Source organism: Pyrus communis, chromosome 12, assembly GCF_963583255.1.
Source record: "Pyrus communis chromosome 12, drPyrComm1.1, whole genome shotgun sequence".
Taxonomy (NCBI): domain Eukaryota; kingdom Viridiplantae; phylum Streptophyta; class Magnoliopsida; order Rosales; family Rosaceae; genus Pyrus; species Pyrus communis.
Window position 1 is genome coordinate 17878981 of NC_084814.1, and position 105306 is coordinate 17984286.

Genomic DNA, 105306 nt, shown 5'->3' on the forward strand with positions numbered 1-105306 from the left:
ATGGATTTGAGAGGTGGGGCAATCCAAATTTCAAATTAGATGTTCTTCGCCGCTCACAATTTGATTAGTCAAGGCGGAGCAACTATAAAATGGATCTGACAGTGTCGTTAGGTGCCATTAGGGCGTTATTGTGTTTTTGGTGGTTTATGATGAATGAAGGACATGTTGATCAATAAAAAGATCAATGAAGGATAATATGGACTTTTCACAGGTAGAATTGATCAAGATAACAATTTTTAGAAAATTTAATCAAAAGTGTAACTAAATGTCAAAACATTTCTATTGTAGCTAATTGCCCATTTTTATTTAACACTTACATCTAGTAAACCGGGTGACTTTATTAGATTTGATAGGAATTAGATTCATATTTTGATATATTACAAGTGATCATCCAATCTAACCCAATGCAGTACCAAATCAATCTGATCGGCTTGGTTTAGGTTAAGATCAATTAGTAAATTAGTCAATTACAATTGTAAATTTGAATACGGTTGTATGTAATCATCCATTCTAATTCGACAAGCATGCCTAGTATTCTAACAACATAACATATAATTCAATGGTTATGCATGTCACTAACATGCATGCAAAATATGTCTTTTACCCTGAGTAGTTTTTATTTTTTATTTTTACAAACGATAGTGTTAGTGGGTTAAACTATTAGTGGTTAAGGGGAGGGGGGTCAGCGGAGATTAAACATGCACCAGAGTACATAAACATCATTACTGCCGATCACTGCAGTAAAGCGTCATTTGTTTCTGAGTAAATTTTATTGTAGAGTAGCAAAGACAAGGACATCATAGACCAATTAATGCCAAACCTAATTTATGTCTCTAGAGAAAAAAAAATAGGACATCGCCTCACCATTTCAAAGCTGGTACCCTTTGTAAGCTTCCATACATATTGCTAAGTTATTATATCTTCCATGATACGTTATACGTAGTACTAAATGCTACGAGCATTGGATGACCTAAATTGATTTGAATTATTGTCTCGTAAATCCAAGCCATCTATTGCTCATAGCACCAAAGTGAAACCCAAATAAATTAGTTGATTAACTTACTCTGTATTCTGTAATTACTGCAAATTAGCTTCGAGTTTCAGCTACCATCACCAATGCTCCAATAGATTGCAGTGTGAGGGATGGAAGTCTATATTCTGTCATCTTGACAGGGCAGCATTTTATGGGGATATCCTTCCCAATCAAACTCCTTGATATGTTGAATCAAAACAAACGATGGGTCATGGGCCTCCTTGATGTGGCTTTCTCTAAATACAGTCCAATTATATTTGGCAAGCAAGATATGGGCCTTTTGAAGGGCCTTGCTTATGCTCACTCTGGGTTTTGGCCCATTTGGTCAATTCCAATCACTGTATATGCTTTCCTCCCCCGCTACTAGCTCTTCTCAAGGGAATTATCATCTTTCCAAAGGTAACATGCCATTTCAATCATTTTTCAAGATAATATTTATTAAATTACCAAACTGTCTAACTTCTAAATAAACATATTATCATCTACATACATACTTAAATAGAATTTTTTTTATTAATTAGTGCAAATTAACAATCTGATGACATAACGTGTCAATCTGTCTTAAAACATAATATTCGATTTTGTTTTGTAGTTTAATGGTCTAGGGTCAAATTTGACGTGTTACTAGTACAATTGCAGGTTTTAGAGCCAAGTTTTTTCTTATATGCATTCTTTTCCTTGGAGCCTACGGTCAAGACTTGCTAGACTTTGTTTTAGCAGGAGGGAGGAACATTCCAAAGGTGGTGGAATGACCAAAGGATGTGGATCATTAGGATGTGGACCATTAGGGGACTCTCAAGCTACTTGTTTGGATCCACTTGAGTTCTTGCTCAAGTCCTTCGGCGTTTCCACACATGGGTTCAATCTGGCTAGCAAAATCTTCGACGACGATCAAAGCGAAAGGTACGAACAGGGAATCATGGATTTTGAAGTCCCTTCGTCCATGTTTGCGCCCTTAACAATGGCTGCCGTTGTGAACTTGGCTGCCTCCATTTGGGGGCTTGTGGAGATTTTCAGAGGAAGCAATAATCTGGAGTGGCTGTTTGTGCAGATGTTTATAGCTGGTTTTGGAATAGTTAACACGCATATCAATTTATGAAGCCCTAATCTTAGGACTGATAAGGGAAATTTTCCAACAAAAACTACCCTAGTTTCAGCATTTCTAGCAGTTGCTTTCATAAAAGCAATCAAAGAAATAGAGATTTGTACATTACTTATCATACTCATAATTTAAAGCCAAAGCCATTGCTAATAAAATGGAACTATGTTTGTAGTGGATTGAGCCTTGATAGGATACCAACAGCATTATGACAAAATTGTTTATGTTTATCGTCTATGTGACATATTTGCCTCAGAACTCTTAGTTCTAGTGGTGTGGTTTGTGTGGTAGCCGTATACCGTTTAAAATTACTATTGTGTTTTGTGTGAGTCATCTCCAGACCAACAAAATTGGTCACTGAAGAATATGTATCCATCTAGAACTGTTGTAATCGATTATTCTTGGTAATGGAAATCTATTAACTCTGTAAAAATAAAAAATAAAAAATAAAAATAATTGTTTAAGTCAACTAATTCGCTTGAATCAGAATAAAAAACAATGTGAATATTAAAATGCTCTTGTTCTATAAGAGATTATATTGTATGCTAATTAATAGTGAAATTGGAAATTTAGAAATTGTATAAGTGCATTATAGGTATAAAATATGCATTCTTATTATTCTTTCTTGCGAAATTAGAATGCCACCTCTCCTAAACAATGTGAATTTCTTATTCCGTATGGAACCCACTTCTATTTTGATTCCTCCATGGTTGGTAAACACATAACTAAATTTTAATCGCAGTCCAACCTATTGTTTAGTTTTGATTATAGATTAGTAAACATGTTATAAGCTTGGACTAAACCTAGAGCCGGAAATATGTTAGAGTGGAAAGACATCATTAAAGGTTTAATATAATGAACTTTCTTTTTCACCAAAACTGGTCGATATGTCCGAGTGGTTAAGGAGACAGACTTGAAATCTGTTGGGTTTCGCCCGCGCAGGTTCGAACCCTGCTGTCGACGATCATTTTTTTCGTTTTTCCAAATTTTCAGTTTATTTTATGATACTCTGTTTCCCTTACCCAAATAGTGTGATTTTTCTATTTTTCAATATTGTTCACATAGCTTAATTTTTAAGGCCTACTACCACTCTAAAAAATAAAAATGAAAAAAATAACATAAAAAAACCCATTATAACATGTATGCTGTGAACTTTCACTGCTCAAAATTTTATTGAGGCTTTTGACAATTAGGTTTGTGCACACCTTCATTGAGGTTTAAGAAAATACAAGAGCTTCCCCCTACTCTCCCATTCCCTAATCTCTCATCTAACTAGTTGCCGCCAAAACTGGACTCTCACTATGATGCGACTTCTTTCGTTCAACACCTCCTCGTGTAGGAATAGTCCCACGAGAATGTGGTTTATATCATGTATTCAGCACTGTCATGTGACAGGAACAGTCTCACGTAAGTTTTTTCTCTTACACTTCTTGGCTTATGAATCATGAGTTTGGATATAGACAACGACTGGTTATGAATCATGAGTTTGGATGTAGACAACGACTGGTTATGAATCATGAGTTTGGATGTAGACAACGACTGGTTCTCTCAGATCTTGATTAGTATAGTACCCAGGTAACCTCCCAGAGTCCCTTAAAATCGTACTACTTTGGTCACTTGATGAACCTTCTTCAGTTGGTGTTGTTACACCAGAAATAGCATTATTGCCCGTTTGATGCTGTTGTTGCTGATTTTGTTGATCCAACAATACAATACTACCTGGACTCTGATGGGATATTATTATGCTATGGTGCCGCTGTTGTACTACTGGGTCGGACACATCAGCACCTGCAGGTGGTGTTGCAGGACTATCAAGTTTGGTACTGATTGGAATCACAGTGCACCTGCAAAGTGGGCAAGTTGTGTTGTTATGCAGCCAGTGATGTATGCAATCAACATGAAACACGTGTTTGCATGATCGCACTTGCAGCAACTCTTCTTCCATTTCGAATTCCCCCAAGCAAACACAACATCTGTCACAGTTCAAATTTTAGGGTTTTGTTAGCCTAACTTAAATCTGGTAATTACACCAAATTAAAAAGAGCCTGAAAAGATAGAAGTACATGATGAGAGGTTGAATAAGCTAATAATATTGAGCTGTAGGTGAGGTGTCGTGATTTCAATGTTCGTTAGCAATCCACTTTCCGTGAAGAATCTTAGAAAGCAATTGGACACACAATTTTATTGAACTTTATTCACGTTTTGTCTCCTCCAAATATGCCACTTCCCATACTATACTTCTGTTTGGAACTAAAAAATATTTTTTTAAATACTTCTGATAATGTTTGGCACCAGAAACACTTTCAAATTATTTAAAATATACTACTGTATATGAATGTGATTCTTTTATAAAATACTACAAGTTCTTTGTTTTTTTGTTTTTTTTCTAAAAAGCACTTGCATAGTTGCATTTATATCAAGATATAAATTTCTTTGAATAAAAGTTGTTTTATTGAAATCACTTCATAAATGTTTTTTTATAAAAACATTTCTAAACGGGTATCTTTCTCAAAAGCACTTTTGAGAAAAGTAGTGGCTGCCATGTAAGGTTCTAAACTGACATGTGTAGAGATTTAAACCTTCTATTACAACTACCTTCGAGGCCTTTGTAGCCTGTAGGCCATAACTGGTAGCAAGAATAAAACTCCATGTTAACTAGAGGGTAATTTCCAGGACGTGTCCTTTTCTATAAGAGTTTTGAGGTAGAAACTTAACTGTTTAATTTCTTCTTTTTCCTCAAATATCCAAATAGTTGGTTGGCTAATTAGTGCATATTGACTTATCAACTTCAAGATGTGATATGACACCATATTGGCATATGCCACTTCTTGTATGGCACGATGATTATGGACCGCATTGCTGTCTTCGATACAAGGTCTATTCGATTTGGGTAGAAGTATGCTAGAGATACAGAATGCGAAACCCTCTTTTATAACTAAAAACGTACAGTTTATGGTAGAAATAATTTAAACTTACTGTGAATCCTTTTTCCTTTGTTCTTCATCAAATAAAATTGTTTGAAGCTTCTCCTTGAGCTCCCCCTTCAAACCCACCGGACAATCCTACACATATAATGTAATAATATCAGATATAAGTTGGATTTGAAAATAAAGGAAGCTGCATGTATATAATCAGACTCTGCAGATTGTTATATGAATATGTTGCTTTGTTAATACAATCGTGCGTACGAACACGATCGATGCTATAGGTCTGCAATTGGAACTCAAGATATATTTAAGCATAAGTTATAACACAAATAATATTAAATCGATACGGAATCTTTTCCTTTTTTTTTAATTACAAAGAAGGGTTTCAAACGCAATATATCTAGCCTACTCTTACCATCACCTTACCCAGCTTCACCAATATTTTGTTAGTTTGTATGCATGCATCTATGTTAATGTTATGAGAGAGAGAGAGAGAGAGAGAGAGAGAGAGAGAGAGAGAGAGTTACAGTGGAAACATGATATGTGGTAGGTGCAGCTTGAAGATTATAGTTATTACTCCTTGGAAGAACTGGTTGAGAAGATGATAAGAGAGCGGAAGCCCTTCTTTTGAGGTAGAACAAGTAGAAGAGGAGAAAAAGGATGATGGAAAAAAGGATAGGAATCGAGAATATGAAGGCCTGGTAAAGTTTAAGTTGGAGTGCTTGAGGATAAAGGTGAGAATTACTAGTGCTGTTTGGAGTTTGAGGAAGACTGGCCATATCTGATCACCTAGCTTCCAAAACCCGGAGAGATTATTTTGCCTGTTACTGATTAGCTCAATATATGTAGGAATCAGAAACGCCTTGTTGATGACTGTAATGGAGAGAAGTTGGAGTGGGATGCAGAGGGTTTTTATATAATATTATTATATACACAGTCATTCTCTTTTGTATAATATATATATATAGTTGATCATGTGAAATCTTTTTTGATTTTATATGATCCCACCTAATTAAACAATTTGGTTCATATTTTAGGACAGAGCTTATCTCACTATCCAGTACAAAGGGAATTCTTAAATGCAAACTAGCATAGAGCACACACTTTATGTGTGTGAACAATTTATTTTAATAAGTGCATATTTTTTTTTAGGTCAAATTTTTTTCATGCTCCTTGTGGTGACACTACACTTTCAATGTGACTCTCGTGGTGAAAAATCTGTTAATTAAACCCTCGTAGTGAGCCTTGTTAGCAATTGAGGTCCAATCCAAACTTCCGTTATTTTTCCGTTAAATAAACTCATGTGACTATCACATTGAGGGGTCAAATTCGTCAATTCAATTCAAATTACATTGTATGCGATGGACATCTAGTATGACTTAGGGTTTAACTGAAATTAGATTTTACAAAAAAAATAAATAAATAAAAAATAAAAAATAAAACTTAAACGCAGTGAAATTAAACCTATAAAACCGTGTCAATGGCTAGGAGAAGAGGTGAATGTGAAGTCACGCCTCATTTCTTAGGTATGATTTCATTTGGAAATCCTAATACTTTTAATATACTATTGTTTATTTTTTTTCAATGCCAACACGTCTTTGATCATGAGTTAGAGACTTAGTCTTATTTGAATTTTAATTCTTCTATCAATTTGTACCAGACTACATATATGCCTTTCAATTTTATCTTTAATTCATAGTGTGGTTTGATGCAGGTTATAGTCTTGCAGTACAAAACCTTTTAGTGCACCTTGGAGACCTCCTGCAATGACCTCTGCAATATCATCAAGTGCTAAAAATCCTTGGAGACCTTCTGGAATGGCCCCAATGCACAACATGCAAAATTAACAGATGAAAAAGCACAATACTTGCAAAAAAAAAAAAAAAAAAATTGATGAAGCGAAGGGAATTGATTTTGTATCATGAAAAACTAGATTATTTGTTTATTTTGCGGAAAACAATTTTAATGACCTTTTGTTTTGACGAACCACAATATATTGTGGAAGACATACTTTTGTCTTTGTGTGTGTGTGTGTGTGTTTTTTTTTTTTTTTTTTTGGGTTGGATATATGCTTTTGTAATTAGTGTGCAAAATACATTATGGTATGAGAAATGATGAAGTTATTTTTTATTTTGTGAATGGTTAAATGTAAGTTATCTCCCCTTTGTTTCAATTTGCTTTGTACATTGGAATTAGATGCCAACTCACAAGAGAAACAAGTGCATGTCATAACTCACCTAGAAAGAACACACGTATACGGTATACCTAAGTCATGCTAGATGTCCATGGAATAGGATGTAATTTGAATTGAAATGATGAATTTGACTCATCCGCGTGATAGTCACATGAGTTTAATTAATAACTTTTTTTTCACCATAAAGGTCACATTGAAAGTGCCGTGTCACCATAGAGATCAAGAAAAAAAATTGGCCTTCTTTATAATATTACATGATTACTGTTTTGTCATCCTTATGCAAATATTGTGTATCAAAAGTGAGGGTAAAATTGGAAAAATAAGTATATGATTGTCATTTTCTCAAAAAAATGAGGGTAAAATAGGACAAATAGGGATATAATTGTCATTCTGTCAAAAGGTATAAAATTACTATTTTACCCTCCTTTTGTCAATAGTGTATATCAAAAGTGAGGGCAAAATAGGGAAAAAAAAGGAAAAAAGTTGACAAGGAGGATTCTCTTAATAGAATAGATTGATTAAGATAACTATTAAATGATGAAAAAGTGAATTAAAATTAAAATTATTTCAAATTATACCAAGTTGTTTTTCACTTTCAATATTTTCTTTTTATTTATTGCTTTTTATTTGTTTCCCACCCCCTCTCACGGCCTCTTGTTCATTCCTCCTTTCTCATTTATATATTTCTCTTTATCTATAACACAAAAACCCAAATCATTATTAAACGCACCTTAAGTTTTAATCTTTTCACAAGCATCGTTGAGTTTTTGCATGGCAGTAACTTTAATCATATTTCTGAGATGGTTTATAAATTTAGGGTGAACTCGCTAATTAGGGTTCATATTTTAGGGTTTTAAGTCTCTGGAACTTAAACCCTATAATTTAATAAGAGTTCAATGAGTATTAATCAATTGGTAAATGAGTGTCGATCAATCAAATAAAGGCTTCTTAGAGCTTGCAAGTAGATCATATGCCCTTTTTATTTAGGATGTTGCTATTGACATTCTAAAAAGTCATCTTATACTCTCGATTTGCTATATTTACAAACTCGGATATACTTGTAAAGAGTGCAAAATGACTTTTTTAGTAAGCAAAAAACATCTCCCTTTTTTAACTGTCTTCGAATGGATAATAGAACCAAAATATCTATTTTGAGTGTGAATTTATTTTGGCTTGAGAGAGAGAGAGCTCACAAAGGGCAGGGTATACATAATGATTGCTTTTAGATTGGGGAAAGGACACATAATACCTTGTTAATCTTATCAAAGAAATAAAATAACAAACTAAAGCAATAAGCTTTCTAGAGATCAAAGTTACATGATGCTATGTTGGTATTATATTTCTTCTTTAACTTCAATGATGGGAAACCCATGTCTATCAGAATATCTCTAAAACATGGGGTCCTCAGTCCTCACACCAAGTGAGGTCTAAATTGCTCCACAGTAACATCAGGGACCCAAAACATTATATCATAAATTCTTTCAATTCCATGTTTTATGGTAAAATGTTGAATTCAATTAAAAAAAGGAAAGAAGAAGAAGAAAGTTACTGTGTAATTAGGTGTAAATGTTGGTTTAGGCCAAGTTAGTGCATTGGTCTTGATTAAGCGAGCTGTTGGTCGATCTGGTAGTCCATGGTTGGCAGGTCGATGACCTAACAAACCTACAAAGCGACAGAGAAATGTATATGCAGAGAGTTAGGATGTTGTTAGCATAGATGGTGGTTTGTCTCAACTTCAACTGATTGACACACCTCTCCACCTTATAGATATAGTTTTGGTCCATAGATCATGTGACTAGACCCATAATTATATATAATAAGGCCTGCATGTTCACCAATGGACATCAAGTTTGTTGGTATATGTTAAGGTGTGCAACCTAACATTCTTAGTGTTTCTCCATCTGATTTGGTCTCTCTATCTAGTCTTTTGCTTTTTCAGAAGCAACGTAGAACACTAGAGGTTTATTCACTTCAATTGCATACCGTCACAAGGATGGGTTGCTTGTATTTATAACAGTATTACATGAAGGGTTTGAAAACCCTACTTACATGGCAAATTTGAACTTCAAATTTACAACAGAAACGAAAGACAAACTATCAGCTATCAAAAAAGTATAACAAACATTTGAAAACAATCCTAGACCTAGCCAACTTCTTCTTGGATAAGGCATAAAGATCAATAAAACAAACTCAGGTAGTTGTATCCGAACTAGAAGTGTGACTTGTTCTAACAGGAAGAATGTTTGAATTCGATACACAGTGAGTTGAAAAGAAATGTCATACCCATTGCGACAATCCACTGGTTGCAAAATATTAACCAAAGAGAAAGGTCTCTTTAGCTAGGTTTAAGGGCTAAACAAATTAGTTAAGAAGTTTGACACACATAAAAGGGGGTGGGACAATTTCAAACTCAAATATGATAGAAATCATTATAAAAGCAGCAATATAGAAGTAAAATAAAGAAATAAATGGGATGGATTATACACTAAAACCCTATTTTTTTAATTTTTCATACACGTTGTTTGTCATACAACAATGATCACTACGTAAGTAGTGACTATAGTTCATTTTTCTTGTAATGCACAAACTTCGGTGTAAAAAGTGAAAGCATTATTGTTCTTATTTTGAGCTATTAGTACATATATGTCAAAGGTAAAGAAGGCTTCAGTAAGAGCAAGTCCACGTGGGATTTTTAGGCCGGCACCCAGCATCATTCTTGGCCCGGCACCCAACCAATCTCCTCTAGCACATGTGGATAGGACGACACACAACCCAAGCTGGTCTCCAAGCTAGCCCAAAATCGACAAACCTATGGGATGGCCCATCTGACATCATGTTGACGTTAGCGTGACGTTGGAAGCCATTTTAAAAAAAAATTGCGCAAGGCGCATGGGAACCACGCGCGATTGGGCACGCGTTGCCGACAAGAAATCAAAGGCAGGCTCGATTGCGCAGGGGCACTAAACCGAACTAATGGGAGGCCACGTGGCCCGTTGGATTTCCAATGGCTAGTTTTTTGGACCATTGGATTTCCAATGGTAAAAAAAATTTGAATTTGTCATCCAACGGCTAGTGACGTGGGTTGATCTGGATCGTTTGATCCAGAGATCAACAATCCACGTTTTCCCCCCATAAATTATATATATATAAAAAAAAAAAAAAAAAGGCACAACGGTCAGAATTACGACTGTTGGCCACGTGTCAACGTATAGGCTATTGGGTTTGAATTTTTTTCAAATCCAACAGTCCAGATTAATTACCTAAATTAAAATTTATAAAAATTTAATAAAACTTGTTAAAAAAATACATAAATTTTTTTTAAAATTTATTTATTTTTCCTATAAATACCTAACCCTCATCTTCCACCTTACACCATATTTCAATATTTTCAACACTTTCTACCAAAGCTTATACTTTTTGTGTGAAAAAAAATACCATGAACCTCATCCTTTCTTTTTTGTGTCCATATAAACCCTACATCCATCTTCATTGTTTTCAAATCTTGAATTCTTACAATGCCTTCTTCAAGGAGAGTGTATAAACAGTTTGAGGAGCAACATAAAAGATTGTTGGCACAACATGAAGAATTGGTCAAACTCGAGGAAGGTGGAGGTGGAGATGAGGCTTTCGCAATGGAGGAGGATGACGATGATGACCATAGAAGGCAAAGGGCCTCACAATCCCGCCGTGTCATGGAAGTTGTGGGTCAGATATCCAAACCCAGACGTTACAATCAATTGATCGTTGAGTGGTACAGTTCATTGCTAGAGCCATACTGGCACTGTACCCATCAAAGTGACTTGATTGAGCACCAATGGGGATTGCAACAAGGTCAAGATAATTAAAAGGAATCTTAATTAGTGTGTTTTTAATTGAGCACCAATGGGGATTGCACTCTACCAATGGGGATTGCCAGAAGAATAAATTTCTTAGTTTATTTTGTGTGTTTTTTTAAGTTTATTTGATGAGTTTATGTAATTTTATTTAGTGTGTTTTTTTTTTAAGTTTATTTGATGAGTTTATGTAATTTTATTATGATAATGATGCGTTACGTGACAAGATTGATTAAAAATCATATCCAAAATTTAAACTATTTTATTTATTTATTATTTTATAAAAAAATTAATAATATTTTAAATAGGCTAGGTGCTAGCGCATTTTACAGGAATGGAGATCGTTTATGCCAGTGCATTTTTTAGGGGTGGAGATGCATTAAACCTATTACTATTTATTAGGGTCTATCACTGTTCACTGAATGGATTAAATGAGCTCGGTGCTAGTGCATTTTTTTAGAGGTGGACTTGCTCTAAGAGATTAATATGTAAAGTTGTTAACGACATAAGTAATCTGATAGTCCTAGTGAAATAAGGATTATGGAGTCTTAGCCTTGGCAATTGACCTCAAAGAAATCTAATAGGTTTCGCTACAAAGATATAGAATCACGGTAGGACTCAAACACTTAAGTGATATGGTTTAGGGGTGGGCACGGGCCGGGCCGGGTCCAAATTTGGAAGGACCAGACTGGACCTGCTTAAAAAGGAAATGGGACAGGTCAGGCCAGGTATTGCAAATCTGATCACTGGAGCCGGACCTAACCCGGCCCGTTTCAAACGGGCTGGTTCAGGACGAGTCCGCGGGTCCTCTTAGTTTTTTTTTCTTTTTTTTTACTTGGTTTTGATCTCCTCCGCTCATCCTCCAGATCTTCTCCGACATCAAGACCCTCATCGAGTTTGTTCTCTTCTTCTTTAGCTCTCCCGATGAGCTCGTTGGGATGGTGCGGGGGTCCTACTCCTCGGAGTTCTCTTCCAATAGCTACTGGTGTGAAGGAAGAGCAAAAAGACGAGCTTGCCAAGTCCATCAACTACCAAGTTCGACCGAAGTAGGGTGAACTTTCAATTTCTATCTTTTTTTCTTCAAATCAATCACTCACAACACCAATTCAACAAAAAATTACATTATCTATATCTATATCTGTATAAATGTGATTGTAATTAAAGATCAAACGAAGCTAGATTCAACTCAAAACGCAAAACCTAGAAACATATCTGAGAGTGGACGGAGGACAAGGGCTTCGGCAATGTGGCGGCGGGGCTGGCAGGGCACATCTGCGCCATGTACTGCAGCGTCCTCAAGAAATACCTAAACTGAGTGGAGATCCTGCAGCTGGAAAACCCAAGCAGTACCCACCAACCAAGACCATCTTCATCCCAGACAAGGAGTACCAGAAGCCAAACCTGCGATGTAAAATTTCACAAATTTTGTAAATCAAAATTAAGAAATTGACGAAATTGGAAGAAATGAAGGAAATGAGTTACCTCGGTATCGAGATCGGAGGAGGAGACGGAGGAGTTGGTGGGGGAGGAGGGCGGCGGTATCATATCATTTCTCAGTGGGGTGTGTCTGTGCTCCGGGAAGGAGAGTTGCAGAGATAGGGGGAGAAACAAAGAAAAGGAATGAGGGAGAAGGTTCGAGAGATTGGATGAGGGGGAAACACTGGGAAGTGGGGGGTGTGTGTGTGTGGAGAGTTCTCGAGAGTGAGAACTGTCGCGGGGAGGAACAATAGGAAGTGGGCCTGGGAGACAGTACCCAACAAGAGGTTTTCTTGCAAACGGGCCCGGGTACCCGTTTTTCTATACTTTTGGAACCGGCCCGAACCTAAAATTTCAAAGGCTCGCCCCGCCCCGTTTCTCTTTTTTAAAATTAGGACCTGCCTCGTACCCGCCCCTACCCACGAGCCCAGGACCCGTTTGCCCACCCCTAATATGGTTTGATTTTCACAACCAATAATAGGCCGGCTGTGATTAAACCTTAATGATATAAATACTATGGTGAAGTCCCTGCTTCCATACCCTTAATCTCTAAGATACGTTGAACCCTATTCATATAGCAGAGAGATATTATTGAAGTATTGTAAGGAGAAGACAACCTAGAGTTCATCAATGGCTTCATCTTCATAACAATGTCTTCTGCATTATACATATAAGTTTAATATAATTAGTCGATCTATTTGTTATATTGATTTGATTTATTCGTGATCCTAATGTCTTGTAGTTGTGATTTCAGTTTACACGATAGTGGTACTAAACAAAAGTAGTTTATGAATCACTTTGAAAGCATTCCGCAACATGTGATTATTTTAGAACATCGTTACTTTGATATTCCCGTTTTAAATTCTTTACTTTGATATTCCCGTTTTAAATTCTTTCTCCACTCGAAAACCACTACCAAGCAATCCAGCAATTTGGCCTTTTTTCATTCTTTTATGTTGAAGAAACGTGCCAAAGACTTTCAAGTGGGTATCTAATTAGCACCAAGGCTAAATTTTACAGGTGCACAAATTAGAATAGTAGCTTCAAATATGTAATGTGGGGAACTGTTTGAGCATGTTTATAAGATATGGATGAAAAGAACAAAGCATCCAAATTCTCTCCTATATCGTACGAAGAGTAGACCCAAATCATTCTTTAATTCAACCACGTATGCAAGCACGACCAAAAAGAAATACAAAAGAAACGAAGAATCTTGGTCTACAACTACATGATTTCAGAACAAACTTTGCGCAGCTCATCACCTTTCCGCTATATATTTTATGTAGATTAAATTGTAGCTATGCTCGTTTAACTTTAACTCAATTGGAGTAATGGTCCCTCAACTAAAAATTCATTACCATTGGTCCCTCAACTCATCAAAATGTGCAGCTATGGTCACTCAACTAAAAATCTATTACCATTGGTCCCTCAACTTTAATTCAACTGAAGAAATAGTCCCTTAACTTTAACCTAATTGTAGCAATGGTCATTCCAACATAACTTGTTTTGACAAAAATTTTGACGTAGTTGACGAAAATGACCATAATTACACACTTTGATGAGTTGAGAGACCCTTATTATATAAATGGTTATCTCAACATAACTTATTTTGACAAAATGTTGACGAAATTGATGAAAATGACTATAGCTACACATTTTGATAAGTTGAGGGACCAATGGTAATGGATTTTTAGTTGAGGGACCATTGCTCCAATTTGATTAAAGTTGAGGGACCATTGCTACAATTTACTCTTTTATGTATTTCACATGAATTTTATGTTTTTTTGTTGGTTCAACTTGTGTTATTTTATATATGCTTTATCTTTGGTTTGGGGGTGTATTGTCCCTTGATTGACTTGAGGAGGTTTCAGTGGTAGTGGTGGATCATGAAGAAAGCTCTTTCGCACAAAGTGGGTCGAAGATAATATCTCGTACTGCAGCACAATCAGATTCTCCAGCTATTAACTAAAGGGTAGCACTAACTCGTGTTCAAACTTTCTAAATTGTGACCGATGTAGCTGTAGGCTTCGTTGTGTTGGAAAAGTTAGTGATTTAGTAATTTGGTTTATTTTTGTATTGAGTACTTTTTATATTTTATGTTTTAGGAATAATTAGCTTCTACTTGTTATTAGGGTTTAAGATTGCTCATTTGTTTGTTCCAAGATTGAATTTTTATAAGGGTAATGTTAGGGAAATTAAAATTAGTAATATATCATTTGGTTTAAAAATTTAATCTCTCTAGCATTATCCTTTTTATAAATACACTTATTATAACTTTGCATAGATCATGATTCACGATCTGGCAAGATATAGTTCATCCCATAATGTAGTTGTTTTGGTAATATGTAATCTTTCTTCTTTCATTTCATTCAATGAAATAATGATCAGAGTTTGTACTCAGCTTTTTCTCATCATTTGTTTTGTTAACACATTATTTATCTCGAATGAGGATCCTCTCCGGATCCTCTTTTTGAGGATCCCGGAGATCCTTTAATCACATTTGTTTATCTTACATTATGCGGCTAGTTTTCGTCAGGTACTATTTATATTCAATTTTAAATTAAAAATATATATTTACAATTATTTTTGACCGCAAGATGTACAATGAACAGACGTAATTGGAGGATTTACGGGATCCTCACAAAAAGGATCCAGAGAGGATCCTCATTCATTTATCTCTTGCCCCATCAGAAACCCTATTCATTTAGAACCACTAAACCGTCATGACTCATGAGACAGGCAACATATAGTATTAAACAAGTATTAACACCATCGCACTGCAGTGAGTCGAGAAATTTATCATGTAAATAAAGAAATATATTAAAAGTTTTAATAACATTTATTTGTGCAAGAAAAAAAAAATCATGTTTATTCTCTCCTTAAAATGAAATTAAAGCAATATTAAAAAAGAAATACATTTGTTTTCAACAACAATACTGGTTCGTTTGGTAAATGCTTTTAAATAATTGAAAAAACTTTTAGAGGAAATGTTTTTAGATTCCAAAAGCACTTGAAGTGCTTTCTGCTAAAAACACTAGTTATGTGGTTCTTGCTGGAAGTACTTTAAGTGTTTTTTCATAATTAACTTGCAGTTTTACTAACGTTTGGCTCCAAAAATATTTTATGTGAAAGCGCTCTCAAATCGTTTAAAAACACTTGCCAAACGAGTCCCAACTAGTTGTGGTTACATATTATGGCATTCAACCCATTATTGATGAAAATGATCTTTGCCCACTAATAAAACTGTTAACCCTAAAGAGAAATCGTATATGTTTAAATGGGTTACAACTAATTGTGTTAGACTTAATACATGCATAAATAGTCAAAGACATTACTCTAACCAAGGAACACCAGAAGGCCAAAACCATAAATCCACACTATAGCCCATGCAGGGGCCGAACCCACGATATAACCCATATTTACATAAATAAAAATAAAATTAAAAATATATGGCAATTTCGTAATTAAACCCAAATTCCCACTTACAGTGCCACCCCTTTCCAAATTTAGAATCCAGTAATTGTCTTGAACCACATTTCGTATAAAATGTTGAGATTTGAGTTGGTGTCATTATACTCTTAATTAATATAATCTCACTAAATAATAACTTATAACTCAAGCAGTTAAAAAAATTTATTTTTTACAAGAAGTCTTCAGTTGAATTCATTCCTCCTCGATATTGCCTTTTTGTTTGTTGAGAAGTTGATATAGTTTTGTATAAAGTGCTCATACTGAGTAAAAACTATTAGCTATATCTTATTTCACACATTTGTTTTGAGGTATTCATCAATTAGCTATATCTTATTTCACACATTTGTTTTGAGGTATTCATCAATTTACTCCCTGAACTTATAAGGTTTGGCTAATTTCCCCTCTCAACTTTAATTTGGGCCAATTTCCCCCCATCAACTCTCATAATTAGTCAATTCCCCTCTCAACTTTAATTTTGGCCAATTTTCCCCCTCAACTCTCATAATTAGTCAATTTGCACCCTATTGTTAATTTTTTTAATTTTTCATCTATTCTTCTGTTAAGTAGGTATCCACATGACTGCCTTTAAAGAGCAAAAAAGTCATTTTCCCTACACCTTCGATTTTCTTCCTTTTCTTCGAACTTTCTCTTCTTCTTCCTTGTCTCCATGTTGAGCCCGTGACTGCCGCCAACGCCTCCCTCCTCTGCTATTTGCAACCCAGTCCATTTGATATGCTACTTATACAGTTTGCAGCTGCCCACACCCTGTCGCCTCCTCCCTCAGCCTCGTCTACCTCTGGTAAGGTGTAGGGAAACCTACTTAACGGAAAATGACAGTAGGGTGCAAATTGAAAAAATGACAATAGGGCACAAATTGACTTTTTTTGCCTTCAAAGGCAGTCATGCAAATACCTACTTAACGGAAGAATAGATGAAAAATTAAAAAAATGAACGATAAGGTTCAAATTGACTAATTATGAGAGTTGAGGGAAGAGATTGATCAATAGTCACAAATTCAAAGGATAAATTGATGAATACCTCTTCTATTTTTACTGAGTAAAATGCTCGTACTTTATTTCTGAGTAATCCTTTAGCAGCAATGGAATCTCTGCATGTAGAAATTAGGCGTCGGCTTGTGAGTTGTGTCTGCGTCATTGTGCTTTTCATAATTATCACTTACAAAAAGGCAGACACCATAAGCTTATGATTAAGGGCAAAGTGTGTTTTAATTAGTGCTCTCCAACAAAACTTGGTGACTCATTAGAAAAATGAGTAAATTGTAGTAATGGTTCCTTAACTAAAAATTCATTACCATTAGTCCCTCAACTTATCAAAATATGTAGCTATAGTAATTTTCATCAATTTCGTCAAAATTTTGTTAAAATAAGTTATGTTGAGATAACCAATTATATAATAAAGGTCCCTCAACTCATCAAAGCGTGTAATTATGGTCATTTTCGTCAACTACATCAAAAATTTTGTCAAAATGAGTTATGTTGGAAGGATCATTGCTACAATTGAGTTAAAGTTAAGGGACTATTTCTTAGTTGAATTAAAGTTGAGGGACCAATGATAATGAATTTTTAGTTGAGAGACCATAGATGCACCTTTTGATGAGTTGAGGGACCAATGATAATTGATTTTTAGTTAAAGGACCATTGCTCCAATTGAGTTAAAGTTAAGGGACCATAGCTACAATTTACTCTAGAAAATTTGTATTTTTAAGTTGTAGCACATAGTTTTTCGTTGTCCTCATACATTTTGAGTAGAAAGTGCAGTTGCTGACAAAATAGCCGATTTATGACTTCTCTAGTCTTCACTTGTTAGGTATGCCGCTCCTCCTATTGAGATTATTCATTTTCTGCATTCAGATTTCTTTGGGCGCAGCAGCCCACAAGTTTGTCTACCCTTCTTCTTGATTTGTGATTTTCATTTTTACCTCATCCCTTTAGATTTTCCTTTTTGTTTTGCAACTTATCTTGCAGCCAGGTTCTTACCTTTTAGGTTTTAAAGGGGTTTGATTTATGTCCCCTGTTTTTCTGTTTTTCTGTATTTCGTTCTTCTTGTTTTATGAGAAGTAAGATTTATGTCTCTTAACCAGGTTTAACTTCTTTTTTTCATATCAATAAAATTCCCTCGGCAGAAGTTCTAAAAACAAGACAATTAAATATGGACTTGGATCAAGTTTTGTCCAAAAAAGCAAACCCCCACCCTTGAGATAGCGCATTCTGCTGTGCTAAAAGATAATTTGAGCAATGCGATGAAACCTACGACAGACCAAATACGCGTGTTCTATTGATTCCAGAAGTTTTGAGTTGATTCTATGATTTCGTCCTCTGATTCATCTTCTATATCCAGGTGCACCAACTTGTTTCGTCCTTCGAGCAAACCTGGACTTAAGGCAAGTCGGCTAAAGAGTGTGCTCCGTCCTCTGCACTCAAATTCGAATTCCTCTCAGCACCCATAATGACACTCCTGAAATCGTCCATAGTAGAGATCTATACTTTCCTTCTCTACTACGGTCCATCAACAATTTAGCACGAAGCACTTAGGAAGGGAACCTCTGTGCAAGCAACTGGCCTTTTTTCATCCAATCTGTATTCGAAATGAAGAAAAAAAAGGTTGACATTTCGTTCTTCCATTCGAGTTTCTGCTACAAATTTCATTCTAGAAACTGCATATTTTTCCTTTGGTGATTAATTCAATTATGTTACAAAACATACTGAATAATCGCAAACTCGATAACAAAGGAACGAATGGACGGTTGAAAACATCTGAAATTACGTTGTACATGCAACTTTTTTCTTTCCTGCCTTCCTCTGAGAGAAGGACAAAAGATTCAAACAAAACTAGTACTTCCTCTTCCTTATTTTGAAGCTCATCGATCGGATGACATTATCATCAGCTTTCAGATTTGCTTCAAGAACTTCGAGAGATTCGGGTTTTGTGAAGTAGGTAAAGAGGAGGTAGATACCATCCAGGTAAGTGTTGGACTCTCCGGCTTTGTTTTTCTTCTGGATGCCATAGGCTAGTGGAATTACCCCTCTGTTGAAGACCTCCACGTACATGCCACCCCCGGCTATTAGCAACTGCAAAATAAGGATCCTCAGATTAAAACCCTGTAACCAACTACACTCAGACAGTTTTATAACCTGAGCAGGCAACGTAATGCTGCTTAAATAAAATTGCATGTGTCAAAATTCATCTTATTTCAAATAAGCTCTTACACGGTTAACACAGTCATGGCGCAATCGTAGGTGTATAGCTATGTCTAAAAGCCTAGACTAGTCCAACACTAGACACTTCAATTACATCATCATGAGATCAAAAGGAAGTCACAACCTAGTTCTTTGAATCTTCGTAGCTACAAATAACGCATAAAATGCATGATTAGAAATCAGAGGGGTAAAATAAGGCATGACAAGATACAATCTGGCATTTCTTGATATTACAGGAATTATTGGGTGACAATCACAATCTATCAGGTTTGCTAGTAGTAGCCAACTTTCACACCATTTAAAATAAATTAAGAAAATAAGAGCATAGCTAGTATTTAACGTCTCGTTGTGATTGATTGCTCACTGATAATCTTCACTCTATTCGTTGATTGCACATCCAAACTAACACAGCTACAATTCAAATGACAAATATTACTTCTTCACGGAAAACAACCACGGTTAACAAATTAATATGTATATGATGATAATAAAAGATATTAGTTTACCACTATTCCTGAAAGGTTTAAGCTATTAGGAATCGGATATGGTTATTTCCAAATTCTAATACTACCTCCCATGTGTAGAAAGACAAATTTGGGATCTCCTACTTTGACATCATGATAAACGAACAAAAAGTATTCGATCTTGCAACCTATGACGTACTGGGTAAACTTATACCTCCGACTAGATTATAAAAGATGTCAGAATGATCCAGAAAAACCACGTTGCCTAAGCTACGATAAAGTTACACATTTGCTACATTTGAAGTGTTCGATATGAGTACTTCTCAATATACACAATTGGGGACCTAAAGATGGTTTTTCATAGGAAAGTTTCTCTTACGAAATTTTAATCAGCAGATGTACCCTGCGCAAACTTAACTACATTATGAGGACTCAAAATTCATTCGAATAGTAGTATCTTCGAACATATCACTCTAATAGCCAAACGAATCTCGCACTGCAAAGTAAACTTTTCAAAACTAAGCATCTCTGAAGGTCCTAACTCACTAAGAAATAAATGCATCAAATACTATCCGCCAATTGCCAGTGTTATGTATCAATTCAACGCAAAATTGGAAATTGTTCACTAATCTGCATATAAACTCAGCTTAACACATTCTTATATTTTCTTTAAATTTTCTCATCAGCCAAACAGATAACAAACCAAAATTGAAAACACATAGATAGAACCCACTAATTTTAAGAGCCAAAGAAATCAAATTTAGTTCACCAAAATAAAAAAAAAGCAACAGAATTTGAATAAAAAAAAATTCCTTTTACCTCCTCGTACTTCTGGGTAAGAGTAAGTCTTTCATCCTCGGACATGTCGGGTCTGAGCACCGCCATGGTCTCGTACTGTCGGAGCCCCGGTGGGCACGGGGGCTCCTCCTTCTCCTCCACGGCGGTCAAGCCCGACCCGGGCGGGGAAGTCGGGTCGTCCTCCGATTGAAACCCGCCCTCAAAAAACGAGCCCGAGAACTCCAGGGACTGGACATTGGAGGTTAGGCGCGAACTGGGATTCGGTCCGTTTCGGTTAAAGAGAGGGAAGGAGACGGTTTGGGGTAGAGATGGGATTTGGGAAATTGTTTTGGGGAAAAAGGGGAAATTTGATGAAGGGGTAAGAGATGAAATGAGGGACGAAGTGGAAGCCATTGCTGGAAGCTTTATTTGGAACAGAAGAAAGCTTCTGGGTTAGTCCTCAGTGGATATTGATAAGGGGCTAGAGGAGAGGGCAATGGTGAATGAAACGACGTGTCGTGTACTTTGTTGTGTTTTTACCATAGGTCGTAAGATGATGCGGCGAGATGACAATTTCAGACACTGACACATCATAAAATTCGTAGCTCACACAAATATAGGATTTGATGTGCGCGCCATTAACACAATTGAAACATGAGTAATAACCATTCAGCTAATTTTAATTTAGTGAAATCATAATTTCTGATGAATATAATAATTTATTGTTTAGATTAATTACATTCTACAAAACCAATCAATTTATGTCTTTGGACTGAATAACTTTCTAGTCTTTCGTTAAATTGATATTGTAATCTTGGAACTGTTTTTTGGATTGACATGAAAGCCATGCTTGCACTTCAAAACTAATCATCATAAAAATTCGACTTCTTCTTAACTAATTATTTGTATCCCAAAATCACGTAGTTTTGTCATATAAAAGTGCGAATGAGGATCCTCTCCGGATTCTATTTGTGAGAATCATGGGAATCCTTAAATCGTATCCGTTTATCATACGATTAGTTTTCATCAAGTATTGTTCATGTTTAATTGTTAATAAAAATATTTAAAATGATTTCTAATCGCACGTTATACAATAAACGAATACAATTTAAGAATTTTCAAGATTCTTACTAAGAGAATCCGGAGATGATCCTCATTCTGCAAGTGTGTCTTCTATGGATACCAAAGAGGTCCCGTATATGCCACGTGAATAATGGCCGAATAAACAAAAACAAGTTGATCCGATTTCAAAACATGACGCATCAATGACGATCACCCATGTATAGGAGGGTATACCGGAATACGGCCCATTATCACCCCGGCCCATGAAATCAAACCTAGAGGCCCAAGTCCAACCCACATTGAAGCCCAATAAATTACAAGTTTCTTCTTGTGAAGGAAGCAAAGAGCGAACATAAACTCAGCAAAGTAAAATAGCAAAGGCAATCGGAGGAAGAAGTAGACGAAGAGGCAAGCAACCGCAGGAAGACGAGAGAGATGGATCCGAAGCTCACAGAGGTCGCACAGCTCTTCGAGCGATTCAAAGCTGCATTCGTGCGGAACGATTTCGATACCTGCTCCAATTTCCTCTCCCAGCTTAAGGTAACTCGCCAATGCCCAAAAACCCTAATTTTCAATCCCAAATTCGAGATTATCAGCTGCTTGTTCACATGATTTAGTAACTATTGTTATTTCGTTTCACTGCTTAGTGCTAAAGTATGATTCTTGTGTGTTGCCCCCAGGTGATTAGGTTTTTGGGTCAGTCAGAGTGATGGGATTGTCGTTTTGATTTTCTTCCTTTGAAAGATTTTGTAATTAGATTTTGGGTATTGGTTAATTGAATTTACAAGATTTCGAGATTTTGGTGTAAGGTGTTGTCGCAAGTGTTTGGTTGTTAAGCTGCTGGGGAGTGAAATGCTATTCAAAGACGTCCGTTCGGAAGATTTATTAAGTTATTTATTGGTTTTTATGTGAAGATATGTGGAATTATGGTGTTGTTGTAAGTGGATTGAGTTGTATCGGTTGTGTTTTCAGGTTAAGCTGACTGAATTCGGAAGCCTACCACCGTTGTTTCAAAACACACCTAATGCTGCCAAGGAATTAACATTAGCAAGTAATGTTCTTTATCCAAATCTATTGCTTTTACTTTCCTGTCCGTGTAGTTCCAAACTTCGTTGTTGAAGTAGTGAATGCGCCAGAAACAAAAATTATGCTTTTATAGTTCATTTTGCTACCTACTTATGTTGTAACGAAAGAGTGTGCTAGTTTAATATTGTTCATTGGCGTATTCCCCTTCATTATCTTAATCCAACAACCTCGTCATTAACCTTTTTCATGTTTCATAAAATGTCAGGGGATATATATGAGCATGCTGTCGTGCTTAGTGTGAAGATTGAGGACCAGGATGCATTTGAAAGGGATTTCTTTCAGTTGAAGTCTTATTATGTAGACGCTCAGTACGTTATCATCCCACTTTGTTTATCTTCTATCAATTACTCGGTCCATTTTTCAAAACAGAAAATAAATGTTTGTTTAAAAGGATTGTTAATGAATTTACTGTTCTTATGGAGTAGTGACCGTCTTCCATCATCCCCTCAAGAGTACCCAATTTTAGGTCTCAACCTGTTGAGACTCCTTGTCCAGAATAGAATTGCTGAGTTCCACACTGAACTGGAACTTCTTTCATCTGCTGCTTTGGAGAACCCTTGCATTAAGCATGCTGTAGAGCTAGAGCAATCTTTCATGGAGGGAGCTTACAACCGTGTGTTGAGCGCTCGTCAGACTGTGCCACACGAGACTTATGTTTATTTCATGGATCTACTGGCTAAAACAGTCAGGTAAATTTGTTTTACTTAATAATTAGGATTATGTTTGAATAATTGCAAAAGCTCTTCAAACTTGTGACAAGAAATGCTAATATCTGGAAGTTGGGAAGGTTTTTTCTTTGGAACATTCCATCATTGTCCGTGACTCATAGGAACATGTGAATGATTTGAGCCCATCATCTTCCTATTATTGAACTTATTGTGTAGTTTAGCTATTTAGATAATTGTTTGCAGTGCAAAATTAAAAATGTCTTTGTGGATTTCTATTTGGTTGATCTCTGTCACTTTTAGGGATGAGATAGCCGGATGCAGCGAGAAGGCATATGATTCACTGTCAATTAAGGATGCCTGTCAAATGTTGCTATTTCCTTCTGACCGCGAACTTTTGGCATATGTCAGTGAGGTACGTCGTGTGTAACAGGTTATTTTCCTTTTTCATAAAAAGTCCAAATTGACTGAACTTCTTAGAATGACTGATCTTCTGTTTTTGAAATGAAATGCCTATAGCTTTCTGGCAGAAAGTTAAAAATGCATATCCTTGCAAATCATGGGTGGGAAAGACAGCATGTTTGACATGTAAATTTCCAATAATATAAATTGACCGAGTCCCTTATTCCCAAATAAAACACTGAATGAAACCCTTACCCGAGGCCTGGTGGGCTTCAGCTTCGAGTATAAATCTAAATATAAACCATATGCCTAGCATCAAGGCACTACTGCTTGTGCTCCACCAGCCTTAGTAACACGATCTTTTCTCCGTTGGCTCTACAAGTTTATAAGACTTTGTTCCGTGGATACAGGATCATCCTGAGTGGGAGGTGAAGAATGATGCTGTCTATTTCCAGAAGGCAAAGGAGTCTGCACCTTGCAAAGAGATACCCTCTCTACAACTCATCAACCAAACTCTCAGCTACGCAAGAGAGTTGGAGCGGATTGTCTAAAAGAGCTGCTGCTGCAGTCTGGTTGTTTGTTTTGTGATTCACAACTGTTGCTCATACACTCACTTCCAAAATTTCTTCTCAATTCAGTACTGAGCCCAAAACTGTGTACTATTTTGTATTTTAGTTCGACCACTTTGGGTGGCAATATTTTTCAGATTTTTTTCTTTCAATTTCATTGATCAGACAGGTTGCTTTACTTTAATTACAAATCTGTCTACTTTGAGTCAAACGTCACAAAAAAAAAAAAAAAAAAAAAAAAGGAAAAAAGAAAAAAAAGAAAACATATTTATCATCAAGCGTTGTCATGTTTAACATGTTTAGCATTTGGCGAGACTGGCCGCAGCCGGTGGCCAACTTGTACGGCAGCCTCACCCACTCGCTTTAGTGTAGGTCTTGAGTACGGCTACCGTCCGCAGGTAAGGTACCCACACCCAAAACTCTCTTAAGAGTCGGTCTTGAGTATGGCTGCCGCACAGGCATCATACTCGCAATTAGTGAGATCGGGTCACGCAAGGTGTCTTGCCATTTTGCAAGTGTATTGACCTGTTATCCGTACTAAAAACATCTAAAAGGCTTCCAAATGTATTATTTCTATGCACCTGAGTTCGAATCATTCATTTTGCAATTTAAATAGTTTAAAATAGAAGCATGATAAAAGTGTTACATGATCGGACATGTAGGATGGTTTAATAAAAAGTTATCACGTTGTCACGAGTAGGTCAGATTAATCAGAAAACAAAATATCATCTATATCAAAATGTTAAAAAGGGTACCATCATAGTTTAGAGGACAAAGTAGTTGGGTCGAAAGGTAAGACATGGTAAGATTGAAGCACTGGATTAAATGTTTGATGAGCTAAAAATGCACGATCTGTTTATGCCCACATTCTTTAGCCAACCAAGCGATGCACTGCAATCACTCCACCCTAGATGTCAGATCAAATTTATTCACCCTATTCCCATCAATTTTGGGGGTCCCATTGTAAACACGAATTTTCCTGAAACAAGAACACGTGTACAAAATATATTTTGTATTGATTTTAGGGTTAAAATCTCTTTTACAATTTGATCATCTGATTCTATCTTCGTAAGTGTAAATCTGTGGATGAGATGTTAATCCAAAGGGCCGTCGGGGCTTGGTCTAGGGATGAACAGTTGTGCAGATTTGTTGATGTTGTTATCCAAAGGGCCGTTGGGGCTTTGATCTTAGGATGAACGGATCTTCAAGGGCCTTCGGGGCTTGATCTTGATGAACAGTTGATGAACGGATCTTCAAGGGCTTTTGGGCTTGATCTTGAAGAACGGGTGTGTGGATTTGTTAATGTTGTTGATCCAAAGGGCCGTTAGGGCTTGATCTTAGGATGAACGGATCTTCAAGGGCCTTCGGGGCTTAATCTTGATGAACAGTTGATGAACGGATCTTCAAGGGCTTTTGAGCTTAATCTTGAAGAATGGGTGTGTGGATTTATTAATGTTGTTGATAAAAAGGGCCGTTGGGGCTTGATCTTAGGATGCACGGATGATAAACAATGAACGTTTTCTTCAAGGGCCGTCGGGGCTTGATTTTGAAGGTTAAGGAAGTTTCTTTAAGGGCCGTCGGGGCTTGATCTTGAAGGAGGATTTGACGAAGAACAAAAAGGGCTTTCTTGATCCTTCGGGATTTACTTGAGAGCTTTAGAGTTTCAAAGCTTCAAGGTTTTGGTGTGATGTGAATTGGTGAAGTGAAATGAATGAAATTGGCTTCTATTTATAGACTTTTTCAAGGCCTAATTTTGAATATAATATTTAGATGAAATAAATCATTTCTGCCAAGTGTTGACACATGTCCTATTTGATGACTTTTCTGATTTTGTTCGATTTTTTGTTGAGTTACATGATACATGTAAAATTTATGTGATACATGAACGTTGAAATTTTAATCATTGGTCAACATTTATTTCACCGAAATTTCGATGCCTACAAATACCCCCATTTCAAGGCGTGTCGTATACATGTGGTTGTCACGTGTAGGAGATGCGTTTTAAAGTCCCTTAATGTAGTTGTCGATCCAAGGGCCTTCAAGGCTTGATCTTGAAATGGACTGGAAATTTCTTCAAGGGTCGCTGAGGCTTGATCTTGAATTAGGCTGAAAGTTTTCTTCAAATGCCATTAAGGCTTGTTCTTGAATTTTGTTTGAAATTTCTTCAAGGGTCGTCGAGGCTTAATCTTGAATGAAATTGGACCACAATGAGCTTCACGTGGTAGATGATCTTTGGCTTTGGTAGTGGATGAATCGGCATGTATTTTGTTGCGCTTGTTGACTTTCCACAACTTTGATCTTGAACTGGGTTGAAGGATTTTCTGGTTTCCTCCAATTGTTGACTTTTTACAGGCTTATTCTTGAACTAGGCTGAGGGGTTTCTTCTGCGACTTGCACCAAATGTTTGAATTTACTCTTTTCATGTGGAGCTGAATTTGATTCAAGGGTGGTGGACACTTGATTTTTAATCGAACTTGTGATTTCTTCAAGGGCCATTAGGGCTTCTTGAGCTCTTCGATTAGAGCAACGATGTCGAGCTTGGATTTGACTTAGACTCCACTGTTTGGATTATGCGGTTCTGCAGAGAAGGGCATCGTGCTATAGTGATTTATTACAGCTCATCATGCTGCATTCTTCTCTTCTTGTTTCTTTTGCATAACAGGAGTGGTGCGCAACCTTTTGCATTTAAATGGTCATTCAGATCATCACTTCCTAGCAACTCATCCATGCTTAGCAGTTTCAGTGTAAAGAGCTAATATCATATCAACTGTTCTGAGGTATTTGCTGAGGAAATTTGAGACTTAACAACAGTTGAAGACGAGCACTCGAGAGCAATGCTAGGTAAGTAACCAGGCAAAGGTTATGGGCAATCAGTTCCAGATCGGAAGTTTGATTTCAAGTTCTAACTGATTGCTTTCTTTCCCCTCGTCTTGAGGTAAAATCAAAGGCAAAAGAAAAGCCAAGGAAAAAAGCATGATATGAGATACCTTTGCTTTCGACCCTGATGATATTATATACTTTTGCTTTTGAAGAAGTAGCAGATGAATCAACACATGTATTTGTTGCGCTTGTTTTCGCATGCTTCGGTTTACCGCTTCTACCTGCCTCATCCATTCTCCAGGCATCTGGCATCTTCTTTGGAAGTACATCAACAATTGAAGATGAGTACTTGAGAGCAGTGTTGGGTAAGCAATTAGGGAAGGGGTTCCAGGCAGTCGGTTCCTGACGGGAAGTTTGATTCCAAGTGCCGACTGATCACTCTCTTTCTCCTTGTCCTGTAGGGAAGAATAAGAACAAAGAAAAGGACATGGAGAAGGCATGCTATAAGATACTCTTGCTTTCGACCCTGATGATATGAGATACTTTTTGCACTGGTGTGACCTGGTTGAAGAGGTGTTTTCAGGGAGGAAGAAACTGAGTAGGTTGAGAGGTTTGGTTGCAAATGTAGTCTTGGCAAGGAAGAAGAGTCAGGCATTTTGGAAGTGTGCCTTGCCATGGAGGATGAAGGTTGACATATATAGGGATTTTAATAGCAGGTAGTGGTGCGGGTACGGCCTTGTCACCCACGCTTGTCAGCAAAAGTATGGTAGTTGGAATAGTGAACTTCACGCGTTTTCAACTTTGTTAGAGATCTTTGACAAAGTTGCACGTGTTATCTGACAAGCTGAGGTTGCGTCTGAAAAGTGTTGACGGATTTTATGCAGGAAAATCAGGCTTTTGAAATTCAGAGAGTGGTGTCTCTTCGATTTTTGGATTGGTGGCTCCATTGCCTCTCCTTTTATAGAAGTATCGATCACATCCAACATGCACACTTTGAAGATTGCCTGCTTGTGAAAATTGTCTCTGGTGTATTTATGAGATTTTACTCCATCTAACCCTTTTCTTTTACCATTTTTTTTTAAATGGCCTACGCGTCTAATGTCTGCTTAGATTTGAGTTTTGGAAGCGATACAGGCGTGCCGCGTTAGGGAAATATATGGCGTTTATCTTTCTTATCTTCGAATGACCCTCTTACAATTGAAGACTCCGTGATGAGGGATGCAGCAATGGCTCAGGTAGTAGCTAGGAACCTCCTTACTCCTAAAGATAATAGGCTACTTTCAACACGGACTGATGAGTTGGCTGTCCAAGACTCCCTGTCTTTCAGTGTTCAGTATGCGGGCTCCGTGTCTAATATAGGCCAACTTTACTTGCTCGAACTCGCCAAGTTAAATCATTGACGGCCGAGGTGGCAAATCTTAAATAAGAGATCAGACAGCTTAAGCGGAGAATAGAGATTGGCACCTGCTTGCAAATAATTATTCGACAAGCATGAAGAGGAAACTTGATCAGCTGCAAGACTCCGAAGGTCGGATTCAAAGTGACCAGTAGAGGTTTGTGGCTGTACTCCAGAGACACTTTTTGCCTTCGTCATTTAGAGCTCAACCAAGTATTGAGGCTCCGAATAATCAACCTCTTGTGCCTGTTCTCCCTGGAGTCCTGCCAAATACTGGGGCGTCACATGAACAACCTTTGTGAAGGCTCCTTTTTTTTTTTCTTTTTTTTTTGTTGTAATTTCTCGGAGACATCAATAGACATGCTTTATTCTATTTAGTGTATTGTGCTAAATACAATAGAGCAGATATTTCACTAAGATGTACTTTTTTTTTTAATTATATTTTTAAAATGATGCCGTGCACCATCCCATTAACCTTTTTTTTTTTTTTTTAGATGGTGCTTGATGCACCATCCTCCCCATTTTTTTTGTTTCTATCTTTCAATGATTTTGTTGCCACCATCCTTTTTTTCTTTTCTTCTTTTTCTTTTTGACTCTCCAATAGTAGCATGCAATTGTGAGTGGCTTGAAGATGGCACTGTTCCTCAGTGGGCTTCCTCATTGTATTGCATTCGCCGCATGCGGACCATTTTCATTTGTTTCATTGGAGACCATTATTTGCACAGTCACCGCACCAATAGTTTTTTTATTTTTATTTTTCATGATTTATATGTATATATATATATATATATATATGTGTGTGTGTGTGTGTGTGTTGCATGGGATGAAAGGCGGTACACCTGCAGTGGGGGATCAGAAGCTTGCAGAGGGCATGGCAGCTTGGGCGAGGAGGAGTGCCACGACAGCTTGGGCAAGGAGGAGTGGCCACACGTGCTGCTAAAGTTGATGGGCATAATGAGAGGTCTTGCAGAGGAGGAATGATGCACAGAAACTGGAGCAGCGGGAGGCTAGGCTGCAGTTGTTTGAGGATGGGGAAGAAGACAGTGTCACAGAATGACGAGCTCGAGGTAGTGCATAACGTCAAGGAGGTGAGGGACGCAATCCAAGTCCTACGGCACAATAGCGAGGCAAAGAGAGGGACGCAAAGCGTCGGTTAATCACATTCAAAGGCAGCAGCAGAGCAACAGAAGCACATTAACCCCAAGCCTAAGACATCAACCCTCGAACATTTTCGGAGCTGAGGATCTTAACCAAGAGACTATTGAAGATCTGGTAACGATTGAAGGCAGAGATGACGCCTGGTGGAAGAGCTGTTGAGGTGATGGTGGAGAATAGTTTTGGCATTTGAAAACTAGAGTGAAGTGGAGAAGGAGGTCGACGGTGACCTTGATGTCCGATCCAGTTAGGGCCTGGAGCACGGCCAGGTCGGAGTCAAAGACCTTGACCCGCTCCAAGCCTTGGGACTTCAGAAGTTGCATCGCCTTGTACGTCGATGAACCACTAACGCTCGAACTTGGTCTTGTCGGAGCTAAAGCTAGCGGAAAGGTTGGTGCCGAGAGGAAAGATGTGTCGCAGAGGAAGGTCTGCCATTACTAGATCCGCAGCTCGAAGCCCAAGTTGAGTTGTGATGCACGCATGAGGTCTCGGGTTATGTTCCGGTGGTTTGGGAATGGGTAGCAACGATGTTGATGATGCCTGCCACTATTTATGGCTTCTTCAGACGACGGGCATGAAAGCAAGCGAAACAAGAAAGCCTACCCTTACTTGCTGCAGTCGGCGGAGATAGCAGAGAGGAAAAGAAAAAAGATGGGCTGTGGAGATAGAAGTTGGTGGTGCAAGGAGTACCAGAGCTCCAGGAATCCATGGAGGAAGAGCACCGATGGGCTTGCTCCGATTGAATAGAAACCCAGATCTTGTGGCTGCAATTTCTATGCAAATCACAACTTTGCACACCTCACCGACGCCGATTACGAAGGAGTCGAGGTTGGTGGCTCATCAGATGACATGCTTTGAGTTGTCGAGGTCGAGTTTCCTTACTATGTCACAGAGAGTGTAAATTTCTCTGCACACCCACTCTCAGAAGCTTCCTCTGGCACCGCTGCGATGGGCCTAGACGTTGGACTTGACCCAGGATTGGGCTGGGTCGGGTCCTGGACCTTAGAAAGGTAGTTGGTTCTTGTTTGGAGTTTGACAAGCTACCTTACAAATTCAGGCCCAATAAAAGGATTTGTCCTGATTGCTGCACCAACTGGATTTAGGACTAATTCCATCCACTTTGGTCTGGGGACGGCATTTAAAGTAGAGAAGGACCTCACTTTAATATATATATACTTTTTTTTTTTTTGTTCATACAAAGAAATTGTTGCCCTTGTAATAAAATTGACTTTAATTAGTCAAACCTTTAATAAAACTCTTATTTTTCATTTTGATGTGACTAAACTCAAAGTTGAATGTTTGAGCTGCTTACGCACCCTTCCAAAGAAGAGATCAAGTCATAATGTAGTTCAAATGAGCGATGGGTTACTTTTGACAGTTTTAATGGTGATTTTGATGATGAATTTTTTGTACACAATTTATGCTCATGCGGGCCAGAAGCGTTTGTTGTCGTCTTTTACACTTGTGCGGACAATGAGCTTTTGATGCCGTTTGCAGTTTCAGCTCGTGCAGGTGCGTTTGCAGTTTCAGCTTGTGCAGGCAAGGAGTGTTTGTTGTCGTCTTTTAGGCTCGTGTGAATTTGTCAAACGATCTTGGAGAGGCATTCCTTGTAATTTTCATAGCAAAGAGTCTTGACCGAGTGATTGAAGAAGTCTTTAGGGAAGAAATCGCGCATCGTGATGGTAATGGACGATCTTCGTGTCACAATTTCATCATCCTTAACACTTTCATGCAATTTTGGAGGTTGACGAGAGCTGTTTTGCCCCCTTTCCGATTGGTGAACTTGTGGAAGAGACGTATGCTTCTTGTGCATTTTCTTTGGAGTAACATGAGTCCATCCTTCAACTTCACTTGACTTGACTGACATGGTTTTGGAGCATGCCCCCAGCAGTTGAGGTGAAGATTTTAAGTCGAATGAGCCAGAAGTGATGGTGGTATAGTTTGACTTCACCACATCGTCAAGATCTAGCTCGATGATTCCTTTCTGAGCCAGCTTCATGATGAGATCTTTCAGCACGAAGCACTTTTCCGTCGAATGACTGATGAAGCGATGGAATTTACAGCACCTTGGACTGTTAGTACGATTCATCTCTTCCGGCCGTCTGCACTCAGGTAGGCCGATCACCTTTTTGTTAAGCAAGTCTTTCAACATGGCAACCACATCACAGTCGGGGAATGGATAAGTCTTCTTCTTAAGCTCCTTCAAAGTGCGTTTACACATCTCTTGATCACGAAAAGCTTTCGTTTGAATCGCCTTACCTCCTGTAGAGATTTTGACTAGAGTTATGTTGACCGTCATTGGTTCCTTGGTGGGTTTCCACGCAGCCTTATCCACCTTTGGCCCCAAAACTTTGTCGTTTTTGTAGTTGGCGATCGATTTTTTCTTCCCATAATGGGCGATGCTTAACTCCATATCATAGGCGTGAGTGGCTAACTCCTCAAAGGTTCGTGGTTTGATGCCTTGAAGGATGTAGTGTAGTCCCCATTGCATGCCTTGAACGCACATCTCAATGGCGGAGGCTTCAGAAAGCCGATCTTTGCAATCCAAACTTAATGAACATCATCTATTGATGTAGTCGATAACAGGTTCATCCTTCCACTGTTTCGTACTGGTCAGCTCCAGCATGCTTACAGTGCAGCGAGTGTTGTAGAAAAGGTTGAGAAATTCCCTTTATAGCTGATCCCAACTGTTGATAGACTTAGGCTTGAGGTCAGTGTACCAGTCAAAGGCGTTACCTTATAGTGAACACACGAACTGCTTGACGAGGTAGTCTTACTCCGTCCCAGCATTGTTGCAAGTTTCAATGAAATGGGTGACATGTTGCTTTGGGTTTCCTTTTCCATCAAACTGTATGAATTTTGGCGGCTGATAACCCGTCGACATCACAAGCTATCAACCCTTTTGGTGTATAGCTTTGAGTACAGCAGTGCATCTTGCGAAGTGCCTCCCATCTGTGTTCTGATGGTGTTGGCAATCATGTCCTGGATATGCTGTATGGAAATAGAGCATATGAGTGTCGTTGCTTGGTTTTGCTTCTCCTCGACTTTCTCCACCAGAGGTTTCTCTTCTTCATCGGCTTCTTTCTTTAGTGGATCAACCTTTAGGTCGCGGTCAACTTTTTTGTCATGATGCGCCTCCAATCAGTTAATGAGTGCGGTGATTCGCAAGTCTTTCTCCTCTGTGGTTCTTGTGAGCCTTGCAATTGCTTCACTTATTTGAGCTAGTTGTTCTTCAATAGAGATAACGCCGATGGTCATGACTTGTGCAACCAATAGACATGACTTTCCTTCAGACGTCCAGGGTGCTGACGAAGAACCCCATTGGCCGTTTTGGGATGTTATCTTGTGCGCCTCAGCAGCATGCTTCGATGCCCCCATCGAGGTCAGGTTAATGATGGACTCGTACCTTTGATACTCCCCTTGTTCCCTTAGTGGCACCAACTTTGAAGTGGCATGTTGAGGAGCGGTTGTGGAGCCAATAGATTGTCCGTTCGCGCCGAAAGTGCTCAAGATCCTTCTCTTGGTGGTTGCTAGAATGGCTTGTTCCTTACTTGATGCCATGGATTTTGAGGTGTGTTCGGATTCCTTAACGGAGAAAGAGATGAGAGGTAGAGATTGTCCCACCGGGCGTGCCAAATTTGTAAACACGAATTTTCCTGAAACAAGAACACGTGTACAAAATATATTTTGTATTGATTTTAGGGTTACAATCTCTTTTACAATTTGATCCTTTGATTCTATCTTCGTAAGTGTAGATCTGTGGATGAGCTGTTGATCCAAAGGGTCGTTGGGGCATGAACAGTTGTGCGGATTTGTTGATGTTGTTGATCCAAAGGGTCGTCGGGGCTTGATCTTAGGATGAACGGATCTTCAAAGGCCTTCGGGGCTTGATCTTAATGAACAGTTGATGATCGGATCTTCAGGAGCTTTTGGGCTTGATCTTGAAGAACGGGTGTGTGGATTTGTTAATATTGTTGATCCAAAGGGTCGTCGGGGCTTGATCTTAGGATGAACAGATCTTCAAGGGCTTTCGGGGCTTGATCTTGATGAACAGTTGATGAACAGATCTTCAAGGGCTTTTGGGCTTGATCTTGAAGAACGGGTGTGTGGATTTATTAATGTTGTTGATCCAAAGGACCATTGGGGCATGATCTTAGGATGAACAGATGATAAACGATGAACGCTTTCTTCAAAGGATGTCGGGGCTTGATCTTGAAGGTTGAGGGAAGTTTGTTTAAGGGCCGTCGGGGCTTGATCTTGAAGGAGGATTTGACAAAGAACAAATAGGGCTTTCTTGATCCTTTGGGATTTGCTTGAAAGCTTTAGAGTTTCAAAGCTTCAAGGTTTTGGTGTGATGTGAATTGGTGAAGTGAAATGAATGAAATTGGCTTTTATTTGTAGACTTTTTCAAGGCCTAATTTTGAATATAATATTCAAATGAAATAAATCATTTCTGTTAAGTGTTGACACATGTCCTATTTGATGACTTTTCTGATTTTGTTCGATTTTTTGTTGAGTTACATGATACGTGTAAAATTTATGTGATACGTGAACGTTGAAATTTTAATTATTAGTCAAACATTTATTTCACCGAAATTTTGATGTCTACACCCATGTTTGAAGTTAATCAAACCACCACGCCCACGACAAGTGGCTTGTTTTAATTGATTTACTATGAAAGTAATTTTGCAGAAGGTTCCGAAAGAAACCCGTTGCATGAAAGTAATTTTTTGATTTAACTGTCATACTGTCACGTAGTGTTACTAATTTACTCATGTTATAATATGTGGATATATTTATCCTGTGTCCTTGATCAACTATGCCGTTTGCTCATATTAACAACACGCTTTGTTGGTGTTATAAGTAGTTTAACAACAAATAATTAGAAACCTAGTTGTTCACAATCAGCTTTCACAATTTAGTACTGATTTTGCCAATGCCCTAATAAACCAACAAGCAGAAGTCTCTCACAGTCTCACTCTCACTTTTTTCCTGAGTGGAATGTCAGCATCTTGTATTGTTTAATTTTTTTTTAATACAACCGATATTGGGGGAGAAGAGATTCAAACACAAAAACTCGGTGCATGAGTGAATGCTCTTAATCACATGTGCTACATGTTCTAATGCAGTGAAAAGTCTTCTGCTGCTCTGCATTACACTCCCCACAATCTTCACCGTGAGCATTTCAGTTCACAAGAATTGCATCCAAACATGGTTTATCCAAAATAAAGTTTCTTCCATACAAACAAATTACCACTGAAAATATACGTTGGCGAGCTTTTCTTGGATCTTGCCATGTTTTTATGCAAGTAATTTATTCCACAAGATAGCAAGAGGGTGAATAAAATCATCCAATTCACAATTTACAAGCACTGGCCATACAGCGATTGACTAGAAGAACGAAACTTGAGTAAACTTGTTTAAAATCCAAGATCGAAACTTGGGCATACTTCGATTTGCTCCAAAACAGGCTCCTCAAAACGAGGTCTTTTCTCATCAGCAGCATCATGAGAAGCACAAGAACTGAGACTTGATTTCTCAGAAGCGTATGTTCTGTCACGCTGTTTAGTGTCAGCTTCCACATTGCCTGAATATTGCTGCTTGAAACAATTGCAAACACAATACATCGTATCAAAGCTACATAAGTTTACCGACGGTTGCTAAAAGAGTGAAATGCATTGTAAAGACAAGAAATCAAATAAATAATAGATAGCGTTGCAACTTATGTTGTCTTCCTAAATTAAGAGATATAACCACGGTCATAAATTCTTCACCGTGGAATGGGTTTAACTACATAAATCCTAATAGTTCCAATTAATTCCTCCTCTAATTTGGTCCCTGATAAGAACTGCAGATAATTTAAATTGGAACAGCACCAGCAGAAAAAAGTGACAATACATTATACATAGATACTACGGAACAACAGTCAACCTGGTCTTTTCTGATGTCAGCTCCCTCAGCAACTCGCCTGCCACTACCGCCGGATTTGCCTGCATAGAATATAGTCCGATTCAAATTGAATTTCCACATAATTAATTAATGAAAACCTAATTTCGGAAATATAACAGTTAGTGGTGATGCAAATTTAAAATGTTCTGATGAAACTTGCCTTTGAAAGATGTAAGATCAGGGGGTTTTCCAGTGTCCATCTTTTCACTCGGTTCTATTTTCACAGCTATTCTATGTGGTTGTAACGGTTGATCAGGTTCAGAGGAATCCAATATTATAGCATCTGAAACATGTGACCCCTTAGCGGTGGTAACTGGCCTAGCCGTGCTGTTGTTATCATGACTGGAAATTTTGCTCTCCTGAGCCATAGGTTTTTGGAGAATGGACAAAATCTGACGGGCTGCATAGATGGAAACAGATTAATAATCAGAAATCTATTAAGTAGCAAAAGGCAAACACACACATATACACATCAAAATTTCTCAGGCCTAGACTTGCTGTAAAGAAAAAGAAAGACAATCTTTGAAGTCAATACAATCAATAAACTTGCTGTAAGTGATTCCCCAGGTAACCCTAGACTCACCGTCACGCAAAGGCTTGTTTGTAGGGACTGCCCTCCCTGGTTTTGTTTCCTCAACTCTGGAGATGCTATGATTTGAGTTTGAAGCTTTCTTCAAACAATCTTTGTCATCGGACTTTCCTTCATCCTCTGGCCAAAACAAATGCAGGAGACATGATCAAGACCTTAGCAAGCATCAATGTCTAAACTCGTATCAGAACAGCACCATACCTCCAGAACTAGCATAAGGTTCACCGACCTCCACCAGATATTTTGGTAGCTCAAACATACAACCTTGTCTTATATCTTCAGACAAACTGATGTGCTTACTACTCAGCATGGTTTTATCTTCACTAAATAAACTAACCTGACAAGTGTATAATGATACAGAAAGTTGGAAGCTAGTTTGAATTCATTAGCCCATGAAAATGATGCAACTCTTAAAGGATATGTGATTCCAAGCAAGGAATGGACGGGACCATGTGATGCATCACATTCAGTAGATACGGCTCATAGATATGAAACCAACATCCACAACAGAACAAGTATTCATCAAATTTGGTAGAAAGTGAAACCAGCAATGAAAACAAAATCAACTTTGACAATCAAATATATCATACATAGTTGGGTGTGAGGACAAGATGATAGCATTGTGTAAACATCAATAGTTTCAAAATATATATACCTGCCTCCTTTGGGAGCCACACAATGCGAGCTTTAAAAAACCATCATGGTACTTTTTGGCCTTTTGAGTTATTTGTGTAGTGTAGAGGACCTTCCATTCTATGTTAGAACAGAAAACAAAGGGAGTTGTCAGCCTGGGACCATATCATTAGGGGTGGGTAAGATAGGATCAATGGAGAAAAAAACTTTAAGAAGTCACTTTAGAGATGCAAAAGTTCAATTTAAAAGAGAAAACCTTTCACTTACTAACCTTTTCCAGCACCTTTATTGGTGATAACACCATTACCCTGTTCAAGGTTTATTCCTGCCTCAGCGACAACATTATGTTTGTTTTCTCTTATAGGCAAATCTGCTACAGGTTTACGATCTCCTTCACGTTCTCCAATTTCAACTAAATGAGCATCAAATCTTATTGATTCACCGGAAGCTACCACTTCATCTTTCTTAAGGAACCTGCAGTCTATTTGATTCCTGCTTGCATCTAACAGTATTATCTGAACAGAGAGATAAAAGGTAATGCCAGGGATCCTCAAGTTTTCCTTAGGTAAATTCATTTGCAATCACACACACACACAGGGCAACAAAGAAATTCGACTTACATAACTGAGTGACTTTAGAATTTAAGGGGCAAAATTTGAGATTGATAACTAAAAGAGTAAAACGAAGATGGTTGAATGGCCATCCATTGAGATAAATGGGACTTGCAAAGAAGAATAGACAGGTAGTAACGCAACCTGCTTTCCATAAGACCCAGAAGTCGAAAACTGTAAGAAACCATCATGATACTTCTTGGCCTTTTGAGTTAGTTGGGTGGTGTACAAAACCTGCCACTCTTCATTGTAACGAAATTAATAAGTATGTCAAATGAGAAGCAAGAAACCCCAGATAAATGCTAGTAAACATCTGACAGTGCAGAACTAACAAAATGATGTTATACTTCAACATTTTATAGTTAAAATTGCATTTGTATAAATAAAGCTACTAATTCACAAACTAACCTGTTTTGGTAGTATTCGTCGTTTCTGGACTACTCTGTCCTGCGCCATACTTGTGTAGTCCCCTACTCTTAAACTCTAAAATGTGAATAAACGTGTTACATGTGTGTCATGTTATAAACTCAACAAGCTCACATAATAGCTTTGATTGTAACACAATCAATACCAAATGGCAAAGACACAGAAACACTGGACGCATTGAAAACGTTTAATGCTCGAAAACCACAACCAAACTGAATACAACGCTTCATCAGTTACCGCTGCTACACAACATTCCTAATATTTTTGTGACAATAGCTCAAACCAGTTTGCCGTGATTTTCTATATGAAATGAGATCAGAATGAGTAAAGCGTTACACTAACCTCTGATAATCTTTTGCGACGGACTCATACTTATCTGTGGCTTATTCCCTGTATAAATCACAAAACCGGTGTCGGTGATTATAATTACAAAAGCCAAAAATGTACAATGCTATGAAATTGCACAAAACTGACTTGAGATAACAATTAGCAATTAGAAACTGAACTGGAAATCACAAACGGCTTTGCGCGCTTCTCATCTTTTGCCCGAGAATTGAAACCAGGTACAGGTTTTCGATCTCCGTCAGCCGATAAGGCTTCGTTCACGTCAACGAGAAAAGAATTGAACGTGAGAGTTTCGCCGCAGCTGACTTGTTCGTCTTTCTTCAAGATCCTGCACTCCAGGAGCTTCTCGCAGTCGTCAAACAGCAACATCTTCACACCAGAGTGGAAAATTAATCACAGAATTCCGGTTTAAATGGAATTAATTCAGAGAAATTGCGAATTAAGTTACCTTATTGGTGGAGGAGTTGAGCTCTAAGGAGCCGTCCTGGTAGACCTTGCGCTTCTGCTTCATGTGCTTCGTGTAGGTCACGCTCCACCGCTTCACCTCCGCCATCACCGCCGCCTTCTCACTCTCAGTGTCCTCCGAGAGAGAGCAACCGAGATTTTTAGAAAATGATCGAATCAAAAGAAAGAGCGTTTGGTTTTCTTATGGCGGGGGACTCGCATCTAAAATTTTCAAATTGGCGGTGCTCAGCTTCGTAATTTAAACCAAGTACATGGGCACTTCAGTAAATTTGGATGACCTCCGTACAAGCGACTCGTCGTTTAAACTGCTTCAGCTTTATATGTGTTCTCTTTCAAGTTAGAAGCGCTGAGCTCTCTCGGAAATCTTCGGTTTTGCCCAGATCTCCGACCTTTCTCGTAGATCCGTACGAAATCGAAGACTCGGAATCGAAACATGGTAATAGTTGGTGAATTTTCTTATCGATTTTTTCTAATTTGATTGAAATTTTGTGTTTATGATTACAAATTTGGGTTTTTGATTTGGGTTTTTTGGTTATGATATGCAGTCGGCGCTTTTCAACTTCAATTCGTTCTTGACGGTGGTGCTGCTCGTGATTTGTACGTGCACCTTCGTGAAGATGCAGTTTCCGGCCGTCCTGGAGCAGAAAACTGGGTCAGTGGTCTCACTTCCCATGGCTTCTCTAATTTTGTATATCTGTGTGTTTTTATTAATTGTAATTTAATTTAATGCTTTGATTAGTGTGTGTTTAATGAAAGTTTAGCATAATCCAATTGTATGCATTGAAGCATTTTTCAACATTTAATCAATAGGGGTGTGTGGATCATTTTACTTCTCACAATCACACATCCCTTAATAATTTCTGTCCATTGATCTTATTCAATTCCCTTAATAATTTCTGTCCATTGATCTTATTCAATTCATTCGATCTGAGGGCTGAAAATTAAAAAGGTGTGTGAGAAGTAAAATAAGGTGCGTGGATATCACATCCCTAATCATTATTGCCTATGCACGTTGTTAGTTGAGGTTAAGAAAACTTAATGTCCACGCCCTTTATGCGAAGGGATTCCCAATTTTTGAAAAAAAATGGAAATTAGGCGTGGGATCCACTCCATATCGAATTTTAACAATCCGAACAGTCTATTTTGTTAGTCTTGATTCATAGATCATCCTTACAAATATTCAATTCAATCCGAAATCATTTGCCTATTTAATTATCAAGATCAAATTTCATTGTTTCTTTATAACAAAGTATTCGTTCATTTCTTAGAACTCAATTAGATGTCTTAAATATTTCTGATTTGGCTAATATTTTGCAAGGATGACGTACAACTTGAAAAATAGACAGTTCGGATTGTTAAAGTTCGATGTGGTGTAGGCCTCACAACTAATCCCTATTTTTATAAAAAAAAAAATTTTAAAAAATGGGGATCCCTTCCCTTAAAAGGCTTCCACTTAATGTAAATGTTAATCCTGCCCGGGTGTTGCGGTTAGCATCGGTTTATTAGAGTAGAATTGCTTAAAAACAAAAGGGTTGTGATTTTTTAAGCACTTGCGGTTAGCCCAAGTAAGGAGCGAGGGGTAAGGGGTTAGGATGAGGATAGGTCTAAAGTTTGCTTCCCTTCAACGTAACGAGGAAAAGGGTGTAGTTTTGCAAACTGGATGCGCACGAGCAAGATGTTTGGTATTTGGACTATGATTTCTAAAAGTTGCGTATTCAACTGCTCACCCTGCAAGAATTGTGTAGTTAGGTGTACTTGCATTGGTTCTACTTATTTGATTCCGACATTTATGTATTTTTCCTCCAACCAATGATGTTTGTGTTTTACTTTTCCTTCACGCGTCCATGTCTTTATATGATATGTCAAACTTCAAGATCAAGCCGTGTTCTGATTTTGTTCCTCGTCTTGGCAGATTTCGGGGATTTTTCTGGAAGGCGGCTAGAATCGGTATGTTATTAAGGTTCTGTTTTTTTTTTTACTGGAAGGCTGCTAGAATAGTTTCAGTTGTCTATTCCATTTATGTGGTGGATTAATTTTTTCGGTACGTGAAACAGGTGAACGCCTGAGCCCTTGGGTTGCGGCTGGATGCTTTACGATGGGGATCTCAATTATATTTTTCTGAGCAGGTATTGCTTTTGTGCTCCGGGAAGCAGCTGCATCTCTTCGTTCGTTTGTCTTTCTGTCCTAACGCGCCCCTTTTGTTCTTGTTCTTGACCTGATTTCGTACCAACTGCAATGCCAGTGGGTTACAGAATAGGTGTCTCGCTTACTCGTGATTTAAACCTGTAGTTGGCGGTTTAATTTTGCGACAAAAACTAATATTACCTGCAGATTGATGATATGTACATAGATTATTGTTAACACAGCTATTTTTACGAATGAATTGAAATCACTTTCTTGTTTTTTTGTTTGCGGACATCGATCCTTCTGAATGTGTCAAGAAATGAGTGGGGAAGGCAAGTTGGAAAAGGCAAAAGGGAAAGGTAGCTAGCAACCCTCGTGCAATATACTGTTTTTGCGTGTGACGTTTTTACGGTTTAACCTTGTCAAACCAGATATTGGCATGAAAATTGTTGTCAAGAATCGAGTGTAAACTTTTGGTAAAATCTCATCCCACGACACTGCCACTTATTTGGGGTCCAAATTTAGACAAGGTACGCGGCTTTGTGCCCCGTGATTTCCACAAGCCGCAACGGGATCGTATACGCACCGGCCAACAAACACAACTTGCTGGGTGACAAGTGCACAAGTGGATCCATGTAAGCCAACCAGAATCGTTAATTTCGATTGCACAAAGGCAACAGCGGGAAGTCATAGTCTCATCGTCATGTGATGTTATTGTTCAATTGTTTTTGACACGTAACTTATCTTTTAATATTATACTCTAAACTACGTTTATGTCTCAATCTATTTTATAAAACACAACGTGTCACTTTTTTAAACTCACCTCCCTTCCTTTAGTGTAGATAATTTCGTTTGTTCAAAAAAAAAAATTGAAGAAAAAGTAAAACGTATGGTATTGTGCTACCAAATTAGTGACATCTTAGTAATCAATATATTAGTGGATGCAATTGGATTTGTCGTAGTCTCTAATGGATCCAATTATGTACAAATAACCTATATTTTAATCGATGATGTCCAAATAAACAACTGTATTATTCTATAATTTGAACGTCAACTTGCAGATAATCAAACTAAAACCAACCATTATTGCCATTCTTAATAATTAAATAAGCTTAATCCATATCATTAAGAAAGCTGATTAACATTTTGGGAAGCTAACAGCTCCTTTGTTTAAGAAACTGCCATTGTCACTAGTCTATTAGCTTTTTCTTTTTCTGAAAAGTTTGACACTTTGTTAAAAAAAACAACAATAGTTGGGATCATCATGTCATTAGCCAAAATTGGGATTAACTTTAAATTAATTGCCTTATTGGCTGTGGCCACTTACTTTTTCACACCTCCTTTTGTTTCTTCTTTGGGAAAAAATTATTAATGTGATAGTACATCAACGTGAACTTATATTCAAATTATAACACGTTAAGATTAAATTTTACTCAAATTCACATGACTGACAAAGCAAATTCATAAAACTTATATCATTGTCGTGATTCAAACGAAAATTAAATACGTACTAAACATACAACTTAAAACAGCAAGATTTTTGTTCTTGTTCTCCAAATTATTTAAGAGTTGAAAGAATATGTAAAAAAACTAAAGGAGACACCAAACATGTATCTTGTTGTAAAGACTCGAAAAACAATACTTAGTCATCTACATGTGTAAATTGATAATTATGATAACAAGTAATGAACAATCAGTTTTATTCAATTCACGTGAATGAATACAGTCTTTAAATGAAATGAGGTTTTCTACAATGATTTTTAAATAATGATAACTAACAATTCCAATTATGAAAATTTAGATAGTGAAATGATGTCACATAAGAGCGAAATATTATCCAAACAATAATGTGCACCAGAATTATGTTATCGATCATACTCATACAGTAATTATTAGCTACTAAGAGCATCTCCAAAGAATATGTCAAAAAGTCCACATCAACAATAACATTAAAAAAAAATAAAAAATAAAAAAAACCAACACAATTGTTTTCCAACCGAAATGCCAATTTTTGTATGGTATGACATGGATTGGCAACAAAAGGGGTTGTGTCAAATTTCACAGCACCTTCAAATACCTATTATTAATTTTGTTATTTGTTTAAACATTTATTATAAGTGATTGTTGATTGACTGCGCTTTTTATTCATTTAAAGTTTATTATAATTTAAAGTTTATTATTATGGTGCACAAGGTAACATAATTATGGTGCACATTATTGTAATTTTGTAAAACATGTGGCGGTATACTTGCTATTTGAAAATTTCATTAAAAAAAGCATTGATTAATATGCTTTGAAAAAAAAAAAACACTTTTTTTAGAAGCATGGTAGACCTTGCTTTTGCTTTTCTATTTTCATTGACAATAGTTTAAAAGAAAAAAAACAATTTTTTTTTTGTTTTACCAAACACATTTAACGTTCTGGATTTTTTAATAAGCTGTTTTTTTTATTTTTTTATTTTTTTAAAGCACCACAATCCTAAACCATGTTGGCAAATAACTCTATGGTGAAACCTCAAAAAATTTTCAATATATGACTATAGAAATATGAAGGCTAAATTGTAGCAAATGTTCATAATCTATACTACGAGTTTAGTTTTCTTCCATGAACTCTACTAATAGTTTCTCCTGTCGAATTATGTTTTTTGTTGCATTAGTAGTCATTTTCATTAACCCCATCAATGTTTCCATTAAGTTAAGGCATAAAATAGGAATTTCATAAAAAAAAAAAAAAATAAATAAATAAAGTTTTTAAAGAGAAAAACTTGGTTCCTCAAGGATTGAGGAGGAATTCCTTATTAAAATATCTCATGACTTACTCACTAAATTTCGTGCTTATAATTGTAACTCCTAAAGGACTAACTAAATGATCTTAGTTTTAATTGATTGTTTACAGAGATGATCTTTATATAATGGTTTATAATATGAACAGTTCTAATAATAAGTACAAAATTCTTTGAATAGACCACGAAATATTGTAAGGAGGAACTCCTCCTTAACCTTAAGGAGCCAAGATCTTCTTTTTTTTTTTTTTTTTTAAGGAAATTAGATTTTTTTTGTATGAAAAGATCACTATACCCTTACATTTTATGGGATAAAAAGACAAATTTGACGAAATGACCACTCATGCAATGGATAATTAAGTTGGAGGACAAAAGAAACTAATATGAGAGCTCAGGGAAGAAAACTAATATAAAATTGAAGTAAATGTGATGCAGATACAATGGGGTAAGATGCATTAATCTATTCATTTCTGTCTAAATAAGTATTCATGCATTGTATTATGAGTAATTTTGGGTTTAACATTATTACCTTGGGTCATAATAAACTCCTGACTAGGCTCAATATATTGAGCTATTGCGGTTCGCCTTTTCATCTTATATTTCCTTGTAAGCCTAGATGGCTGGGAAATTTTTGGATGTTGAATTAAAAAGGAACAAAATTTAGAACACAATAAACCCTTAATTCTTGTTTATCCTGACGGATGAGAATAGCCAAGAACAAAGGAAATCTATAACTTGTTGATTCCTACATAATACCCAAGTTGAGAGAACGGAAGAGAATAAACTCTTACTTTTACTTTAACATCCAAAAATTGCCTATCCATCTAGGCTTACAAGGAAATATAAGATGAAAAGATTGAATCTCAATAACCTCAATACGTTGAGCTTTAGTGGTGGAGCCATAATTCTTTGTGAGAGAGGGTCTTTCATATATGTATTGAGAAAAAGGCTCAAACTCATTACATGAGTAATTGAAGTAATCTCACAAATCTGAAAGACCCTTTAAATTTAATAAAGATAATAAAAAGAAGTGTATACTACAAGTAAGTGGGAGGTAGAGAGAAGGGTAATAACTAAAATAAATTGAAATTATAGAAAGAAAATACAAAGAAATATGGTTTTAATCGTTTGTCATAAAAAGTAAGGCAAGAAGGAAGGTTGCAAATAATAGTTGATTAGGTTGCTTAAGAAATAACATTAAAGTTGATTTTAAAACTCCATCCTTAATTTTCACTAAACCACAAAGACAAAACAAACAAAACTGTTAGAAAAATATAAGATACGACGTCGTTCGACTCAACTTCTTCACGAAGACAATTCATCTTTTTCCTTATGTCTCACAATTCTACACCTACAAACTTAAGGCCGCTAGAAATTTCTTACACAATGATCAGAATGGGCACAGAACCACTCTGATCCCTTAGTGGCTCTGCCATGTGAGCCTAGTCAAGAATTTATTATGATCCTAGGTAACAAAGCCAAACTCAAATTTACTTCTAATTGAGAATGCATCAATTTTTATTTAGATATAAATGCATAGATGAATGCATCGTCTCCGAACGTATCTGCATCAAAAAGTATGATTCCTCCCAGACTTAACAGTAAGTTCACGAGCACTAAAATGAAAGAAATTAGATGATTTTCTGTGAACCCAAATAGAAGAAATGCACTATTGAAAAAATAATTGATTTGGATAGGCAAGAGTTGAATTAAGCGGAAAGTGGGCAGCAATTCTCGATGTGGCTATAAATCTATATAAAAAAAAATAAAAAATAAAAGGGGAAAAATAGATATCATCAGTCACTTTCTTAAGTCCTGTAACGTTTGTTAGCTGGGATAGAGTCTTTTAACATTCTTGGACCATTTCCAACCCTTGAGCTAAAATCTAAAATTTTTAGCCCATAAAATTTAGGTTTTTAGCTCGGAAACAACTTTTCTGTTCCAACCCTTATAGCCTAAATTTTTTAGCTTGAGATTATTAAAGAATAAATTTAGGCTAATTTCCAACTGAAATGCCAACACAACTGTTTTCCAACTGTTTGTCCACATCAGCAATAACATTAAAAAAAAAAGCCAACACAATTGTTTTCCAACCGAAATGCTAATTTTTGTATGGTATGACATGGATTGGCAACAAGAGGGGTTGTGTCAAATTTCACAGGCACCTTCAAATACTTATTATTAATTTTGTTATTTATTTAAACATTTATTATAAGTGATTGTTGATTAACTGTGCTTTTTATTTGTTTAAAGTTTAGTATAATTTAAAATTTGACATATCAAAATGGGAAAAAAAACTTGAAAAAATATCAAGGTATCGTTTAACCTGTCAATTTGTTACCTGTTTTAATTTAGTAAACGACTATTAACTATGCATGAACGGTCAAGAGTTAGCGAATCGGCCACCATGTGCGACTTTTTTTTTCCCATATTTCTCATGTCGACCAAATTGGTGGTTAATTGTAACAGCAGATCTTTTTCCCAATACTTTTATTCAAAGCCTCCAAGGTCCCAACTGCAAGTTGGAATAAAAAAACAAATAAAGAAATTAAACAACTCATGGATTCCATGGAATCACACTGAGACGCCGCGAATTGTAACGTTTGCTGATAACACTCCTCTCTTTCTACCACAACCCATGTCTTTCTTTCCAGTAAAGATTAAAACTTTCCCGGAAAAAAACAAAACAAACGCTTTCCCGGAAAATGTCCGATCCTGAAGACGAAACCCAAGCGCCAGCCATTCCGCCGAAGCCAAAGAACGAACGAGAGGCTGCTCTCATGGACTTTGATCTCGACCTCGACGCTTTCTGGCCGTTGGATCCGAATCACTTCCTCTCGAACCCCACATCGCCGCTTTTGTTGCCGTCCAATGACCAGCCCTGTACCCCTCTGTGGGCTTTTCCCGACGGCGATGTCGATGGTGACGATAAGCTCGCCAGGCATGTTGGTCAAGATCTCTCTGACCCTTCTCAAGTCGTTTCCTGTGAGTTTTCTTTGGAGAGTTGGAAGTTTTTGAGGTTCTTGTGGTTTTGGTTTTCTGGGTTAATCTGTTTATGCTGTATTGCTATTGAATTTGGTTTTGTTGAACCAGAAATCTGTTCGAAGTTTGTGTAATTACTGTGTTTGATTTAGCTGAACAATTGCTTTCCTCTGTTTTGTATGAAATTTGATTTTAATTAGAGACTAATTACATTGACTTTGGTAACTTTCTGTGAGAATTAAGCTACAATCACTTTTATTGGTCAAAAAATGTTTTCTCAGTAACCAAACAGCTTGTTATACTCAAAAGGTTACATTTTGTCATTCCTGCTCAATCAGGAAGGGCTAAAAGTACTATCTGGTAACTCAAAGTGCTTAATTATGATTGTCATATGACCTTAAAAGCGTGTATGGGTCATAGAAGCGCTTTTTGGAGTAGTCTAGGTACTTCTTTAGGTAGCAAGCACTTGGAGTTTTGATAAAATTTCGACATGTTTATAATACAACTGCTTTTGAACAGAAGTGCTTCCTGCGGAAGTAGTCCCAAATGAGCCCTTAAATTTGTAGACTTTGGTCTCTTTGGAACTGGGGATTTTTATTCTTTAATCTATCTATCTGTTCTGAATCTCCTGAGGTTTTGAAATCAGCCATCTAAGATTCTAAATAGAAAGAGTTGAGAGACTCCAAGATTGTCTAGGAATTTTTTTCTTTTTGGCCTGAGAATTCGTATAGGAATTTAAAGCAGTTTTAATTGGCTTACTTTGTGCCATCCAGTTACAAACCAAATAGGATATTGTTCGTTTAGCATTTTGCAGTTCTAGAGTAGCAGTCAGAGGTTCACTCATTTGAGTTTTCTCTTTTACAATATCACAAAATTACAGGTAATTCTAATTCCGTAACACAAAGGTCAACAGAGAACAAGGACAACAGACTGCTTCCATCGCTGTTTTCGGGACTGGAACCTGTTGAAAGTTCAGATGGTTATAGTTTATTTAAAGAGAAGATCACTCAAGCACTTAGGTACCTCAAGGAATTGACTGACCAACATGTTCTAGCTCAGGTTTGGGTACCAGTAAAGGACGGGAATCGGTATGTACTCACAACTTCAGGGCAGCCGTTTGTCCTTGATCAACATAATATTGGACTTCATCAGTATAGGATGGCCTCTCTGATGTATATGTTTTCTGTGGGTGGGGAGAGTGATGGAATGCTTGGGCTTCCTGGCCGCGTTTTCCAGCATAAATTGCCCGAATGGACTCCAAATGTTCAGTACTACTCCATTAAAGAGTATCCACGGCTTGGTCATGCTCAGCATTACAATGTTCAGGGAACCTTAGCTTTGCCCGTGTTTGAGCCCTCTGGACGGTCTTGTGCTGGTGTACTTGAGCTCATAATGACTTCTCCTATTATCAACTGTGGTCCCGAGGTTGATAAAGTTTGCAAAGCACTTGAGGTGGGGGTTACTCTCTTCTTTTCTATGCATATATATTGCATTTTGTGTGATGTTCTCTTCTGAAACAAGCTTTACTCTAATTATTTGGTAAATGGTACATGACGGATGGTTTTTGTTATGGGAATAGGAAAATGATTTTGGATACCTTTTTCCACCTCTTGCACACCCCAGCCATTGGTTTGAACAAAGCAAAGGAGAATCAACGGCCAGAACTAAGAGGGGGTGTGCAAAAGGTGAAAAAGAGTGCAGAAATCACTCCCCATGGAATATACAATATAGTTGCTTAAGTTAATATCAAACATCAAGAGATTTGTCAGTGACGTAATTTCATTCTCCTGCAGGCGGTAAGCTTGAAAAGTTCAGAGATACTGGATCATCCAAGCAGGCAGGTGAGCTGCAATAATGATATGTGCCTAAGTATGGTTTTCTTAATGAAAACAAGAAAATAAATAGGAAACTTTTCTTTCATTTCTTCCTCCTTCGTTCTCACAGATATATGCTTGCCACTTGTAACCAGATTCAAATATGCAATGAAGGTCGCCAAACTGCGTTGGCTGAAATCTTGAAGATACTGACAGTGGTATGTGAAACTTACAAATTACCACTTGCTCAGACTTGGGTTCCCTGTATGCATCGAAGTGTTTTGGCTTATGGCGGGGGCCTGAAGAAGAGCTGTACTAGCTTTGATGGAAGTTGCATGGAACAGGTCTCCATGTCCACAACTGATGTTGCATTCTACATTATAGATGCTCATATGTGGCGTTTTCGAGATGCCTGCGTTGAACATCACTTACAAAAGGGTCAGGGGGTTGCTGGGAGGGCATTTTCATCCCGTAATGCATGCTTCTGCAGAGACATTACCCAGTTCTGCAAAACTGAGTACCCTTTAGTACACTATGCCCGCATGTTTGGTTTAGCCAGCTCTTTTGCTATCTGCTTACAGAGCACTCATACTGGAAATGATGATTATATTCTAGAATTTTTTCTGCCGCCAAGTATCACGGACAGTCATGAACAACAAACTTTGTTGGGCTCCATATTGGCGATAATGAAGAATGATTTCCGGAGTCTCAGTGTTGCTTCTGGAATTGTACTTGAAGAGGAGGGAATAGTTGAAATTGTTCAAGTTTCTGCAAATAACGGGCTTGCCACAAGACTTGAATGTATACTGATACCCCATTCTGTGGAATCACCACCAGGGCCTGCCTTACCTAACAGAGAAGAGATGGTACAACTAGACTCATCGAAACCACAGTTAAAGGAAGTATATGATGTTGTAAATGATGAGAGAAATCCTGTTCATGAAGGTGGAGAAAACAATATTTCTCTCCCAGAGAATAAAGACATAAAAAAGAGACCGGAGAAGAAGCGTGGAAAAGCAGAGAAATCAATTAGTCTAGAGGTTCTCCAACAATATTTTGCAGGGAGTCTTAAAGATGCTGCAAAGAGTCTCGGAGGTATGCTTACGCGTGTATATCATATTGTTTCCTGCTGTTATGCTCATGTTGTGTCAACAGATGCTAAAATCTGTGGCTAAAATGTTGGATCGATTGGTTTTCAGTAGCAATTGTGATAAGTTGTTCTGAAATAAATTATTGTTTTGCAGTTTGCCCCACTACAATGAAACGCATCTGCAGACATCATGGAATCTCCCGCTGGCCATCTCGCAAGATCAAGAAGGTCAACCGTTCTCTCACTAAGCTACAGCGCGTAATTGATTCAGTTCAAGGTGCTGAAGGAGCATTTGGTTTAACTCCTCTTACTGCAAGTCCACGTCCGGTTGCTGCTGGCTCCATTTCTCAGCCTTGTAATTTAAATGGTTCTAATAAACAAGGTTCACCAAGCTCTAAACCTTGTGAAGTTTCTGGAGAAAAGAAAGACTCAACCACCTCTACTTCACCAGGAACAGAGGGGCAGGCTGGGATTGACAATCATTTGTTAGATGGGTGGATACTGAGTCACGAGGAACTTGTTCCAGAACATAACAGGTTTCTGCAAGACAGGGGTAAAGGTTCAAACACATCCAACACAGGAAGCAGCTCAAGGGAGGCAAGTGCTGGTACCCCTACTTCTCATGGTTCATGCCAAGGTAGTCCTGGAAATGGAATTGCCGTGGTAAACGATCCCTTTGTTCCTTTCATCCATGAACAATGTATTGAAGTAAATGGCTCCCCTCAATCAGCAGTTCGAACAACAGAGGAATCAAATTTATTAGTTGCATGCTCAATCCCCGATGCTCTCCTGATGGCAGAACCTGAGGAACCGTGTAGAGGAATGCTATTAGGGGATGCTGGAAGTTCAAAAGATTTGAGAAATCTGTGTCCTTTGGCAGACACAATAATGGACGAGCAAGTTCGAGAAGCTTGTAACACAAACCCTCCATTTTTGGATTCAGCTCCCAAGCAATCCAACACAATGCCAGATATCATGGGCAGGCAAGAAATGAAGAGTGTAATCATAAAGGCGACATATAAAGAAGACATTATTAGGTTTCGTGTGTCGATGAGTTCAGGTATTGTGGAGCTGAAAGAGGCAGTGGCAAAGAGATTAAAACTGGAAGTGGGCACATTCGACATCAAATATGTGGATGATGACCTTGAACGGGTTCTGGTAGCCTGTGATGCAGATCTGCAGGAGTGTATGGAAGTTTGTAGAACATCAGGCAGCAATATGATCAGACTCTCGGTTCATGACATAATGTCCCATCTCGGGAGCTCTTGCTGGAACGCGTAAGGATGATGATTAAATTGTAAAATATGGTTAGTTTTCAGGTGAAGGGATAAGTTTTGTACTTTCTCTTTTGTTCTTGCCAAGGTGTAGGTATAGATTCTTCGAGGTTTGCTTCAGTTTTGCTCCCTCAGTACCTCAATTACATTACAATTGATATATATATATATATATATATATATATATATATATATATATATATATATATGTTCTGGTATTAGCTCCCTTAGTCTCAAAATTGCAGCTCTCTGAAGTATCATTGTCAAGAGCATACGGCGCTAGCTATCCAAAAATACGGCCACAAAATACAACGTTCTCGTAGCCCAAGTGGTACAATGTATTTATCCCTGCACACGAGATCAAGTGTTCGATTCCCCCACCGCGAATATTGCCTGTATAATAAAGTATACATACAAATACAGTCGCAAACAAATTGCTTTCCATAAAAGGCTTGTGCCTTGAATTATGAGATCCACAACTTCGTATGGCATAAGTATAATGTTCAATCATGCCACAGAGTCGCATACGAGACTCTTAATGCATGCGTTATGAAATAAAACTATTTGTCCGACATTTTGTAACATCGTAGACGAGCTAAAACTTGTAGCTCCTTTGTTTGTTCAAAAAAAAAAACTTGTAGATCTTTGACGGGGTCCCTGCTCGTCTGACTTATCAAACAGCAGAGACTTCAACGGTGCCGTTGATCATGCCCCGTTGTTCTGAGAGGGAGCACGGCCGTTGTGATGAATGCGGCCTATCTTTTTGGGTTCATCTCTGCCGGAAACCACCTCTGTCAAACTCAATTGTCTGGCCTTTTTTTCTGCCATCAGTATTTTAGTGTTCTTGTAGTATGTGGCATAGAGAAGCAGTTGAGCTGATCCAAAAAGTAAGCCCAACCCATTCGGAATCTGAAAGTGAGCACACCGCATGCCATTTTAATTTGATCAACAAACATGTGCATATGAGAACCACGTTCCTTTTTTTTTGGTTTACCAAAAAGATATTCTAATTACGGTAAGAGGGATTCAAACTATAAGAAAGTGAGAACATTGTCATGATTAATTGGCTAACCTACATTTGCCGACACTAAATGTGTTTATTAATTATTCATGCGTTCAGTTTTATGTTCAAGCAACATGATTAATTAACTTAGATGGAGGATTATTATAAGTAAAGTTTTGAGTTTGAGATCCTTACAGTCAAGAAGATGTCAAAACGGATGAGAGCATATGTGAACCAGGCAACGCTATTGAAAAAGGAAAAGAGTGAGAGGAAAAATGGCATGTATTCCACACTTTTTGTTGTAATCACCAATTTCTGTCATGCACCAAAACACCATAGATTAGCATATGATAAAATTGAGGGGAAAACAATCATTTGGTATCATATACTAATTTACATTATGTAGAGCATTGTCAATATATTAGTGTATTGATAATCAACCAGATATTGACAATATACAAGCACCGTAAATTAGTTTACTGGCCCATATAATAAAACGAGAAACTAAAAGTAAAATATGTTTGGTATTAGATACTAGTTTACACTACTTTAGAACATTGTCAATCGGTACATCCAGTTGATTAATTTATTGAAATTTCAACTATAAATATCGACAATAACATACCAGCTGCTGTAAATTAGTACGGATATATACCGACCAATAATCACGACCTTAAATGAAAAGAAAAATAAATACGATGAGGAGGGTAGTTACCAACTTACCATGACAGAGAGAGGTGAAGCATACATCATGATGTTACCTAGAATGCAAACTAAGCCAACAATCAGTGACCTCTTGTTGTGTGTGTGAGCCAATTTGATAACAAGAAATGCCAGAAGAGCCATGAAACCGAGCTCCAAAAGCAGCACGAGAAGCACTTTGAGCCTCTGCTTCTTGTCAGATGAGTAGATGAGGAAGAGGATGACGTAGGAAAGCTCAATGAAAATTGCAGAGCCATTGATGGTCACCACCAGAAGACTGTTGGGGTGCACCACAGGCAATCCGTACAAGGCCCATGCCATGCAGTTAAATAGGGTTGCAAGGTATGGGACTGGTGAGTATTGCTCCACTGACCCTTTTTTCCAAATTTGAACAAAAGTTTGCCTGCAAGGTAAATGGAAATATGGATATTATTAACTCCTTGTGTGCCAAAACAAAAAGTTGCCACCTTCAAACAGGGAAAAATATGGAAAGAAGTATTAGGTGGAGGTCCAAATTAATTAGGGCAACACCCTCCTTTAAGGGCCGCAGATCTGCTATCCCCTTTTACGTGTCTCCTTTGTGTTTCGTTTACTAATATTTCGACACATATTCTCTAGCTTAACTAATAAGTAACTCTGTTAAGTTATTTATTTATTTTTTATTTAATATTCAATGCGCCCAATTGAGCACAAGGCGAAAGCAACCCAACAATCGTAAACCCATCAAGACCCATTGTACATCTTCAATGACTCATGGTGAGGACCCTTTTGAGAGTAACACCAGATCATAGAATTCCAAGACCAAGTCTCTCTCAGTCATATTATCAAACACCTTCTCCCCCATCAAAAATCAATCGCATTTCCCTTCCTCTTTCTTTCCGTTTCCGCTTCAACCGAATTCGATTTGTCGCCGTCTTCGTTTTCACTCTCATTAACTCGGCCTATCAGGGTTTGAGAAGAAAAATATGAGTTTCGCAGATGACATCCAAGCGGATCTTCGTTTTCTCTCTCAGTAACTCGGCCTATCGTCGTCTTCGTTGTGTCGCATGAGTTTTGGTTATGGATTTTGATCTGGGGGTTTTGGTTAGGGATTTTGATCTGTGGGTGTTGATCTATGGATTTTGATCTGAAGGAACTCAAAAATCTGCAGAAGGATCCTCCTGTGTTTGATTTTTTTTTTTAATTTTTATATATCAAATAAAAACTTAACGATGTTATCTCTTAGTTAAGTTAGAGGATATATGTCAAAATATTAGTAAACGAGACACAAAGAAGACACGTAAAAAGGGACAGCGAATCAGAATCTGCAGCCTCCTTTTAAGTTGGATAATTATGAGTAAATTCCCTTCCTAATTTCTTATAGCAAATGAGAGATTTAGGTACTTTTGATTAATACTCGGTACTTCTTCTTTCTAATAAGATAATGGTGTCATACCATTTTTCTTAAAAGGCAGTTATTGTTTGGTGTTGTGCATCAATTTACTGGTGGTATATGCTTAGTGTTACTTATCGTCACAATATTAATAATTTATCAACTAAATATCGACAATTCACTAAATACTGTAAATTAGTATCTGTATTAAATGGTTACTTTCTGCCTTGAGAAATACATAAGATAATTTCATATGTCATGCATTTTTTTACCGACAATTTTTGTACAATTAAACAAATTTTGATGCCTGTAAAATTGTTTATATATAGTCTTTTTTTTCGTTTCTTTTTTTCAGAAATGCATATCATAATCATTGTGCCTTGAAGAATTCAAGAAATGGGGAAAAACCATGCTTACACTGGTGAGAGGAACAAAATGAATGAGATGACGTTTCCTGAAAATAAGCAAAAAGCGTTCACAACAAGTTTGAGTCTCAAAAAATAAAGCAATCTATACACATGAAACTGAAAGAAAACAAGTTTAAATATTAATTGCTTCATTCTAACAAGAACCAGAAAGTATAAATCTCACTTGTTTAAGTTCAAATATGCTAATTAAAGCATTAAATAACAATGATGTGTAATACAACCCAAATTATATAATCTCTAACTCACCGATGATACCGACGACAGTTCGCATAGCATCTGCAGAAACCATGGTTGTGAGTCGTGCTAATTAACCAAGCTAGCTGAAGAAGAAGAAGAAGAAGAACAAATTGCAGAGATAATTAAGGAAAAGAAACTAAAAGAATGAGATATTAATAGTAAGAAGGAAATGAGGAGGAGCAAAGTCGGTGAGGGTTGTCTTGTATGGTTTTGGTGGGTTGGAATCCTGTAACTTGCAAATTAACGGGGAGAGAGAGAGAGAGAGAGAGAGAGAGAGAGAGAGAGAGAGAGCATTAGTCGTTAGATCACTCGCATTGCATGGCGTGCACCGGGTGGTGCAACTTATAGAGCAACACATGTAAAAGAGTTCACATGAAATGATGGATCGGGAGAATAATGTCATTCATCCAAAGGATGACTGGATGAGAGAGAAAGCCTTTTGGCACTACCTACCCTCAAGATTCTCAAAACCCTAAGAACGTTAAAAGACTCTCTCTCCCAGCTAACAGACGTTACAAGACTTAAGAAAGTGAGATCATCTATTTTTCTCCATGTTTTTTTTTTGGATAGATTTATAGCCACATCGAGAATTGCTGCCCACTTTCCACTTAATTCAACTCTTGCCTAGCCAAATCAATTATTTTTTCAATGGTGCATTTCTTCTATTTGGGTTCACAGAAAATCATCTAATTTCTTTCATTTTAGTGCTCGTTAACTTACTGTTAAGTCTGAGGAATCGTACTTTTTCATGCAGATAGATTCGGATAAGATGCATTCATCTATGCATTCTCAATTAGAAGTAAATTTGAGTTTGGCTTTGTTACCTAGGATCATAATAAATTCTTGACTAGGCTCACATGGCAGAGCCACTAAGGGACCAGAGTGGTTCCGTGAATTGTCCTTAAGTTTGCAGTTGTAGAATTGTGAGATATGAGGAAGAAGATGAATTGTCTTCGTGAAGAAGTTGAGTCGAATGACGTCATATCTTATATTTTTCTAACATTTTTGTTTGTTTTGTCTTTATGGTTTAGTGAAAATCAGGGATGGATTTTTAAAATTGACTTTAATGTTATTTCTAAAGCAACCTAATCAACTATTATTTGTAGCCCTCCTCCTTGCCTTACTTTTTCTGTCAAACGATTAAAACCAGATTTCTTTGTATTTTCTTCCTATAATTTCAAATTTTTTTAGTGATTACGTACCCTACTTTCTACCTCCCACTTACTTGTAGTATACACTTCTTTTTATTCTCTTTTTTAAATTTAAAGGGTCTTTCAGTTTTGTGAGATTACTTCAATTACTCATGTAATGAGTTTGAAATTTTTTCTCAATACATATATGAAAGACCCTCTCTCACAAAGAATTCTCGCTCCACCACTAAAGCTCAATGTACTGAGACTATTGGGATTCAATCTTTCATCTTATATTTCCTTGTGGTCCTTTCGTCAAATTTGTCTTATTTTCCATCAAATGTAAGGGTATAGTGGTATTTTCATACAAAAAAAAAATTTCAATTTACTTAAAAAAAGAAGATCTTCCTTAAGGTTAAGGAGGAGTTCATTCTTACAATATTTCGTGGTCTATACATAGAATTTCATACTTATTATTAGATTTGTTCATATTATAAACCACTATGTAAAGATCATGTTTGCAAAAAATCAATTAAAACTAATATCATTTAGTTAATCCCTTAGAAGTTACGATTATAAGCACGAAGTTCAGTGAATAGGTCCTGAGATATTTTAATAAGGAATTCCTCCTCAATCCTTGAGGAACCAAGTTTTTCTCTTTAAAAACTTTATTTTCTTATTTTTTGGATGAAATTCCTATTTTATCCCTTAACTTAATGGAAAAGTTGACGGAGTTAATGAAAATGACTGCTAATGCAACAAAAGACATAATCCGATGATAGGAGAAACTCTTAGTAGAGTTAAGGGAAGAAAACTAAACTCCTAGTATAGATTTGGAACATTTGCTACAATTTAGCCTTCATATTTCTATAGTCATATATTGAGAAAAAAAATTTGAGGTTTCACCATAGAGTTATTTGTCAACATGGTTTGAGATTGTGGTGTTAATAAAAAAAATAAAAATAAACCTTATTAAAAAAATTTAGAACATTAAATGTGTTTGGTAAAACAAAAAAAATTATTATTTTTAACTGTTGTCAATGAAAGTAGAAAAATATAGAAAAACAGAAGTAGGGTAATTAATACTCTTTTAATGAAATTTTCAAATAGCAAGTATAACCCCACATGTTTTATAAAATTACAACATTTGCCCCACATTATTGTCCTTGACAATTATTATATCACATTAAATACCATATCCTTTTTAGTCATTTAACATATTCAAAGCAATTTATATAGAAGTTTACCAAACACTCAGACACTACATTTTTTTATTAAAAGCACTTCTGTAAAAATTAAAAATTATTAAACACTCAACAACTTTATTTTATACTTGTTTTTTTCTCACATCACAACATAATCAATTTTCTTTTTTTAAAGTACATCAATACCAAACTAGCAAGTAGTCTAAATCCTTATATTGACAATGGACTCAACACATTGGTAACGTGTGTTGGAAATATTTGGTGAGAGAATGCTACTTCTCCCTACAAACGAATCACATAAGATAAATATTAGTAAATAATATTTCACATTGAAATATTACAATGGATAAAACTAATGTAATGAAATACTTATCTTTTGTAGCAAATATATCGATCTCCAACATTAACGATTCTTGAAGAGAACATGATTTTAGGTTGAGGCATGTAAGTCACTATCCTTAAGAGTAAATTCTGCCCCTTGGAGACAACGTCTCGGTATAACAAGTTATGACGCCCTACCTTTCAAGATACAACAACTTATGAACTTTGCAAGCTTATACTCACAAGAGTTAGATCAGGTGAACATTTCGATTCTTTCATTTAGCATGTAAGAAGAGAAAATTATAATAGCATTTGAAAGAGAAAATTATAATAGCATTTGAAAGAACACAAAGATTAAGAGAGGAAAGAACGGTAAAGATTCTTTTCAACTAGGTGACATTTGTAGGAAAGAACAAAAAAAACATAATATGAAAAACGGCATAAGCCTCAAAGAGAGGGATGTTATTAGAAGGACAAAGTAGGCTATACATGATGAAAGCCAATTAACAAGGTCTAGAATGTTAACCATTATTATAACCTCAACGATTATAAATTAGTTAATGCATCAATTTTGGTTTGGAAAGAAAAATTGAAATGTGGACATGAGTGTGAATATATAATTTGATATTAAAGTGATCAATAAATTTTTTACATCAATATTTAAGAGTTGTATTTTGAAATACCTCTAAGAATTTCAACTAATGGTTTGATACTACGAAAGAAGTTGAAGTTCTATCATAAAATTAATTAGCAATATGTGTGAAGTAGCTCAACATCTTATAAGCATATGCAATGTCCCTTAATTCCCTGACGTGGGATTCACACTCTCAAATTAATATTTTAACAAATACATATCTATTGTACTATGCATACATAATTATATAACTAGCAATTTTAATTGGTGCAATTTTGATGTTACATATCTTAGATCAGACACTCCATTCTTTTCTCTTAGTCTATGAATAATTGTGAGCAGGCAGTGGGTCATATGTTCTTTGTTTCTTTCAGTAACTGGATGGCTTTTCACCTTATCTCCAAACATGTCTATTTCATATGCTAAAACCAAAATGGAAGAAATTAATATGATTAGTCGACGTAGAAGGTACGAGGGGTGGTGACTGGTGAGTCACACTGTCTCAGTTCGAAAGGTGAGTTGGTCATGCATTTAATCTGAGTTCGACATTCTAATTAAGTATTAATTATCATCAAGTTCAACCCATAAACACGAGCACTAAATTTGTATGCATAAATAATGCATGTCCTGTGATCAGTTCTAGTAAGTTAATAACAGCAATACTGAAGGCTGAAGCAGCCGGACTTTAATCACAATCTAGACAAAGAAAGAGAGCAAAAGAACAAAGAAAAATGGACGTAAAAGGATTTCTATCATATATGTATATACATCCAATTATGTCATCGTTGTTGACCATACCTCTCTGATAAAAATTGAGTTATATGTGAAACTTGCGCGTATAAACACGTTGCGATAGATCGCATTGTATTGATTAGGATAAAAACATGTATATATGATGGGAGATGTACTTCTTTCTCCCACCATTACAAATATGTTGAGATAGGTGAAATCTCTATTAGGAAACTAATTTGCACATAACGAGGTTGTATATTTACTTCTTTTTTCTTTCTCTTCTCAAATTAACGAGGTTGTATATTTTACTTCTTTTTTCTATCTCTTCTCAAATGTGTGTAAGCTTCCATTCTCTATTACCATGATAACTGTGGTAAATAAATCTGATTAATTAAATAGTTGTACCAGTTCTCTTTTAAACCCTGTTTAGGTTTGTATTATGGAACGGACAATCATGCCAAAATGAACTAATATGGGATGCAGAGGCATCAATATTTCAGTTAAAGTGAGCAAGTAGACTAATTAGGTCACATTGTCCACTTACTTTTAAAGCCGTCCCAAAACAGTGTTCTATCTGAAGTTTGAAACTATTGAGTAATAATATTACGGGAGTTATTAACTTTTTAGACTAAATTTGTAAACTATATGATGTGTTATTAATAGAAAATAAGTACGTTAATCAAAACTTAAGTAATTATTCAATCATCAATAACCATGTGATATGGTTTATAAAATCAGGAGAGATTTTTCAGTGTGTCGGAAACACGGCTCAGTACACCAATTGTAAAACAAAATTGGTTAGAAACTTGAAAAAAAAAAATTCAACCAATCGTATTATGATACTTAGTGTTCTGAGTCTTGTTATTGTTACATTGAAAATTTTCTCCGAAATATAGTCTAAAAAATTGAATCCCTACCATTACACTTAATTATTAATCAAAATAAATGGATTGTGTTACTTTTTTTTATTTTTTATCAATTAATGCATTTTATTTGTTTTTTTCTGAAAATTAACGATTGGTTTGCTTAATTTTTAAAAGACGAGCCCAGTGGCCTATGTTTAGCACCGATTTGCATGAATATTTCTCAACATTTATACGATTCTCTTCATCTCAAATCATTCAAAAAGAGATGCCCACGTGTAAAAACATGGAAAATGCACTAATATGTAGTTCTGCTCTCCCTTATCATGCTAATATTTTAGTGTCGATTAATGCATGTTTTGATATTATATGGAAGTAGATTTTCGGTTCATGAAATCCCTTTTTGACTTTCGGCACACATTCTGTCTATGTGTCGGCACCTTGAGATATCTTTAGACCCTGTTCTTTCTCGTTTTCTTTAGAAAATTATTATTAGCATTTCAAAATTTTTATTTTACATTCTTTATAAATGTATTTTTATTTTCTAATATGAAAAATTTGAAGTGTAAAACGAAATTTTTGGAATGCTAATACCAATTTTCTAAAGAAAACGAGAAAGAGCAAGGTCTAAAGATATCTCAAGGTGCCGACATATAGACAGAAGGTGTGCTGAAATTCAAAAAGGGGTTTCCTGATCCAACTATTAAGTTAAGTAGTTGAAAACCAGAAATTAATTGTTAAACCTAAAACCCATTGGCCTAAGCTGGGACTACATACTTTGGTTAACTAGTTGAAAACCAGAAATTACTTGTTAAACCCAAAAACCACTGGCTTAAGCTGGGACTGCGTACTTTGGCAGCCAAAACTGATGGAAAAGAAATGTGATGGATATGACTCACTAGTTATTTAAAGTCCTAAAGTCCCTAACAACTAGCCAATTTGAAGAAACAAGATCATTTGTTCATCTTTTGCTACTAGCTTAGCTTTGTTGTTATATACTATTGATAGTTAAAGATTATAAATTAGAATAGGTCAGAGAAATTTTAAATAATTAAAAGTGATGTTTGACAAAGTGCTTTTTAAGAAGAACTTTGATGACGAAGATGATTATTATTATTATAACGCTTACAAGAGTATGTGTTTTTTAGAGAAATATTTTCAAACAAGCCATTAGAATTTACATTGAGAACAATAACCTATTTCGGAGTGGATAACTGTAGTTTATCACTAGTTGTCTTTTATTTTGCAACAAAAAGATTTAATATCTAATATAAACATAACCATATCACTCACTTTGTCACGTAGCAGAAGGAATGATCAGTGAAATCAGCCTTCCTAGCCTTACCGACTTAAAGCACTGTCACGTAGCATGGGAATCTCCTCCCTAAGTTTTTCTCAATCTTTTAGCTCTGATAGAGACGTTTAATTTGCATTATGGCAATACACATCCAAAATAAACCTGCTCATGATGGAGACCAATGGTTAATTCAGCCACAACACCATTGAGACACCAACTAGTGGCAGGAGAATCGGGTCTCTATCAAGAAACAGGCAGTGTTCAAATCAATGGAGAGGCAGATATTTCTGGGGTTGCATATTAGGCAAGCCTAGTTGGGGAGTGAACCTGTTCCTTTCCTCTAGGGAATTAATGATTTACATATCTATCTGTCTGATGAATCGAATTCTGATAAGGACTATAACTGCATAACATCCCTGGATTCTTCTAACATGACATGCGTGAACAAGGTTAGGGATTTGATACGACTACAAGAACACACAATGTAGGGCTGAAAATTATTACAAAACCTATAAAAAGGGAGAAAGAAATTGGCAAATTTCAATACCCCAGATTTTTATATACCATTCTTCTATATATGTGGATGCTTCCACTGCCTTATATATGTAGTGCATGAGAGAACTACGTACCTTCTGATCTCCTAATCACTATTTTTTTGTTCCTAGCTCATTATCTTTTTAATTTTTTAATTAGGAATGCATATTTCTCTTTACATATCTCACCTATTTCCAGTAACTATGTTGATTTATATAATACTTGCGCAATAATTCTAAGCTCGTATGTCAAACTTCACCGAATCTGTTTACCAAATGCTCTAGGCTCATCTGTCAAAGTATTGATAGCTAATTCTTATTCAGTAATGCTAGGCTCGTCAAGGTTATCACCAAATTTGTGTACCAAATCTGTTTTACTAATTAATGAGAACCTTGCATTCCTTAATGTGTCTTTTAACTATTCTCCTTTTTTCACATTAAAGCAAAATCTTTGCTTTAGTTGGTGTGCCATGAACCTATTACGCTCCCATACCAACCCTTAGTTCCTCAAAGAACTGTGCTTCACATAGAGACTGCTTAGGAAATTTTCTTTGGGTGAACGAGGTATAAAAAGCTTGGTGTGGTACTTTTGCTTAAGTTTTCTTGTAGGTGGGTGGGTTTTAGTAACGGTGACACCGAAGGGATTGAAGAAGGAAGTTGAAATGAAGAAATTTAACTGAAGCGGGTAAATTTGTGTAAAATGGGTTTGAAATGAAGGTGAAAAGCCGAAAAAGCTTGCATCCCTGGGGCAACTTGCCTTAAACAACTGATGGGTGGGCAAAATCGGATCGGATAGGGAGATTTTTCGAGGTCTATCCACCATTGCCATTGGATGGGTCGGCCATTTCCTAGAAAACTAATATTGCAAGCGTATTTTATTTCTTGTCAATTATAAAGAGAGAATATGGTTCATTAAAAATAATAGAGACCAGATTCTTAAGCAAATTGAGAGACAATATGAGTTGGAGTTTCCTGGCAAAATCATGGGCAACAACAATAATTAAGTGATGTCCTCCCTCAATTAAGGTATTACAAATTAGTAGGGAAGAGAGCAAGAATGTGTGTTAAAGTTTTGCACACGAAAAGCTAATTAGGATTTATCATTTTATACTTTAATTATTCAAGTTGGTAGTTAATCATTCATATGCCTAACCACCTTTCTCTTGTCTGCTTTTATTGGCAGTGTTGCTTGTGGTACTCCCACTAGCTTCTTTGGTTTCTCTTACTTGGTGGCTGCGATCGGCGAGATGCTCTCTGCTGGATGCGGGGTCTTCTCTCTTTCCATCTCTACGGCGCTGTTTGGTTGGGTTTCCGGCGCTCTTTGGTGGTGGTGTTTCGTGCTGGTCGTGGGGTAATGTTGCGGCAGCGTTGGTAGCCGTTTTCTCGGTTTTTCTGTTTGTTTGTTTTGAGCTTTGGGCCTTAACTTTTTGTTTGGGCAGCGTGGTGCACTTTAGTTTTGTGCTTCTTTGTAATTGGATCTTGTTGTATAAAGTATTGACAGTGAATCAATCGACAGGTCTCTTTTGGGGTACAAAAATTCGCAGAGAGTAGTGAGATGGTAGAAAAATGCAAGGAAATCAAAGACAGAGAAAGGGGCAAAACATACATGTGAATTTTATTCACTCAAATGCATATTTTTCTTTTCAGTAACCAGCTTCAAGCTCACAATGCAGCAAATCAATAACACATTATCAAGGGAAAAAATAATAATAAGAACAAGAAATTTGAAAACTCGAGAAACAGAAAACCTCGCCAAATTAGAACTTCAAACCTATACATGCTTTTCTATGTTACAGAATGTGCAAGTGCAGCAGAGCAGAATGAAATGCAGTGAAAGTGGACATCTTTTTCTTCTTTGTGGATAAATCTTTCGCTGTTTTTTCTTTCATAGTTTGAAACTCAAGCCACCCCACCTCTTTGTCCCCTCTTTCTTTGTCTTCTTCGTGGTCGAGTTTGGGTCGATGAGGTTTTCCAGTGACTTTGCTTTTCTGTCTCGGGTCCTACCGGCTTCTTTCAGAAGCTCGGATAGCCTTCTCTTCTCATCTTCAAAATCCGGATTTGCAATTCCAAGCTTTTCTTCTCGCAATTTAAGGACATACTCCAGAATTTCAATTGCATCTTCAACTCTGAAATATAATCCGGAATACAATTCGTTGAAAACTTGATATTTGAGTCATAATAATCAAGTTCTTGCTTCAAGTACTAGACAGTGTACCAGAACCGGCTACAATTATCAGTAAAGCATTCTCCGTAAACACACATAGTGAACTTTGATTAATATATAAAAGCAAAAGAGGAATAAAAATATGTTGCCAGACTCATGCAAATGATGTAAACCTGGAAAACAGGCATTGACTGCGGACGCCGGACAGTTAAAGAAATAAAAAGCTCGTTCAAGGTGAGTCAACAAGATAGAACTAGAGTCTGGACTATGGAATATGTCCTTGTAGGACATGTAGGGAGCCTCTGCAACTATTTCCAATTTTAGTGGACATTCAAGTTTGCTGGCTACAAGGGTCGAATTATTAAGAGATGGGCCGCAAAGGGCCAAGCCATATAGAAAACAATGATTTTTTGGATAAAAAGTTGAAGCAAATGAGAAACATGGTACTATATTGAGAAAAAAATGTAAGAAGAGACTCAATATATTACCTCCCCATAGCATCATAGGTTGCTGCGAGATTGCTATATACTCCAAGAGTATCCTGATGACAAGGACCACACTCTTGTTCTAATATCCGCCTCGCTTCTTCAAACAACTCAGCAGCCTCATCAATCTTGAACAATTGAACACAAGCCAAACCCATCTGATTCAACACAACCCCAAAGAAGGGAGACTTCTTCTCTCCACTAGCTCTAAGTTTTGTTACAGCACTTTCAAAAGAGCTCCTTGCTTCTTCATATCTCCCAAGCATGCAAAACATCACTCCCATCCGCGCTTCTATTCCAGCAATTGTGCTTTGCTGTCCTGGTTTATCCTCTAACAACTTCATCGCCTTCTGCAATAACTTAAGTGCCTCCCCAGGCTCATCCATTGACTCATAAATGGCTGAAATTTCAGTCAACCCGCCAGAAACCTCTTCTGCCGTTGTTCCAGGCACTGGTTTCACATATATCCTAAGGGCATTCTCACAGTATGATTTGGACTCCCGGAGCTTTCCAGTCCTATGATATAGGTCAGCAAGGCGTACAAAGACAGAGGCAACAGAAGGGTGGTTGTCGCCCTTTGATGCCTTTAAAACAGTGAGTGCTTTCTGATAGGAGAAGACGGCCTCATCAAAACGACAAAGAGACATATAAATGTTGCCTATGCTGACATCAATAGCCGCAACCTCATTGTCTAGCCCATTTGCAATCATTGCCATGCTGGCGAGGACAAGATGCTCAAGTGCTGATTCATAATCTCCCTTTGCCTCGCATATGAGAGCCATCAGCCGGCGGTCAGCTGACTCTTCAAGAGATGCTGGTTCACTATGAGCACCGTGAATTTCAAGAGTTTTCTTGCACAATTCTTCTGCTCTATCAAACTGCATTGCTTGGACATGTGCCTCAGCTAAATATCTGCATATCCAACACCAGTTCACTTAAATAAGGTAACTCTAACTTTCTTTCAAACTATAATTAAAATTAGCCCATTATAAAAAAAGAAAAAGATATAAGACACGTCCTGCATCCCCGGAAGCAGACAGAACACACAACTGTATGTAATAAATACGAGGTTGATACCATTGCATTCTTTAAATGGTATCTGATTTCACAAAAAGCGAGTTAAGCATTTTCCATGTCAACCAGGGTAGATAGCTAGAACAACCAATACCATGTAAGTCAACCGTCATGCCAAGTATCCCACATGTTTCAACCTAAAGCTTTTAGGAAAAGGAAGGCATGTTCTGTCCCGCCAAATTCAGCTCATACTTGCACCAACACCCCACATTACATGCAAATTTATGCAAAATTTATCAATTTGGAAAATGAGTTTGACAAACCTAAACACCAATGTCAATCGTGCAACGAACTTAACAACATCCTAACCTCAAGTTACAGTCAACCGATCGATAAAATTGCTCGAACACAACCCAATTTAAGTAAAGCCTATTCATCTTTATTTCCTTCACCTCTGATCAAATTTGATTGTGTTTGCAATTAAAGACCCAAACTTTCAGCTGGCTGCATAAATTACTCGCATAAAACACTAATAAATTCTCCAAATTTGGCTATGCTAATATAGAATCACAAACAAACAAGCATTAATATTACTTCTACAAGAAATATAAAAAAGGATGCTGATTCAACATTTTTGTTAGGCGAAACGATAGCGGTTTTATTCAAAATTCAAATAAAAAACATTCCCACCTTATCAATTGCTGCACACAGTCACACAATTAAACTGATCCCAATGTAATTTAAAAGAGCAAAGAAATCAGACCTGCAAGTCTCGCCAACTCTGGGATCAGTGTCACCCAAGGCCTCGATCTGGATCTTCAATCCCTCCTCATAGCATTCAATGGACCGGTCCACCTGACCCAGCATTGAATACGTGTCCCCGAGCTGCATGTGCCCAGAGAACGCAGCGAGCGCGTGATCAGCACCTCTTCCGATCTCTGGCACCCGAATCGCCCGGTCCAGAACCGGAACCGCCTCTTCGAACCGACCCAAGCTACAGTAAATCGCCGCCAGCACGTGCAAGCTCATCGCCAGGTCCAGGCTCGGCTCGCCATCCACCGCGCACCGCTCGAACGACTTGGACGCCCGGACGGCATACTCCAACGCCTTGTTCGGGCCTTCCCCCGAGGCGATGGTATCGCGAGCCAGCTTGAGCAGAAACGGGCCGAGATCCGGGTTGTCGAGGGAGGCATCGGCGAGAATTGGGTCCGGGGAAGCGGGTTGAGTTTTTTTAGATCGGGCGGGCGAGGGTTTGGATCGGGAAGGGGACGGAGACGGCGGTTTTTTAGTGTGGGGAGAAGGGGGTTTGGAAACCGGGGCGGGTTCGGATCTGTGGGGCTGGGGATCCGGGACCGTGATTCGGATCGGGGCGGAGTCGGGCGGGGTTTTGACGGAGACTAAACCCGGCATCCTCGCTGAAGAAGAAGAAGAAGCGATTGTGAAAAATGCAGAGAGAATTGGGATTTGATTAAGTGGGAGGTAATTAAGTTAATCACGGATTAGAACTCGCCACCACGCCCAACAAACTGAGAGAGTGGGTGATTGATTAATTAATCTGGGAGTGATGTGATTAGGGGTTTAGAGAGAGAAAGTGAGGAGAGAGATAGGGAGAGAGAGAGAAGAGGGGGGGGACTGGATTTTGCAGAGAAGTAGATGAGACGTCTCTCCAGACTGTGCTGGCAAAAGCGTGAAGGAGGTGGTTGGTCTGTTGGTTTCAGACTTTCAGTTTTGTTTTACCGCGGGGTGAAATGGTAATTTGGGATTTGACTTTGACTTGCCGTTGTCTGTTTCTTATTGGAGGCAAGCCGGTTCAATGATTGTTTACCGTTGTAGTAGACACGTGTCCTTGCATTACTGGTGTAAACTCATTTTCTTTTGTTTGTCAACCACAAACAAGTGCAAGAGAAAAAAATTCAATCCACACTCTTGTATAAAAATGTGAAATTGCGCTTTTAGTATTTTGGATAATTTTTTTATTTAAGTGTCAATAATAATTTTATATTTATAATTAGTTGCGTATTTGTTGAATTTTTTGTTAATTATGAGTATAGCGATTTGTGATACGATACATGCGCACATCTTAGTCAAGGATACGATACATGAGCACATTTTTTCATATCATGCACACAATTTCCTTTTCTTAGCTACTGAGTCAAAGAAATCGAAAGAAAATTATGAGTCAAAATCAAAAATAGGTGCGTAAAAAGTAAAAAATATGTGCAAAAATCATTTTTCTATTTGCTAGTCGTCTTGCACTTGTCATTCATAGCATGGAATGCATGTTAGAAATGAGAGTTGTCTGTTTAATTTGGTACTACTTGGAGGCAAAATCATAGAGCTCAGTATAGCTTATCATGAAGATGTGCACTTTACTACTTTAAATACTTGAAACAATGCAATAAAAAGAAGGGTTAATTAGATTAAAAGTCAAGTGAAATACATGGTGTGATGATGCTCTTATTATACATGTAATATTTGCATTTATGCCCTCTCAAAACTCACAAATTAGAACTACTTGTAGTAGGGAGATGAAAGACAACAGAATTCGAATGGATTTCCTTGCACTTTTTGGTTGAGAGAACATGGAAAATGAAACAATTATTAATTTGATTTTTATGCAAAATCTGACTCTTATGCTACATAATTAAGAGTATCCAACAACATGTCCAAATTTGAGTAGTCATCGGAAGTCCTCACATCTACTATATATTATTCCGGCTTCCGGTTGTTCTCGGATCCCTTAACAGATCTGCCCATGCTTATGCATGCGTATGTGGTCCAATTTATTTGATTTTATGCAAATTGGATTCAAATATTCGTTAACCTGTCATTAAAATGGCAGATGTATTTTATATACAGTACTTGCAAGCATATTAAGTTTCTAACATTTTATTCCAAAGAGACGTTTTGATCATGGGTTTTACAGTTTTACACCGAAAAACATAAATCTATTTCACTCGTCAGAACATCATCACTCTCTCTATAGGGCCTAGGGTTTTTACAAGAGCTCATAACCCTAATTAGGCTGCAAAAGGAGGAGAAGGAGGAGGTGGATGTGGTTCATGACCTGGATCTGGCCCTAGCTCCGTGTAATCCAACATTGCATCAAGTGAAACGAGAAGGTTTCTCCCACCTTTCAGCATCTGATTAACCACCTAAACATGATTAAGAACATGTTTAATTAATTAATCAAACTAAATCACCAAATCACATAGTTTTGTCTGCATGGAGGGTGAGAGATGAACACCTGTTATCGACCAAAAGTTCATGAAATTAAAATTCTAACCCTCTCACCATAATAAAAAACAAAAGTTAAAAAATTATGGGCAACTTAGTAATTACATGCAGCATGAATCTGATGTTTTCTAAGCCATCCTCACAACCATGTAAACATAACATGTCTTATTTAAAAATTAAATTAAAAAATAAGTGAAGTATTTTAAACTCTCTCAAGCACACTCGTAGGGGTGTGTACAGTTTGCTTGTATATAGTTTTGAGGGCTAACTACATTTCACACCCTCCATGTTTGGAATAATTTTCAAAATACGCCACAAGGTCTCAATATTTTCACATTGACCTTCAGGTTCTGAAATTGTATATTTTACATCTTTTATCTACTGAATTATTTGAATCTTATTAAATGGTGACCTTGTGAGCATGAAACCCGTAATTGGGTCAACATGTAATCCACATTTGCACTAAATGACTAAAAAAACTCATCAATTTAATGGATAATTAGATGTTTAAATATTCAAAAGATGTAAATTGATACAATTTTCAAACCTTAGGGGCAATATGAAAAAATTAAAACCGCATGACCTATTTTGAAATCATCTCAAACCTTGACGATGTAAAATGTAATTAACCTTTGTTTTAATTTCGCACCTCATAACCACTTGAGAAGGTGAGTTCTATTTCGTCCTTGAAGCTGTCAGCTCTGCCTACAAATTAATAAAAAAGAAGATGGTTCGATTTATTTCTAAATCAGATTCAGAAAACTTGTAACCAATGAGACTTGCAACCTTAAAATTCTTACTTACCCGAAACCGAAAAGTTAAAGAGCAAGAGGAGAATGAAAATCTTGACTTGAGGAAGCATCTTATGTTTTTTTTCTAAAAGAATTAGGATGGCTTTCCTAATTAATCTTCTACAAATTATAGAGTTAAAATCCTCTTTGTTTTATATTTAATTTGTTTATAAATACAATTTTTGTAACACAATAAATTTTTGTAAGTTGTAGTCTTTTTTAGTTATGCGTCTTTACTATTTTCTGAGGCCGCGTTTGTTTGGGGAGTAATGAGGGTTTGGAGTATCAATTTGCTTCCCTTTCCATCCAATTTGGTTGGTTGGATGGCTTGGAAAGGAAACAAACTGGAATTAATTCCGTTGGACTCGGCGGAATACAAGTATCAGAGGGAGACTAGGATTTCTTTTCCGTACTACTAATGGAATGTTAAATCACAGAAAGTAACCTCTCACATCTTTGTCTTCTCTCCTATTTCAAACCAAGTTCTTGAACCTCTTCTGTCAAGATTTGCAATTCTCAATTCAACCAAACCTATGCAGAAAATGTCAACTATCAAATCATCACCAGATTGGGTTAGACGTCGTCTTCCATTTGGAGTAGTTGGAGGCAAAATCATAGGGCTCAACAGCTTATCATGAAGAGTGTGCAGTTTACTACTAATTTGAGTACTGGACACAATGCAAGAAAAGAAGGGTTAATTAGATTAAAATTCAATTGAAATATATGGTTGGTTGACGAGCTTTTATAAGTACAAAAATTTTATGGTGATTTGGAGTATAGTTATTTAGAACTTTTTAACCGTTAGATTGGGTTTTGTGTTTTTAACCAAATATTTAACATTTAAAAAGGCTGAACTGATACTCTTCAGTACAATAGAAAATACCGTTTATATACACATCAACCATAATACCATATACAGTTACAGTTATACACTGTGAAGAAGTAACGAAATTTACATTTTCTTTTTCATTTTTTGACTGCATATGCAAACCCAGGAAAGCTGAACAAGGAAGCCGCAGCACATGGCAAACAAAGTTTAAAGAAAGAATTATACTTGGCTTCTCAAAAGAAAGAAATTCTGATGCAAGGACAGGTTGAAAAGGAGCCAAAAATCATGACAGCAGTACTTTCTATCAATGGAAGAATTCCAGAGAGCAAAACAATAGTTTTAATGAAGTTTTGTACCTTTTTTTTTCCTTTTTTCCCAAACAATAAGGGCATGTTTGATAATCCCTTTCAGTACTTGCAAGCATATATATATTACTGAGTTTCTAACATTTTATTCCAATAATTTATACATTCATCACGTTAATTCACAGTTCCACACCCAAATACATAAAACAATCTCACTCCATATCACTATAGCTCATAAGAAACACGTGCATCATCACTCTCTCTCTCTCTCTCACACACTCACTCACTCTAGGGTTTTCACAAGAGATCATACGGCTTCTAATAAAAGGAGGCGATCATCTTGTTATTCAGGGATTCCCACCTCTACCACCAGCACTCCCTCCTTTATGTGGTTCGTGGCCTGGATTTGGCCCTGGCTCATGGTAATCTAACATTGCATCGAGTGAAATGAGCAGCTTTCTCCCAGCTTTTATCATCTGCGGATTAACCACCTTATAAACATGATTAAGAACAAGATCAAACTAAATCCCTAAATCATACGGTTTGTTTGTATGATCAAATATCGATTATATAGTTTTAATTACCTCAAGCTCAGGACCACTTGAGTAAGTGAGCTCCATTCCATCCTTGAAGCTGTCAGCTGTGCCTACAGATTAATTAAAACAAAAGGGTTTGATTTATATTCTAACTCAGCTTCAGAAAACTTGAAGCTAATGAATGATATTTGCAAATCTTACCCGAAATCGAAAAGTTGAAGAGCAAGAGGAGTACGATGCAAATCTTGACTTGAGGAAGCATCTTAGGGTTTGTATTTTCTTTCCCTAGTTCAGTGCTTGGAGGAGAAGTGCAGAAGTCTTGCTTTTTATAATTGTAAGTGGGAGGAAATGGAACCAAAAGAGAGGTAGAGTCATAATGACTCTTACACAAAAGCTTCTTGAATAATATTTTTTTCGAGTTCAAATCTTCTGCACCTATTTTTGCATGTGGCCTCTTTGTGGCCTATTTACTTGAGTGACACATAATTTAGGAAAAGAGAAGTTTCCAATCCATAATGCATGGATAGAAATTCAACACTATATTCACTATATATGATATTGAACCACAAGCACACATTTCCTTTTACTAACTTCAACTACAACTGTTAACTTGACAATACCAAAAATAAAAAATAAATTAAATATTAAAAAAATATAAATAAACCCTAACAGCCACCAGCATTCCCATTCCCGACGACAGCCACCATACCTCGCCGCCGTACTTCCTCTCATCTACATCGCCGAACAGGCCGTTTTCCTCTCTCAAAATTGCCGCACCATATTTAAGATTCAGATAGATATCGATCGAACCCATTACCGCTAAATCAAACGAAATCGTTGATGTTTACTCTCCCTCCTCTGCCAACCAGCGATGCAACCAAAGCAACCACATATTCTCAAACGGGTGCTCATTCGTCGCCTAAACGCACAGTCCACCACCACCCGCAGCCAGCCCAGCTTCCTCTAGCGGCAAGTCCCACCCCCTACTTCCTTGCAAATAAACCGCGTCATGTCACTTCCGTGGTATACGCTCACGTGTACCTCTCCCTCTCCTCTTCCTCTCTCTCTCTCTCTCTCTCTCTCTCTCTGTCTGTAACATCACGTCTCTCCCCGAACAAGACCCGAGAAAGTCTATCTACAACATCACTAGTTCAAAAGCCAAACCAAAATCCCAGAAATAAAATTATCTCAAAAGTTCCTAAAGTCTCAGTTTGGTTGATTAATTTCAAATTCTTGTGCTTAGACCTTAAAAATCACGACCACCCAAATGGGATCTTCATTCCTGCTTCTAGATCTCCCTTCTCAAATTTCAAATCTTAAGTCAAGCAAACCAAATCCCAAATTATGTATTATGGTTTGTGCTGGAGTCGGAGGCCCGAGAACTTAACGAACTCTCGATATGACATCTTCACGTGTCGACATCTCTTAGCCCTGGGAAAAAAATAGGTGGGATATTGGTTGTTACAGGCGGCGGGGCATGGTGGCTGTCGTCGGGGTTGGGGATGCTGGTGGCTGTCATCGGGGTTGGGATGCTGGTGGCTGCTAGGGTTTATTTATATTTTCTTGAATAGTAAGTTTAATTTTTATTTTTGATATTGTCAAGTTACCAGTGTTGGTTGGAGTTAGTAGAAGGAAATTTGTCACTCAAGTAGATATGTCACAGAGAAGCTACAAACAAAAAAATGGGTAAGAAAAAATTTGAACTCAATTTTTTCAGTGTACTGAAAACACATAATCATGTGTTGTTGTTATGCAACCTACACTATAACACGTGAATTTGGTTTTTGATAAACATATTAACCATGTCATCCACCATTATTAATTATAACACGTGATGAGTACACCACGTGACTTGTGTTTCCAGCATCTCATAGAAAATTTATCTTTTGTGATATAATTTTGAAAATTACTTACCAAACACAAAAGATATGAGTTTAGATACATACAATGCACCTTATCCCCCACCTCAAAGTCAACTCCACTCAAGTTCCTTAACATGAAATGCTTTGCTTCTCCTTTTATGTGACACACAATGCAATAGGATGGAATGTGTGGGACAAATACAACACATATGCTTGTGGGTTTTCTTCATCTTTTGGAATTTACTTCCCCTTTTGATATATCAAACTATTCATTAAGCTTCTAGCTTTAATTTGTGGGTCACTTTCAGGTGTTAGGTCTCGTTCCATACATATATCTAGTGTACCCTGGCAATTAGTTTATTTCATGAGCACTATTTGATATTAATTTGTGTCTTTTGGCTAAAAAAAACACACGTATACAAATTATATATTATAATAAAGATGTGACGATTAACTTGGCTAAGAAAAGCACACGTATACAAATTATATATTATAATAAAGATGTGACGATTAACTGCACCTTATGATGACGTTGCTGTTGATCATAGAGCATAAATTGAAGTTCCGTGTTAAAAGTATTTAGCACAAAAAAGGAGTATTGGTGCTTTTGTTCTAACTGATCACACTGTTCGTTACATCCATCTCAGTACAATTTTGAAATTAGGGTTTATCCCTTTTGTTTGCTTCTTCTGTCTCTAATTTTTTTCTTCCTCTTTTTGCAATAACCTGTAGAACCGACACCTATTGCCCCTTGCTCAACTTAATTATTCACATCTTATGAGCATGAGTCCTAAATGGGTGGCACAAAAAATTCCCAAAACCATTTTTAATGAGGATTCATAGTTTAATTAATGAGTTAAGCTGGCTCCTGTTGCTTTTAGATTAATCACTTCCAATTAATTTAACGAGGGTTTTATTTTGATTATGCTGGCCCTTGCAGGAATTCTTTTAAATGGTTAAAATGATGAAGATTCCCTTCAGGTTGTCGGGTAACATCATAACAATGGCCTACTTCCCAAACGCAAAAAGCTTTCCTGGAATTAACAATCCAATGCGCTCATCCCAGGAAACTGATCGGAAAGAATTAGAAATCCTTTTCTGCCTTCTGTGTTTTATTTTTGGAAGACTTTGGATACGGTCCTTAGTTATGAATATTTTTTTGGTTTTTAATTTTTGATCGAGGTCCCTAAAATCAATATGATAATTTATTTCTATGTACGTTACTATATTTTTTAAATTAAAAATTAGAAATTAGAAATTTTAGCTGTTTATATAAATGAGATTTTAAATAATAAAAAAACCATAATTTGTGGGATTAAAAATATTAAAATATAAATATATTATTGTGTGTGTATATATGTAAACATGGGTACATTCATCAAAATTAACCAAAAAAATTATTGTATCAAAACATGGGTACATTCTTCAAAATCACAAAAAAAAAAAAAAAGATATTAGGCTTAATAACATTAGTAAATTTTTCGATTAAACTGGACATGGATACATTTTAAAATCAAAGAAAAAAGAATGTACCCATATAAGTTTAAAAATGGATTAAAAAAAATTGAATATATTTTATATAAAAGAAAATGGTACATTTTACATATAAAAAATTGGTATATTTAAGAATGAGTACATTTTAAGATTAAAAAGTTTTACATGAATGGGTACATATAGCAAAATATATATATATATATATATATATGTGTGTGTGTGTGTGTGTGTGTGTGTGTACAAATACAAATAAACTTTAAAAAATATGGGCACAAAAAGAAATTAATATATGGGTACAAATTAAAACGGAAAAGAAAATTGGTACAAATTAAAAAAGAATTATAAATTAAAAATGGGTACAAACTAAAACTAAAAATATATGATAAAAAATTTAGTCATAATTTTATTATTGAAATAATTAATGGTGTTATTAATACCCAAGGACCTTGATCAAAAATTGAAAAGGAATATGATTTTAATCAATGGAATATCAAAAGGTAGGATGAGAACCTAATTTCTCCTTTATTTTTTTTCATGCATAAAACACATGATCACGTTATAACATTAGCACGTGATGCCATAGTAACGATGTACTTTTGTCATGTAAGTTATTTCTTTGTTCTAGAGGTGACCTGGTAAACTCATGTTTCTACTTTTGTTAAGGGAGATTTTGGATGCAATCCCTAACTATTAATGTTTTTTTTTTTTACTAAAACCTTATTGGTTTTCATATTTTAGATGTGGTCCTTAACTATCAATGTTTTTTATACTAAAACCTTATTGGTTTTTAGTTTTATATTGAAGTCTTTAACGTTAGTGTAATAATGTATTTCTATGTCGCTTATTTTATTTTTTAAATTAAAATTTTTTGTAGTTGTTTATCTTAATGAGATTTTAAATATAACCCATAATTTGTGGGATTAAAAATACTAAAAGATAAATTACACTTTCTAATATATTGTACATATATATATATATATATATATATATGTATGTATGTATGTATATAAACATCGGTACATTCTTCGAAACCACAAAAAAAAAAAAAAAAGATTTTAGGCTTAATAACATTAGTAAATTTCTTCAATTAAACTTGTCATGGATGCATTCTCAAAGCAACGAAAAAGATTGTACGCATACAAGTTTAAAAGGATTAGAAAAAAAATTGAATGGATTTTATATAAAAAAAATGGGTACATTTTACATATAACAAATTGGTATATTTAAGAATGAATACATTTAAGATTAAAAACCTGAAAAGTTAAATGAATGGGTACATTTAAGATTAAAAACTTGAAAATCTTTTTACAAAAAATTAATGGCTACAAACTTATTTTAATTTTTTTTTTTTAATTTTGGAAATGTTTTGAATTGAAAATTAATTAGGAGTTTAATAAAGGTGTGAGTATTAAAAATCTAAATCAATTTTAATTTTTATTCTAAAAAAATTATTTAACTGACATGTAAATTCATTAGTATACATGCTAGGAAATTTGATCAAAATTTAAAAACTAATAAGATCTCAATCAATGAATATTAATAATTAGGGACTAGATACTAATTTTTCTTTTTGTTAATATTCGTTTGTACTCTTAGCTTATTTCTAGCATGGCATTCCATGAAAAACGCGTTGGAAATGTCATCCTTTTACTTCATCATGCTTATAGAGAGGGATCCGTGATGCATTTCAATTGTGGTTATCAAATCATTATATCCCACAAACACGTTCTCAAGAGTTGACTTGTGAACTTTGACAGCTTCATCGATCCAAGAAGGAATTTAGTCACATTACTTGGCTCTCAGTGCCATCCTAGTACACAATTTCTGCAATTGGTTAATTATTATCCACATCCACTGTAGCTTAAGTTTTACTCTTTGCTTTAATGCTAACACCTTTCATTTCAGCGCTTTATAATTATATCAGGACATCAACATATCAAGATGCTAATTTCAACTACTTCATACTAATCAAACTAAATCATGCTTTTTCTTCAGGTATTGTATTACTGATCGATGCTAACGCGAGACCCGCAAACTTTTTTATTCGGTATGTGTTAGTAAACCCATGAGTAGGAGAAAATTTTCATTGTGATTATAACATGGGTGGTACATCACGTGTTTTAATACAAGTGGTGAGAAATTTTATTTTTTAAGTTATTAACTTTTTAACACACATATCCCACCATTTGTATAATAACATGTGATATACCACCCCGTGTTCTAATCACACTGAAAAATCTCTCCTTGAAAAGTCAAAAAACATAGTAACTTCAATAGCTATATTCTAGGCAAGGTTCTAAAAATGCGCTAGCCGAGGGGCGGGTAAGGACCTAGCGCCTAGGCATCTAAGCAGGGACTAGGCGGGGGCATAGACCCTTTTTTAACTTTTAATTAAATTTATTATACAACATAAATAAATGTCTACTTATACTTAAAAAAACACATAATTGTATTGGGATACATAAATTGCAAAGTATAACGACATGTAGATTATAAAGTATTAGAACATATTGAAAACATGTGAAACAAGCATATAATGAGTGTTCATCTAAGTATTCAACAAGTCTCTTACAATTTATTGAAAAAATAAAATGCAAAATACAAGTTATCTATTTTCTATCTAAATGAGAGTCGCGGCGTAGGCAGGTCTTGGCGGGCGCCTAGGCAGGCAACTAGGCTGGTCTAGGAGCCTTTTCTTAATTTTCAAACACCTAAGAATTAATTGGAGTGATGACCAGCTGCCTAACACCTAGATAAAGCTTAAATGGAGATTTTTAGAAAAGTGATTCTAGGTATAAGTAAACATGCATGCCACTCATGTTACTGAATGAATGAAAAAGAGTATGTCATCGAATAACTAAAACTACATCAAGTAATAGGAATTTAGCAAATACACTTTCCCGTAGGATTACATCTTAAAATTTGAGTATTGGTGTAATATTATTGCATAAAGTCATTTCATTAATGGAAGACATGATTTGTAATATGCAATACGACTCGTCAAGAGGATACGAAGACTATATATAGGTCAATACAATAATCTCGAGAATAATATTAATTATTAATAATAATACAATCCATTGACCATTGCTACATTTTGCTCAGTTCAACCCTCTTCCATTCCTGTAGTGTCTCCGGTCATTTCTATCACTACCAATAACCCCATTGTTGCCTTTCTTCAAAAATATATTTGACCTTCTTTATTTATGGCATAAAAAGGAGAACGTACTCTATATAGTAAAAACAGATACTAATTACCAATTAAGGATATATAATGATGTGATCTTCCCCTTGTTATAGTCTTATAGGCATGCATATCTGCAGTATTTTATTGATTGGATGCTTGTTTTGGCATCAATAAGAAAATGGAGGGAGATCAGGTAGGTCTCGGCTAATTAGCACCACCTGGCCTCTTTTCATGCCTGGGATTTGGTATTGGCTTTTCATAGTCCAGCATTGCATTCACTGCCACCAGCTCTCTCATCTCCATCTCAACATAAACCTTCAAGATAAACATATATATAGAGTACAAATTAGCTATAAAATTAACCAAAATGTTTTTAAAAGAATATCTGTACATATAAACATATTTTTTCTTGGGGAGACGTATTCTCTCCTACACACCGTTCTCTATGTATAGTCTTTCGGCTGAATAAATAAAAAAATAATAAAGGGACAAAAGTAAAAGAAGAGAGTGCAGAAAGAGAAACGGAGTGTGCAGAAAAAGAAACGGGAGTGTGTGGATTTCGTTTCTTTTCTTCGTGCAGAAAAAGAAACGGGAGTTACCTTGCTTGACGGAGGGTTTGTAGGACTTACACCATGCTTGAAGCCTTTGACTCTGCTGCCTGCAGGAAATAAAAAATTAAATAAATACACACACACACACACACACACATATATATATATATATATATATATATATATATATATATAAAATACTCATTGTAAACCTAATTAACTGATAGTCCGGTAGCGCCTATATACTATATTAACATATTCTCAGACCTGAAGAAATGTCGAAAAGGAGTAAGAGAATGACAGCAAAGGTTTTGATACTACGATCCATGCTGAATGCGATGTCAGAATGGCACGCTAAGATTTAAGGAGGAAGAGGGTTGTGCTAGCTAGCTTTTATACTGTTGGTAAATGAGATGCATCGATTCATCACTATTTTCATGGTGCAACTGCAACTTACTCCATAGTGGTGATCCATTTCTTTCCCAACCATTACAAAGTCAACCACACTAACTTCTCTTGTGTAATTATGCCCTAAACTTTTAATTAAGATACCAAATCATATATGGACTTATCCAAAAAGTTTAATAATTTATCGACACAACCAAAATTGATTCTTACATGCATGGCTTAACCTTCACATTTTCTCTTGTTGCTTTTACTAGTAGGATATATTGCGTCACTCGATCTATATTTTGGTATTTTTCAAACCTTTGTTTCTATTTTCTTTTCCTTTTTACCAAGCTCCATGCAACGGGGAGGTGCCACTTGGGTTGCAAAAACTTACTTGCTATTGCCATGCCAATTATAATATTTGAAAAATGGACTACAACTTTGTTAAAGTAAATAACTATTTGAAGCTGTTATTGGCAGGGTCGTCATTCGCACTCATTCCTAGTGTTCAAACCCCCTTCGAGCGCTTCTCGAGCTTTCTCTTTCTTTCCTCGAGTGATGTTTGAACACTCCTTGAACGGTTAAAATTCTCAAATTATATTCTTAGAATCTTAAGTAAGCTAGTCTCTAACGTGTCAAAAATTTGACCAGTTTTCAAACTTTCAATTACTATTAGATTAGTAACCGTTGCTTTTCATCTGTTTTCTTGCTCATCAACTGAAGTTTCCAACTTATGAACTATTGCCAAAGCATTTAAAGGGCTAGATTACAAGCACCTTAATTTGGGATTCGCATTGAAAATAGAGAAAACGCCATGGTTACAGTAAATGTACATCGAATCAATAGCTTACAGTAAAGGTGCATTCAATGAATCATTCTATAGGTGGACAATAATTTCAAAGATTTGATTGAGTGAGTGACCCCTTGTACTATGCAGTATGCACAATCAGAAGAACAGCTGAAACAGTTCGCCTTGATTTCCACTATGGGAGGCTTGAAAGCACTCTTGAAAAAAGCACTTTCATATGCATCTATATAGGTGCATCCATGGGCATTGACCCCCACCCCCTCCCCCCTCCTCCCTCCTCCTTTAGTAGTATATGCATGTGTGCCCTTCTTTAGCTTAATTTGTCCTCTTTTCAACTTGCTGCAGATCATACATCATAAAATTATTGTTCATCTTGCATGCTTACAACTTTATCACAAGTAACAATAATTCTCCACATATATATGTATATTTCTTCCTATATCTTGCAGTTGCATGCTAGCTTTTCTCTTTCTTCTGTGATAGTTCATATTGTACAGTAATAAGCAGACTGCATTTTCTCAAGGTCCCAATTATGAGAGTAAAGGAATGATCTAAAAATGCAGAGATCCGCTTCATTTTGCTTACTATATATCACAATCAAATGATGATATTTGAATACGTCATCTCTCATTTTAAAGTGGACCGTACAACTCTCAACTGAACCATCTTTTTCGATCATTGTTTGGTGTACTAAAAAGACGGTCATGGGTTTGAGCCTTGGCACAATAGAAAGATAGTTTTTTTGTGACCAAAATGTCATAGGTTCGAGTCGTGAAAACAGTCTCTTTGCAAAGTAAGAGTAAAGCCGTTTCCACCAACCCTCTCCCAACCCTCCCAAAGCGGAGAAATTGTTGGCTTGAGATCGCCCTTCTTAAAAAGACCTCACATGATATTAATTATCATTCTACTCAAATTATAACATGTAAATTTTCTTTTCATTAAACATGTTTTTCATCTTGATTATAATACTTGAAACACACCAAATAATTTGTGTTTCCTTTATCTATAAAAAAATTCCTCCTCTCTTTCCCTCAGAAACTAGCACCAATCACCACACTGTTCTCTGTCGGCAGCACAATATGTGAATCAAATTCTCGATGTTTGATGATGAATCTCAAACAGAAGAGCCAACTTTTTTCATAGCTGACTTTGTTGATCCAATCAATTTGGATGCAGTCACGTCTACAAAGGTGGGTGACGAGAGTGCTCTATCAATATGCATGCTTCTGCTGTCTTAGATAAATAAAGGGCGACAAAGAGAAGAGATTCATGAGTCCTTCTCCTGCTTTTTTCCATCAGAATTCAGATGACCAACACTTGTCCTCAACATATCTCGTGATGGAGTGGGCCTGAAGAATATAACTAATCTCTCTTGTGCTGTGGAATATACCAGCTACATCAACATGTATTCATGTTGAAATGCAAGAGTTGATAACCACCATACAATTAATATGTGCACCAAATCTATATGTGATGCATATTTGAGGAGTGTTAGATCAATCGCGCACATGCACTTGCAGACGGTACTTATGATGATTTGATTGTTCTTGCTCTATGAGTAATTTACGTATAAAAGAAGAGATTCATTGATCTTAGCATTGTTTTTTTTTTATTATTATTATTGTCAATCGTTGTGGCACATAATATCACAAAATTAGATATTATGACAAATAAATGAAACAATTTCATATATGTTGAGGTCTAGAATTTAAAATTTAGGGTTTACTAAACTTTTATACCTTTTGAACTTTGGAGTAATTACAAAATAGGTCATAAAGTTTTAGTTTTTCATTTGCATTGTAAGGTATTGAATTGTATCAGTTTATACATGTGGTCGGAGTGGTTGTTGGATCCATCATATAATTGACGACATGGTGAGTACCATATCCTTATTCGTGTCAACTTGTAGGCCATATTTGCACCAAATTGACAAAATAACTTTTCAATTTAATACAGGATTAGATGTTCAAGAAGGCAAAACGTATAAATTGATACAATTTCAAAACATCAGATTGCAATATGAAAAAATTAGAACTGCATGACCCATTATAAAAATCACCTCAAAACTTAAGGGGGTTAAATGAAGTTAGCTCTAAAGTTTATTTATTCTCCTCTCTAACTCCTTTTATATTTACAACAATTTTTTTGTGCCCTTTGAACCATCGGTTAAAGCACGATGTGTGCATCACTAATTTTTTTGAAAATGACAATCATAACATGTGAATAAAATGTTCTTAAAAATAATGAATATAAAAGCTATAAGCATTTGCCTTTTGAGCTGATGGCGAAAACAGAAACACTTTGCACACCAGGAAATGATATCAACATCGATAGCCATTTCGTTTTTAGTATTTGGTTTTTATTGAGAAAAGCATATGAAGAACATACGAGATAACGGAAGGTGGTGGGAGTGGGTAAAAATAGTTCTCATTTTTCTTTCCTTGTATATTTCTTCTACAATTTACGTTTCAATCGGAGGCCAGGCAGGTTCGAGCATTTTGGCCCCAACAAAAATTAACACCTTAAACTCTGAAATTTCACGATAAATATCGGCTTTAAGTAAAAAAAAGATTTTTATTGTTTGAATTACAGTAGAGCTAACGATAAGCCAACCATTCTTAAAATATGAGGAAGGCAATGATGCTTACAAATTTACAACACAATGTATCAACTCTCTGCAGAAGAACTATAATTAACAGAATTATCGACGGGAAACTGACGCATTACTACGTATTCACATCAAACGCGGAACAGGGGGTGTAAGAATATAACATTTGTTATGAATGATGAAAGTGGTAGATAATCGGTCCTTAACAATATGCAGAAGCCATTCCAAATTTCGCAACATCTGAAAGGGAAGTGGGAGACCGACGTGTATCAGGCATTGCATCAACTTCTAGCTTGGCTCGAAAGGCATTGGCATCAGACATTTGCCTCACAAAACGAGTAAAATGGACCCAGTTATGAAATTCGAACATGTTCTTGTCCATCCTCACAAAGTTGAACGAAAAAGAGGGTTTTTCTAGACCAGATGAGTAATACTTTGACATCCTTACCACCTGTTGAAGCGATTGGTTGTCCAATCTGGCTGCAGAAGTTTCACCTTCCAAGGGTATATCACATACCCTAGCAGCTGAGAGCAGCTGTCTGAGAAGGCTTTCCGGGCTGCTGACTGCGTTCATCTTCCTCTCTTCCACATCTTGCAATTCAAAACATGAGCAGCACAAAGTAAAGCCGTACTTTGCCAACATGCGAACAATTGGTAAGTATCCATCTCTTGTTGAAGTATTGTAATAGCCAGCTGTTAACTCTGATGGGTGAGATTTAGTGCGATAATGCCAGTGCATCCCAGCTAATTTTACTGACGTACTAGCCTCTGTACCCCGGAAAATGGTCTCGGCTTCCCTGCATATCCTTTCTCCATGCAGAAGCAGCATTCCCGAGTACCATTCAAGAAAAAATGTACCATATGATGTATTCCAGGATCCATCATCACTTCTGAAGAACTCTGTCAGTTCAGGATCCTGCATCAAATTGGCAGCACCAATAGGGCCCCCATTTCCCCATTCGGGAATCCCAATCTCTCTTGCACATGCATTGAGAGATGCAAGCATATACTGGCCAGAAAATTAAAGAGAAAACTGAATCAATACAGGGGAAAATAATACGATTATCAGGTCAAATGAATAGCAACGACGGTCACTAGTGCATCCTCATTCAGGCATAGACAGAAATCCAAGTATTAGCTAGTAAATGAAGTTTAGCATTCCCTCCTACCTTGTCATAACACTGAAACTCTCCAAGCTCACGAGATCGCCAAGCCCATGTTAACTTCTGGATAGGGCAGGAAGGGTATCTTAATTCACCAGCAGGACCCATCCCAACTTGAATTCCCTGCAAGAGGAGATCGCTTAATTTAACTTTTGAGGATTATACAAATATGACTACAGCCTTGATGTGCTCAACCATTCACTTCGTATTATCTTACTGTTATGACAAGACCAAGAAAAGGTCTAAAAGTGTCTCTGAAGTTCCTCATAAAATCTGCATATGCTTGGACTGGTGAACGTCCCCGCAGAACAGGAAGCATATCACACCCGAGAGAAAGGTATTCCACATTTCTTCTTCCAAATCTGTCAGAATATACTAAATCTGGATCCCTATCAATCTCCTCCAGTACCCACAGAGGAAGAGGAATCCTTCAGTGCACAAAAGGACAAGATTCAGCATCCAAGTAGGTGATAAACAAGCCAACAGAACATTCATGAAAAACGCGGCTAATGGCAGTGGCACAGCTCAAGCTCTTAAAAATCACTCACCTCATAAGTTGTAAATGATATGTAAGAAGCAAATAAAGTTCGGTGAAACAGCACAACAAAATGCCAGAGATGGTACATCAGCCAACTGGTCTTAATTGCTACCTTTAAGTCTCGAGCTATATCTCAAAGTTCCACGAACATCAAGCAATCTGTGCCCATGTAAGTAATAATTCATTTGATCCAATTACGAGGACACTCAAGACATCTCCGAAGATCTAAAGACTAGAACGAATATCACCCGCGAATTGTTTACAATACTATGGACTTTAGACTTTAATTGGTAAATCTCAATCTTCAAACGATTACAACCAATGAATCTGCCTTAGATCATTTATTATCTCAAATCTTCAAACAATTACAACCAATGAATCCGCTTTAGATCATTTATTATCGCGGAGACACAATCTATAGAGATTAAAAGAAAACCGCTGCGGATTTTCCTGGAACCAATGAATCCTTATAGGGTGACAAACCATTCATTTCATATTTCAAGTTCAAGATTTGCAGTATACCCAATCCTCTAAAAACACAATTGGCCAAAACAAGGAATACAATACAGAATTATACTGTTTAATTGCTGTATTTAAGATTCCAAACAGCAAGCAAATTAATCCCATTAAAAAAACATACATATCCAATACAAATAAAGAAAACGCAGTAACTAAAGACCAATTAGTCAAATAAATAACACGATTAAATTAAGTTAATTGAAACCTGAGAAAACAAATACAAAACTAACCAATGAGAGTCCTCCGGCCCAGTGCCGCACTGATGAAACGCCAAGACGGCCCGAACCTTCAACCCGCAGCGTCGAGCCAGAGAGACGATCTCCAAGTAGGCTTCCCAATTGTAAAGCATGGGCTGATCCCTCTCCACCAGGCCCCACCACACCTCCATGACCACGCCTTCCACTCCGGCCGCGGCGAGGGCCTTCAACGACTGAACCATGGCCTTGGGCCTCCGGACCGCGCCCCGTGACCCCACGGAATCCACAGGCAGCGTGACGAACACCGGCGATCCTCTCCGGCGACGCTGCTGAGAGAAGCCGTGGAAGAGCTCGTACTGGAGGTCGCCGTTGTCCGGCGAGACCGAGCCGCCGCCGGCGGAAGATTTGGACGAGTTGAGCCGAGCGGAAAGGGCGAGCCGGCGAGTTAGGGAGTGAGGTTTGGGTCGGTAAGCGGGGGAGAAAATGGAAGGGATGCGAGTGAAGGTGGAGGGAGACTCGGTACGGGTGCGGCAGAAGGAGGCGGAGAAGGTCGGAGGGGATGAAGATGCCATCGCCATTGATGGAGGCTCGGGCCTTCGGGAATCGAAATAATGGTGGTGTGTGGTGGTTTTGTTGGGAGAAATGAATGAGCGAAGGTGAGAGAGTGACGGAAATTGCGTTTGCGGTGCGAACGCGAACGCGAACGCGGGTGTAGGTACTCACTCCCACGTCCCACAGCCACAGGGCGCGAGAGGGGAGAGAGACAAAGATACTACCAAATTATCGCATTTTCGGGGAATATGGGCTTTTGTTATTAGGCCAATTTGTTTCTTATCGGCTATGCCGACATGCCTATAATATCCAAGCCCATTTGTTTCTTATCGGCTATGCCGACATGCGTATAATATCCAAGCACCGATCTAAGTGGAAGTATCCATACGTAAATGTATGAAAATATTTATGAATAGTAGGTCGAAATTACAGAAAATTTTCTTTAAAATTTATCAAAGGTTTGAAATCTACAATGGGTTTCGACGAATTTTATATGATGAATCAATGAATATTGTCGATATTCAATGTTTTCCTATACCTCGCTAATATAGGGTGAAGTTTTCATTTTAACCCCATTTCCACATCGATCATTGATTTTGTTAGATATTTTGACAGAATTATCGACAATTTTGTAGATATTTTAAGCATTGGTCCAAGTTGATGTTGTAATTTGGTTTTTTGATAACTACCAGCAATTGCAACGTCAAAAAATCACGTGTTATAGTATGAATAGACGATAAATACGGACGGTTTACTGTTTGGGTATCAACGGTGGAGTGCTTATATAAGACTGACTTACCATCAACATGACATTCCAACCACTATATATAATGTCATGTGTAAATTTTTTCTAAATTACATTACATTATTAAATCAAAACGCCATGACAATAAATCTATTTCATGTAAGTTGCTCTTCAAAAGTTGAGCAAGAAAGTAATTGGCAGTTTGGCATATTCGGGCATTATAAATTCACCAAGTCGCACTTGGAATTATACTTTTATTTGTACCTAAATTTAAATTTTCGGCCGAAACGAGTCTCGGTCGCTTTGGCCCAGTGTGATATTTGGACACGACTTTGCATCGTCGGCTTATATGTTCTTGGCCGTTGGATAGAGAAGTTGTTAAAATAATTTCCAATTTTTATTGACAGAAAATATAATGATTTAATCGTTGTAATTATCTATTAATAGCATACTGGAATTATCTTGACATATGCAAGGATACTTGGATAAAGAAATCTGGAAGCATCAAATGGTATAATTTCGTGGGTAAGCTGTTAGAAATTATATATTATAATTAATATTATAATATTTAGTTTTTGTATCAATGAAAAATATAATCGTGTGTCATAGTTGAATTCAAATTCATGAGTTGTATCTGTTCGTTAGAACTTTAGACAACAGTCATATTGTTTCAAAATTGGTGGCTTGAGTTCTATATAAACTCAAGCATCCCACCTGTCTAATAGAAAGAAAAAAAAGTTAATTCTTACTCTTGAGAAATAGGGTTTCCCCATTTTATTTCTCTCATTCTTTGTTTGTCTTCCGAGTCGTATCTTAAGAGTACTGAATATATAAAGTTCGCCAAAGTCCAAAGATTGAAGTGTTTTAACTTCGGATTACAGATTGTTGAATCCTGAGAGACAGATGCCTACCGAACTACAAGTACAAGAGTATGGACGAAATTCTGTCTTTAGAACATTGCATTTATACAAGTATCAATCTCCAAGTTTGTCAGTATTTCTAACTTTCTCCCTAGTTGTTTATATTAATCTTGTATACTATTGATGTTGTGATTTTCTTTATCATTATTATTATTGTAATTCTTGTTTTCTTTTCATATTTTCTAATATTGCTTCAACAATCTAAAGACATAATCTTTATGGAAAAATTAGAAGATATGGAAGTGAGAAATCTAATAATGTACAAAAACTGACATCATAAGATATTGAACAAGTCTAGCCATCATTTGGAAGAAAGAAACACTTCTCTAATATATTTGCAGGTTCCTAAGATCGATGTGCACATATATATATATATATATATATATATATATATATATGTATGTATGCTGCTATAAATACATTTGGAGAAAAGGTAGTTATGATTCTATGTAGCTTCTTTTTATTGATCTGGTTTGAGACACACGGTTAGATAAACATATATGATACTCGTTGTGTCAATTTTGTCTACGTTAGATTCAAGATTAAATACTTGAGTTTCAAAATGAGTGAAAATTATCTGGAATTAAACTCTGAAATCATAATTACGTAGTAACGACTTTTCAAATTGAAAAGTTGGTTACTCAATGAAACTGTATGCGATTCTGCTAATATGCTTTGATCAGTTTACAGTTTGTATCTATGGCCAGATAAGGAAACAAATTGAGAACCCATGTATGATTTGAACTGAGTTCGTACGGAAAGGCATGATCATTTCCATTGTAGGGTCATGGATTTGGTTCATTCAAACTATAACAATTCGGTTACTAGTTATGGAGATGATGGTTCTTTCTCAGACTGTAACCTTCGGTAGTTGTGACGGTGCCCTTTGAATAGCATCATTTTGGCTTGTAACAATTCGGTTACTGGTTATGGAGATGATAGTTCTTTCTTAAACTGTAACCTTCGGTAGTTGTGATGGTGCCCTTTGAATAGCATCATTTTGGCTTCGTTATTTGAGTAGATGCACGTATCTTTGGGTGAAAAACCATCATATGATGTTTGTTGCTAAAACAGCAAGGACTTCCACAAATGCTTGACGCAGTGCTTCATGCATATAGTTGTTCTGATGTAACAAGAAGGCAAGCAGATGTCACATCCCGGCCCGGGATGGATCACTTCCCGGGCCCGCTCCACCACCGTAGCACGATATTGTCCGCATTGGGCTTACCATTCCCTCAAGGTTTTGTTTTTGGGAACTCACGAGCAACTTCCCAGTGGGTCACCCATCATGGGATTGCTCTAGCCTCCTTCTCACTTAACTTCGGAGTTCCTACGGAACTCGAAGCCAGTGAGCTCCCAAAATGCCTCGTGCTAGGTAGGGATGAGAATATACATATAAGGATCACTCCCCTGGGCGATGTGGGATGTCACAATCCACCCCCCTTAGGGGCCCGACGTTCTCGTCGGCACACACGCGACCAGGGTTAGGCTCTGATACCAAATTGTCATATCCCGGCCCGGGGCGGATCACTTTGCGGGCCCGGTCCACCACCGTAGCATGATATTGTCCGCTTTGGGCTTACCATTCCCTCACGGTTTTGTTTTTGGGAACTTACGAGCAACTTCCCAATGGGTCACCCATCATGGGATTGCTCTAGCCCCATTCTCGCTTAACTTCGGAGTTCCTACGGAACCCGAAGCCAGTGAGCTCCCAAAAGGCCTCGTGCTAGGTAGGGATGGGAATATACATTTAAGGATCACTCCCTGGGCAATGTGGGATGTCATAATCCACCCCCCTTAGGGGTCCGACGTCCTTGTCAGCACACACGCAGCCAGGGTTAGGCTCTGATACCAATTTGTCACATCCCGGCCCGGGGCGGATCACTTTGCGGGCCCGGTCCACCACCGTAGCACGATATTGTCTGTTGTTTTGGGCTTACCATTCCCTCACTGTTTTGTTTTTGGGAACTCACGAGCAACTTCCCAATGGGTCACCCATCATGAGATTGCTCTAGCCCCCTTCTCGCTTAACTTCGGAGTTCCTACGGAACCCGAAGCCAGTGAGCTCCCAAAAGGCCTCGTGCTAAGTAGGGATGGGAATATACATTTAAGGATCACTCCCCTGGGCGATGTGGGATGTCACAATCCACCCCCCTTAGGGGCCCGATGTCCTCGTCGGCACACACGCGGCCATGGTTAGGCTCTGATACCAATTTGTCACATCTCGGCCCAGGGCGGATCACTTCCCGGGCCCGGTCCACCACCGTAGCACGATATTGTCCGTTTTGGGCTTACCATTCTGTTGACCCTAAAAATTACAAAACCTACGTGGCGCGCAGGCCGAGTAACTAATAAGCTAACTACGTCCTTCGGTCGAATGCGGGGCGTGCCAACTCGTCGGCCGAGCCTGGCCGAGGAGTAAAATTTGTTGATGTAGCTTTGAGCGCGTTGCTGACTTCTTTAACTTGCGATTGCGACCGAGGAAGGAACACTCTCGGTCTCTGGGTTCTACAGCCTGAAGACAAGGCTGCTAATTCTGCGGAGTTCACAAATCGTCCGAGCCTGATTCGGTTACTGTGATTATATTCGTGAGAGTATAAGCACGTCGAATCGAGACCAAGGTGTATGGGCACAGGTACTCGAACGTGATATATGTCTTGATGGTAAACGTAGTTCGGCCGTCGGAATGCCGAACCCTGAAACTCACCTGTGAGTATCCAATCATAAAACCACTCGGCGACCAGTACGCCGAGCAATGTAATTCGTAACACCTAACTATGCCGAGAAAGCTTAGTAAGGTGACCTCTGCCAACAAAGGTTCGAAAACCTTCCTCGACCGAGACTTGGATAGATAATCGGTCGACCTCGACGCAGTGCTGTTTATCCAAACTGAAGAGGCTTCTTGGTCGGCTGATTCTGCGGCAGCAGTGCTGTTTATCCAAACTGAAGGTGCTCGCCGGTTGCTTCCACAGTGCTGTTTATCCAAACTGAAGGTGTGTCGGCAGGAAAAAGAAAAGGAAAAAAATCTCAAGATGATTGAGAGGTTTTGCGCAGGGCAATTGTATGCTGAGTTGAAGGTCCTTTCCGTTTGCATGATTTCTTGTATTTATAGTGCCCCATTCCTTGAATCCGACTCCGATTTGGATTGGGAGTCCTTATCCCACTTCGCCTCTTCCTCGAACAAACCTACTCCCACTGGGATTCTGAATTTTCCTTCTTTTCGGGACTTCATTCCTTGCTGGTCGAGAATCCTAGTTGTACCAGGACTTCCTCGACATTTCTATTTATCTGGACTTTTTAGGATTTGGCTGACCCTGCCAGCTGGCCCGGGCCTTATTATTCGGCCCATATTATTTGTCATCACCTTGGGCCGAGCGCATCCTGCTGCTCGGCCCAGCAATAATATTTTAGGCCCAAACATTGCCCCCTCGCTTCTGAGGTCGCCGACCGTTAACTCTTGGTCGGGCCTCGACCTTGAAGAAGCGAAAACGTTTATTGTTTTTTGGATTTTACTTCCTTAATGACCGTTATTCCTGCGCATTTATGAGACATGATTGCACTTTCCTCGTTGCCCCCAACGCGTGGCCACGTGTCGATTCTCCGCTGCTCTTAAAACTTTCAATCGTGAGCCTCGAAACCGTGCCCTAACTGGAACGTCTTATCCTCATTAATGCTTTGAAACTGGCGCCGCACGCGATCGTGCGTCCTGGATTTTCGACTCCTCGATCCCCTCTTCGCAGGTTCCCAACATATCCGAAATGATTGGAATCTTTCCGGGTTAAGTTTCCCCCAAAATTAAACCAGTGCTTTTTTAATTCCAGCGCCTTCCGAATTTCAGACGTTTGATATTCATTCTGAAAAGCCTATAAATACCCACTTTTCCACCATTCGCATCTTACGCTTTCAGAAACTCCAAAATCCCAATTCTCTCAGACCTGTTCAAGCCAAAACCCTTCCCGTTCTTCCTTCTGCGATTTCTTCACCAGTTTTCCAAACTATCTCCTATCACCTTTCCAAATGGCCTCCTTTATCTCGAAGCTCTCTGACGAGATCAACAAATGCAAAGATTTCATTGATCGGAATGCGATCAAAACACTACGCTTTGAGAATGACATGGCTACCTCTCATCAGATTCTGGGCCCCCTCTTCAGGGATGCAGTGCCGTCGTGTATCACCAATCTTCTCAAAGAGCAATGCCTAACACCCCTGCTCCAGGGGTTCGACTGGTCCAAATGGTGCTTGGCTCGGCCTCAAGGAGCTTGGCCCTCGACCACTACAGCCTGGGCTGCCTGGGTGGATCGAATGAGATCAATCTTCGGTGAGGAATGGAAAGCCCTCGGCATCTATGATGCCATCCTGTTATCGACCATGGAGATTACCATGGATAAGGAGCTGCTTATGGCGGCCTTGACTCTATGGTGCTCGGCCACCAACACCATGGTCCTTCCATTCGGACCCCTCGGCCCTACTATCCTCGACATCTCGGCTATTCTTGGGACTCCACCATCCGGCCTCCCAATTGACGCTGCTCTTTCTGGATGTCCCTCCCTTCTTGACCTGAAGGCACTTTTCGACGAGCGGGCCGTCGAAACGCTCAGCCGAGGAGATCGAGAGCCTTCCAGAGAAGAAGTTTAGAAGCTTCATAAGAACTTCTTCAACTACAACACTCTGATTCTCCACTTTGCCTGCCGAGGCGAGGAGAGTCTCAAGAAGGGAGAACACGAAGCCTTCCTTTTCTATTGGTACAACAAATTTATTTGTTGTACCAAGTCGAACAAGTGCTTGGTCGAGAATATGCCGGTGGCCCAGGCCCTGGCTAGTGGTCATTCTCTGGCGCTCAGCTCGGCTATTCTTGCCAACCTCTTTCGTTGCTTGGCCGAGACGACCATCAACAAGATTGACCCGCACCAGAATGGGCCCCTCTGGGTTTTCCAACTCTGGCTGCAGGTCTATTTCTCCACCCTTTGGCCTGAGGTCCCCGCCTTCCAGCGCTCGGCCGCCCTCGGCCCCCAACTTGCCTCTCGACCGGCTCCTCCTCACCGGGCTGACGAGGTCCTCAAGCACTTTTTCGGCCTTGACGTCCTTTCGGACGATGAGTTCCTGGTGTGCCGGCGCCAGGAGTATCCTGCTTCAATCGGGCTCCCGACGGCAACTTGGGCCGCGGCCGAGGACGCAGGCCTTCGTCAGTCTTGGGGGTCAATCGTACTGGCTCGCGACCTTCCCCTTGGTTGCGATGCCCGCCGAGCCGGTTGGGAGGTCTACCAGCCTCACTTTGTCGCCCGACAGCTCGGCTACCTCCAAGGTTGCCCCGTACCCCTGATCGTCTCTCGTTCCCTCTTGAGCCGGGGACGTCTTTCTGGTTCTTCCGAGAGGGAGTGCCGGTCGATGGAGCAAGAGTTTCAGGATCGGTGCAAGAAGTTCCGTCTTCGGCCAACCGTTCCGGAATCCTTGGGCACCGACACATTTGGGGACTGGTGGGACGAGTACACTGGCGACTTCTTCGGTGCCTCGGCCGAAGACGTGGTGAGCAAAGTGTTTGGTGACCGGCCCAGACCAGCGCCCTCGACTCAAACTAAGGAGTCGGTCCAAGGTATATTGTTGACTAATTACTTTGCTACCTCAGAAACAGAGAAACTCACTTGTACTTGTTACTAATTACTTTGCTATTTCAGGGGGTCGCGGGTCGAAGACGGTCGAGGTGGTCGCCGCGGTGGCAAGGGCAAAGAAGCTTGTGCCCAAGAAGAGGACCCTTGTCACCGAGCGGACGGTCCCTTCCAAACGCCCCCACCGAGAGGCCGAGCCGGCGGAGGAGGCCCATCGCCCTTCTAAACGCGTCAAGAAATTTGCGAAGAAGGGCGACCGGGAAATTCATGTCGTCCCCAGTGACACTACTGGGACGCCTACTCCCGCCGGCTCTCCTTCTGTGCCGGCTGCCCCAGCCGATCCAATCGTTGCACCTGCTGCAGCTTCGGAGCCGGTCGTGGCGCCTGAAACGGGGAAGTCGGCTGCGCCTGCCGAAGCTCCCTCGACTCCAACGGTCGTTTTGGAGGTATAATTCTGCTCCTACTCTTGGTTGGTTAGGTTTCCGGTCGTAATGCTAAATGATCTCTTTTGTTCAGGATGTCGAGAGCGAGAGTGATGAAGTTCCGTTGGAACGCCGTCGTCGACCAGTCAACTCTCCTCCCGTCCATCCTCCTTCGGTCGTCGAGGCGACCGCTCGACCACGTCCTACTGCGGCGGATCGTGGCAAGAGACCTGTTGCCGATCCTGAGGCCACGGCTGAAACGCCGATCCACCCACAGGACGAAGACCCTCCCATTCCTCCGCAGGAAGTCTCTTCGGCCTTTGTAAGTCTTGCTTTTCCTTGTGTGAATTAATTTTATTTTATTTTTTTTTTTTTTTTAAACTATTAAATGTCAGGTGCCCGAACATTCATTTCACCGGCAATTTTATGCGCCGAGGGGCGTTGTTTACATTTCTTGGCCGCCATCGTGGCCATCAAATGTAGATGACCTCCACCGGCCGCGTGAATTGCGTAGCGGTCTAAGGCACTGGGCTCGGCCATTAAGTTCCCTGGGTTCGAGCAATGACCCAGAGGGCATGGCCGAAGTCTCTTCTCGGCAGGTCTAAAACACTTCCCCTTTTTATGCATTATATCACGTCTTTCTTTCCTTCACTAAGTTCTCTTTTTATGTGCAGCCGTCGTGGGAAGTGGAGCTTGACGCTCTTCTTCAGAGCACGACCGGTGAGGCCGGCTCCTCTGCAGCTCCGGCCGAATCGGCGGGAGCCACGCCCGCCGAAGTCTTCGTGAAGCTACACGAAGTCTTGTCTCTGACTGCCTCCCAAGCTCTCCGGTGCAAGGGCCTTGACTCTGTTGGAGAATGTCTTAATGACCTCGCCAGTGGTGGTCACCTGAGCCCGGAGGGCATCTCTTTCCTAACCGACCTCCTGGAGCGGACTCGGCAACACTTTCTTATCTTCGAGCGTGCTCTACAGGCCGAGGACGATTTGAAGGTGGCCAAGGTCGCGCATGAGGCTGGCCAAGTAGAGATGGAGGCTTTCAAGGCAAAGAAAGCAAAGCTGACCGAGTTTGATCGCCAGATCTCTGACCTCCAGCGTCAGATTTCTGACCTTCGACGCCAAAGGTCGGCTGCTGCTTCTGAGCTTGAGAAGGATTTTGAGGCTAACAAGGCTCGGCTGACGGCCTTCGCTGCCGGCGCACGGCGTATCCAGCAACTGCAGTGCAACAAGAAGACGCGGCAGGCTGAGATAATTTTGAGCGAGGCGAAGTGGCTGGAGCTGAAAGCTGCCCTTGAGACTTTCCTCCCCTCGACCCCCTAGGAGTTTAAATCATTGTATTTGTTCTCTTGTAATGATTCTTTTTGTTATCAATACAATGGTTATTTTGCCATCAATGCAATGGTCGTTTTGCTGTCAGTATAATGGTCTTACTCTTGCATTTCCCATGTAATTGGGTAGTACTTCTTTAAAAACTTTCCATTAATCGGCAATTTGTGAACTGAACCCGTCCGATCTCGTAAATGATATGCCCCCTTGCCGAGGACTTTGTGAACGATGAATGGCCCTTCCCAATTTGGCGACCACTTACCAAACCTGGGGTCTTTGATTCCAACAGGCAACACAGTTTGCCAAACCAATTCTCCTTCGCCGAACGTTTTTTGTCTTACACGCTGGTTATATGCTCGTTCGGCAATTTTCTTTTGCGCAATCAACAAGTTACCTGCGTCGATTCGACTTTCTTCTAAGTCTTCCAACTCTTGTCGCATCGCTTGACTGTATTCAATACTGCACAAATCATTCTGCTCGATTACTCGCAACGAGCTTATACTCAACTCGACCGGTAACATAGCATCGTGTCCATAAGTTAACGCATAAGGAGTGGTTCCAGTGGCCGACCGGGGTGAAGTTCGGTATGCCCATAATGCTTCATATAACTTTAAATGCCACAAACCAGGTTTCTCTTTTACCATTTTTTCAAGGATGCCGATCAACACTTTGTTGCTTGCCTCGGCCTGTCCGTTTGCCTGTGGGTAGTACGGCGTAGATTGCTCGAGTCGGATATTCAAACTTGCCGCGTATTCCCTAAACCTATCGGCCGTGAATATAGTGCCATTATCAGTTATGATTGTTTCTGGCACGCCGAATCTGGTCACAATATTCTCCTCTACGAAGTTGCATACCTCTTTAGCAGTTAATTCGGCGTATGACCTTGCCTCGACCCACTTAGTGAAATAGTCGGTTGCTACAATTATCCATGCGTGCTTCGCTGCCCCTGATGACGGCGTGATTTTGCCAATTACATCCATTGCCCAACCCCTGAACGGCCATGGTTTAGTAACCGAGTGTAGCAATACGGCCGGGGCTCTTTGCACGGGTCCATGAATTTGGCATGATACGCATCTCCGTGCATATTCGATGCAATCCTTTAATATATTGGGCCAAAAATAACCGTGTCGTCGGAGCAACCAGCGCATCTTTCGTCCAGATTGGTGTGCTCCGCAAATTCCTTCATGTACCTCGGCCATTACTTGGGCAGCCTCGTGTGGGCCGAGGCACAATAGTAGTAAACCATCCTCGCCCTTGCGATATAATTCATTTTGATACGACACATAATTCGTGGCGAGCACCTTCGTTCTTCGGTCGTGTTTCCCATTGGGGTTATCGAGGTACCGTAACATCGTCTTTCTCCAATCATCTGGTTCTACTTCGACGGCACATACTTCTATGGGATCTCCTCGTTCTAGTAGGGATGGGAGCGACATTACCCTTGTACGTATTACGTGCGCGCGTTGGAGAGTTTGCTGATTGATCAAGGCGGGGTACGATCGTTGACCCGTGGTCGCAATTCCTACAATTCGACCTAGTTTGCCCCCCATGAGTTGTGCTCCGGAGGCAATCTGGGCGAGTTCGTCGGCGTCAGTATTGTGAATACGTGAAATGTGTTCAAATGTGATTCGTTCGAATGACTCGGCCAGGTAGGTGGCGACCATGTGATAGGGAGCTAAAGTACAACTCATGCAGCGAAACACGCCGTTCAGCTGGTTAATCACAAGTTCAGAATCACCAAGGACGAGAATGCGGGGGGCCCGCAGATCGTGTAAAACATGGAGGCCGATAATGAGGGCTTCATACTCGGCCTGATTATTGGTGCAGCTGAAATCTAACTTGAGAGAAAAATACCATCGGCAGTGGTCCGGCGACTGAATTGCGATACCGACCCCGGCCGAGGTCGAAGTACTGGAACCATCAAAATGCATAGTCCAATGGTTATCGTGTGTGGTGACGAAACCGATGTCGACGTCGCCCCCCTCAAAACCATAAGGGGATGGGTGTTGTGCCAGGAAGTCGGCGAGGGCTTGTCCCTTGACGGCCTTTTGTGGTACATACTGAAGGCTGAACTCGGATAAGGCGAGTGTCCATTTCCCGATTCGGCCTTTGACCATAGGCCGAGTCAGCATGTAACGAATTACGTCGGTTTGGGCGATGACCTGCGTAACTGTGGGGAGCATGTAATGCCGAAGTTTGGATGCGGCAAAAAACAGCGCTAAGCAAAGTTTTTCGACAGGTGCATAATTAATCTCTGGGGAATTCAGGTTTCGGCTAAGGTAAAAGATAGCTTGTTCACGCCCGACATTATTATCTTGCGCGAGGAGGCAACCAATGGATTCGTCGGCTGCCGAAATGTATAACTTAAGGGGTTTGTTGCGACAAGGTGGAACGAGCACTGGTGGAGTGGAAAGGGCCACCTTGATCTGCGTAAACGCAGTTTGATGCTCTTCGCGCCATTCAAATCGGTCGGTCTCCTTCAGTTTAAGGAGCGTAGAGAATGCCTTCATTTTACCGGCCGAATTGGCGATGAAACGCCGGAGGAAATTTATCTGCCCGAGTAACGACTGGAGCTGTTTCTTTGTCGTCGGAGGTGGGGCGCTGATGATGGCGCGGGCTTTATTTTCATCGACCTCGATGCCACGATGGTGTACCAAAAATCCTAGGAAATTACCGGCCGAAACACCGAAAGCACACTTGGCCGGGTTCATCTTGAGGTTGTTTTTGCGCATGCGAAGGAACGCTTGCCTTAGGTCGTCCAGGTGTGTTTGACGACGTTTGGATTTTACGACCACATCATCGATATAAACTTCGACGATTGTACCGATTAAGTCGTGGAAGATCATATTCATGGCTCGTTGGTATGTGGCGCCGGCATTCTTGAGGCCGAAAGGCATGACTACCCATTCGTAAGTACCAAGTGCCCCCGGGCAACGGAAAGCCGTCTTGTGGACGTCAGCTTCGGCGATGAAAATCTGGTTGTAACCCGCATGACCGTCCATAAAAGATAGCAGTTCATGATTAGCTGCGGCATCAATTAATAAATCTGAAATCGGCATCGTATATTCATCCTTGGGAGTAGCCAGATTTAGATTACGGAAATCGATGCAAATGCGAAGGGCACCGTTTTTCTTTAAAACGGGGACGATATTGGCCAACCATTCGACATACCGAGCGGTCCTAATAAACCCGGCTTTCAGAAGCCGAACTAATTCTTCCTTAATGCCGAGTTGTACTTCGTTTGAAAATCGGCGAGGAGGTTGTCGAAAAGGCTTACACCCCTCCTTGATGCGTAGCTCATGTTCTACAAGGTTTCGGTCGAGGCCAGGCATTTCATGATAACTTCACGCAAAGCAATCTTTAAACTCATGGAGTAGCTTACGGAGTTCGACCTTCATGGACGGTGGGAGTAACGCACTAATAAATAATGTTCGAGGATCCTCGGCCGTGCCTACGTTAACTTCCTCTAACGGGTCCTTGACTTGAGGTCGATGGTCTTCGAGTTCGGCCGGCGCAGCCTGAACTTTATCGAACGATAGAACGGGGCCGTTATCTGCTTCGGCCAGAAATTCGATCAAATTGATGCCAGAATGTGGTTGCTTGGTAATGGCGTACCAATGGGCCAGCAGACGTTCCATTGTAGATGAAACCGCGGCCTGACGCCGTTCTTGCGTGGTGTGCTCAATCATCGGCATTGATGACCAAGTTCGCCAAGCCAAGTCTCGCCGAATCCTGTTGGACAGTCTCGGCGCCGACCTCAATCACTTTTTGTACCAAAATTCTCGTCGGCTGCCCATCCTCGTTAAGGCCTTGGAGGGTGATGTAGCCGACGTGATCATCATAATAGCGAGCCTGAATCATGTTGGTTTCAAATGGTTGGTTATCGACTGGGTGGACTACGACCGATTTGCCATCCCAAAAGATGAGGACTTGGTATAGTGAGGAAAGAATGCAACTGGTTTGGTGGATCCAGTCGCGGCCAAGTAATGCGTTATAATCGGTCTTGGAATCAATGATAAAGAATGCCGTCATGTGTTGACGGCCGGCAATGCTAACTTCCAACGGGAGCACCTCTTTGGTCTGAGATTTGTCACCAACAAAGCTGCTCATAGTGATTCCTGATGGAATGAGTTCATTATCAGAACGACGTAAGGCCTTCATGACGGATATCGGCATAATGTTGACTGTGGCTCCACAGTCGACAAACACTTTAGAAATGGGAAATCCTTCGATGTGAGCCGTGACGTACAACGGCTTCAGGTGTTGGAGATTAACCGAGGGGGAGCGGGGAAATAGCTCGGCCAAAGCGGCTTTAAGGTTGTCCCCGCTCTGGTTTTCTCTATCGTCGTCGTTTGCGACGAAGTCTACTTGTGTTGCTTCCTCGGCAACTACGTCCCCGTCCAAGAAACTTGACTGGTGGGTACTCGGTTGGAATTCAGCTGGTAGGACGTGGACCATACTGATCTCCATATGTTCGAGGACCGAGGGGCCCATGGGGTCATGGTCGTCGTCTTCCGGAGAACTATCCTCTGTAGCAGTCGTCGGAAAATCCTCGATCAAACTTTTGAGTTCCTCGGTAAGAGCCAGTATCCGAGATGTGGGAACCAAATCGAGTGCGGGTGAGCCATTTCCTTCGGCGATGTGGACTGCCGAAGATTTTCGTTGGTCCTTTGTTACACGGGCTCGTTCTTCATATGCAATACGGGCGTTCCTTGTGTCTAAATAGGTATCCAATCGTGCTATCCATTTTTCCTCGTCGGCCGTGAGGCCGAAGAGTGATACAGCCGAGAAGACTTCGAAATGATAGCGTAAATGCTGAAGGTCTTCGAGCGAAAAGGGTAATTCGGCGGCGTCGATATCTGTATAAGGATCGACCTCAAAACCAAGGACCCGAGCCTCCCGGATATGTTGAAACCTAGCTTTAATGGCTGGATCAGAAGTTTTCTGGATAATTTGCTCGGCATCAGGGCAAGTTAGCGCCAAGTCGAGGGCTTCCTGACATGCCTTGGGGAGTCCGTACAAGTCATTTGCGGAGTACTTCTTATGAAATTCTCGCATGTATTCCATGGATGCACCGAGGAACGGAGGGTGTAAGTTGCGCCGTATTTTGATAAGCGGCTCGCGCGGTGGTAACGGAGAAAGTTTCCTTTCGGCCTCTTTTGTAAAGTACTCTAGACGAGCTCTCGTTTCCCCAGGCCGGAGAAGGATCTTAATACGTTTCTCAGCCTCCTCAATGGTGGTTTCGAAATCAGCCTCCGCTACTTTCTTCCCTTCGGCTAACTCGGTCATGATAGTCGGGGTTGGCCGTTCGCTACTATCTTCCACGGCCTGTTTTGGTTGCCATTGATTGGCCAGGCTGGCCTGCGCTCCTCGTCGCCGAGCCATGCAATCTATCCGTTGACGACGACGTTTTTGGGATTTGGACAGTGCCGTATACAAACCAGTCGGAGAATTGTAACTGTACCAGCGTTGATCCGATGTCCTTGGTGGTTTGAAAGTTTTGCGATCGGCCGGTGAGGCCGAACTATTAGCATTGCGCGAGTAATAATCCTCATTGTAGAAAGGTGCGTCGAAATCCAGACGTCGCCTGACCGAGGTTTGGTCTTTCGGCCGTACTTGTGGGCCGAGTCGATCAAACACTTGATGTCGTGAACTTAACCCTGTCGACGATGTTGTAGGGGCCGCAGGTGGTGTTGAAGATGTCTTCCTTCCAGGCTCCACTGGTGTTTTACAATGGTCACATAACACCTTCGATCCACAAGTTCCGTCGGATTTTGACCTTGTCATCGGCTCATCGGCGGGTTGCGCCGATTGTTCCGTTGGTGGTGCATTTGAAAAGATATCAAGCTTTAGTCTTGTTTGACCATTTGGTCGACGGATATGCTGCACCGGGACATATTCGGCCTTCCCTTTGTTTTTGGGAAGGTGAGCATCCACCATACCAATCGTTGTTGAAGGGAAAGGATTAACGTCGACCGCCATCTTTTCCGGAAATTTCAACTTTCCTTTTTCAATCCAGCTTTGAATTGTGTCCCGGAACACAACACAATTATTGGTTGCATGCTTATTAGAATTATGATATTTGCAGTATATCTTTCCTTTTAATTCATCGGCCTTAGGGATAGTATGCCCCGGCCGAAGCTTGATGATTTTTGCTGCCAATAATTGATCGAAAATTGTGTCAGCTTTGGTGATATCAAAAGTGTATACTTTTGATGACTTAGCCGTTTCCTCGGCGGTCAAACGTGTTTTGGCGTCTTTGGTATTTACTTGTGCCAAAGCCTTGCAAACATAGGGCTTGTCTATTATTATCTCGGCTGCATCCACACTAGCGTACTGAGGGTCTTCACTTTCGGCCGATGCATAGCTCACCGTGGGGTTCTTATACAACGTCCCCCGGGATGGTGACTTTGATATCTTCTCTTCTCGGAGCAGATACTCATATTGTTCGACGTGTTGAGCAAGTTCGTACATATCTCGAATATTTGCCCCCAGAAACTTCTTTTTGTATTCCACGTCTAATCCGTTGAGGGCGATCCTGACGAATTCTACTTCGGGGAGTGGCACTCGGCACCAATTCCTGGCCGATTTAAACCTTGTTAGGTATTCCATTGGAGATTCATCAGATGCTTGAGCCATCCTGGCCAAGGAGGATACGGACATCTCCATCCCTGGCCGATAAAATTGTTCATGGAACTTTTCGACCAACTCTTCCCAACTCTGCACGGAGTTGGGTGGAAGATTAATGTACCAGGCGAAAGCTGAGCCTGTCAGTGAAAAGTTAAACAGTCGTAGTTTGTAAAAATCACTATTGACGTCCCCACACTGCGCTGTGAACCGAGCCACATGTTCTAGTGAGGATAATGATGATTCCCCGGCGAAGAGGCTGAAATCGGGGATCTTAAATCCTCGTGGGTATTCAAACCTTTCCACATAAGCTGGGTACGGGTGAATGAATTTTGGAAACTTCGGCCCATTTTTTAGGGCCGAATCAATCATTCTCTGGACTTCGGTCACGTTTATGGAGGCGACTTCTTCTCCCTGGCTTGGTCCCTCGGCTCTATTCCCTGGTCCTCTTCTTTCTAAGGGGACTGATTGTGGCCGAGCGGACCCTCTCTCGGCTGGTATGGGCACATTCGTCGGGAGCTGCCGCGGTTGGCCGACCTGGCCATCTTCGAAAGCTTTACTGACTAGTAGTTCAAGCATTCTGGTCTGTGTATCGCTATTACTACGTATTGCGTCTAGCAAATCATTCATCTTCTGACCAATCGACTGCTCGACCTGACGATATTGTTCATCCAGTCGTCTCCGAAGGAATGTCCTAGTTGGTGGATCGGAACCTTCTCCACCATCGTCATCACAATCTTCTACAATCCCTTCCATGAACATTCCAGCTGTTTGATTCGGGACTGTGGGGTTGTAAGGTTGTCCGCCGAGACAGACTTCATTCTCCCGGCGTGTTATACTAGTGGCCTCGGGCGGCGCAATTATGATCGGATTTTTTTGTAGAATGCAAATCCTGCCCAAGGCCTTGCACTGGCAAGTCAGTTGTTGACTTTCCCATAGTTGTTTTCTGCTTCGTAGACAGTGTCTCAATGGTCATGAACTCCGAAGGTTTAGCACAATGGTCCCACTGGGCGTGCCAAAATGTTGACCTTAAAAATTACAAAACCTACGTGGCGCGCAGGCCGAGTAACTAATAAGCTAACTACGTCCTTCGGTCGAATGCGGGGCGTGCCAACTCGTCGGCCGAGCCTGGCCGAGGAGTAAAATTTGTTGATGTAGCTTTGAGCGCGTTGCTGACTTCTTTAACTTGCGATTGCGACCGAGGAAGGAACACTCTCGATCTCTGGGTTCTACAGCCTGAAGACAAGGCTGCTAATTCTGCGGAGTTCACAAATCGTCCGAGCCTGATTCGGTTACTGTGATTATATTCGTGAGAGTATAAGCACGTCGAATCGAGACCAAGGTGTATGGGCACAGGTACTCGAACGTGATATATGTCTTGATGGTAAACGTAGTTCGGCCGTCGGAATGCCGAACCCTGAAACTCACCTGTGAGTATCCAATCATAAAACCATTCGACGACCAGTACGCCGAGCAATGTAATTCGTAACACCTAACTATGCCGAGAAAGCTTAGTAAGGTGACCTCTGCCAACAAAGGTTCGAAAACCTTCCTCGACCGAGACTTGGATAGATAATCGGTCGACCTCGACGCAGTGCTGTTTATCCAAACTGAATAGGCTTCTTGGTCGGCTGATTCTGCGGCAGCAGTGCTGTTTATCCAAACTGAAGGTGCTCGCCGGTTGCTTCCACAGTGCTGTTTATCCAAACTGAAGGTGTGTCGGCAGGAAAAAGAAAAGGAAAAAAATCTCAAGATGATTGAGAGGTTTTGCGCAAGGCAATTGTATGCTGAGTTGAAGGTCCTTTCCGTTTGCATGATTTCTTGTATTTATAGTGCCCCATTCCTTGAATCCGACTCCGATTTGGATTGGGAGTCCTTGTCCCACTTCGCCTCTTCCTCGAACAAACCTACTCCCACTGGGATTCTGAATTTTCCTTCTTTTCGGGACTTCATTCCTTGCTGGTCGAGAATCCTAGTTGTACCAGGACTTCCTCGACATTTCTATTTATCTGGACTTTTTAGGATTTGGCTGACCCTGCCAGCTGGCCCGGGCCTTATTATTCGGCCCATATTATTTGTCATCACCTTGGGCCGAGCGCATCCTGCTGCTCGGCCCAGCAATAATATTTTAGGCCCAAACACATTCCCTCACGGTTTTGTTTTTGGGAACTCACGAGCAACTTCCCAATGGGTTACCCATCATGGGATTGTTCTAGCCCCCTTCTCGCTTAACTTCGGAGTTCCTACGGAACCCGAAGCCAGTGAGCTCCTGAAAGGCCTCGTGCTAGGTAGGGATGAGAATATACATTTAAGGATCACTCCCCTAGGCGATGTGGGATGTCACAGCAGAAATATGACAATAGTCAGAATGTCTTATCCTTGTATATAGTCATGGGAAGTTCTTAATCTTCGATATGCAAAGATAAGTAAGCTTGTGGGCACTGCATGTATATATAAGTATGCATTTTCCCTTTTTGAGTTTGCCTTTAAGGCACTCTTTTGATATGATTTGTCAACGGATGCAAGTTTCGTATTTAATTTTTTTTTTTTTTTTTTTACTAAACACAATTTCATGAAAAGGTATTCGGTGCTTTTGACCAATATAATCATTTTCGATTGGTGTAGTTGGTGGTTCTGGCAAGTTCATAAGCATTGTTTGGTATGATCAAATGAATTGATTTGCATATACCACATGTCTCTTAGGCTATTTCATATGAGTGTGAATATGGGCGTTGCAACATTAAATTTTTTTTATATATTAGAGGCCTCCATCAATATTGGCAAAAAAACGTTGTATCAAGAAGCTTTCGTACATGCGGCATCAGAAGTGATGTTCCATTAGTCAAGGCATAAAGCTTCATTATTTGGGATGAAGTTGCTCTCCTCTTTAAGATGACTATTAAATTGTGGGTGTCAAGACCTATGTTGAAGGAAATAAAGAGACTTCGAAAGTATTAGAATACTTTGCATAGTCACTTTGATAGGCCAAAACCTAAACTCAAAAGGGATGACATTCCCCTTGTGAGGGTTCCAAATCCATCATCCATGGCAATTTGAAAGTAGGCTAAGGATGAAAGCCAAGAAGTGCTTTGCCTAGAACTATGTAGTGAGGCATATTAAGGCCTAAGATGATAGATAGAGTCTATATATAAGAAGATAGAGTTTATATCTTAATCATTTCCTACTTTTAAACTACAAAATGTAATCAATTCAACGATAAATTTAATAATTAACCACAATTATGAAAGAATTGTGGAGGTCACTTATTTATCTTTGAGATATGAGATTTGCATAAGAAGAATGGAAATGTAATTTTCTAATTGAGTGAGACAATCAAAATGTCATCTCCTGTAATGAGTAATTGTTTAAGGTAGGGACCATCTTACAAATACCTTAAATGTGGGGAAAATCTATTTCCTAGTGTTAGCAAATTACTTACAAAAGTCCCAACACACACACACACACACACACACACACACACACATACTTTTGAGGACTCAAAATTGAGAAACAACTACTCTCATATGAAATATAATTTTGTAAGATAGATTGTGCACACCATTAAAGATAATCAACCTTAATGGTACTAATTATTAAATGTTTGACTAGAGAGTAAGTTGATCATCGAGGGAAATGAGGTTAAAGTCAACATAACTAATGAATCAGCCGGGCGGAAACCTAACTTAGTAGATTGGAGATTCCATGGTCTAAATTCAATAGGCAAACTGGTTGAGCATGATTCAAAGAAGTTAACACACTATATACCTCATTCCTATGATGGAAGAATGTTGTATGCAGAAGTTTTAGGGTGTATATTTATACTTAATGACAGTGATATCTTATAAATAAGAGGAATGGAGCAGACTATTCTTCATCAGTGATCACCTATGTGAGAGTAGAAGTTGGTCATTTCTATGAGTATAAGACGGCTAAATTCTCTAAAACTTTCATGAATCCGAGATTTGTTCAGGACCAAAATGAACACAACCGTATGAACCGTAATATATTAGGATTAGTGATGTGTGTTGTTTATTGTCTTGGTTTACTGCTGCAGTGGACAGTTCAAGATTCCATATCCACTTCGTCACCAAATAAATCCAATAAGTATTCACTAAGGTAGGTTCAAGTCCAAAAGACACCTCTCCCGATGCATCTTTTGTCTGCCTGTACTCTCAAATTCTTCCTAATTTTTCATTCATATGGGGGATTGTTGGAAATTATATATTATAATTAATATTATAATATTTAATTTTTGTATGAATGAAAAATAACAGTCGTGTGTTATAGTTGAATTCAAATTCATGAGTTGTGTTTGTTCGTTGGAACTTTAGGCAACAATCATATTGTTTCAAAAAGGGTGGCTTGAGTTCTATATAAGCTCAAGCATCCCACCTGTCTAATAGAAGAAAAAAAAGTTAATTCTTACTCTTGAGAAATAGGGTTTCCCCACTCTATTTCTCTCATTCTTCATTTGTCTTCCGAGTCGTGTCATGAGAGTACGGAATATATAAAGTTCACCAGAGTCCGAAGATTGAGATGCTTTGACTTCGGATTATAGATTGTTGAATTCTGGGAGACGGACACCTACCGAACTATAAGCACAAGAGCATGAGCGAAATTCTGTCTTTAGAACATTACATTTATGCAAGCCTCAATCTCCAAGTTTGTCAGTATTTTTAACTTTCTCCCTAGTTGTTATATTAATCTTGTATACTGTTAAAGTTGTGATTTTCTTTATCATTATTATTATTGTAATTCTTATGTTATTTTCATATTTTCTAATATTGCTCCAACATGAGCTTTTTAGCACGTACTTTTATCCCATGAGCCAAATGAATTTGGTCTTTTATGCAACCAGATTCTTTATGCATGGATACTGGGATAATTAGGAAGGAGAGAATGAGATAAAGTTCAAAGTGGCACGGTTCAATCCAAATTGCTTCTACAGCTTATCATCCAAAGCATATTCAGATAAATAAGTGATTCGCAACATAAAGAGGCCTTCAACTCAACTAATTACTCAAACACTTTAAGCGAAACCTTTCCATCCTGAGAAAAGTACTAATTATCTTAAGCCTTTCATTAACATACTTTCAATTTGGATTATTGTGTTCAACCGACAACACGTTCAGTTTAGATTATCACCACTGGAGCCGTAGAATCAAGCGAGGACCATCTTCAGTTTGGATTAAGAGCACTGCTTACATTTTGTTTGGTTATCTATCCAAGTCGCAGCTAACAAAAAGTTT

The 105306-nt window shown here is 38.6% G+C and overlaps 9 protein-coding genes and 1 non-coding gene across 10 annotated transcripts; 4 read left to right on the forward strand and 6 right to left on the reverse strand.

Moving 5' to 3' along the window:
- The first annotated feature begins 3013 nt into the window (after positions 1 to 3013).
- TRNAS-UGA (transfer RNA serine (anticodon UGA)) lies at positions 3014 to 3095 on the forward strand. Its single transcript has one exon. It is a non-coding gene; the product is annotated as a tRNA-Ser (tRNA).
- A 190-nt stretch (positions 3096 to 3285) lies between these two features.
- On the reverse strand, positions 3286 to 5946 carry LOC137709709 (probable E3 ubiquitin-protein ligase RHA4A). Its single transcript, XM_068448690.1, has 3 exons — positions 5587 to 5946; positions 5109 to 5194; positions 3286 to 4105 (listed from the first exon to the last, which is right to left on the reverse strand). The coding sequence occupies exons 1-3, from the start codon at positions 5836 to 5838 to the stop codon at positions 3640 to 3642; spliced, it is 804 nt and encodes a 267-aa protein (XP_068304791.1). The 5' UTR covers positions 5839 to 5946; the 3' UTR covers positions 3286 to 3639.
- Positions 5947 to 18608: 12662 nt separating this feature from the next.
- LOC137710686 (small ribosomal subunit protein bS6c-like) lies at positions 18609 to 20943 on the reverse strand. Its single transcript, XM_068449785.1, has 2 exons — positions 20535 to 20943; positions 18609 to 19122 (listed from the first exon to the last, which is right to left on the reverse strand). Exons 1-2 carry the CDS (start codon positions 20904 to 20906, stop codon positions 18883 to 18885), a joined length of 612 nt encoding a protein of 203 aa, XP_068305886.1. The 5' UTR covers positions 20907 to 20943; the 3' UTR covers positions 18609 to 18882.
- A 967-nt stretch (positions 20944 to 21910) lies between these two features.
- Positions 21911 to 24460, forward strand: LOC137710475 (26S proteasome non-ATPase regulatory subunit 8 homolog A). The gene is made up of 6 exons (XM_068449504.1): positions 21911 to 22094; positions 22527 to 22605; positions 22846 to 22948; positions 23066 to 23329; positions 23609 to 23720; positions 24118 to 24460. The coding sequence occupies exons 1-6, from the start codon at positions 21990 to 21992 to the stop codon at positions 24256 to 24258; spliced, it is 804 nt and encodes a 267-aa protein (XP_068305605.1). The 5' UTR covers positions 21911 to 21989; the 3' UTR covers positions 24259 to 24460.
- Positions 24461 to 35715: 11255 nt separating this feature from the next.
- Positions 35716 to 38858, reverse strand: LOC137710102 (uncharacterized). Its single transcript, XM_068449057.1, has 10 exons — positions 38649 to 38858; positions 38362 to 38569; positions 38198 to 38245; positions 37838 to 37912; positions 37574 to 37671; positions 37090 to 37333; positions 36841 to 36938; positions 36387 to 36522; positions 36180 to 36305; positions 35716 to 35996 (listed from the first exon to the last, which is right to left on the reverse strand). The coding sequence occupies exons 1-10, from the start codon at positions 38751 to 38753 to the stop codon at positions 35716 to 35718; spliced, it is 1419 nt and encodes a 472-aa protein (XP_068305158.1). The 5' UTR covers positions 38754 to 38858.
- Positions 38859 to 38987: 129 nt separating this feature from the next.
- Positions 38988 to 41068, forward strand: LOC137711377 (uncharacterized). Its single transcript, XM_068450610.1, has 4 exons — positions 38988 to 39101; positions 39211 to 39317; positions 40578 to 40612; positions 40720 to 41068. The coding sequence occupies exons 1-4, from the start codon at positions 39099 to 39101 to the stop codon at positions 40785 to 40787; spliced, it is 213 nt and encodes a 70-aa protein (XP_068306711.1). The 5' UTR covers positions 38988 to 39098; the 3' UTR covers positions 40788 to 41068.
- Positions 41069 to 46095: 5027 nt separating this feature from the next.
- Positions 46096 to 50851, forward strand: LOC137709876 (protein NLP6-like). Its single transcript, XM_068448854.1, has 5 exons — positions 46096 to 46556; positions 47434 to 48005; positions 48347 to 48394; positions 48523 to 49462; positions 49612 to 50851. The coding sequence occupies exons 1-5, from the start codon at positions 46277 to 46279 to the stop codon at positions 50736 to 50738; spliced, it is 2967 nt and encodes a 988-aa protein (XP_068304955.1). The 5' UTR covers positions 46096 to 46276; the 3' UTR covers positions 50739 to 50851.
- Positions 50852 to 50970: 119 nt separating this feature from the next.
- On the reverse strand, positions 50971 to 54946 carry LOC137709877 (bidirectional sugar transporter SWEET4-like). Its single transcript, XM_068448856.1, has 5 exons — positions 54483 to 54946; positions 54226 to 54262; positions 52458 to 52839; positions 51930 to 52049; positions 50971 to 51640 (listed from the first exon to the last, which is right to left on the reverse strand). Exons 1-5 carry the CDS (start codon positions 54523 to 54525, stop codon positions 51437 to 51439), a joined length of 786 nt encoding a protein of 261 aa, XP_068304957.1. The 5' UTR covers positions 54526 to 54946; the 3' UTR covers positions 50971 to 51436.
- A 7834-nt stretch (positions 54947 to 62780) lies between these two features.
- Positions 62781 to 66484, reverse strand: LOC137710991 (protein KINESIN LIGHT CHAIN-RELATED 1-like). The gene is made up of 3 exons (XM_068450180.1): positions 65615 to 66484; positions 63841 to 64749; positions 62781 to 63314 (listed from the first exon to the last, which is right to left on the reverse strand). The coding sequence occupies exons 1-3, from the start codon at positions 66259 to 66261 to the stop codon at positions 63074 to 63076; spliced, it is 1797 nt and encodes a 598-aa protein (XP_068306281.1). The 5' UTR covers positions 66262 to 66484; the 3' UTR covers positions 62781 to 63073.
- A 14955-nt stretch (positions 66485 to 81439) lies between these two features.
- On the reverse strand, positions 81440 to 84643 carry LOC137710829 (beta-amylase 1, chloroplastic-like). The gene is made up of 4 exons (XM_068449966.1): positions 83900 to 84643; positions 82830 to 83040; positions 82619 to 82735; positions 81440 to 82458 (listed from the first exon to the last, which is right to left on the reverse strand). The coding sequence occupies exons 1-4, from the start codon at positions 84442 to 84444 to the stop codon at positions 81652 to 81654; spliced, it is 1680 nt and encodes a 559-aa protein (XP_068306067.1). The 5' UTR covers positions 84445 to 84643; the 3' UTR covers positions 81440 to 81651.
- Positions 84644 to 105306: the final 20663 nt, after the last annotated feature.

Coding starts and splice junctions, on each gene's coding strand:
- LOC137710991 (XM_068450180.1), bottom strand. CDS start 66,261: ATGCCGGGTTTAGTCTCCGTCAAAACCCCGCCCGACTCCGCCCCGATC. Junction 64,750..65,614: donor AGAGTTGGCGAGACTTGCAG/GTCTGATTTCTT, acceptor TTGGATATGCAG/ATATTTAGCTGAGGCACATG. Junction 63,315..63,840: donor ACCTATGATGCTATGGGGAG/GTAATATATTGA, acceptor ATTATATTTCAG/AGTTGAAGATGCAATTGAAA.
- LOC137709876 (XM_068448854.1), top strand. CDS start 46,277: ATGTCCGATCCTGAAGACGAAACCCAAGCGCCAGCCATTCCGCCGAAG. Junction 46,557..47,433: donor CCCTTCTCAAGTCGTTTCCT/GTGAGTTTTCTT, acceptor ACAAAATTACAG/GTAATTCTAATTCCGTAACA. Junction 48,006..48,346: donor AAGTTTGCAAAGCACTTGAG/GTGGGGGTTACT, acceptor ATTCTCCTGCAG/GCGGTAAGCTTGAAAAGTTC.
- LOC137710102 (XM_068449057.1), bottom strand. CDS start 38,753: ATGGCGGAGGTGAAGCGGTGGAGCGTGACCTACACGAAGCACATGAAG. Junction 37,334..37,573: donor CTGGGTCTTATGGAAAGCAG/GTTGCGTTACTA, acceptor CTCTCTGTTCAG/ATAATACTGTTAGATGCAAG. Junction 35,997..36,179: donor AAACAAGCCTTTGCGTGACG/GTGAGTCTAGGG, acceptor CCATCTATGCAG/CCCGTCAGATTTTGTCCATT.
- LOC137709709 (XM_068448690.1), bottom strand. CDS start 5,838: ATGGCCAGTCTTCCTCAAACTCCAAACAGCACTAGTAATTCTCACCTT. Junction 5,195..5,586: donor CCACATATCATGTTTCCACT/GTAACTCTCTCT, acceptor TTATATGTGTAG/GATTGTCCGGTGGGTTTGAA. Junction 4,106..5,108: donor CAAAGGAAAAAGGATTCACA/GTAAGTTTAAAT, acceptor GAACTGTGACAG/ATGTTGTGTTTGCTTGGGGG.
- LOC137710475 (XM_068449504.1), top strand. CDS start 21,990: ATGGATCCGAAGCTCACAGAGGTCGCACAGCTCTTCGAGCGATTCAAA. Junction 22,606..22,845: donor CAAGGAATTAACATTAGCAA/GTAATGTTCTTT, acceptor ATAAAATGTCAG/GGGATATATATGAGCATGCT. Junction 23,330..23,608: donor CTACTGGCTAAAACAGTCAG/GTAAATTTGTTT, acceptor TGTCACTTTTAG/GGATGAGATAGCCGGATGCA.
- LOC137709877 (XM_068448856.1), bottom strand. CDS start 54,525: ATGGTTTCTGCAGATGCTATGCGAACTGTCGTCGGTATCATCG. Junction 52,050..52,457: donor CTTCACCTCTCTCTGTCATG/GTAAGTTGGTAA, acceptor GGTGCATGACAG/AAATTGGTGATTACAACAAA. Junction 51,641..51,929: donor GTTTTGACATCTTCTTGACT/GTAAGGATCTCA, acceptor GCTCACTTTCAG/ATTCCGAATGGGTTGGGCTT.
- LOC137711377 (XM_068450610.1), top strand. Junction 39,318..40,577: donor GTCCTGGAGCAGAAAACTGG/GTCAGTGGTCTC, acceptor TCGTCTTGGCAG/ATTTCGGGGATTTTTCTGGA. Junction 40,613..40,719: donor CTGGAAGGCGGCTAGAATCG/GTATGTTATTAA, acceptor TACGTGAAACAG/GTGAACGCCTGAGCCCTTGG.
- LOC137710829 (XM_068449966.1), bottom strand. CDS start 84,444: ATGGCGATGGCATCTTCATCCCCTCCGACCTTCTCCGCCTCCTTCTGC. Junction 83,041..83,899: donor GGGCCGGAGGACTCTCATTG/GTTAGTTTTGTA, acceptor TGTGCACTGAAG/GATTCCTCTTCCTCTGTGGG. Junction 82,459..82,618: donor AGTTTCAGTGTTATGACAAG/GTAGGAGGGAAT, acceptor TTTTCTGGCCAG/TATATGCTTGCATCTCTCAA.
- LOC137710686 (XM_068449785.1), bottom strand. CDS start 20,906: ATGGCTTCCACTTCGTCCCTCATTTCATCTCTTACCCCTTCATCAAAT. Junction 19,123..20,534: donor TTACCCAGAAGTACGAGGAG/GTAAAAGGAATT, acceptor CTTATTTTGCAG/TTGCTAATAGCCGGGGGTGG.